The sequence below is a fragment of the Mustela erminea genome, chromosome 10 (genome assembly GCF_009829155.1).
Source record: "Mustela erminea isolate mMusErm1 chromosome 10, mMusErm1.Pri, whole genome shotgun sequence".
Classification (NCBI taxonomy): domain Eukaryota; kingdom Metazoa; phylum Chordata; class Mammalia; order Carnivora; family Mustelidae; genus Mustela; species Mustela erminea.
Window position 1 is genome coordinate 34,152,697 of NC_045623.1, and position 144,179 is coordinate 34,296,875.

The 144,179-nt window shown below is 39.9% G+C and overlaps 1 protein-coding gene and 1 long non-coding RNA gene across 4 annotated transcripts; one reads left to right on the forward strand and one right to left on the reverse strand.

The window, feature by feature from the left end:
- Positions 1-7,281: 7,281 nt before the first annotated feature.
- LRRC8B (leucine rich repeat containing 8 VRAC subunit B) lies at positions 7,282-77,530 on the reverse strand. Of its 3 annotated transcripts, XM_032301513.1 has the most exons (7): positions 43,481-44,036; positions 36,982-37,036; positions 28,810-28,957; positions 27,647-27,747; positions 24,120-26,287; positions 14,859-15,649; positions 7,282-7,295 (listed from the first exon to the last, which is right to left on the reverse strand). In XM_032301513.1, the coding sequence occupies exons 5-6, from the start codon at positions 26,259-26,261 to the stop codon at positions 15,377-15,379; spliced, it is 2,415 nt and encodes an 804-aa protein (XP_032157404.1). In that variant the 5' UTR covers positions 26,262-26,287; positions 27,647-27,747; positions 28,810-28,957; positions 36,982-37,036; positions 43,481-44,036; the 3' UTR covers positions 7,282-7,295; positions 14,859-15,376. The 3 variants fall into 3 exon arrangements, with proteins under 3 accessions (XP_032157404.1, XP_032157402.1, XP_032157403.1); XM_032301511.1 differs by lacking the exons at positions 28,810-28,957; positions 43,481-44,036 and adding an exon at positions 77,321-77,530; XM_032301512.1 differs by lacking the exon at positions 28,810-28,957.
- On the forward strand, positions 52,827-59,974 carry LOC116566879. The gene is made up of 3 exons (XR_004276037.1): positions 52,827-53,645; positions 54,829-54,944; positions 57,655-59,974. It is a non-coding gene; the product is annotated as an uncharacterized LOC116566879 (long non-coding RNA).
- Positions 77,531-144,179: the final 66,649 nt, after the last annotated feature.

Consider the following 144,179-nt stretch of genomic DNA (forward strand, 5'->3'; position numbering starts at 1 on the left):
TTTGCAAGATTTATTTATTTTGGAGAGAGAGAGTCTGTGCATGAGCAGGGGCAGAAACAGAGGGAGAGAGAAAGAGATTCTTGAGCAGACTCTGAGCTGAGTGTGGAGCTGTACGCGGGGCTCCATCCCACAGCCCGGAGTTCAGGACCTGAGCCGAAATGAAGAATTGAGGGCTTAACTGACTGAGCCACTCAGTGCCCCACTAAGATTTTTGTGAATCAAAATTCCTGAAGAAACTAAAGAAGGTATGTTCTTCAGTTCTGGTGGTGGTATTGTCACAGTCAGTTTGGGCCACTGTAACAGAATACCACAGACTGAGTGGCTTAAACAATAAACATTTCTCACAGTTCCAGAGGCTGGCAGTCCAAGATCAAAGTGTTGCCAATTCGGTTCTTGGTGAAGGCTCTCATTCTGGTAGACAACTGACTTCTTGCGGTCACAAGACACGGAGAGAGAGAGCTCTTGGTTTTTCCTCTATTTCTTCTTCTTCTCCTCTCCTCCTCCTCCTCACCCCCCTTCCCCTCCTTCTTCTCCTCTTCCTCCTTCTATCTTCTTCTAAGTTTTTTATTTTTTAAAATAATCTCTATGCCCAACCTGAGACTCGAACTCACCACCTTGAGAATCAGGAGTTGCACAGTCCTCCAACTAAGTACCTTGCAAGGCCCCACCTACTAATACTATCCCTTTGCGAGTTTACAGTTTACAGTTGCATTGTGGGGTGACATGAACATTCAGTCCACAATACTAACAGTAAAAAATAAGTCCATACACACAGAGCTTAGCAGCTGACAAAGTAAATTCATATAAATTGTCTCACTTGTACCTCATGTTTGTTACCACTGAGTTAGCTATTTTTATTTTCCTTGTTTTCCAGATGAGGGAGCTGAGCTGAGAAGGATTCAGTGATTTCCCCAAGGTCACACCCCTAGTAAGTGGCTGCGGTGGTGAGCAGATTCAGGTCCTCTCGTTCCAAATCCCATGTTCTTTCAGCTGCAGCAGGAATCAGGCTGTTCTGCCCCCAGTATGAGCAGCCACAGTCACAAAGCCGAAATGAGAACTGATGTTTACTTAGTGCTCTGCTACGGGCCATCCTCTTTGAGAACATTATCTCCTAGGATAGGTTTTATTACTCTACTTTAGGTCCCTTAAAAAATGGGAAACTATCAGGTTTAAGTCACTTTTCCAGATCATGTGGCTCGTCTATGACAGAACAAGTATTTGAACCAGGTCTGGGTGAACCCACAGATTATGTTCTTAAACCTTCTGCTTTTTGAAATGCTCTTTGGAAAACAGTTTGAAAGATGAAAATATTCTGCTAGACATATTTATCGAGATTTTTAGTAGAAATGGATCTCTTGCCCTTTTAAAAGCATGAGCGTCTCACAATGTACTCCATTGAAAGCCCTATTTTCTAAGCACTGCAGATGGAGGACAGATGTTTCTTTATGCTCTGAAAGGTCCACTCTATGTAGCTGACCATAATGAGATTGTATCTTGTACTGAATGTTTCAGAAAAATGGCCTCGGACAGATCATTCCAAACGAAAGCCAAATCAAAGCAGTTACTGCATAGATTTGATGAAAACAACAGGATGTTATTCAGTGGTTTGGGTGGGAAGTTTTCATTTCAGAGTTCACTCAGAACCACACAGCCGTTTTCAGATGTGTTTGACCCTAAAATTTAGTCTCAAGTCAGAGAATTGCATGCATTATCTGACTGAGATTCCTGTGTTGGGGTGGGGTGCCACAGGTATGGGGCACAAAATGCTGGACTTTATTTCAGTATGATACAGAATTACAGGTAGAATGAGGTCCTAAGGCCATGGAGAGGGAGTGGAAACTTGGACTTAGGTCAACTATTCAGATAAAGTTACTTTCTGTGAGTTCAACGGTTATACTTGAATGCGTGAGTATATTTTAAACACCTATTTGGGAAGAATAATTGGGCCTCTAAGATAGTATTTCCTAGGCTTTGTTGTGTTTTGGGGTCATGACAACCCATGACAAGGTTTTTAGGGCCAATACACCAGTGGACTTATGTTTTGACTGAGCTGATCACCAGGTTAAGAAGTCTGCTGGCATCCTGCAGAGAATCCTAGTATCTCAGGCCTGAATCTGGTCTCGCAGACACGTAGCTCAGCGTTTCTCATTTTACTGAAGAGGAAACTAAAGTAGGCTCCAATAAGGGTTCGTTACATTCTGGAGTTAAACTTAATACAGCTGAGAGGGCATTCCCCAAAGACCTGAAGGACCCAAGTTCGAGGTAGTGTTTGAAGATTTGTTTGAGGTTTTGTGTAATATCTAAGAACACGAACTCTGAAATCGGACCTGTTAAAGCAGATTTCTTTGCTTACTAGCTCTGTGTGTTTTGGTAAAGCATTTAACTTCCTTGAGCCTTAGTTTTCTCATCTGTAGAATGGGCATAAGATTTTCATCCTTTAATTTCACCATCCTGTTACACCTTCAATTAATGTACCCAAAGTTCTACTTCCTTGTGCTGTTCTGCCCACCAACCTTCAATGACTTTTTTTCATTTTCACAGTCTGTCCACAGTCTGTCCAGTAGTTTCTGGCATATACCCTTGCAGTTAGGCATTCTGGCCGACCTACTGGCCCCATGACACAGTTTGCCGGTTCTTAGTTTTCTCCTAATTTATCATTCTGCACCTGCAAGGTGCTAGACACTGCACTGCTTGAAGAGGATAAAAAAAATGAAGAATATTTGGTTTCTGTCATCAGTTTAATGAGGAAGAAATCAAAAAATAACCTTACTACCTTGTCATTTTGAATAAAACCACCTAACTCCAATTTTGGAGAAGGAAGGTGGCCGGAGGAGGTTGGAGACAGAATGATGATGAATGAATGAATGAATGGAGGGTTGACCAAAACACTGAGAGATGATGATGGGTAGATAGATGATAGATACTATTCCGTATCTCCATGGAAGGAAGGAACTTCTGATGGAGAGAACAGTACGGGCAAAGATACACGGAGGCTTAGAAAGGCCTGGTAAAGAGGACTGCCATGCAGTTCCATGTGGGGGGTTCATAGGAATGCATGTGGGAAGTCCAGCACAGCCCAGTGCATTTGGATTTTGGCCAAAAGAAAATCGCTGGGGTCAGGCCACATCGCTGCTTTGTTCTGTCCCACAGGGCCCCAAAGGGCAGAACATTAACCTTTGCAGTGAGTCACATGTAAACGACTGTGTTTGCTGGAGTCTCTTCCTCAATGTACTGAGGCTGGGGGCATCTTTCATACCATGTGACAGAGCGAAAAATCAACATGGTTACATTTCTGCTGCTGACATCATTCTAGCCATGTGCCATTGGACTTCATTTTTCCAAGCTTCTTCTAGCTAGTTACAAGAGACAAGACCATTTCCTTTAAATCATACTGCCTGGCTGTGGGAGGGCAGATGAGAATGAGACAGTGGTACATGGTCCCAAAGGAGACTCCTACTGCCCTGTTCTCAGCAGCGCCCTGAGTGGTGATGGATAAATCTTGTTACCAATGGGCAACCCAACATGCCATCATTTGCATGGTGACTTGGCTATCTGATTGCCTCCAAGGAGATATAGATGCTGCCCAGGGCATGGCCTGTTTTATCAGCCATGTGGGCTATCCCTCTTCTTCATATTAGGCTAGAGAAGAGGGAGGAAAGAAAGAGCCCGAGTACTCCTGATGGAGTACTTTTCTCCTTTTTCTGGAGTAGAGATTCTCCTTTTTCTGGCCCCATAGATGTCTCTCATTTGGAAGAGAACATCCCATTCACATGTCAGCCAGTCAGATGGTCAGATACTTATGGAACATCTTGGAGCCTAGACTTGGGTAGACATGGATGCCATCCACCCCAGTTTTATAATCTGGTCAGGAACACAGACACTGAATGAGTAGTAGTTATCAAAGGGATGGATACCTCAAAGTATCCATCAAAGTGCCAGTTGCAATGAAGACACCCAACAGGGAACCCCGAACTTGGACCTGGTCTGGGAGGTGCTATGCTAAGGAAGTGACCCTTGACCCCAAACACTGGATGAACAGGAGTTAGCTAAGCAAAGGGAGCATGGAAGAGCATTCTAGGCAAAGAGAAGTACATGTGCAAGGGGTGGGAAAGATCATGTTTTAAAAGATTTTCTACTGTATTTGGAAGAAAAGTCATCAGAACTAACCAGCAGTGAACACCTACCAGGGTCAGAAAAGATGCTAGGCATTTTATATAATCCTCACGGAACCCTCCTGAAGCCATACTTCCATGAAGGTGGGGCCCTTGTTTGTCTTGTTCCCATTGATCACACTGTATCCTCAGTACCTAGGATGGCAACTGGCTGGGAACAGATGCTTAGTATTTGTAGACTAGAGTTTACATTTTATAGAAGAGGAAACAGAGGCGCAGAGGCATTAGGTTGGTTACTCACGTGTTACTGGTGGAGAAAAGCCTCCAAGTCAGCATGGAGTGGAGTGCCTTCCTGGTAGCCTGCTGATTGTCCAGCTGTGTCTAGGACACTGATCTTGCTTCCCCTTCTTCTAGACACAAAGGAGCACAAGCCTAAGAGCAGTCCTGAGCTGGGCACCAGGGCTCAGAGGAGGAGCACAGCACACAAGATCCAGGACAGCCCGTCACATGTCAGGTGAGCCCGATGGGCACACAGTCTGCCCTGGGAGCTGGTAACCTGTTGGAAGCGTATACTAAATGCAGGGAGAAGCTGACACGCCTCAGTTTACCAAGACTGGAGGTGTGTCTCTCCAACTGAGCCGGTCTGCTGCTTGGATGCTTAGGCTAGAGCCCCATGGAACATAATCCTGAGACCTGAAAATTTGGAGGCATCCATGGGCCCCGAGTCAGACTCCAGGCTCAGTGTAAGTGGCGATGGAGTGGCCTCAGATTTCCAGCTTTGGTGTTAAAGCCCACGAGGGTCAAGTACCTCATGGGTCACCTTTGTCATTACTGGGGCCTATCAACTGAGCATGACCAAGGCCCTTCTGAAACTCTTCTAGCCGGCCCGTCTTCGAGAGCACCCCTTCACTGTCTCACTATCTTCTCTGATGCAGAGATGGCAGGACTGCTCTTCCTACCAGTTCCGTCCTCCTCCACTTGCTATTATGCTTTAGGTTCTCCAGTGAATAAAAGTCTTATTCGTATGTCCTGAAAATGAGTCATTTTAAAAGCTCAAAAATAAATCTATGGTGTGTTCAGACTCTTAAGAAAGTTAATATTAACCCCCATCCACACTTCCTACTCACTGAACCTTCTATGTCAATCAGAATACCAGAGTTGCAGGCACCCTAGGGAACACCTAAGTTCACCCTCTCATTAGGCTCGATTAGGCCAGGCCCCCGAACCCACGGACATATGCATATTGCACTGGAAATGCCATCACGAAGGCAGATGATGAATTCCACATGTCACAAGGACCTCACGTCCTCTTGCCTGTTGAGCTGACCTCCAGCATCCTCAGCAATACCAAATCCCCTGAGTCACGGCTCACTCTGAGAGAGGAAAGTGTTATTTTCCTACAGGCCCTTGAGTCATGGGCTCAGTGAGGGTCTCTGCTGCGCACGCCAAGCATCACCTATTCCATCTGACTTATTTCCCCCCTTGCAAAAAAATTCTCTGTGGGCACCCTTTTCTAAGCAGGATGAATGAAGACTCACCACCAGTAGAAAAAGGGACAATTTCTTTCATCTAGAAGAAGATAAACAGACAACGTGATTACACAAAGTTGCTTGGTAAGGAATCTTTCCTTCCTTAGCAGAGCTCAGTGGCAGGTTGGGGGACAGGCAGCATCCAAGAGCTGTGGTAGCACTGGGTGCATGGACCCCAGGGACAGCTGACCTGATGTACCACTTGCCTTGAAAGGCATGTGCTTTGAAATGACGCCAAAGGAAAATGTCAAGGGAATCAGGGCTTCAAGGAGTGGGTTCTTTGCTTGACTTAAGGCTTTTTCCATACTTAGCAGTGCATTCAGCCAAAAGGCAAAACCAGGGAGAGACACACCATCAGCTTGGGGTGAGAAACACAGCTTCTTATCTGGAACATGGCATGGATTCAATAAGGACAGCATAACCCGCTCCTCCAAACGTCTAAATCAGCAGAACGAATTTAGAACTAATTTAGCCTGAACTGGGATTGGTAGTCATTTTGCAAGTCTAAAATGTCTGCCAGCATTTCCCTATAATAAATCAGGGCTCTAAGGGAGTTAGACTGCCATGTAGTGAAACCCAAACTGATGACGAGCCTCATCTCTACCTTGAAACAAAACCCAACATATTAACCTCTCCTTTTAATGGCATGAGGGTATTTACCCAACATCTCCCACAGGACTCGAAATTCAGAATGGCATTCCATTCTTCAAATGATATCAAAAGTGCTCGGAGCTTAGGTTAGGACATGTAAATAAAAACAGCCCCCCGCCCCCCCAAATAACCACATTTAACAATATATTAGCACTTTGGATGAAATTTTATATTTAAATGAAAGGGTATTTAAAACTGTTTGTGCATATGTATGTGAATGTATGTCTATCTTTTCCCAGAATATTCAGAGCCTGTACATCATAAAGGACAGTATTTGATCCCCAAATCCTCAGCTGTATTCACTGCTCCATCCCTTGCTTGCCATATGACCTTGTCTGTGTGCACTATACAAAAAGTGGGGATTTGGTGCTACAGAGTCCCCAGTTCAAAACTTGGCTGTGCCACATCCTATGCAATCTCATATGTGACCTAATATGTCCTTTCACTTGCCTGGGCCTATTTCTTTTTCTATAGAATGGAGATCATGCCTACCTTTATATATTTCAAGCATTAATGATATTTACAAAGTGTATGGCAGATGCCCAATGTGGTAACTATTGAAGAATGTCTCTTGCAGAGCCTAGTTTTCTTTTAGGTGAAATGGGGACAGGAACCTAAACTGCTTTGTGTCCAGTAATGTCCTATGCCCAGGAGGGGTCATTATTAAGATGCAGGACACAGTTCAAATGAATGCAGCTTGTGAGGGAATGCACAGGACTTGAGTTAGGGAGGATGCCTGGCTGCTGAGCTCAGATCTTCCACTCTTTGTTTACATATAGATTTTCTGGACTTCTGAGAACCAGCCCAGGAGAGCACAAAGTGTACTCACCAGGGGCACAAGCAGATAGGTGGCAGCTCCCTCAGACAGTGGGTCTGTGATCTAAACAAGCCAGTTAGGTCTTCCTCTTCAGAAAAGTCTATGTGGTTCCTTCCAGTTGGAAAGTTCTAAAATTCTGAAATTACATTTGTAAGTGAGGGAGCAAATAAAATGGACAGGAAGTAACTCACTGGCTTGAAGAAGACCAACTAGGACAGATATGGAGGAGGAAGAACTGGCTCAAAGGGAGGGAAGAGGGCGGTGAGCTCTAAAAACCAGAGAACCATCTGGAGTCTTCAAACTCCAAGGTGGGGAAGAGAGTATGTAGTATGGGGTTGTGTTCTTTACTGCACCTCTGTAGAAACAGGCTTTGCAGACCTGTAGTTTGAATAGGGTTCCTCTTCTGAACAGTCAGGAGAACTTGGAAAATGTTAGTTTCCAAGTTTGTTTTCTCATCTGTAAAATAGGAATAACATACCAAATAAGGCTGTTGGATGGATTGAGCTAGCATGCATAAACTGTCCGCCACCTGGCTCGTAGCAGGTGTTCAATAACATTATGCTATTTCCCCTCCAGGGATGGACACCATGCTGAAGGAGCATAGACAAAATGATTCCATTTTTATCTTTTCTCAGTTTGAAAACATTAATGTAGTTCATGAACTATTGCTCTGTCCAGGTATCACAAGCCAGCAAAAGTTTCCCAAGTCTCTTAACGCAGACCGAATCAATTCTCCTTCACTTGGTTACTTCTTCAGACTTTCCCTTTTCACAGAGCAATTTTAGGAGACTGGCTCTGTCTATTATGAAAAGGGTGACAGAACTCTTCCATTCTCCCCATAATGATCTAAGTCATTTCTCTGGGAAGCACTATAAAGACACCAAGACAAGGATGTGAATCCAAACCCACTTCAGGCAAAGACTAGAAGGAAACTCCTGTCACACCGGTAGCATTTGGTCCTCCTGAGGTTTAGACATTTGCCTTGGGTATTAATTTACACAGATCAAAATATTAATGAAGTAATTGGAATTAGGTGACCAGTTAACTCCGGTTTCCATATGCAATACTCTAGGTTATCCACTTAAGGAATGCAAATTGGTCCTACCCCCATTCAGTATATTGAAGAAATCTCTTATTTGGAATTTGAAATTGTGACAAGAAACCACCTTCTAGGAAGGGAGACTCTTGATAAGTGAAAGATGTTTATTTTCGTGAATACAAGCTAAAACATCATTCTTAGTATGACTTAATACTCTCAAAGATGGCATTTAGTAATGGGTGAAAATATGTAAGCTTGGAGTGCATAATTAGGAAAATGCTAAGTAGCACAGCCAGAGGAGGGGTGGAGAGAGAGGGAGAGAGCGCATCCTGGAAAGGGAGAGGGTGGGGACCAGGAGAGTAAGGTACTTCAGTCCTTCCAAGGGAAAAAAGAGAGGTGAGCCTCAGCAGCTGACAGGCCTGCTCAAGAGGCCTGGGAGGAGATTCTCTATTGGGGTGTGTGTGACAGACTTGTTATGAGCCATGAGAACTCTCACGGGCTCTGCAACCCTTGGCCGCCCCACTCCCCATCTTTACCTTACTCTTGAGATTTTGGTCGGGGGGTGAATGGAATAATTAGACAGTTGACACAAAAGTTCATGAATTCTTTTTATTTTTAAGGATTTCATTTATTTATTTATTTGAGAGACAGAGTGGGGTGGGGGGAGGAGTGGAGGGAGAGGGACAAGCAGACTCCGTGCTGAGCTCAGAGCCCAACACCGGGCTTGACCTTATGACCCTGAGATCATGACCTGAGCCGAAATCAGGAGTTGGGCACTCAGCCGACTGAGCCACCCAGGTGCCCCGAAAGTTCATGATTTTTAGTAATAGAAGACCAATTCCCTTATCTCTCTCAAGGGCACATTGAATAAATATTCAAAGCAGGTTTTTTAAAAGAGTGCCAAATTCTTAACTGCTTAGGGCACACACATGTCTGGTCTGGTCCTGGTGCCAGGCACTGCTTGAGGCTTTCTGAGTGCCTCTCATTTGACAGGAGTCACTGAGATTAAGTAGGGGCCACTGAATTGTTAAGATCTTACCTTGGGGGTTGCACTGGATAAAGGCAAGGCAAGAAGAAACTATGGAGTCAGAGCTTGTCACCTTCTATTTGATTTATTCTCATCTCAGCGGCAGAGGGAGGCAGAGAGTAAAGAATGGTGTGTGACAGGCCCTCCCCGAACAAACACCAGGCATGTGTAAAAGGGCATACGCAATTTAAGGTATTTTATTTATTTTTTAAAAAAATTTTTAAAAAGACTTTATTTGTTTATCTGACAGACAGAGATCACAGGTAGGCAGAGAGGCAGCCAGAGAGAGAGAGGAAGGGAAGCAGGCTCCCTGCTGAGCAGAGAGCCTGATGGGGGGCTCGTTATGGGGCTCGATGCCAGGACTCTGGGATCATGACCTGAGCCGAAGGCAGAGGCTTTAACCCACTGAGCCACCCAGGCGCCCCCTTAAGGTATTTATGATAAAAAATAATTTGAAAAACTTCTGTGTAGCACGCAGGCAGCTCTACAGAATCACTGGTATTTGGGAGGCAGGATTTATAAATCTAGATCAGAGGATAAGAAGATAACAGGGCGGAGAGATTTGTAATTTAAAAAAGACTGTGCATTTTATAAAATGACTTTTTTTCTGATCCTCCTTTGCCATACAAGATCTCTTTTCTTCGGTAAATATGGGGCTTGAGTTCACAGGTGTGACTCTGGGCCTCTGGACCAATCACTTTTCTGTAGAGCTCAGTGAGGAGGGGGACAGGGGCTGCAGCTACGAGTGGGGTTTTAGAGAATCCCCAGAAGGGCAACATGGGCTCAACAGCGCAGGGGCATCTCTCCCGGCCGACAGGCCCTCACTGTAGTCACAGTCGGGAACGGCCATTATTTCAGGGTGGAAGGGAATACTGACGAATGAAGTCACACTTTTGCATAAACTCGGGGCCCCATCACTGTCCTGGAGGCTGTTGGCACAGGACCCCAGCATCCCGAGGTCCCTGGCAGTCCCTTAAATGGCTGCTGACGTCTTGAGTCAGACCCTGGCTTCTTTTCCTCAGTGTCTCCCATTGCTCAGCCCTTCGAGGTGGATGCATGCCTTTCTTGAAGTACCGCACGTTCAGGGTGAAACACGGCCAGCCAGTGTAAGTCAGCAGAGTCACTTTCCTTCATAAAATCTGGTTCCATGTATGTCGAGTTCTGTCCTCCAGCAGAGAAAAGTCTTTGATCAGCTTTCTAACGTGCTCCTGAAAGTGTGTGTGCATGGGGGATGGAGGGGGGTGGGGGGAGGGGAGTAGGAACTTGAGAGGGAGACAGAGAGGAAGGTCGAACTATCATGGACTTATTTTTACCCAGTAATTCCATTTTCCCTCTTTTACTCAAACTTCTCCAAATTTCATCTTGCCGTTCTTTACTTTTTATAAATCTGATCCATAGCCAGTGTTAGAGCTGCGCTAACAGTAAATGGAGAAATGAGAGCCAAGAGGAGAGGGAGAGAGCTGGGTCGCCTTGTGAACACCAGTCCCCAAGGACGAGCACCACCGGAAAGGCGGACCTACTTAGAGTCCTGGGGACAGGTGTCGCCCCTTGCTCCAGCATATTCTAGGATCAAACCAGCTCTTTTCAGGGGCTTGTTATTTTGTGATCATCATCGCATATTTTGAGAACTCCTACTCTTGTCATGAGATTCATGCGTAAATCTAAAATTGACTATCCAGTGAATGATACAGCAGTACACCTGCATGGGGACAAATCAGTAGAGTCAACTTCTTCCAACATTTAATCTGTTTTTATTTGCCATTTGTTATAAAAATTGAATCTGTATTTTACACAAAAGGTACTTTAAAACAGTGAAGTTTACCAAAAACCACTGAATCTCAAGCAAAGGGATTCACCACCAAAATGCAGATTTACATGGTAAACCTGAGGCCTCAAAACATTCAGCTTACAAAAAAAAAAATCTTATATTTTCGAATAATTCATTACCAGAAGCAAAACCCGACTATGTACATGTTTCAAAACAGGTGACAAAATAACAAAGGCAGCTTTCACTGTGAAGCTAACCAAAGAAAATGCCCCCACCCAAGACTGGCCCATTATTCCACTCAGAGTGAAACATCTGAGGAGCTTTAAGAGTATTTAAACATAAATATTTAGGTTTACACACAAGACACATATGCACAGACATGTCGATTCTAATTCTATGCCCCTTTGTATTTTTTAAATTGCACCATCTCTGTTAGAGATAATATAGAACATGCAGGAGGCATTCATAATTGTTTTTCTCAGCAGTGGTGTATTATACAAGTCAAATGCAAAATTTAAACATGAATTAGGTTCAACCGGGAGCCATCTCAGCTCAGTACTTTAGCTCATATATTCTGTATTAATGCTTTAGTGTTGATGAAATTGTTCATATTAAAAAAAAAAAAAGTTGAAGAGAATGCAGTCTATTACCAAAGGTACCGAGCAGATAGTTCCCAGTGGATTTAAAAGTGATGGGCCAGAAACAGGAAGAAACCAATTAAATAGGACTGCAGGTTTTCACTGCTTTCACATTCAGCTGAAGATAAGAAATAATTATATCCAGGACATTTTCCGACAGCCATTAGTTTATACCATTTCATGTATATAATGTCTTCCTAATTCAAAGGAGGATACAGGGAGCTCCTCCCCCCCCCCCCCCCCCCCCCCCGTGCCTCCCTCTTGTTTCCAGAAAGAAGTGAACACAGATTTTGATGCAATATCCAGTTCCTGGAAACAAAGTGGACTTACGGTTATATTCTCTTGCTTCTGGGAGGGATGAGAGATCATGGGGTGAATCAGCTCTCAATACTGCAGTGACGGGTAAAGTGGAACAACTCAATCAGGCCTAATTAGAGGCCCTGGCTTCCCCCCAAATAAATACATGCTCAAGGATCACTGCGAGTTCTTTAGCACAAATATATTGTTATACACAAGTGCTAACCAAGTACTAGGAGGTGAGTGAGTGGAGAGGGAAAACAACATACCTACGTGCAGTTAGGACGATGCTAAGAGAATGTAAAAATGGAAGGAGCGTTTTATGGAAAATATCGGGAAAGAAAGCTGTCACCCACAGGTTAACTATTTGATTATTTTAATGGTTTGTTAACCCACCATTATGTGATATTTTAATTAAACATACAAAATCTGAATTATGAAATGCATGAAGAACAGAAACAAATATTGTCACTCTCAAACAATTAATGTTATGCAAAGAACTCACTGCCGCTTACCACAGCACAATAGTAACTTTACCAATGAACGAGTTAGGCCACAGCACTGGGAGCCCATAGATCTCTGCTTATCCTGTTTAACACAAACATTTGTTAAGTGACAGTGAGATATGGTGATATCCAGGGAAAAAAATGAAGACTGAAAACACGGTCTCTATGTGCCACAAAGACATATCCTAGGATAGGTTAGGGAAGGAACACTATACCATACCAGGAGTGCTCAAAACTGCCCAGGGTGTCTGTGTCTGTGTGTAGCCAAGCTCATCTGTGAGTGTGTGTGTGTGTGTGTAAGTGAAACGAAGCTATGCCATTGCTACCATGAGCCACCAATTTTGTTCTGAGTAATAGCCACGTGTATTTTTTGGAAAACATGCTATACATTCTTGGAGATCCTAGGCCAACTAAAGTGTCCTCATTGAATACACCGCATTTTCCTCATTGAGAATCCTCTTAAATGAATATGAACACTCGCAAAATGAAGATCTGCTCCAACAATGCAGTGAAGGTGGCCTCCAATGCCACATTTCCAATATGTCAAGCGGCGGTCTCAGTGTTCACTGCTTCAGGGCCATATTATTTCGAAAGCTACCTAAACACTGATGTGTAAGACGGAAACAAGACAGAAATCTAAAAACTGTGGCATCAAAGAACAAGATTTGTACCAGTAACCATACCCTAGTGTTTGGAAAGCAGCTTACAATATTCAGTATTGATCCTGATGGTAAGTAATGAGCTTCTAGAAACTGAGAGTAGTGGTAAGGAAGATTTAGTCAATGACTTTTGCAGGGAACACAACTGGTGTGACTAGCCGTGGAGATATTTTAGTTTGTGAGAATGACAGCAAAGCTGAAATTTGTTTTTGAAAACTCTTCTTTCTGGAAGGGGGTTGGATTTTTCATGGAAAGTATGGCTAATTATATGGCCACAAATATTTCAATACCTCTCCATGCATCATATTCCATATTCTAAATATTTAAGATAAATCCTACCCAACATTGAAATCAGTACACATGACAATTTTATTGCGAAACATTAAAGTGGCAGTTAACTTACATTAAAAAAAAAACAAAAAAACAAAAACAAAAAGAGCAAAAACCCTAGATAGAGTCAGAATCTGTTTTCTAAAGTCCTAGAAGAAAGTTTCATCAGTTATGCCTGGGTCCCTGAGAACTTGAATGTTCTGACTAAAGGCAAGTTTTGGTAGGAATTAACATTTTTACACTGTTCCTTCTCATTCAGAATAAAAATAAATGTTTTAGGCAGCTTTTGGTGCTTAGAGTTTTATAGCTCATTTTATTCAAATTACATTTGACATAAGCAATCCCTTTCTGAGCTTGAGTTCAGGGGTGTGTGGCATGTGAAGGGAGTGACATTTTGCTGTGATTTAAAGACTCGCTTTATCTTTCTGGAAGGGGCAAAGCAAGAAACGACATCCCACACATCACAATTCTGTGTTTACAGTACTTTACCCATAGTGTTTTCCACTTTTGTCTAGGTGCAGTTAACGGGTTACTTCAGAGTTAACATCCAAAATGAGTCGGGCATCATAATGCCCAGACCCGTTAGAGAAAAACATGGTAAAAATGTACATTTCCCCAAAATGAGTCAGTTGACTTTATTCATTTTACAATATGCATGATAATAAAAGACTACACACAAAGCTGTTTATTAAAAAAAAAAAAAAAAAAAAGGAAGAGCAAAATGCATTCCAGGAAAGTTAGACAAAAGCACGAGATGAATTTCAGTTAAATGGATCTACTGCTTTGTGAGCTTTGAGAATTCTTAAATACTGAATAGAGGCGGAGTGTTTTACATGATAAACACATCTAGAGATCATGCAGATGAAGTATTTTGCTTGAAGTCTTAATTTGTCTGGGTGTTATGAAATCAGTTTTAAAGATTCTGTACCTCTCCTCTCCGTCACAGTTTTTGAACTAATTAAGAATTGTACCCGTACAACAGCACAGAGACTAGGGAAGAGAGAGGTAGATGATGCGGCCATCCTCTTATGAGGAAAGCCCCCAAATATTTTAGGGCATGAACACAAGGCCTGTGTTATCCAAAAGTAATTAGTTGCAGAGTACAAAAACATTCTGGAGCAGGGTGCACACAAACAGGAGACTTGTAAGCAGCCCAAACCAAGTATATTAATAGTAAATTCTTAAATGCATGTGTTCTCTGTACCTTACAAAAATTATTCTCACAGACTTTGAATCCAAGATTATACCATAGAAAATAGTCACAGGTTTTACATTTACTATAAAAATGACTAGCAAATAAGAAAGGCTTTGATGATACAAAAGAAGACATTTTAGTTAATAGAGTAATTTTCAGGATGCCCCGAGGCTGACGGGTCCTTAGTACCCTGTCCTTTTTTATGCTCATGCCAAAGACAGGCGCTTTCTCAGGGCTCACCCTTGTTTGGGGGCTTTCTTTTTTAGGATTCACCATTGTTAAGATAAAACAAGATGAAGGAAGACTCCAGCAAGGAATTCGGCCAAGCACAATGTACACCCTGCCTAAAAATATTTCAGAACATAAATCAAAGACAGTGTAGAATATACACCAAGGACATCTATATTGATGAATTTATGGTCTAGGTGATAAATATCAAAGCAGGAAGTCCGTTAAAACAAGTGTGCAAATAAGTAAGTAATGAGGACTAGGGGAAGGAGATGAAAGAGTATCTAATCTTCAAGGTAAAAACTGTAACGTAGAGATTCAACAATTTCATGTCCCCCATGTCACCCTCGAAGTGTACTTCTCACGTCTTATTAAGTTAAAGATCAGTTATTCACAAGACTTAAGTTCAGTGTTAACACTTTTTACCTGTTTAATTTAGAGTTAGACACTGAGTTGCTTTAAAGATATTTGGTTATAGTTAGTCATAATTATTATCCATTTTTCATCTTTATAACTTAGAAAATCTTAGTTCTCATTTAAAGCCCTGGGGCAAACTTTTAAACATTATTTTCTCCTTAGGTCAGCATTTATCTAAGCACGTCTGCAAACGTTCTGTTACAGGGAGAGGAAGCGTGTTGAGCAAATTCTCCTCTACAATCAGACAACTCCGTTTTAGGGACTGACATCCTTCCAGTTCAGGAGGAAGTGTTTCCAGGTAATTACCAATGAGCTCCAGATGAGTCAGGTTCGACAGCTCACCCACGTGAGGGGACAAACTCATCAGGCTATTTTTCCCCAAAAGTAAACACTGCAGCTTTTTGCACTGAAACAGCCCATCTGGTAGCGTCTCAATCTGGAAAGGGAAAAAAAGAAGCCAGTAAAACTTGTTTTCTGTGGTCTATGATAATACATTTGCTTATTTATGCCCCTACCTTTTCCCAAAAACATTCCTGGACATTTGCAGGACTCCACAGAACAGTGATGATAAATATGAAGGAGACGGAAAAGATAAAGAAAAAAGAAGAACGGCCTGACTTGAAGTTGGCACTGAGGCTACCATGAACTTCTAAACCCCTGCTGTACGTGTGCGTGGGCAAAAGATTTGATTCTAAGCATTCTAACAAGCAATTCCCAAACAAAACCTAATCAGTCACCTACTCACGGTCCCCAAGATAAAAAACAACAGCAGCAGCATTTTAGGAAAATCACAATTATTCTTGAGGCCGAGGATCAGAAATAACTTGTTCTCAAGAGTCCTCATGAAGAATTACTGTGTAATATAATGAGCAGTAGCCTCAAAAACACTGTGAGTACAGACACAAGGCTATTTCTAGAGATTGAAAACTTCCTTCTGTTAAAAGAAAAAAGTCGACAGAAGCACAGACAAGAAGACGTGATCATCTACACATGCACATTTCATTTCCCTCCACATATACACTTCTGAGTCTTTACCCTTCTTTCTGCCCTCTGGCAGTTTCAATGAAATCATGTAACACGGAGAAATAATTTAAAATATGATAAACAGCCTGACATTAGGTCAACACCTAGGACTGCTCAAATGAGCTGCTCCCCCATGTGGTGGCTGGTTGCATGGGAATTTCTAAGGGAGCCACAGTCCATATGTGAAAGTTGACTGTAAAAGACATCCACAGAAGAGCTGAGAGCAAGCATTCCCCCCTCTCATCATGCCACTGAAAGCTGAGTTTGCACCAGGCAGTGCTGGACAGCACACACCCTGATCTGTAACACTCCACATATTTACGTATCTCTGGATGGGGCATCTTTGCAGCTATGAAATAGTGCAGGCTCCTTCCTTGGTTCAGGACATGGCTTTGGTAGACACAGGGATGAAAGGGGCACTCGAGAGCTCAGCCCGCTGCTCCGACGGGCTAACACAGCCCAACTGAGCCAGCTTTCTGCTGGAATTTCCAGGGCCATCCAGAACAATCTTCTCAAAAGGATAAACATTCTCTATGCAAACTAAAAAATGGTCAGACTGCCTTCAAAAATACTCATTATATTGGAAATTCCCCTCTCTTCCATCACCCACACATATACTGAGTCCTGGATATCCCTGGAAATAAATCGAATGATCCCCATTGCTGAGTATGGCATTCAATAAAGTTCGTCATTGCACACCAGAATACTAGGAATAAGCAAAGGAAAAATATCCATCCTTCCCTTTCATTCTCTTCTCAAGTATGCAGATGTAAAACAGTACATATGTAGATTTCGATGTAGAAATGTGGCAGAGAGATAGGAGACAGGAGAAATGGAACCCCTTTCTACTGCAACATCTTCTAGTCGGACACCTGCTGCTCAGAAGTAGGGTCAGGGACGTACAAGTAGAGTAAACAATCTGTCTTGTGCAGCCCAAGCTCAACCCTGAGAGTGCCTATCAGTGTCTAAGTGATGACTTAGGCAAGACAGCTGAAAAAAGAGGGTAGGCTTGGCTCATCTGTATTCAGTAAATGCAGGCAGAGAGCCTCCGTGCCAGTCTCCCAGTTAGGTGCAGATGATAAAGCGCTGAGCAAGACAGATAGGTCTTTGAGAACCATGGTCTAATGCAGGATTTCTCAACTGTGGCACTGTTGACCTTTTGGGTGAGGTAATTCCTTTTGTGGGGGTGCCCTGTGGATTATATACTATTTAGCAGTGTCCCTGGCCTCTGTGTCCTAGATGCCTCCTCAGTGGTGATCATCAAAAATGTCGCCAGACAAATGTCACCTAGGGGGCTGCAAAAGTGCCCCCATTTGAGAAGCTCTGGTTTCCTGGGTGAGAAATACTAAACAGTTACATGAATTAATCTGTCATGGATGCTGGGAAGGAGGGGCTGTATTAGAGACTGTCTCAGGGACCCCTCCATCTCCCTAGTTCAGTGAGCTTCCAGATGCCCAGCAAGGACTTGGCTTAACGGGACTCATCTCCACTGGGAGAATACCCGGAAGCCATCGCCATCACGCTCCTGTCTGGCTATCAGCACTACCAATTCTCATCAATCTTCTTTCAAATTTCTGAATTTGTGATTGTAGCAACTTCTCAGGCCCCTAAGGCAGACGAGGGATTTCACAAGGCAGTGGGAGTGAGCCGGAGGGTCCCCTCAGCTGTGCTGCTGTCATGAAAGGGAGGCAAGGGCTGCGGTTAGAGGTTCTCCTTCCTGAGTGCCAAGTGTCCATCTCAGGGACTTTCTCTCAGGTCCACACCCAGCTGAGATGCGAGACCTTTTGTCACCTACCTGAATCCAATTATGTTAAAGGAGGCGGGGGAGTTGTGTTAGAGACGCAAAACTTTCCTTCACTTCAGCTATTTTATTCTGAAAAATCGAACACCTTTAAAAATAGTTTACCCTGGGGATGACTGGGTGGCTTAGTGGGTTAAGCCTCTCCCTCCAGCTCAGGACATTGGGCTCCCTTGCTCAGCAGGGAATCTGTTTCTCCTTCTCCCTGCTGCTCCCCCTGTTTGTACTCCCTCTCTGGCAAATGAATTAAAAAAAAAAAAAAGTTTGTCCTGATTGCCTGGGCCAATACATTTTATAAAAAATTTTTTAGATAGCATTTATTTATTCTCAATTCATTTAACATGCTCTTTCCTAGACCATATAATATACAACCTGAAAAGGAAAAAATCACCCCCATGCTACTGATTTCTTTTAAAAAATCAAAAGAAATGTTTGCAGACTATCAGGGAGATGAGAGACTTCATATGCAGGATGGTTTTTACAGAATGAACTATAAACTATACATGCAACAAGCTATTAAAGAAACTGAGAAAAGGAGAGAAACTAATGCTATATCCTAGAATTCTCTGGCAATAACATTTCTCAAACAAAATGTAGTAGAGCCCCTAGAACATCCAAGGAAGGATGGTCCCCTTCCTGTATCTATTGCTGGCATTTGATAATTAAATACTCCCCTGTTTCCAGAGGCTTCGACTTACTTCAGACTCTGTCTCAGTATCAGATTTCCCCTTTTTTCCTGGCTGTCGAACACATCAGCTCAGAACATGCTAACCAAATCCATAAAATCCAATCGTTTCAGGAAATAAAAATGAATATTTCCATTCCTAAGTAATGATGTCAAACCCAAGCTCCACCACATAAATGATGCTCAGAAGTAATTTCTACTTCCAGCTATAAGCTTTGGAGTTAATGGGCTACAAGCCTTGGAGTTAATAAAAGAAATGGATTAAATGCACAAATGCAGGGGCACCTGGGTGGCTCAGTGGGTTAAACCTCTGCCTTCGGCTCAGGTCATGATCCCAGGGTCCTGGGATTGAGCCCCACATCAGGCTCTCCGCTCAGTGGGGAGCCTGCTTCCCGCCCCCCACCCCCGGTCTGCCTCTCTGCCTACTTGCGCTCTCTGTCTGTCAATACATAATAAAATTTTTAAAAATGCACCAATGTAGAAGTTGGAAGACCTAGGTGTAAACTGGAGTGGTTTTTAAAATTTGAGCGCAACTATTAAGTCCTCCCCCTTTCCTATGCTTCTCCATCACATACAATACCATCATAATCCAATTATGCTTTGGCACTGGCATAGAGACGCTGCCTCCCCCTCTCCCACCTCCCACGTCCACCCACACACACACCACTGCATCCCGTGTAATAGCATTGGTTGGATGCATCTGAGATGCAGTAGAGGGAGGGCTGGAGTGGGAGCTGGAGCTCTTGGGTTCCATCCCAGATCCATCGCTGGGAAGCTTCAGACTTCAGGCAAATGGCTCTGAGCATCAACTTCAGTCTCAGTAAAATGAGGGCAGTAACGAGAGCAGAGGTTGGAGACGTTTTTCTCTAAATGTGTAGGACAGGAAATATTTTAGGCCTTGTGTGTGAAGAAGTAAAACTGAAAATATTATGTAGGTACTTACATAACAAGAGAGAAAAAAATCCATACACGTTTAAATGAGGAAATTCAAAATAGAGTAACAGTCGAGGATAATTTTTTTTTTGTAATAGAGGCCCACGAATGAGAACAATGGAACAATGGAATTTCTTCATGGCTACTGAGATTTGAATTTCATATAATTTTCATGTGAGACAAAATGTTATTTAAAAAAATTTTTTCCCTGACCATTAAAAAATTTTAAAACCATTCTTAGGTTGGGGCTATCTACAAATTTAAAAAGCATTCTTAGCTCAGGCTGTGGGTACGTTTTGGTCTCAGGTTGGCAGTTGGCTGACTTGATGGTCTATGGTGTTCCTTTCAAATATAAATCCTCATTTTTTCATTTTATATTCCTACTTCTGAATCATAACTGATTTAAACTTTGTCAAGGGGTTTTATTTCTTGATTATACTCTCCCAACACTTCTAAATGGATTACAATCAGAGCCTCCTTTGAAGGTGTTGGTTCATGCTAAATATCACTTTCAAGCTCAAGTCTGACCCCACCTACTGTCCAGTGAACTTAAACCTGAACTTGACTCCAGACTTCAAGGCATTCTCCATTCTGACCCACCTTCTAAATGCTCTCATCTCTCATTACATCTGGACATGCCTCTGTCCATGACCTCTAACCTTTTACATTTCCCCAACCCCCAGTGTTCTTAGGAACACTCCTCACTAGAGTTACTATTAAAAAAAAGCATCTTGGGCACCCGGCTGGCTCAATCAGTAGAGCATGTAACTCCTGATCTTGGGGTTGTAAGTTTGAGCCCCACATTAGGTATAAAGATTACTTAAAAATAAAATAAAAAAAAAAAGAACATCTTGCTCAAATATATTCGGCAAACATTTGAGTATTATACCTCCCTCCTGGAGAAGCACAAAGCATATTCAACTACAAAAAGTTCTGAGGTATCCTAGAACAAAAAATATGATAAAAAGAAATGTTTACTGTTTTGTGTGATAACACCTATTACTATCTTGTAGAAGTTTCTTGTAGAAGAAACTCTAGAGTGCCCTCTCTCTGTGAATGTCTGTCATTTGGGGGATGCCCAACAACTTCGATGTCTGGAGAATTCCCTAGTTCATCTTGGTGGGGAGCAGAGTGCACTTCCCACTGGAGGAACCGACAACACCAAATTCCAGTTTTTCTAGATTCTCTACAGCTTGAGTGTGGGGTGGTAGTTCATAAGCTCTGCTCATCAGGTGCTCAGACTTGGACTTTACATCGGGGCTAGTGTTACAAAGCAGCAGAAACCACGAAGAACTTTTGTGGGAGGGTGAGGGCTGTAATAGCAGCAGCATCCAGTATTCGGGCAGCACTGTGCCAGGGCTGGGATGGTCAGTGGCGGGGTACCCTCACCATTTTGTTTTTGTGCTAGGCTTTTGACCTTTTGGTTATCTGACTAACTTAATGCTAGACTGTTTTTCCAAGCTTGATTCTGCAGCCTTTACAGTGATAATATGAGAGACACAACATCCTTTCAATAAATGTCTTTTCTACTTAACCACAGAGAGCATTTGTTGCCTCCATCCATGAACCTGGTATATTGCCCAACTCTAGAAGAGCATTTTAAAACCTCTGCTTTCAGGAACCTTTACCAACTTTTATTCCAAATGGACAAATCAACTCACATTCCTGAGTATATACTTATGCATCCAATTTGATATTTTATTTTCTAAGTTTATTTTATTCATTTATTTTTTTTTAAAGATTTTATTTATTTGACAGAGAGAAACAGAGCCAGAGAGGGAACACAAGCAGAGGGAACAGGAGAAGGAGAAGCAGGCCTCCCACTGAGCAGGGATCCTGATGCGGGTCTTGATCCCAGGATCCTGGGATCATGACCTGAGCCAAAGGCAGATGCTTAACAGCTGAGCCACCCAGGCACCCCTTATTTTCTAATTTTAAAAAATATTTTGGTCTACCTCATAGAATCTTAGGAATCTCAAAGTTAGAAGGAACCCTGAAAATGAAACGTGAATCCCTGATTCATTCTTACCGAGTGGTTGACAATCTATATCTGGACAGTTTAATTAATAAGAAATCATTTACCCCTTCCCAAAGGTTCAGTTTTAGGACAGCTTTTTGGGAATATGAGAAATCTTACCCCTACTTGTCCTGGTTCTAACACTCATGGTTACTTGCAAGAAGATTTCTATTTAAGTCTTCCAAATATTTAGAGACCATTACCATGGACTATTCTTTTTCCCTTCCCTCCCTTATGTCCTACATTTAGGTTAACTGTTCTGTTGGAGAACTTTTCATCTCTCTGGCTGGTAACTTCTGCATGAGTTCTACTTTCTCCATATCCTGATTAAATAAGTCTCTTCATAGTTGTGATGATAGTGTTCCTCACCCATTCAAAGGTATCATGGTCATTGTTATGGCTCTGGGATGCTCAGCAACTGCTGGTTATTAGACTTCTGAGACAACTAAGCCTAGGATATTCTATTTTGGCCATAACTGCCTTCAGCATTGGACTTTTCTTTCCTCCTTTATTTTTTTGAAAAGATTATTTATTTATTTGAGAGAGAGAGCGAGCGAGTGCACATGAGTGGGGGGAGGGACGGAGGGAGAGAGAGGTAGACTCCCTGCAGAGCAAGGAGCCCAATGAGGGACTTGATTCCATACATGACCTGAGCCGAAGGCAGACATCTAACAACTGAGCCACCCAGGCGCCCAGCACAGGACTTTCCACATGTGCCAAGTATCTTCCCTTACTCCGGATAAAATGTGTCTGATACACCTAGTTTCTCTTTTAGACGTGGTCACATCAATAGACTTGGTGTCAAAAGTACCAATGGATTTAAGGTCTTATTATATTAACCAGAAAAACACACTGACCTGCTTACAAATTTAAATAACTCATGGGCCGCTGACAATTTAATCAGCTGCAGTTTTCAAAAATTCATGTGGTGATATAACCACACAACAACTTGGTGGAACTGATGCCTTTCAAAATAATTAGCTGTATCTTTTATTATTGATTTAACAATGGGACAAGTATAACCAAAATATTAACACTGATGAACTACATGATTAAACAATGCTAATAATAAATCTCTAGACGTATAGTTTTCAAAGTATGGTCACCACACCAGCAGAATCAGCTTGACCTGGAATTTTGTGAGAACTGTCAACTCTTGGCTCCTACACCAGACCTACTCAATCAGAAACTCTGGTAGTGTCCAGCAATTGGTATTTTAACAAATCCTTCAGGTAATTCTGATGAACACTGCTCATCTAGATCAACCCTCAAGGATTCTTACAGTCTTACAATCTTATCAGTCTTACAGCCTGATAATCCTTTAGGATTTGAAGATTTCTCATTTATCTTAGAATGGATTCTAGCCTTTTAACATATGAGTCAAGTCTTAGGGCTCTGAAAATCAGCAGGAATTTTGTTATCATCCCCCAACTTTCTGGTGTTTTCCCAACAACCTATGGTTTTTGAAAATAATGTCTGGGGATTAATATGTTTATTAGCCAACACCATGCTCATAGTCACATTTAGCATGAAATATGAATTATAAAAAGTCTAGGAGATATTACATTTTGGTGGATGGGGTAGAAGAAAACAGCTCTCATTTTCTACAACAGGAAGATCAAGTTTCATTTTATGGCAGACCTGATTTCGGAAAGATTTTTTTCCTTCTTCTCATATGGACATTACCATCACTCTCTTGCCCTTTTGGCTAGCATGGTTTTTTTTTCCTTTTCCCTTCTGCTTCACATTTTAACCTAGGAAACTACTCATTTATTTTTTTTTTCTTGTTTCAGTGAAGTCAAGTTTTCCTTAACTTGGCTTTACTGTTGCAAATTATGGTTCATTTTTAAAGTATGGAGGCTGGAAAAAGCTTCTAAGAAGCCCTAGTGTTGCATTATAGAACCAGGCCTTTCATTTTGAATTATCTTTCTACATATGCATGTAGATTTCAAGCCTTTTTTTACTGCATCACAAAAAAGATTTATGAATAATTCATGATCCCAGTATTTTTAACAAAAAGTTCTTTTCCTATGACAGATCTGGAAAGCTAAAAACTTTTATGAAGCTTTCTAACTACTTAAGATCTTTCCAAAATGAAAAGTAAGCTCTGTTATAGCTAATGAGTTTAAAATACTTCAGCTGTGATGTTTCTGTAAAAAATGGGGAAAGGGAACATTTGTTGAGCAATTACTATGTGCCAGGAACGATGCCCAGTGCTTATATGTATTTTTTCTCACAAAATCTCCATGACAACTTGTAAGTTCGGTCAAAAACTGATGCTCAGTGCTTTGGTAATTTACTCATGGGCATGCGACTGGTAAGTGGTAGTCGGAGCAGGCTCAGAGGATGCTTTGTAGGACTGAAGGTCCATTTTCTTTACCCACATTATACACGGCAACAGCAGAGGCTCAAAAGACTAGCTAAATAAAAGGAAGAGTGCATTTACTTACATTGTTGTTGGTCACGGCAAAGTACTGCAAATTACTCAGATACTGGATTTCTTCTGGAATGAAGGTCAGGTGGTTATAGCTTAGATCTAAATAATGTAGTTTGGTGCATAGGAAAAGCTGCAGGGGCAGATTCTCGATATTATTGTGGTTCAAAGAGAGCTGCTCTAGATTAGATAGCGCCCCGATCTGGGCAGGGATATAAGCAATGTTATTGTGCCACAACTTCAGGCAGGAAAGATTCTGGAGATGCTGAAAGCTAATGATCTCTTCCACCGTTTTAAGGTTATTTTCTTTTAGATCTAATTCATGCAGGTTGTTCAGGCTGAAAATGGAGTGTGGGATGCGTTCCAGGTCACAGCTGATCAGCTCCAGGCTTTTCAGATTGACCATCTTTTTCAAGTTGTTCAACACCACCAGTTTGCTTCCCTCATTATCGAGGGACAACTTCTGCAGTGAAGGCAGGAGGTCTGTAATGACTTGTGGGATCCGGGACAGGCTGCTCTTCAAGTAGAGGGTCCTCAGGTTTTTTAAGTCTTGAAAGCCTTCCAGCTGCATGGTACTCAACTGCTCAGGGAGAACACAGCCCGACAGATAAAGTTCCTTGAGATTCTTCAGGTGAAATACCCAGCGTGGGATCTTCCCCATTTCGGTAAATTTCAGGCGGAGGATTTTTAAGTTCTCCTCCAAGAAGCCCAACGCCGGGTGGTCCACCAGGAGGGACGAATGGTACACATGAAGCTCCTTGAGGTTGACCAGCTGGGAGATGGCGGAGGGCAGCTTGACCTCAGGGATGAGCTCCAGGCTGAGCACTTCGATTTCTGTCAACTCAAACACATTGTCTGGAAGACCATTTAGCATAAAAAGATGCAGTTCTACCTTGTCCTGGGAGTTTTTCACAAGCTTACTCTTTAGTTTCTCAACCGTCCATTCGTTATTGAGGTTGATCTGTTTCAGTTTGTTCTCACTGACCTCTGACAGGAATATGGAGAAGCGTTTGGAATAGAGGGGGTCATATTGATCGGCCAGATGGAGGATGAAGGCGAAGTCATTCTTGACATCAGGGATATCGCTGTAGTTGCTCTTTTCTCTCAACGCCTCGAAGGAATATTGCTTCAGAGAACTCCTCAGCATCCACCATAAGCTGTAGGAGGAGGTGAGACCATAAAGTATAACTAAAATCACATAAAATGAAGCCAAGACCTTAAATATTTCTGCCAAGGAGTAGACACACTGGTAGCGCTTGTAGCCCGTGAAAGCTTGTACATCGACCGAACAGTCAATTTCAAGTGTGATGTAGGTTAGAAAATACGGAACGTAGGTTATGATGAGGACAAACAGAATGACCTTCACGATGATCTGCTTCAGATACACTCTGTAAATGATGTCCTTCTGCTCCACGTGCATGCGGAACCTTTTCACTTTTTCAAAGATGGCTTTGGCCTGTTCGCCCTCCTTCTTATCCAGGACGCTGGAAGTGGGGCTTTCGATGCCAGCTGACTCCAAGCCAGGCTGTGGGTAGGGCAATGACTGCTTGCTGGAATCAACGTCGGCTGAACACCCTGAGGACGAAAGCAGGACTTTGGACTTGGAAAGGGTCAGGGGCCTCACGGACTGCTCGGCCACCGTTTCGGACAGGGCACGGGTGGTCCACGGAGAATCGAAGCACTTGTGGAGGATGGCCACGAAATGCTCGAGTCTGGAACTGGTACTGGGGTAGTGAAGCCAGAAGTTGCTGCAGGCTGCAAAGATGAGTGTGTGCAGGAGCACCAGGTAGGGGAAGAACTTGGCGAACCAGTGGAGCTGCTTCTCGTAACAGACGGCATCGATGTAGGAGTACTGCTGTCGGTGGAGGTCATTCTGGATTCTGAGGGGGAGTGGAAGCGGGGTCCCGGGATCAGAGGAGGACATGTTGGCGCTGGCTTTCAGGAGGTCCCAAGGCACGGCACAGTGATTGTCAAATTCCACCTTACATGGAAGACAGCACAGAACCCTGCTCTGTGTGAGCTGGAGAGCTCCGGCCAGCACGGCCACCAGCAGCATGATCAGGGTGATGTAATACCAGAAGACGTCCCACCATGGTTTTAGGATGTGATAGGATGACTGGGCGTCTGCTAAACATTTCAGCTCCGTTAGTGTAATCATGACTTTCCCTTGTAGGAGTCCAGGAACTGGAAGAGGAAAAGAAAAGAAAAGCCACTGAAGCAAGGATCCAAAGCCCTAATGGCTTGTCCTAGCCAGGTAGGATTTAGCTCAGGGACAAAACCTGGGAGGCAGGGCTGATCAGAGGATGCAAACGTCTTCTGGTTTCACTTGAAAACTTGGGCCATCCCAGCTGTGCACTCATCTTCAGATGAGAGACCATTTGGTGGTCACCAGACTGGATCTATAAAGGTATTTGGGGCAGACTGTGAAGCAACTACCTAGTCTCCTCCTGGATCTTGACTCTCTGCTGAGTCATTAAAAACCAGAAGCCGGGGCACCTGGGTGGCTCAGTGGATTAAGCCTCTGCCTTCAGCTCAGGTCATGATCTCAGGGTCCTGGGATCAAGCCCCACATCGGGCTCTCTGCTCGGCAGGGAGCCTGCTTCCCTCCCCCGCCCCCGCCTGCCTCTCTGCCTACTTGTGATGTCTGTCAAACAAACAAACAAACAAATAAATAAATTTAAAATAAAATAAAATCCAGAAGCCATGTTTTCTTCAACCAACATTAGGAAAACGTATTCTTATGTTACTTATTTCTTACAGCCACATTTCACACCTTCCAAAGGGTCTGAACAAGCTCTTTTTCACATCCTACCCCATGTCTGGAGCATCAGTTATGGCTTAAGAGCTGTGTTTAAACCATTCTGTGGAAATTCTTCTGAGCAAGCATTGCTTTATGTAAGTATCTGTTAGGATTAGAGGGATATATCAGTGCTACATTGGAAACAAACTGTGAGTTAATGCATGCTACTATGGGGACTCTCTCATAAGCACTGTTTTGATGTCAAAGTACTAATTCGATAAACGATTAAGGATATGTTCTATTATTACATTATTTTTGCCTTCAGAAACACAAGAGGCAGATTTTGCATTTTTTCATATTAAAAAGTATTCAGATAGTGCTCCTTACAGCAATGATTTATGTAATGTTCAACCTTAGCTATATCAACTGTTTAAAAAATAGCTAATTAGTAAAATCCAGACCATATAAGATGGAACAGAGGAAGAAAATAAAAGGAAATATTTGGATCTAATAGTGTATCTGGTAAGAAAAAAAATTCACAGATTCACAGTAGTCTTTTAATGGATAAAGAGAGTGAACCAGATCGTCTCTAAGGGCTCTGCCAGCTCACAGTTTACGGCTGTATTTGTCCTCTTAAAGGTCCTGTGAGTTAAATTCATTTAAGACATACAACTGCAATTGCAGAAGAATGTAAACACGAACGGCCCAACCATGATATGGGTTGACAGAGAGCGAATATTTATTCAACGAAGAACACAAGTCAACATTGATCAAAATAATGTACTGTAAATATTTATACTTACTGGATGAAAAAGGTGAATCCAATAAGTTGACTGTGCTTCAATCAGGAGGCCGACACCTTTTGAAATTTCTTAGACACACCATCTCTGTGTTTGTCTTCATTCTATGAGAAAGCGTAGATATAATAGCTGCGGTATTTCAAACAAAAATGGAGACACTGTCTTCAGAGACCCACTCCATCATAAGACATGTTACGGCAAATGGATTTTCACAGATCAGTTTACTTTTGACACTGGAAGACATTTCGGCAAAGCTATATATACAGGACCCCACCCATATATGAGATCATACTCAGCCCCCAAACTCCCTTAAACTACAGAGAAGTTTCTACAGAGACTTAGATGTTAATATACTTTAAAATGCCATATTTACAACACTTAGATGAACATTTAGCTTTTCCAAGCAGCCTACATATGTTAATTTCTCTCATTCAGTCCTCATACACAGTTGGTCTTATTTGCATTTATCAGATGGCCTGTCAAATCACGTAATTTCGGCATCCTAATTTTAAACCACACACCTCTCCAAATAAGAAGGCTCAGTGCTCTTCAAATTTAGCCTACTGATTTCATTAGAAATTGTCACAAGTTAATAACTTTTGAAGACACAGCTCAGAAATATGGCTGAAATTCTCTGGAATTATGATATTATTAAATGAAGCTGTACTTTGTATTAGGTTTTTTTTTTAAAATCTTGTAGGTTAATAAATACCATCCTAAGCATCTATATCAAATAATCATTTGTAGTAATTTAAACTGCATATATATATCAATCAGTTTGAAATATGGGGCCATTCTAAAACATAAAATTTTTAAGTTGCTATGAAATTATATTCTGGTAATGCCTATGAACCTCTGAAAAGTTACTAGGAATGTTTATATATTTGCCCTGGTGATACAATCCTTTTTTGGTTTTATTAAGTACTTGAAATACAGCTCAGTGTATTAACCACAAATTGTATTTAAGATATTTTTAGTAATTCTCTTGTGACCTTGTCATTTTCAAAGATCAAAAAGCTGGGCATGTCTGAAATTTACTTTGGATTTACCAATCTATGTGCAATAAAGCTTGCTTGATAACTACTATCCAGTATCAAATTATTTTGTAGGCAGGAAGGCACAGTTAGTGTGTATGATAATCCAGCTGTGTACTAATTCATACTTACATAGTACCACTAGAGTATGAGTTTCTCATTCACAATTCATTTTTAGAAGTCTTCCAACATATGATACACAACTGCATTTATGTGCAGCAGATATGATAAAGATATTTGAGGTGTGAAACATTTTACATATCCTTCCATTGCTTTGCATCTATAATGTACCAGGAAAGAATTTATTATATAACTCCAGAATGCTACCCAGCCATCCTGATACTTCTTGTAATACATTTTCTTTTAAAAATTACAAGCACATTTCTACTTTAAACACAGTATTTCTATGAAAGAAGAGAGTCACAAACCTTCAACTATAGTAATCTTTTAAAATATACATTTTTAAATAATAGTATGAGAAACTATTATAACTAATCTGTGAAGAGAACCACAGCTAACTATAGGTTTATCATATTAATACTAACTGAAAGTGATTTGTAAATAACTTTTCCTGTTTACCTTTCTTAAGATTTATAAGCTTTCCCCCTAATCACCTAATTCAGATTTCCATCAAGGAATTCCTTGTAATAAGAGAGCAAATAAAAAGGTACAGTTTATAAGCTGATACCTGTTATCCTACTTTCAAAGCACTTTCATTTGTATTAATTGGTTTCAGAAAATAAACCGCTAAAGAAGTATTATTCTTCTTTACATTTTTAAAGCATGGAAAATAAAGGAGGCCCAAAGGAGCCATCCTGCCCAAGGTGACAAAACTGTCAAGAAATAATTCCAGTTAGAACCTGGGTCCCCAGACTCAAATCTCAAACCTTGTCCACAGCAGACCACGCTGTCTCATTAAATCCAATTAACTATGCCACTCTGTTCTTTCAAAGGCTAAAGAAAAAGCTATTTCTCTCTTTTCCCCAACTGCAGCAGACTAAATATTTTGTCCCCCTAAAATACGTGTGTTGAAATCTTGATCTTGAACTTCCCAGCCTCCAGGCACTGTGAGAAATAAATGTCTGCTAGTTAAGTCACCCAGTCTGTGCTAGCTTGTTAAAGGAGCCTGGACAAAAACATTAACTCACCCCACCAACTGCATTGTAACTGGGTTCCATTTTAATCTTTTGGAAAAAAAAAAAAAAAAAAAAGGACGGAAATACACAGTTTTCTACCATGTCCACTCTAATATACTATAGAATCAACTTTCCCCAGCTAAACTTTTTCTACCAAACGTTTTCCACTGAACTAAGACTTCACATATAAATAAATAAATACATAGCATCCAGGTTTCATGATGTATGAAAAACTCAAGCATTCTTATATATTACATGATGTTAATTTTTCTAATTAAAGTGTTTATCTCAAAGGCTAGAGCATAGCCTTTGTCACTACAAAATTTAACTGTTTGTGTATCTAGGAAATTTTTTCCAGACTGTATTTTTGCAAACAATAAGGATTCAATCTAAATCAGATCTCTATTTCTAATATACAAATGCACTAAATCAGTTCAAAGAAACCATGTTAAGAGTAAAGGATTTTGTGGCCTAATCCCACTCCTTTAGCTTTTAAACCTCATTCAAAAATCATAAAAGCTTTTCAAAGCACATGAATTCTTTGACAATCTCACCCCAAAGCCTCTAGGATTGAAACAAGAACACTCAAGTTAGGCATCTTTACTTCCCACTAGTCCCTATTTTACTTTGAAAGCATTTCCAAAATAGTGAAAAAATAAACAAATGATGATCAGATGGTATTTAGAGTCATTCTATGCAGAGAACTGGACACTACTTCAAAGATCTCTGTCTCTGACCCCAGGCAGGGATATAACCAAACAATTTAAAACGGGGATTCTCTACGCTCTCACAGAAAATTGACTTAGAAATTGCCTTATATCCCTTCAAAATGTTTAGTACCACTTCTCATCAAAAGATGTTCCTTGGGTCTAACATACAACCAACTGAAGTTTCAATTCACCTCTCGAGTTCTCTCTCTGGGAAATCATGCATCAGTATCCTTGATTAACCTGCTCCTTTTCTTCAGATTAAATTAAATAACCCCTTGAGGCATTTTTCAGAGATGTGGTAATAATCATTCAGCATTTCTCAAGAACTTAAGTGATCACTAGCAAGACACTTGGTAACAGGTTTATGTCCTTTACCAATTGTTTCAGATCCTGTCAATAGAGCAACTTTCAAATAATAAACGCTCTTCCCACATTTAGTTGTAGTTTTGAGACTTCCTGGAAGGGACCTAAGATTTATATAGTGAAGTGTTTCTCTAACATTAATATTCATAAAAATCACTGGAGAGCTTACTGAAACACAAAGTTCTAGGGATGCCTGGGTGGCTCAGTTGGTTAAGCATCTGCCTTCGGCTTGGGTCATGATCGAAAGGTCCTGGGATGAGTTCGGCATTGGGTTCCCTGCTCAGCGGGGAGCCTGCTTCTCCCTCTCTCTCTGCCTGCAGCTCCCCCTGCTTGTGCTCTCTGTCCCTCTGACAAATAAACAAAATCTAAAAAAAACCACACCTCAGAGTTTCTGATTCATTAGGTTTGAAGAAGGCCCCCAAAATGAGCACTTCTAAAAAACTCCTAGTTAATGTTGATGCTGTTGGTGCAGAGACCATTTTTTGAGAATCTAAGACAGTGGTTCTCAATTTTGGCTTCCCATTAGAGCAACCTAGAGTGCTTTAAAAAAACAAAAAACAACAAACAAACAAACAAACAAGAAAACCCAAACCCTCAAATCCAGGCCCTACTCCTATGATGGATCAAGCAATTCAACTGGTCTAGCTGAGACCAGTACTTTTTGGTTTGTTTTCTCCACATCTCCACAGGAAGAGAAAGCTCACAAGACAGATTGGCAATTAAATATCTGGGGAAAGTGCCAGCCTTTTAAATCTTGGAAGTTTCAGTAGATGTCTAGAGTGCTATCCCTCTACACAGATTACCAGTAACAGCGACCAGCCCACTCCATGAGCCCTTCAGAGACCCGAGAACCAGGTGTGTGAGGCAGGAGAACAGGGAGTCTCTGAGCTGTAGAGATTTGTAGGGTGAACTTGAAGAGGAATCAGACAATGAAGTCGAGCTGAAAGGCTATTTCAATCGTGTGGGTGAAATAATGAGGGAGAATTTTGCAACACGTTTGAAAAGAAAGCAATGACCGAAAGAGTCACTGTAAATGAAAATCCAACATGACTTAGCAACAGCAGATAAAGGGGTCCAGGAGAAGCAGGAGTCAAAAGGATTCAGATTTTGAGTCTATGGCATTACATAGTATCTTCCACAGTTCCTAGCACATGGTGTACAACAAATATTTGTATAGTAATTAATGGAGCATATCAGAGAGCAGAAAGTAATATAGTCAGGTGTTAGGCAGGGTGTAGCTAAGGTACTAGGACCTTTCCTGGGAGAGGCCAGTGCTCAGCCACATGTAGATGGGAAGGATTTGGGCTAACTATTCTGCATATTCTAAATATTAATGGCTGAAAAAAATAATAAGGTTCTATTTCTCATGATTCTGGGGTGATTCATTAACTTGATGGGATCGGCCGGCACAAGAGTGGCCGGAAGGTCCAGAATGCCTGTTCATCAGGCTGGTGGTTGGAGCTGGCTGCTGGCTGGCCTTCCAGTGCGACTTCTCATGGCTCTTTGAGGGTCCTGACATAGCGTGGCAGGGTTCGAAGATGGTGCTTTCCAAGCACGAAGGGGAAAACTGCAGTTCTTTACTGGCCCAGCTCTCAAAGCTACATGGTATCACGTCCACCACTTTTTATCAGTCAAAGGAGTCACAGAGCCAGCCCTGATTCCAGACAACAGAGGAGGGGAAATGTGACTTCTCAGTAGGAGGAGTGGTAACAGATACACAGCCTGGGTTAACTCACCCTGCTTTCCCTGTGATTTCTAGTCATTTCCTCCTACATGCAAAGCAACACTCACCTTCTTCCAAGCTCCTAAAAATTTCATCTGACTATGGCATCAAGTTCAGGCTTGAAGTCCAGGATCTTGTCAGCTAAATTAGGTCTAGGGGGCTGTGGGACAGCATTCTTAAGGAATGTAGAAGTCCCGTTATCTAGCAGAGAAGATCCAGAAGGCATGGCCTTTCATCTTTTGAAGTCATAGTACAGGGTCTTACTGTGAGGCCCTGGGTTTTGTTTGTACCTTGAGATTATGTTCTCCTGGCAGCCGTGCTCTGGATCTGATCTCTACTTTGAGTACCTTTTGCTGGGTGGAAAAGCTGGGAATGAAGAACAGTTTTATCTACAACCGTAGACAATTCTGGAAGGGAACAATATCCAAAGTCTGCTTAAAATCAGACAATTTCTTCTTTCTTTGGTTGTGGTGAAAAAAAGTCAATTGGCACTTCCAATATATTTTTTTTTATGTTTGAATACATTTTTTAATTCAACACAGGGCTTGAACTCATGACCCTGAGATCAATTCCTGAGCTGAGATAAAGAGTGGGACACTTAACCCACTGAACCACCCAGGTTGGATATTCTGATTTTCTGCTGAAAAATCTCCTAAGCTAGATGCACAAATCCCTTAGGTTCATTTTCCATCTTCCACGTTACTGGGGGTGTCAGTCTCGTCAATTTTTTTGTCAGTATGCAACAAAGGTACCGTTTTATACCCCCCAATAGTGATTTCCTCACTGCCCTTCCAGCCACCATTAATAGTTGTCTCGCTTCCCTCCAAACCTTCACTGTGCCCTAGTCTCAAAGCCAATTCCAGATGTTTCATTAGGGCAGGACCTCACTTCTGGGTACCAATTTTTGCTTTAGATCTCTATTGCTATGCAAAAAACTATCCCCAAACTGAGTGGCTAAAACAACAATTTGTCACTTCTCATGATTCTCTGGGATAATTGGACAGATCTTGTGTTTCACATGGTGTTGGCTGGAATGTTGGGATGGCTGGAAGGTTTAAAATGCCAATCATAGGACTGGCATTTGGGCTGTCTGCTGGTCTTGCTGCTCAGTTTGGCTAATGACCAGGGGCCACTCCTCCACGTACATGGCTGGTTAGGCTTTCCCATGGCAAGGTGACTAAGTTCAAAGGAACGCTACAAGCCCCCAAGAGCAGAAGCTGCAAATCTCTTTAAAGTCCAGCCTTAGAAATTACTCCGCACCACTTCGGCCAGGTTTGAGGGTTCAAAAAAGGTAACCAAGCTGGTCTAGATTTTTAAAGGGAAGGAAAACGGACTCCAGCTGGAAAAATCACGAAGTGTTTACCACCATCTTTAATTCATGATAGGAACTCAAGAACATTTAAGTAGTAGATAATGCCACAGAAATGAATTCGTTCTTTGAGAGAGAGAACTGAGTGAGTGAAGAACAGAATTTCTCCCCTGAATAATATATCCCATGAAGAAGGATTCTTAGACCAGGAAGAGCAAAGGGGGAGCAAGAAGCAGGCTCAGTGAGAAAGAAGCACAGTGTTTCTGGAACGGAAATCAGTTTCAAGGAAAGAGTATGACATCATGGTCAATATCACTGAGAAACCAAAGGAGAGAAGTGATGTGTAACTACCATTCAGCAGTTTCTTATCCAAAGCTGTACAACGGTAATGGGTTTCCAAAACAATCATAAATAATATTCTAAATATTAGGAAAATTTATCATATGAAGCCCCAGAAGACCATTACTGAGTACAACAATCAACACCACAGGAATAACTCTAGAAATTCCAATTAAATCTGAGTTGTTCTGAACTTAAAAAAAATTGCTTTACTTTTCCTTGTTTCTGACAGTTAGGGAACACATGATTTTTTTAATGTAGATGGTAATTGTCTTTTTTAGGAAAAGGCTTCTCAGTTCTTTGATGCGGTCAGTAAGCTACCAAATTATCTAGAATACATTTAAAATGAAAGAAGCTGCAGTCACATTATAATATTAACATTGGCACATAAGCCACCAGTGGTTATGTGATTCTTAGAATATGTAAGTAGAAGGAACCTTGGACCCTTCTCCACCATCTTCATTGTTTAATAAAATGTTTTTTTGACTCCCCCTCCCACCACCCACAATAAGTAAGCCATCAAGTAGATCCAGACTCAGTTCTTGTGTAGTCTCTTGTGAATCTACATGCTTTCCTTTTGAATGTCTGGCTGATAGCAGAGATCATTTGCTTCTCCTACTCCTCCCATAGGTGACCTTCCTTTCACAAGAGCAGAATCATATGGGCTAGCTAACCCAGGAAGAAACCATGGAAATTAGACTGTAACTCTACAAGTAAGAAAACTAAAGCATACAAATGTTAAAGTTACTTCTCCAGGGCCTGGAATTATGAGCAAATTTCCTAATTTGTACAGAACTGGGAAGTTGATAGAATTGATAATGGCTACCTAGCCTAATTACTAATACGCCTTCTTAATGAATTCATGAATGTAGTCCAGAACATTTTTATTTTACAATTTTAAACCATAAATCAAAATGAGATTTTTTTTTTTAAGCTCTAGGACAAACCAGTGTATTCAAGAAATACTAAAAATATGGTTAAGCCACTCATCTTAACCCTTTCTCTAAAGTTAATATTTAAATGCACTCAATTAGGGAGGCTAGGACTCCAAAGGTGTACTAAGGCAATATGAGACCTTGTTTCTACTTTCATGGGATTTATAATCCCATGAGAAGACATGCATAGTTGGAAGCACCACCATGCCAAGTTGTCACCAGGCCAAATGGGTGGCATGATGGGTAAACCTAATAAGTACTACATTTGATTCTATACAAAGAAAATACCCCCAAGAGAATGGGTGGGACATCCCTGAACAGTAGCACTTCTCAAAGAGAGGTCAGGATTTTAGTTTGTAGGATACCTACTCCATGCCTGGTGGAGGCTGAAGCATTCAGGAAATATAGATGTGCAAGACAGAAAGATCCCTGCTTTCAGGGATCTTACTGAGGAAGAAGGAAAGAGAGACAACCAAATATGTAAACACAATAAATTCATAAGTGCCATGAAGAATGTAGGGCTCCTTTAGATTGGACAGTCAGGGAAGGCCTCTTTAGATCTGAAGAGAGCCAGCCATGCAATGATATTGGGGAAGCTCATTCCAAGTAGAAGGAGCAAGAAGCTTAGAATGGGTGCAGATCAGAAGGGAGGACTCTCAGCTGGGATGTTAGGAACTAAATGGGAGGGCCTGCAGCCAACATATAGAGTTTGGATAATAAATAGTCCAGGAGGAATGGAAAAGCCACTGAAGAGCCATAAGTAGAGAAGCAGCTGACCTGATATAAGCTGTTTTTTTTTTTTTTTTTAAGATGTTTTTTGAGAGGAGGGGAGATGGAGAGAGAGAGAGACTTAAGCAGACTCTGCACAGAGCACAGAGGTCAACGTGGGGCACATAGGCCCACGTGGGGCTCGATCTCATAACCCTGAGATCACAACCTGAGCCAAAGGCAAGAGCTGGGCACTTCACTGGTGCACTACCCAGGCACCCTGATACTAGCTTTTAAAAATTCAGTTACTCAATGAATCAGCAGGGATATGTGAATATACTCAAGAAGTCAAAGGATCTATACTTTCATCTATAAAAGAAGGGTGTTCACGATACCCAGAGGACAGACCCAATGTCCTCACCACTGCTTCACCTGGATTACATATGTTCAGACCTGGGCAACACACTTTTCAAGACATTTGTCATATTCACAATACTAGAGAGTCATGCTACTTGATATAGTATACAAATTAATTGCTCATTATGTCAATGTCAAAAGTTCTGCCACAGAGCTAATTTAAGATTAATCTCCACAAGTATTAAAGATAAATGATATTTGTAGAAAGCAACAGATATGGGACTTGTTTATTTCTGACTTCTGTAATCTGGGAAAGGGCGGCCATTGTTTATTTACAGAAGCATGGCAAATCAATTCCCTGCATTAAAAAGCACTACCTTAAGCAAAAATCAAAAAAATACAGACGTGGAATCATGGAGTCTAAGTCTGTCGTAGACATTATATTTCTCAGATCTCTAAGGTTTAAAAAAATAACATCAACCTACATACACATATACTCTGCAATGTACAAGACCAACAAAGGACAGGAAGAGGACATTTTACCAAAACTTATACAGACTTAATTTTCTAGTTTATTAACTGGTTTAACTATATCAAAAGGATTTTATGCAAAAGATCTGTAAGGAATAACAATCTCTTTTTACATATTAAGTATTCAGTATTTGCCCCAAGCTACCAATAATTATCTTTACCATGTGTTCACAATTCAAAATGTTAACCTTACCCGATGAATGCTGGTCAACTGGAAACTCTGCAATTAGTTTTTGTTTGAAAAATTCCTGAAGAGAAATCATAAACACATTATTACATTTTACTCAATGCAGCACTGCAAGACAAGTTATCTACTTACGTGATTCTAAGATTTCCAAGATATATAATAACTTTATGAGACATACAACTTAAAAAGTGAGTGTTATTATAGAAGTCAGCTTTCTGACCTCCTGCAAAAACACAAACCACTGTCACATGTTGTACTTTCAGTGTCTTCACCACAGCAATTTATAAGGCATAAAATATGAACATTCAATTTTTATTTAAGAATGAGATAAACATTACATCTCAGGTTTAATTTATAACCTTATACATGTTTTTATAAGCTTATAAATTAAATTTATATTTTTATGATATGTTGTATGTAATTTATTTATATATAAAAATAAAAATATAAAAATATAAAATATATAACATATACGATTAAACAAAATAAATTATAAAATAAATATAAATGAATATTATTTACAAGTTTATAAATTAAACCTGAGATATGCTTATATCTTTATATTTTTAATATATAAAGATATACATATATATTTATTAAATATGTATATAATATATATTTATATATTTTATATTAAAAGTTTATAAATAAATATATTTATAAGTATAAATAATAAATAACCATTGAAAATATCTGCATTTCTTATATAAAAAGAGGAAGGGGGGTATTTGGGATAGTTTCTCTTTCAAGTTTTTACTGTTTTTGCTTTGGGGTTTTTTGTTATTGTTGCTTGCTGTTCTTTTATTTGACACAATTAAGCCATTGTAAAATTCAATGGCACAATATTTTTCCCTCTTATTTTTTATCATAGGCTTTCTCAATGTTGTTATAGTTTCTGTAAACAGCATCTTTTTTTTAAAAGGATTGTATTTTTAAGTCATTTCCAAACCCAACTCACAAGGCCAGGACCAAGAGTCGCATGTTCCACTGAATGAACCAGTTAGGTGCCCCTCTAAACATGTTTCGATGGAAGCATAATAGTTCACACATAGATATGTCATAGTTCACAAAATTATTTTTGTATAAAGTCCTACATCTTCCCTTTTTACTACTAATAATAGTGTAAACATCCCTGTACTCTATTCATATGATTTCCTTTGCATAGATCTCTAAAAGTGGGAGTGATGGGTCTGAGGGCGTAAATGTTTTAAGTTCTCTGATATATAACAACAAATTATTTCTCAAGAAGGTCATACTAATTTTCTTCTCCATAAACAGTATGAGTAGTACCCTTACGATATGTGGAAATCATCATTAAACAAACAAACAAACAAAAAAAAAAAACCTTGGCTAATTCCACCCCAAATTAGCTTATTGTTTATTTTGCATTTCTCTGACTGGGTTGAGTTGAATGCTTTTTAACATGTTTTACTAACAAGTTTCATTCTTCTTTTTTCTTCTTAAAAAATATTTATTCATCTGGCAGAAAGTGAGAGAGAGAGAGAGAGCGCGTGCACGCGCGCGCTAGCACGAGCAGGGGGAGCCGCAGAGGGAGAGGGAGAAGCAGGCTCCCTGCTCCATCCCAGGATGCTGAGCTCATTTACCTAAGCCGAAGGCAGATGCTTAACCAACTGAGCCACCCAGGCGCCCCTCATTCTTCTTTTCTACTTCTTATTTACCTACACCAGAGGAATATTTTGCTGAGAAGATATAACTGTAATGAAAGCTTCCTCCTAACCACAACTTGTCATCTCAGAGTGAAGCCATTGTTGTCAAGTAAAAAAACAACAAAACGTAGTTCAGTTTCTTTATTCAGACTAAAACAAAATCACTCAAAACTAATTTTAGAAACTATAGCATAGGGGCTCCTAGGTGGCTCAGTGGGTTAAGCCTCTGCCTTTGGCTCAGGTCATGATCCCTGTCCTGGGATAAAGCCCTGCATTGGGCTCTCTGCTCAACAGGGAGCCTGCTTTCCCCTCTCTCTCTGCCTGCCTCTCTGCCTACTTGTGATCTCTGTCTGTCAAATAAATAAATAAAATCTTAAAAAAGAAAGAAAGAAAGAAAGAAACTAGCATAAGTTATCGGCTTTCTTTCTCCCTAGCAGCAAAAGAAACTACAAGCTGGAAAAAGGAAATGTGAAAATACTAAATGACAATGCTTTTTAGAATAGAATCAATAGTCCACATGAGGCAGGAAAACCCAGGATTCGACTGTCAAGGGTAATGCTGATGGACCCAGCTGCTGACACAGGCTTCTCTGGTTTGCTCTGCTGCTATGGTAATGAGTGTTATGAAACTAGCATTACCTACTACTCCCTCAAAAACATTTTCTCTCCCCACTGGCACGACCCAAAGCACGTTCATTTTCACTTAAAAAGTCAATTCCAAGACAATCTGAAAAAAAGTCTGTTCTGGAGATCTGGAGATGACAAACAGAACACCCAAAATTCGCTTTCTCAAAGAACAACTCCCTTCAAAAGGTTTCCAGTGAAATGACATACAAAGGACTACTTCCAAGTGACTGTGGATTAAAGAACAATAGGGGACAATCAACCGTGATAGAAAAACAAGAGGCCCCATGCCTTCTGCTTTGAAAACTGAGAAGTCTGGATGCTCTCATTTCCTTCTGGTCAGTAGAGATAGGGGAGATTGACAAAACGAACTCCTTTGTAGTTAAGCAAAGAACTGCTCTAAAACTCTGGAATCTGAGAATGGTTCTCCATTGGCATGAATCTGTGTCTTAGTGATGGTTAAATAAAATCTTCCCCTTTAAGGCTTAGCAAGAAGTCAAGAATCTCTGCCTAGTAACTCGATCTCATTTTGTAAGTCAGATATGGCCAGAATCATTGCAGTATCACACTTGCTCATCCTGCTCTCCAACAATTCCATAAGTTTAAGCCTTTAGTTTCTATACAATTAAAATATGATTTTAAAATCATATTTTTATTATTAAAATCATATTTTAATTGTATAATTTCAAACTAGAAATACCAGATGTACTTAAAAGAGGGACATTTCATTTCCCCATCTGTCCCACCCTGCAATCACCTCCATGAGTCACCTCCATGATCCACCTTGACCTCCACAGCCTGAATTCCCTGTCCCTGCATCCATGTTCCTGCTACATTAACAGTTCTCTCACACTGTGTTAGAGTATAGAATAAGCTATTGTCTCAAGTTCCTTGAGCATTGAGGCAGCATCTTATTTATCTACATGTCTGGGATCTATCCCAGTGTCTTTTCCCAGGCCTAGATTAAAAGTCTGATTGTGGGGGCCTGGGTGGCTCAGTGGGTTAAAGCCTCTGCTTTCGGCTCAGGTCGTGATCCCAGGGTCCTGGGATCGAGCCCTGCATTGGGTTCTCTGCTCAGCAGGGAGCCTGCTCCCCCCCCCCCCAACCTTCTCTCTCTGCCTGCTTGTGCTCTCTGTCAAATAAATAAATAAAATCTTAAAAAAAAAAAAAAAAGCCTGGCTATTAGGGCAGTTTCCACATACAGACATATCCATGGGGTGCTGAAGACATCTCTGGAAACTTAACTAGATGAAATAAAAATAGTATCCACCAGGACTTTTCTCAGGGTCTGTATAAAGTAAGCTTGGAAGGAAAAAGAAGGGGTCTGTTATTTTTCTTCTGGTCTGTTGAGAACCTAGGAACTGGCAGGAGGGAGATTTGAGGGATTCTTTGGTTACCCCCTTCCCTCTCACCTGGAGCTTGGCTTTTCTTCTTAAAAATGTTGTGAAAAATATTCAAAGGACAACAGTCTGAAGTGGCATCAAATCATCAGCCTGCCCAGGGTAACAAATTATTAGCTTATCTCTTGGACCCCCATATCTCAATCCTGGCCCCTATCCCTACCATGAATATTTGGTAAATAATTACTGAGTGAACCAATAATACCAGGTCAAGTTTCACCAACCAGTTAGGAACCAAGGGTACAGAGGAAGAAGGCCTGACTCTGAATGACCTATAACACAATTGGTGGGCACACACAATGGGTCTAGGAAGGTGGGAAAGCAGAACAGAGAGGACAGAACCTCAGGCATTTCCATCACCCCATGATCAGTGCAGAGATTCAGAAGCAGAGGTGAAGCTTTCACCCTTTGGAAGGAGAAAAATTCATACTTTTCAGCAAAGCCACCAAACATGACATTGCAGAGATCTGAGTGGAGAACTGCTGTCAAATTTAGCATAACTGGCTGCATTCTCATGGCAGTGAGTCATTTTGAATCAGTGATGGATCACTGGATAAATGCCACAGCATTCCTAAATGACCTTAATATCTTATCAAATTATGATTTCACAATTCTTTTGTACAAGCTAAAAGTACAATGCAGTAGTACAATGTGAGCCCTCTCTCCACCTTCCCTCAAGACCATGGGCTTGGGGAAGGAAAGGACATTTCTTGTCTCCTCAGGGTCTGTAAGTATTGTAATTCCACAATTCCTGTGAGCTATGATTAAGCTGAAAATATTACATGTCTCTGGATGTTCTCAGTCTCCTAAAATCAATAACTTCTGATAGAGATCATTATAAAGAATGCTATATCCAGTAGAACATTTTCTTAACCCAGTGTCAAATATCAAATTGCCATGCACTGAAAATCAGCCCAATGTTTAGGTTGAGTTAACTTCTGACCCTAAAATATAAAGGTTTAATGTTCGCCAAGTATTAAATGACCATTAAACACAAAAGATGTTTAAAATGAATGCTGCTGGGGTGCCTGGGTGGCTCAGCCGTTAAGCGTCTGCCTTCAGCTCAGGTCATGATCCCAGGGTCCTGGGATCCAGCCCTGCATCAAGCTCCCTGCTCCTCGGGAAGACTGCTTCTCCCTCCCCCACTTGCCCTGCTTGTATTCCTGCTTTTGCTGTTCCTCTCCGTCAAATAAATAAAATCTTTAAAAAAATAAAATGAACGCTGCTACCCATTCTACCCACCAAATAAGTAGTTGTTCCATGCTTCTTTAGCATTTAGAGAATGCTGATAGTTCATGCCTCTTTAGCATTTAGAGAATGCTGATGGTTCTGTTACACTGTCATTAATCTGTATCACAAAGAGATGGTTAGATGCCTTCCTGCCTCCTCGATTAGAGCTTTTAGAAGAATATAGTGTACTGGACAGGACCTAACATACAAGGCATCCTTAGTAATAACTATGTGCAGAATTTAAAAGGTAGAAGGAGATGGGAAAGGGAAGGCTAACATTTACTGTGTATTTAGCGAGGTAGGTATTATGATCTCAGCATTAAAGGTGAGAACATTGAGGACTGGAAAAATTAAGAAACTTGCTCAAGCTCACAAAGTGAACCCCAAATTCACACCAACCCACTCTATGAGCCATCTGCCACACCGCCTCTCCAGTGCACTATATAAAAAGGAGTTTTATATAGAACGTGCATCTCTCTTTTAAAAAAACCTACAATCTATCTTTTAGGGGAACTAAAAGACACAATCTGAAAATCAGCTTAATATAGTTTTCCCAGCTTGTTACTCAGTATTCCATCTTGTGAAACAGAATCAACAAATGCTCCTTCCATCCTGCCTGCCTCTATTATATAATTAAGATTGACATGCTAGATGGCCAGAGCAAGGGAGCATCCTACAGGCACAGCCTTTTACAGAAACATGCCTCCAGCAATATAATAACAAGAGGAATAACTGAGGCTTAATCTGTGTCTAAATAATATTTTACAAGGCTTTTCTTCTTGGCTTTCCTATTAAAATGTGGTCAAAACAAATTAATATCAGAGCCCCTACAAATGACATTCTTTCTGAAAGACTTACTAAAGAAGTATCACATGTGTTCAGTATATTAGTTACTTTTAATATGTTGGTTATGTTGTTAGGCCTAGTTCTTACCAGAAAACTTGTATGACTGTTAGAGAAGCCTGGAAGGGAGCACAGCAGAATGGCTAGATCCGATTGAACTCTAACTTTGTCATTTACCACCTGCCTAATGGTAGATAAGATAAGTATCCATTTTTTTCATCTGTAAAACAGGGACCATACAGTTATTTTAAGAATTTAAAAAGGTGGAGGTACCTGAGTGGCCCAGTGAGTTAAGCATCTGCCTTCTGCTCAGGTCATGACCCTAGGGTCCTGGGATATAGCCCCACATCGGGCTCCTTGCTCAGTGGGGAGCCTGCTTCTGTCCCTCTTCCCTGCTCTTGCTCTCTCTCTCTTAAATAAATAAATAAAATCTTAAAAAAGAGAGAGAGAGAGAGAGAATTAAATGAGGTAACCATAAATCAAATGCTTAGCCCAAAAGCAGGTACAAAGTAAACACTCAAAAATGGTAATTTATTAACAGAGTAACAGCTTTATCTAAAATTAATCCTTTAAGGGTTGGCTTTAAAGTATTAGCTTGTAAAGAAAAACCAGATAAGACGTCAGGGGGTTCTGTTCTCCTAATGTTGTGTTCTCCTAAATGAGTGATTTCCATGCCAGATTTTGCAATATATCACAGGACTCCAGTTATTAGAAAGTGTTGTGAAATATAAATGTAACTTACCTCAATCATTTAATATATGGCCCAGAAGGAAGACAAAGTGCTGTGAGGACAAAACAATACAAGATGATGCAAAAATAAGTTACCCCTCCTTCTCATGCAGTGCATGTCTTCTCAGTCAAGATTCACACTGTAGGCAAGCCTGGTATCACCAATGTCACCCAAGCAAAGGCCATGTTTTACAATCCACAGTTGCACATCAGCGTGCATGAACTTGATGTCACAGAACTGTACACTTAAAAATGGTTAAGATGCTACATTTTATGTTATGCGTATTTTATCACAAAACCCTATAATCATATAAAACAAAAGCTGTTCTGACTGCTTTAAAATGAACATAAATGGATTACACAGATTTAATGTCCAGTGGGCCCCAATGTACTGGAAGGCATACTGACACATAAAAAATATGTTTACTGTGTCAAATTTACTTTACCCATAATTCCTAGATTATAATAAATACTATTTAATTATCAGTTTTGTTTGTTACCTTGAATTAGAAGGATTTGGCTGTGTGAGAGAAAATGATCCTACTAATTTGCCTAGAAAAGGCACAGATCTTCTCTACTACAGAAATAGCCATATATGAAGCTAACACATTCAAAAATCTTCTTACTATCTAGGTAAGCACACACAGGAGGCCTTTCTTTTTTCTCCCAAATAACCATTGAGGCACCCACCTGTTTACAAAAATCACCAATAACTTGAAAAGTATTTGAGCCTCTTATTAATCTTTTATTAAGAGGCCAATCTAGGGGCACCTGGGTGGCTCAGTGGGTTAAAGAGTCTGCCTCAGCTCAGGTCATGATTCCAGAGTCCTGGGATCGAACCCCAAATCCGGCTCTCTGCTCAGCAGGGAGCCTGCTTCCCCTCCTCTCTCTCTGCCTACTTGTGATCTCTGTCGAATAAATAAATGAAATCTTTAAAAAAAAAAAAAAGAGGCCAATCTAGCAGAAGGCATCAAGGATAGCCTAATGTGAAGAAGGGCTGGGGAGAGGGGTTAGATGGCAGGTGGGGTGGGTGGAGGGAGAGATGGCGTGTGTTTTGGGAAGCAATTAAAGAAGAGCAATCATAACCCTTTCCCTTGGGGATAGCAGACATTCTTACTGGGCACATAACACCCATCAGTCAATCAATCAATCAATCAATCAATTCCTGAGGCTCTCATAATTATGAACTCATTTTTGTAGGACTGCCTTGTTACTTCCTTGGGCTCTGGATATGTGGAGTGGAAATGACCATCCAAGGCACAAGAGGGTAGCAGTAATGACCCATATCAAATGAGAGCCAATTTAATAAGAGAAATCCTTGCTCTGCCTCTCCAGAGGGCTATACTGAATGAGGACGAGCGAATGCAGGAATGAGATTGGATGTTCAAATGAAGGAAAGTCACCATGACAGTGGCAGAGGGAAGAATCAAAACCACAAGGCAGCATGGCTTAACAGAAAGAACCCCTGACTAGGTGTCAGGAGACTCAATTTCTACTCCCTGCTTTCCAGTGATCTGACAGTATAACGTTGAATGAGTCACCTAGCCTCATTTGACCTGACTTTCCTCACTTGTCACATTGGAGGGAAAGCCAAATGATCGATAGACTCTCCACTTCCAACCTCCCACTGTTCTCTGAGTTGATTAATTGCAGCTGGAGCTGGGGGACACTTAATCTGAAAAGACTCCTCTGGAGTGGCAAGAATTGAACAGGGATTTTTTAAAAAATGGTGACAGCACCAGGGAAAACATGAACTCAAAGACAAAGAGAGCAATGAATGGTCTATGATTGGCAACTAATAATCAATCTTGCTAAAAAGAGAGTAAAAGTGGGTCACAGCATGAAAAGAAGGTCATTGGGTCAAGCATAGTAACAAGAGCACAGATTTTAATTGAAGGTAAAAAGGTAACTGGGAACCATGTAAGGGGCCTAATACAGATCCATCCCTGGGGCACTGGGGTTCACCAGGATTCAGTCCTTGGCCAGTAGCTTCTCTGTTCATGGGTCCTCTAGTGTTCCTCTAGTGAAATCCCCTACCCTAAAAGATCATCCACCACCTCTACGTAGGGGATCCCCAAAAAGACATGGTGAGCCCTGCTCTCTAACTCTGAGCCTCAAAATCGTCTCCTAAACAGCTTCCTGGCTATCCACTGATATGTGCGGAAGCACCTAACACTCAGCATGTCCCAAACTAAACCCACCACTTCTGCCCACATCCACACCAAATCAATCCACATTTCTTGGGTCCCTGAATGTTGATAGCAACATCAAGAGCTCCGGCACCTGCCCCAAACCTTCTTTCCTTTTATTCTCTCAAATCTACCTGTTTTTGTCTTAAACCTGCCCCTTCTGCAGCCCTGCCACCACTGTCTTGGGTGGAGCCTGCTGAATCTTTGTGGAAGACAACAGAAATGTTTTCTTCTCTTGCCCTCCTTGGTCCCCTTTCCAAACTGCAGTCAGGGAGCCCTTTCTAAAACATATCAAACCTTCCCAATTTGGTTTTTTGTTGTTGTTGTTGTTGTTGTTATTATAAAGTAAAAATAATATCACTGGGAGGGGTGGGGAGGTCTGGCAATGGAATGTGATGGGAACAAATGCTATCCAGCTTCTTCTGCCGTTTTATTGGTTCTTGCTACTTCCTTCCCAAGAATGTGAGGGCTTGACTCCAAAAGGCTGGGCTGACTGGGTCACATATTCTGTGATCATCACTCACTTGGGACTAGCCGGACTAGGAAGAAAGGATACTTCACCCTGTGGCTCACTGTGGGCACTCATCCAACCCAACAAGTCAGGTAGGCTCCCCCTCCCCCCAACTCCAGCTCACACTGCCTGTGTCATGGGACTAGCGCTGTGAGAAGGGATTTTTAAAGCCTTTAGCTCTGTTTCTACCTACATGTTACTGGTATCTATGCTCCCAGAGACTGGGCATTTTTACAGTTTTCTCCTCCTTGGGCAGCAGCAGTCATTGCTATGGCAGTCAGTTCTGGGATATAGAGTGATTGCTTGTTCTGCTGATGTGTTGCCCTCTAAATGTTCTGGAATTGCATTAGGTAAGTGTAAACCACCCAATTTTTAATTTATTTTTATATTTCTTATTCCCTTACTGCTGGGGCCCTGTTGCTCATCAAGAGAAACCTCACTTCTTCATTCAGCACACAAGCAAGGCAGGGGCTTTTCTTCCATGGCTGCAGTGTGGGAAACGTGTACTTGGAGTCTCCAGCCTGCCTCCACCACCATCTGCATACCCTTAAGCAAATCAGCTTATCCAACCCAGGTCTGAGTCCTCACCTTTACAATGTGGACAATGTGTCTACAGGCCCCAAAGGTTGATATTGGTGGTAAAATAAATATTGCAGAAGTACTTCGGAATCATTAAAATGGCATATAAATATAAGGGTGGTCTCTTATAAAGAAAGTCTTTTTTATTTTTTTATTTTTATTTTTATTTTTTGCTGGTAAAGTAATTTTAAAAGAGGATACCTTTGGCCTTGGAATATTATCTTAAATCAAAACAAAACAATCCATGAAGTGAGCGTTATTTATACCACTTTGATTCCAAGGAAACAAAGCAGCAAGAGTCACAAGGTCACTGACACCTCCTAACATTTAAGTCTCACTAAAAAAGTCAAAAGGGATTTTTCCAAAAGGCCCAGGGGTCCAGGCAGATATATGTAGTCCAAACATAAAACTGTGCAGTGAGAAGACAACAGCGAATGTAAAAAATTCTTTTCCAAACCAACCTTGCAATAATGCACTATTAATGGAACATTTATATTCTGTCTGTTGAAGAAAGAAAAGAAGAAAAGATGACATAACACCCACAACCTCCGGCTTTCCGTGCCGACAAAGTGCAGCCATGTCTATCTGCCCAGCCCAGAGAAGGCCTTCTGGAGCATTCCGATCAGCTGACATTGCTTATCTCTTCCCTGGAAGAAGGTATGGGAAGAGTGAAGCATCCAGCAAGAGCATGAGCAGAGAAACAGGTCAGTTTTGAAAGAGCAAGCTCTTCTGGCATCTGTGTTTCTGGTAAAGTCCAAGTTCATCTTGGGGTTAAAGCAGTGCTTCACATTTGCAGCTCAGCCATGGCTCCTGGTCAGAATCACTGATTTCCATTTGCTCCTCTGCTGGAGCAGAAAAATATCTGGTTTACATTTAATGTAACTACGGTGAGATGTCTTTTTTCTGACACCAGGTGGGTGCCCTCCCACACAGTCCTGTTCTGATACTACCTCGAGTCAGCCTAAGACTCCAACAGGTTTAAGGGCTCAGTCCCACAAGACTGACCCCACCTCAGACACTGGTCCTAAGTCCCAGGACCCTGACAACCTGCTCTTCTGTTTGACTTGGTTAGCAATCCAAGGGTTCCCATAATCCCCTCCTTAAGTTTGATAATTCCCTTGAATGACTCAGAGAATTCAGAAAAACATAAACCAGCAGGTTTATTGTAAAGGACACAACTCAGGAACAGCCAAATAGAAGAGATGTCTAGGGCATGGTACTTGGTGGTAGTCTAGGTAGGAGAGGGGCAGGGAGGGTAGAATTCAGATTCCATGCCCGGTCTGAATATGTCAACCTCCAAAGCACCAATTGGGAAGTTCCCCAAACCCTATCATTGACAGCGTTTATAGAAGTTTCATTACATAGGCATGGTTGGTTAAGTCACTGGCCATTGGCAATGAAAAATCTCCAGCCCTTCCCCCTCCCCCGCGGTCGGGGTTGGGGGTGGTAGATGGAAAGTTCCAACCCTCTAATCCCATTGTTGGTTCCTCTGGTGACTAGTCCCCAACCTGAAGCCCTCCGTGGGCCCATCCAGAGTCACCTCATTAGCAAAAACTCAGGTATGGCTGAGGGGGGATCATTATGAGTAACCAAGGATGCCCTATCGGGAGATTTCAAGGGTTTTAACACTGTGCCGGGAACCAGGGGCAAAGACCAGATACAATATTGTACCACGTACAGTGTGTAGTATAGCACTGCATAAGAACAGTAACACCTGAGGGCTAATTGTCATTCAAAATTGTTGCAATTTGAAAGAGTGCAAAGCAGTTCACTTAGAAGATCAAACTCACCTTCAAGGACCCACCAGGACAGTCATTTAAGCCACAGATTTCCAGAGTTAATGACTTACAGACATTCTTCCTAAAGAAAGCCTTCCCTGACCATTCTGACCAAGCCCATCACAATGAACTCCTTCAGTCTTCTATCTCTCATGTTCGCAGTTCTTATCCCACACCTTCATGCAGTTCAATTAAAAGTTTATTTCTCTCCCACTAAACTATAAGGTCTAGGAGGTCTGATCGTGTGTCATGCTGTTATCTACCCCCCCCATGTTTTTACAGTCAGAAGCTGCTATTAAACATTAAATGAATGAATGAGAGAATTAAAATTAGACCCGTTGCCTGGAACAAAGATCACAGCAACTTCCTACTATCACCACATCATCACGTCTTCAATTCTCCAAATACCACTTGACATGCAAAGGTCCCTGAGTCATTTAGCAGATTCAAGCCCTATCAGCAAAGAAGAAAGATTCAGCTCAGCCATGGTATTAAGAATAATTTCAGGTCATTCAGGGCATATTGAAGTGACAGAGGAAGGTCAGGTTTCTACAACAACCTACAAAGAACGAATAGGAATCAGGGAGAATGCTTACACAGCAAAGGTGATGGACTGTTTCTGCACACTGGCTTGGCTTTGGGCTTCAGAACTCAACAGGGCCCTGTAGCTTCATCTGGTGTTAGCAAAGCAGGGAAATCATGTTCCCTCTGGGAACTTTAGAGTTTTGATGGCTTCTCGGGAGACAAAAGTCACATTCCCCATCTGGAAGTGTAACACATGACTTCTAAATCAGGGTAGGGCTTTGTCTGGCTCAGTGACAAATTCAGCTGCCTAAGAAGCACAGTCTCTGGGTTAGTGACCTAAGTTGTACCCAGCAAATGAATCTACGGTTATTTCTTAGCAACCAAACTTGAAAGGCAGAAAGATTGTGCCAAGAAAGCTAATGGTGTGTTTTTTTTCCTCTGTCCTTTTTTCTTTCCCTTACCACACACAAGAAATAATATTTTTCCATTCATATTTGACAACACCATCTGTTTTTGTTGTGGAAAGACTTACCCATTCAGGGAAGGCCACAACTTAGCTGCTGCTAGCTAAAGGGATGTAGAAATAAAGAGGACCCTATGTACCACCAACTGTAACACAGACAGAGACGGGACCCCAACAGAAAGCTGTGATAGGATACTTCATGCTTTAGTGAAATGAAGCATGAATACAAGAAAGCTCAAAAGGATTACAGTTGTGTTGTAGAGCAGTATACACCAAAGGCATAATAGTTACTGCACAGGAGTTATGAGTGGGCCAAGAAAGATGCCTAAGATTTATCGAGGTGGGAGGCAAAGGGACAAGAATTAAAAATAGGGCACAAAGTATTTTATGTGGAGGTGTGAAGGTATGGAGGAACAAATCACGAAGGTAGAAGGATGCCAAGGTGAATTTTAGGAGTTAGTGAAGAGGCATATACTGATGGAGACATATACTGATGGAGATAAGTAGATTAGGGTTAAATAGTAAAGAAAGTCTCCAATGTCAGGCTAAGAACTTTTCAAGACATAATTCAGGCCTTATTCGTGCATGATAGGCACCTGAGAAATGACTGTTTTAGAGCCACTTTATGTCAGTTTAATATCACTTTTAGAATCAACAGCCAAATATTTTTATGAGAGCAGAAAGTAATTCAGATTTGATCATATAACCAGTAGGGAACATTTGATGGCATCTGAGCAGGGGAATGATGGAAAAAGACATTTAAAGGCATATTAGTGTGTATTAGGGAAATTAACTTGAAAGCAGCAGGAAGGATTCATTGTGGGGGGTTTGACAACAAGAACAGGAAGCCTACTTCTATATTAGGGTATATATCTGATCACCCCATAAAATAAAACATAAATGGACTGCACAATACAAATCTCAAGTAGAAAAACAGTTATGCTTAAAACAACTAAACTTTCAGGGGCACCTGGGTGGTTCAATCAGTTGAGCATTGGACTCTTGATCTTGTTCAGGTCGATCTCAGGGTTAGGGGTTCAAGCCCCACGTCTGGCTCCACGCTGGGTGTAGAGCCAACCTAACAAAACATTTTAACTTTCTGATTAGTGGGTCAAATGACGTACCTGGACAAAGCAGTTAGATTTTGAAGGAGCAGACTTTTCCTGTTTCACTGGTGTTTTCAAAAGAGAAATGGATTTGATCAGTCGTTTTTTTTGTTTGTTTGTTTTGTTTTTTTGCTTCTTTTTTTTTTTTTTTTTGTTTTGTTTTTAACATTAGATAATACTGAATACTTTGGTGAAATCAGATACTTTGGGGTAAAAACATCACTTTTAGAATTAATAACCAAATACTTCATGCAATGCTGTCATACACAAGAAGAGTCATCTTAAAACACACACAAAATGGTGCCAGACAGACTAGGAGCCATGTGAAACACACTATAAGTAAGCCATCATCTTAAGAGTATACTGGGCCCTCTGAAAGAGTCCTTAGGCATTATGTCACTCACCATGCAATCAAGCCTCTGCTTAAAATCAAGTTACAATTACTCTAATTATGGGCCAACATTTCATTTGTTTCACAACCACAGCCTAATCAAACAGTTCTGTAGATGACTTTACCACAAGGTAACTTAATTAACTTCTGTGCCAAAGGTTTCTTTGGTTTTTTGTTGTTGTTTTTTAAGTCTTCTTTGGGCAACTGATTGGCCAGTTCAGGCGTCAGAAATCTTACTATAAAAATGACTACATGAACTAAATCAAAATCAAACCCAAATGCTTTCATCCATGACAAAACCATATTCTTCTTTCACAAATGCTTCATTTAAATATTTCCCAGCAACAACAGGCTTGTGTGGACACAACAGGAAGTGAAACCAAGTATGATCACATTGTGAAAGCCAAGTAAAATGAAAGAATGCATTGGAATTAGCTGAGGCACTGTTAAAATTTGCTTGAAAGTCCCTTCCTGTGGAAACTTCAATTTAATTAAAGCAGCAATAAGAGGAATTTAAAAGCATAAGTCTTTGTTGTTCCGCAATTTCCCCGCTATTCTATGCAGATGTCTTGTCCTGCAGCCAGGCTGGGTCATCTGATATGTGAGCAGCCACCCAGCCTGCCTGGTGAGCCGAGAATACAGTTTTAAGCGAGCATTTTCCATGCCACTAAATCTACTCTGAAACAAAACAATCACAAATCCTTAATGATTTGGGGTGGGGAGCACAAGAGATACAGGGGCAGGAGAAGAAAGCAAGGTACCCCTGGCTTCTAAGGTATGGAGAAAATCCCATTCTCCTAATTGTGTTGCTGGGGCTCCTAGCATTCCCTTATCCTCCACAAATGAGGAATTCCCTAAAAAGAGAAACCGTATTCTACTGTCTGATTGTTTTTTAACTGAGTACTGAGACTTGGTGGCACAGGCATTGGAAGAGTTATGAGTACCTAATGGTTATTCTTATAGTCTAAGAAGAGTGTAATCCAATAAGAGTTACCAGCTGATAGCTTTCTTCGAAGCTGGACACTAAGCTGAATCAGAAACTCCACCACTCCACCAGCCTCTCTCTTGTTTCCAGGAAATTACCAGTGGGAGAAGGGCCAGAAGATACTCGTGCAAAAATGAGCTCTTACGTGGTGATGATTCTTCTTTATTCTTATTAATTTTAAGTATGATTTCAATAAGTTTAATCTTATAATGCTGTATTTTTGGACACTTCTTAGCGATTTAAATAAATAGTTCCTGGAAGTACCTATGGCTTTATCAAGTGATCAGGGACTCCCATCACTGCACAAACACATTGCAAATGTGAGTGTCAGTGGCACCCTACAGATGAGGCAGACACACTCCTACTACTCATGCCAAGGAAATTGAAAAGAGAGGAGAAATGTGAGTAATTACAAGCAGGGATAGATAAATCCATTGGTATGTACACATGTGCACAGAAACATACTGTGTGTGCACATGGATGTGTGACAGTAGGAAAATTATATGGGTAGTGAATTCAACAAACATTTGAGAGCCTACTCTGTGTTAGAACTGTTACTCTTAGGAAATTGAGGCAGCTCTACTGCTTGGGTACAAAAAATTTGCAGAGACAGCCTAGGAGTTGACTCTTGAGCTTGTCCATGGACCCACAAAAGAAGTCAGAAAGAAGAGGCAGGCCAATTCCCTAGATGGGTTCTTTCTTTCCAGTCACCTTATTTTCTTCCTGTTTCTCTCTGTCTCTCCCTGTATCAAATACTATTCTTTCCTACCGTGCCTGAAACTTCACACTTTTATTCATTGGATTCTCTTGATGGGAAAATTTATTAAATGTTTGCCAAGGTGTGGGATGGATAAGAAAAGAAGGAATAATGGTAAATGAGAATTCATTTCATTTTTGTATTTCGTCTTACATTTACCCTTAAAATACGCTTAAAGGTTAGGAGGATGGGAAATATACACTAAGTGATTAGGCAACAGGAAAATACATTATCAACATCAAACAATATCAAAATATATTACAAACGGTATATAGTTGAAACAACAATGAGGCATCTGCATGATGCTTTCAAGTTTATGGAGCATGTTTTCCCCCATCAATCATTTCAATTGTTTGCTCGACTATATGATAAGGATACCAGTTCAGAGAGGAAAGAACAAGCTGCTTAAGCCACATTTTGTGAACCTGAGCTTGATCCAATAACTGACACCAACCATTGTGCTCTTGCTACCATCCAAAGCTGCCTTGTATAAAGGTCAACAAAGTTATGGCTAAGGGACTACAGAAAGCAGCCTGGGTGATTGGATCTGAACCTGCAGGGATAGGCAGGAGCTGGATGAGAAAGAACTTAAGTTGTAGAAGAGCAAGAACAGAGAGGTCTGGAGTTAAGAGCAATAGAGAGCAAGCCCCGCTGAGGAGAGAATATTCACAGTCAGAGGGAGATGACTTCACAAATAAGAGACTTAGTGAGGACCTTTAGGATGAAGGTTCCAGAATGAAGAGTATGGCTTGACTTGACTCACAGAAGAGAACCATGAGAGATTCTAAAACAGAATGCAAGCCATGTTTCAGGAAGACTAACCTGGGGATGGGGAGCACAGGAGGTACAGGGGCAGGAGAAGAAAGCGAGACAGAATGAAGGCAAAGGAACCAGGTAGGATCCTACTGCAGTAATTCAGTAACTAAGCAGCAAAGACTTGAACAGGGGAGTGTCAGTGAAAATGACCAGGGATGAAGGAATTTATTAGTATTATGAGAGAAAACCCGACAAATACTGGCTGGTGGGAGAAATGGGGACAGGAAAGAGGAATCAAGCTGGGCTGATAAAAGGCTTTAATCATAAAGTGCTAGTTATTATTCTAATATTCACTAGAAGACCAATGAGCAAGCCCATGAATTTCACTTTCGTTCTAAATCAAGGATAATTTATTAACCTACTTAAGGTTTCAGACCTTTATAAGGGGTCTGGCATAGATAAGTTTTGACTGAATATTGGTCTCAAGAGTGAAGACAGTTGGAAAGCTGAGGAAGGTAAGACAAAAGGACATTTGGGGTCAGGTCATAAAGAGACATGGGCACCATGTCATGGAGTCAATGAGGGGTTTTATGCAAGGGGGTGACATGATCTGGTGAGTGTCAAATTTTAAGTTTAGAAATCTAGAATTTGCTGCTTTGGTAGGAGCATGGGATTCATTAGAAGGGGAAATATACAGTGTGGGTAGAGTACCAGATCAATAGTTGAAGAGGTAAAACAAGAAAGAAGGTTTGAACTAAGATGTGCCTAGATGGGAAGAGGAGAGGGGATAAAAGGAAGCACTTTTAAGCACCTTCAGGCAGGCACTAAACAGCTTATGGACATGGATTCTAGGGTTACTCAGGTATTGCTCAGAAGGCCTTGGTGGCAGACTAGATGTTCAGGACTCCCAGGGCTCAAGGACAAGTGACCACCCTAGTCTTGGCCAAGGGTCAATTGTGAACATTTGTGGAGGAGACTGCTGAGTGTGGTTTTTAAACCCTAAGTCTGTAGTACATTCTAGGGAGAAGAGGACACATAAATGAATTTGTTACACTGCACATTTTTGGCACTGACTCTGGCTAATACTGGGTTGAAAAGCTTGGTAATTTGGAAAAAAATATTTAAAATAAAAACTTAGGGTAGTCTGGTCCATCTCCTATAAAAAATTCACTTATACATTCCTTTCTAAATATTTCCATTTAAAGATGAAACTAAATTTCTAGGAAGGCAATCAACTGAACTAATATATAACACCTGTATTTTGTAATACACGCATGCACCCACCCTCTTTGCTTTGAATGGCTTCTACTTGTCTGTCCAGCTGGAGGTAAACAAGATTGGAAGTAATCAAAGACACCTGACAGTAATCAAAGCCTCCTTATTGTAAGGGCTCCATTGCCTTCCTGATCATGAACTGCCAACTCTCTCACAAAATATGTAAGTGTATATATTTCACTTTACTTCAGTGTTTAAAAAAAAAAAAAAAGCTGCTACCTCTCTCATGGTACTTCACCTTTCATTTGTGCTCTAAACTTACTGGTGGTAAAAACAGTGAGTATATTTAGTTTATCAACAGAGTTAATAGAAACACGAAGGAATTCCAGATGTGGTGTGGTTTGTACCTTTATAACTATCAATCTTTGCTAGCTTTGATAGAGTTGAAAAATGTATCCTTGGGGAAATCTAATTCTGGAGAATATGTCCTGTTTTGCTTTTCTCTAATTTATCTCTATTTAATGTACTATAGAATTATTTAGTCTACTGTCTAGATCTACCCACTAGGCAGTAAGCTCCGAGAACACAGGCCTTAGCATTCATGTCTCAATCTGCAAGCTTCAACTTAATCTTGAACCATGATTTCTATTTATAGACCCTGAAGAAATTCTTTCAGGACTTATGCCGTGGTGGGACCCCAGAGGGTACTGCAGGTTGTGGATGCAAAGGAGTTAACATGGGGAAAATTGCAGCCAGGTCTGAAAATGTCTCAGGTACCCCAGGTGACCCCTCTGTCCAGCTCTGTCTTAGGAGGATGAGTCATGGTTTCTGTCCTACCCATGCTGCACTCACTTCTGGTTTCCTGATCTTGATTCCTGTTTCAGTCTAGGCTTCCTTTTGGTATTCTAACCCGGATTACCTGAGTGTGACATTTGTTGTTTTCATTGCTTGACACTGTGATTCTACCCCTCCACCCCCCGCCGTGGTTAAACCTACAGAACAGTCTAGGTCTGTCTTTCCACATAGACCAGAGACTCACATAACTTAAAATAATGACACAGATATTCTAGACTAGTTTCTTTTCAAGGTTCTTACTGTCTTTCCCTATGCCCATTATAAAACATAGTAATTTCCTCACCAAGCCATTTGACGGGACAATCACAGTGACCACTTGTGTTCCCTCACTCATAGTAATTTTTTTTCTGGTCAACTGGATTAAGTTAGTATGAATTATTACACAATCAAAGACAAGAAGAAGTTATTAGCATAATCTAAGTTCTTATTAAGAATGAAGTGAGAGGGGTGCCTGGGTGGCTCAGAGGGTTAGGCCTCAGCTTTCAACTCGGGTCATGATCTCAGGGTCCTGGGATCGAGCCCCGCATCGGGCTCCCTGCTCCACAGGGAGACTGCTTTCCCCTCTCTCTCTGCCTGCCTCTCTGCTTACTTGTGATCTCTGTTTCTCTGTCAAGTAAATAAATAAAATCTTTAAAAAAAAAAAGAATGAAGTGAAAAGGACTTTAAACTTAGGGGAAAAGAGATATATTCTATGTAAGCTATGTTATACATTTTCCATTTGATGTCTAGGTATGTGCAAGGAAATACATTGTGTGTATTCTTTGTGAAATGCGGTCAGTATGTAACCTATGCTACGCTTCTGAAGCCACTGGCTTGGGTCTAATTGAATTTATAGGCCAACAATTCTAAACACATCATGTGTATCAGCGAGGCAATGTTTAGAAAGGCTCTCGTCATCTGCACAGAAGACAATTCACTTGACAGCACTCCTTTCTTGAGCAATGACTCAAGCTAGCTAGACTGAAAATAAATCTGCAGGGTACACAGCTGTCATGTAATCTGAAGTAGCCTTCTGAGCAATAACTTGATTCATTTCCTCCTATTTGTACCACTGGTTCTGCAAACAGGATTGCAATCCAACAAATGCATTCCGCCCCCCATGAAAAGAGAGCTTTTCAGTGTCCTACAAAGGGTTCTCCTGGATTCCTCCGTCCTCATGGGTATGGCAAATAGCACATCATGATTTCTTGATTTTATTTCATGAGAAACAGCCATTTAAACTCAGTGATCTAAGTGAACCAGTTACAAATAGGGTTCTACAATTAGAGAATAATACTTTATCAAAGGAATGTTGCCATCAAAGTTCGAGGGGCCGACGGGTACCAGACTATCGACTGGGTACAAGCAACTTATCTATTTTCATTGTAGCATTCCTTAATCGTTGTTTTTGACTTTTTATTATGGAGAATGTTAAACATACATACATGTCAAGAGAAGGGTAGAAGGAGGCCAATGTGCCCACCACTCTGATACAATAATCAAAACATCCACCCTCACTGGATTACTTGAAACAAATTCTAGAGATCATAGTTTATCCTATTTCAGAATGTTATCTCTAAAAGGTAGAGAGTCTTTAAAACATCCAACTGGAACACCATAATCATACCCAGTGTGCTGGTACGTATTCAACAATCCGTTCTCCACAGGGGAAGAAGAGGCCTGATTCACAGTCTTTGCCACTTCGAAAGGCATAACTATTCCCACCACAGCCCCTTTCAAGCTATTAACATGACAGCACTGAAGGGGGGATTGAGAAGAAGTGCGTAGACACTGTGAAATGGGACTTGTGCGATGCAGATACAGGAGACCTAAGTAATCTTAGGGGCGTGGATAATAGCACAGTATAGTAAAATCATTAGGAAGTGATGAGTTTGAATGTCACGTTCATTTTAATATCTTATGTTTCTACAATTGTTTCATGGTTGTGTTTAACAGCTGGCTTACAAAAGTTCCTGAAAATACAGCAGTGGGCTCTTGTCTGCTTAGCATCCCACTGAATCATATCCAAATGATTAATAATTCCTTAATATTACCAACTCTCCAAATGGCTGACATGTCTTTCCTCTTTTCTTCTCAGTGGCAGAGAAACATTATAAACAGGAAGGAAGAAGGAACTTTGTTTCAGAAGCTACAGTAAAGCATCGGCCTTTCCAAATGGTTCAGAGCCACTGTGTACAGCTCCGTCTGCTGTTAAAAATCTGTTTTCAGGAGATTAGACACCACCACACACACGTACCTTCAATTACTAGAGAGTCATAATAATGGTTTTATTTCCTTTTAACTGCCCACTATTAGACCCACGAGAGAGGAGGGGAGAGCGAGAGAGAAAAAGGGTAGGAGAGGGACTTGACAGAAGGGAAAATAAGTCCCTTCCAGGTAGACAAGCTTCAAGTTAATGAAGTGTTCCTCTAGCAAGATTCTCAACAAGATGTGAGACATTCCTCTGTCCCTGGGGGGTCCCACCATGGAAACTCGGGTTTGTAAAAAGCCCCCTTTAAATGTGCCTTTCAGAACTGAATATACCAGATGCGATGGAGTGGGGCCGACCCAGATTTAAGTGGGCTGCGGCCTTCCTTTCATCCCTGATGAGGATGGCAGGCTGTACTTCAACTCCACCTTGACCTCAGGCTAAGACTCAAGTCCAGTCAACGAAGTCTAGTGTCGATCAGTACTCACCCACACACCATGGGGTAGAATCACAAATACCCTCTCCTACCAAATCTGATACCCAACTGCCTTCCCCACTATGCTTTTGAACAAACCCTTCATTCCAGGTAGGCCAGCCTACCCACTTTCTGTACGATTTTTGTATTTTGAACTTTTTATTTGGAACATAATTCTTAACACATACAAAGTATCAAAAATTGTTTAAGGAAGCCCCAATGTATCCTTCACTCAGCTTCAGCAATTATCAACTCCTATCACACCCATGCCCAGGATTATTTTGAGTCCTCGTGGATATATCATTTCATCCACAATTATTTCAGTATCGCAGCCATTCTTCCCTGCACACCGCTGCTTAGACAGTTCCTCTTCCCATCCCCATCTTTCCTAATTCTATGTCATCCTGCAAGGCTCAGCTCAGGTCTAAACTCCTACGTTGTTTCCACTGAACTTATCACTTAGTCATGTCACGTTGGGACATCTCTTTTGTTGCTATTTTTTGTGTTCCTTACCCCTTAAATTGTTCACTTACAACAATGTCCTTAGCCTGGAAAGCAGGAAACCTCTCTCAGCATACATATACAGCAATAACAGATGCTTAGAAGGGACAGAACTAAATAAGAGCATTAAATTTGGTGGCGCAGTTTTACACAGTATATTGACATGATTCCTTTTACGAGAAATGTCTCATAGCAGACCAGGGTATGTCGACACAGTATGACAAGGCAAAAATAACACTGGGTGTGGAGTTAAAAGGCCTGCGTTCTTGTCCCCACCCTTCTGTTTTGTCCATTATTTGGGGTCTGAGGGACTTTCAAGCCCACCCATAAAATAGGAATTAACTGCAGCCATCCTTCCTCTTTCCCTTACAGGACTGTCAGAACTGAATGCAGTTACACATGTAAAAGTGGGTTTGTAATTGATAGAGCATGTTAATACACATCATTATCGGCAAATGAGGAATATTTGGTCATATGACTTGAAACCAAGGAAAATTACTGCTTTAGATCTGGAATGTAGGAGGGAACATTAAGTCCTTAACAGGGAAAATGGGAATGTGATAGATCAGGTGGGATCAGGTGGGATTTAGAATGAACAAAATTAACTCTGAGAGGAATAGAAAAGCATATCTTTCCTTCTGAGACTTGAAAAACCATGGCCTTGCAATTAAAACAAATTGACGGAGCCCTAAAAAGAAATTGCAAAGGAAGCAAGATATGTTGTCAGCTATTTAAAAAGAATCCTGTTACATGAAATAATTAAATGGAAAGGCAAAATTCATCTGATTCCCTCCAAAAAAACTACAGAATTATCCAACAAAGTCATTGTCATTCTAAGTTTATGCTCTTCTAGGACATTGTCAAAGCCTTTGGCCTCTCAATTTTGCAGTTTGCTTTGCCAAAAGGAATAATCATTAATACCAAACTTCAAATATTTATCGTATCACACCAAACACTGCTTAAATTACAGTGGAATGGAGGTCTCTCCTTCTCCCAGTAGAAAAGAGGATAGATGGCTTATATCAAGGAAACACTGTTCTCTGTACCACACTATAAGCTGCACTAGTGTCCTGGGAGAGACGTTCAGCCTAGCTTTGCCATCCATTGCAATATTAAGTTTCCTTGCAAGAAAAGGAAAATTACTAGGGTTGGAGAAAAGGCTGACATTTTATAAAACTCTAAATAATCTTGGGGCACTTGGGTGGCTCAGTCAGTTAAGTGTCTTGCCTTCGGCTCAGGTCATGATCCTAGGGTCCTGGGATTGAGCCCAGAGTCATGGGCTCCCTGCTTAGTGGGGAGTTTGCTTCTCTCCCTCTCCTGTTAACCCTGCCTGCTTGTGCTCTCTCTCTCTCTGTCAAATAAATAAAATATTAAAAAAAAAAAAAAAAACCCAAAACCAAAACCCTGACATAATTTTGGCCAAGGTAGAAAAAACAGTTTTTCAACTTTGGACATTAATGTAATTTAGCAATAGTCAGTGAAAACAACAGCTGCTAAACCTGGTAAATCCAAATAAGATTATTAGGTTAAAATCACAGAAATACGCAGAGGATATTTCAAAATTCCCAGCACACTGACAACAAAGCACCAAAGCAGAATCTCATTAGCAAAGGAAACATTTTGTTTAAAAGTAAGTTTTTTTATAAGATTTCACCATGTGTAACTTCTCTAAGGACTTCCCTGGAGAGAAAAAAACACAAGAATCCATCTCTCACATAGACCCACTTAAAATAAGGAAATTACCAGTCATTGCTTCTGTTACCTTCATGAACAACAACCCCACAAAGGAATTCTAGGACTTCTAACAAATATAAAGAATTTTATAATGTCTCAACTTGCATGACTTTAGGTACTGTACCCACTATGGTCAATTTGCATGAAAGATTTTTCAAGGTTAAAAAAATCTACCTATCTCCAAATATCCATTCAAAATGTGAAACCATAGTTTTGGGGGGGGTTGGTTTTCTTTTTTACTTGTCCATCTGCTGAATAATTCAATTGAATTCTGGGGAATGGGAAGATGGAAAACTTTCAGGCTAAACAATAATTCAAAGGCTTTTCTGACCTGGTGCTGGGGCAGGTCTAATTTCTCCTAATTTGTCTATAGTGTGCTTATTTGATCCATAATTATACAAGCTAATTTGTCAGCATTAAGCAATTTGACTGTACTTTAAAAATGACCAGGAGAAAGCCCATTTAAGTCTAGTTAACTGAAATGACAAATTATAAATTATCCAAAGAATCAGGTAGAACTTGCCCTACAAGTCCCTCCTAGGTAAGTAAGACAAAAACAAGCCCAGTTTGGGAATACTTTGGCCCCAAGTAGCTGAGGTGAGGCTGAAGGAGTTGAATAGGTGCGGTTTATTATAAGAATCTTGGAAGCTGGTGCTTGTCCCAAGGTAACCTTATGTTAAATATTCTCCTCAACCCTTTACGTCAATTAACTGATTTAATGCCTCCAACAACTCCATGGGGTTATCTTTGCAGATGAAGCAACGGAAGCAGACTTGATTTACCTAAGCCTGCGCAACTAGTAAACTCGTAACAGTAACACTGGCATGAACGGGAATAATCTTCCAAGAGATCTTTGAGAAGGATAAAAAGTAGCTTACCTAGTGGAACCAACAAAAGATGAAATATGCAGTTGTTCATGTCCTCGTTCATTCAGTAATAAGCATAGCAGAAGTCTGAGCTAAGTGACTGAGCAGAGTGAACTTGAATCCTGCCTACCATCTGCCTTAACTTTAGCCAAGCTACACAGTCTGTCAGAATGCCAGCTTCTTAATTGCAGAAATAGAAATAATTCTACCAGGCCTACTTTCTACCTTCACATTGATGATACCATCAAAAGCAATGGAAACTCCCGTGGCGTAGGAGGGATCAGAGAACAGTTGCCCACAAAGGAGTAAACTCCTCACAAAGACAGGCTCTGTTCTCCTCTGGCTACAGAACATACCCCATGTGCCCACAGTTTTCAGGTCTTCTGGAAGATGAGGAGCTGTCCTGTGTGGAGTGATTACCTGGTGTCAGCGGACCTCTCCTGTGCAGAGAGTCCTCATTCTTGCCACAGAACAGATATTACTTCCTCCAAGTCTCTTCTCATTTCTAGTCATAGGATATCCATGCTTAGAAGTTGTATTAATCCATTCGGGCTGCCATAACAAACTACTATAGATTGAGGGGGGAGCTTCATCAAGAAACTAAGTTCTCACACTTCTGGAGGCTGAGAAGTCCAATATTAAGACGCCAGAAGATTCAGTGTCTGATTAGAACTTCTTGGTTCACAGACAAATATCTTCTCCACCACATCCCCTCACATGGTAGGAGGAATAGGCAGTCTCTGGATTCTCTAAGGGTTCTCCCCCATGACCTCATCACCTCCCAAAGGCCCTACTTCTTAATACTATCACCTTGGGGATTAGGTTTCAACATATGAATTTGGGAGAAACAGTCTACAGCAAAATCAATGATTTTCTTAAAAGTTCTATTAAGGATAAATAGAATCTTAAAAAAAAAAGTTCTATTAATACATCGTGTATTCATCAGTACTCTGAAATTTGAGGCTTTGCGGGGGACCCAATATGTAACCAAGAGGGAACTTATTCTATTCCTTCTATAATGATTCACAAGTTAGGAGCAACAATCAAACCAGTGAAACTTTGGCGAGCATAGTTTGTATTAAGTAATTGCCACAGGATCCTTGTGATGAAAGGAAATAGGACAATTTAACCTTACCACTTCTTTCTCAAGTTTTTTTTGTATTAGTCTCCTCTCTTCCAACCCCACTGCTCTACTTGGTCTCCCAAGATGACCTCTCTTACCTTAGCTGCTGGCATTACTTCCCAAAAAATCTGATGTCACCTTTGGCTTAAAATCTTCCTTGTGTCTCCTCCTGATGAGGTTGTATGCTTGCTGATAGGGTTAAAAATGTACCTCTAAGCCCACCCCAGGCGGAGACTGAGCCAGAATCGGCACTGAGTGTTCCAACTCCCACTCCCAGCTTGTCTTCATTCATTCCATGAAGGGGGAAAGCTGCCATTGGTGGTGAGGTGTACACTGTGTAGGTATTTAAGAAGTCATTGAGTGTGGGATTGACTTGAAGTATATTTTCACATCAGTGTGAAAGCCATTACAGCAGATAACAAAACTGGCAAAATGTAGGTTCATCAGGTAAAAAGAAGGGAGCCACATGGCCAAAGAAATAAGAAGTTACAGTTGGAAGGTATTTCAAGGTATTGCTCTCAAGACACAGGGCAATAGATACCTGGAAGCTTCAGCTTCCTTTAGTTCCAAAAATGTGTCATGCTTGGGGACTTTATATCTAAAACACTGTGCTAAATTATTTTACCCTGTACATGTCCCTTAAATATACAGATAAAAGCAAAGCAAAACCTAAAAAGTAACAATAAACCAAAAAATAATTCTCCAGGCATGCCTGGGTGGCTTAGTTGGTTAAGCATCTGACTCCTGATTTTGGCTCAGGTCATGTCAGGGTCGTAAGACTGAGCCCCATGTTGGGCTCTGTGCTAGGTGAGGAGCCTGCTTAAGATTCTCACTCTTGGGGCGCCTGGGCGGCTCAATCAGTTAAGCCTCTGACTTCGGCTCAGGTCATCATCTCAGGGTCCTGATATCAAACCCTGTATCTGCTCAGCAGGGTGTCTGCTCGTCCCTCTCCCTCTGCTTTCTGCTCCTTTCCTTGCCTGTGTTCCCTGTCTCTGTCAAATAAAATCTTAAAAAAAAAAAAATTATCTCCCTTGCTCTCTAAAAAAATAAAAAATAAAAATAATTGTCCAGAACGTGGAGTAACTGAAATATTTTGTTTACTCTTTGGATGATTCATTAGGAGCTCTCAAGAATATGATACATGGAGATATAATATATGAAAGAATAAACATGCATGTGGAGGGATAAAAAAATACCTTTCGGGGGGCACCTGGCTGGCTCCAATCAGCAAAGCATGTGACCCTTGATCTCAGGGGTCTAAGTTCAAGCCCCACGGTAGGTGTAAAGATTACTTTAAAAAATGTAAACAACAACAACAACAAAAAACCTATGGGCATCTTCTCCCAGATCTTATGGAAAACACTTATTTCTACAATATCTAGAAAATATTTCATTGTAATTCTAAAGAAAGTATACAATAAATGCACATTAGTAGTTTAACTACTTATCTTAAACAAATTCAATGGATGGGAGCTAACACTACAAGCTGTTAGTAGTAATCAAGATAGTTATTTAATTTTGAAAAAGGTCTAAGTACCTTGAAGAAAAGAAAACCTACACTGGCAAATCTCTATTGGAAGATTCAGTCGAACAATGCAAAATCAAGCAATAATGACTGGTAAACCTTAAAACCGGTCCAAGATTCCCTCTCATGTAATATGCTTTGGCAGAAATGCTTGTGCAGTGGGTTGACTCTGAGGCCCTAACTTCTGTACTACATTCCCTCTGCAGGCTCCCATTTCTCTTCCTTCACCTTCATGACTCATGGGTAGAGAAGGGTCTGCTGAAGTGTGCAACAATGGGAAGAGTGAAGCTTAAATCAGCTTGTAACCATAGGTATTCCCCCCAAGTTGGGCTGGTCCAGTTCTGCCACCAATAAAGATCAAGCCATGCCTGAAAAACCCAGATCCCTTTTTAGCATTGTAAACCATGTAGGAGATGCTCATTACATCTGCTTTGTTCTCTATTTCTATGGTGCCCATCACCATAGTAACAAGGCACACAGATGGAAAAGTAGGCTAGAAATACCCAAATATGGTGGGGGGGGATGGAGACTATGGGGGAAAGGGCCTTTCACTGATTGAGAGAAAAGGCTAAAGTTTCTTCTATCAGAGCTGTCAGTACATTAATGGGCAACCTAACTGAAAAAAGGCTTTGTCTTTAAGTGGGCCACAGCAGAGAGCGGCCTAAAAATTCAATAAATATCAATATTTATAGGAAGTGGACTTGCTAGGTTTCTGAGGTTTTAAAGCCAGATATAAAATCTTGTATGCAAATCAAAATTTCTACAACAGCCTGTAGTTTTGAAAATCAGGGACTCATCTCACAGTATGGATGATTACTATTAACATTTTTTTGGTTTCTTTGTAGTACTAAAAGTTGAGACATCTGTTAAGGAAGTGTGGCTGAGAAGATAAGTTAATACAATGACTATATTTTTGAAAGTGACAAGTTTATTTTCAAAGTTTTTGTATAAAATGTCCCAAAAGGAAATCCCTAGGTGGTAATTGGGGGGTGACTGTTGTTTCATCCTAGGGAGTCACTGCCCCAGCTGAAACTGGGACAAGGCCATTCCCATCTGTAGCCCCTCTGCTCTCTGTAGGTGCAGAGGTCCTCCTATCAGTGCCTTTATGCTCTTTTTTTTTCTCTTTTCTTTTTTTCCTCTATGCTCTTTAAAGTGACAATGGGCCAAAGATTCATCTGTAAGAAATCTTCCCATTCCAAGATCTTTTTTTTTTTTTTTTCTTCCTTTTTCCTTCCCTGCTGCCAGCCTGAGTCCTCCTTTCTAGGATGTCTGGAATACCTGGGTTGTTATTTACATTGTTACTGGTCAGGAAATAAGAAAAGGAGCCACATAAACTACTTGTTTCACTACACAGGTTTTTTACTACGTAGGTTTTTACCCTGTGTAAATAAAAACGTTGCAAAAAAAAATACAGATGTTTTATAGACTACAATTGTTTTAGAGAATTTAACACTAGCAACTAAGGCCCCTTCATGGCTCAAGTTGGTTAAGCATCCGACTCTTGATTTTTTTGGCTCAGGTCATGATCTCAGGGTTGTAAGATCAAGCCCCATGTTGGGCTCCTCACGGGTCATGGGGTCTGCTTAAGATTCTCCTCTCCCTCAGCATCTCTCGTTTCCCCTCTGCCTCTCAAAACAACAACAACAACAACAATACCCCCCCCACAACAAAACAAAACAAAACAAAAAACCACTCTGGCAACGTACAGATTTTAGTGGAAAAAGCAACAGAAAACTTTGTCAGAATCTTTGACTCAGCCACCAACCAGTTGTGACTCTGTGGACAATTTTTACTTTGCCTTTCTCAGTCTTAATTCTTACTAGAAAAAAGAAAGGACTGAAGTAGACCAGGCATATGAGTTCGAGGGTATCTAAAGATGATCTCAAGGCATGTTAAAATGTTAAGCATATGAGTAGATGTATATTACTTTGGGAAAGACCCTCAAGGATATGCATAACATAAAGTTAAAAATCAATAGACACTCTGTAAGTCTCTTCCACATTGCTCTAAAATACCAGGACTTGAATCAAATAAAGCAAATGCATTGAACTCAGACTCAGGTGAGCATAATATTCAGGTCTTTTCAAGTCTCTACACCAGGGATCCTGTCTCTGACCACGTTATCCAAATCTCACACCGACCACTCTCTAGCCCTTTACACTACTTTATTTTTCTTCATATCATTTAGCACATGACATTTTATCTTGCATTTGCTTATTATCTATATTCCCCCTGCTAGGATATATGTTCCAAGCAAAAAGTTTTTTTTTTTTTTCTCTTTTCACTGATGGATTTATTCCCAGTGCCTGGCATGACACTTAGCAAATATTAAGTGCTCAAAAAAAACCCCAAACAAACAAACAAACAAAAAAACCAAAAAACAGAAACAAAACCCCAAATGAATTAACTTTTTAAAAGCCATAATATTAAGAACTGCAAAACAAAAACTCAAATACATTCTTTTTTCTTACTCTTTTTAAAAGTCTGGGGGCCTGCTAACAGTCATGCATTTTACTAAGCATGTTGCAAGCCTATGTATTTTACCTCATATTTAAGGCATGGTTTTCCAATATTTAGAGCCTTTTACAAACTAACACATCTGGGAAAAGGTTCCAGGCAATATACTGCAGAAAAAAACTGCTTCATCAGTTATCAGAGCTGCCACTAACTTGTTGGGTTTGCTTAGAGAAGCCACAAGTCCCCACACAAACTCCATTTCCATGTTTATATCCTGCGGATAATATTTGCCCCACCTACTGCCAGTCATCTGGAGAATAAATGCTCTAGTATGTTAAAAGTGAGGTACAAACATAAGTTATGTGGTAGGGGTTCTTGTAAAGTGCTTCAGGAGAGATTTGCTCTAGGATGTGGGGGAAGGTAAGAGAGCAGGGGACACCTGTACAGAGTTTTTTCCTACAGAGCCAGAGCATCCAGGAACTCAGAGGACCCCAGTAAAGCCGCCTTACTCAGCACGACGATAGCCAGGCTCAACTCCTCTCTCTCCAGGATGCATTACTCTATAAAGAAAAAAAAAATGTTCCAAATCTAGCCTGGGACCAATCCTTTTGCATGCTCTAATTCACAGCCTCCTCCTAAGAAGAAATTAGCATTCTTGATAAAACTCTGAAAAACACATTTTTTTTTTCCTCCATAGGATTGGAAACTAGTCACTTACTGACCCAGCTCACCTTTAGTCACGTGTCTGGTGATCTTTACCCACTTTCTTCTTTCAGTGTTCTGTTTCCTTGTCTAACAATGGGTATAGTAAATCAAATTTGCTTCTATAAGATATATATATATCTATATATATCTATATCTATCTCCATTCTCTTTCCCTATTGAACGCTCTTTCCTCTCAAAGGGAAATCTTTAAATTGGCCTACTAGAGGCCCTTTCCCTTAGATCTGACAGCTAATTTGACTGAGGAGTTTCTGTAGCAGCCAAACAACTTGATCTTCAAATAGGGTATGAGGTTTGGGGGTCTTTTTTTTTTTTTTTTTTTGAAGAGAGGGGCACTCTGGTGGAATCTATTTGTAGATTATCAATTAATTCATGTCTAAAAGTATCTGCCTCGAAACACCAGATGTCATCTTGATTTTTTCTAGCCATCTCCTTTTCTCTTTTCACATTTATCTTTTCCCCTTTCTGGAAGGAAGGCATATACCTCACTTTTCAGGAGTCTGCTTATAGTGCCCTACCTTGGGATGTAAAAATCTTCAAGCCCCAAGCAGAGGGCCATTTTGAAATACCTGTAAAGGTTATAGATGCAATGAAAGTAAGTGATTTTCATGACTGAGAAACAAATCTTTTTGGAGTCAGAGGAAAGTTTCCATTTTTTTGCTTCAAATGCTAGAGCAAGACCTAAACAACAGAGAATAGAAAACTGAATAGAATACAATAGAATAGGAAAACTGAAAATCATTTTTGGGATCAGACACTAGCTAACTTTTGATATGTAACTCAGGAATTTAAAAATAGAGTCGGGGGCCTGGCTCAGTCAGTCAAACATCCAATTTTTTATTTCGGCTTAGGTTATGATCTTGATTCGGCTTAGGGGTTGTGAGACCAAGCCCTGCATCCAGCTCCGTGCTGGGTGTGGGGCTTCCTTAAGATCTCCTCCTCCTCTTCTGCCCCTCTTCCCCTCTAAAAAAAAATGGTAGAGTTACATTGCCTTCATCCCCATATACTTATTTATATAGCAAGATTTCTTGAACACTACATTAAATAAAGGAACACTTGGTTTCATAATAAAGGCTATTTTACTCTAGCAATAAGTACTATTTATGCATAAATAAATGATTTTTAAGCCCCATGAATTCTGAGGGGTGATTTTTCTCACAAACATTTGCCTATATCTAAAAACAATTAATCAAAATTCTAATATACCTGTTGTTCCGATCAGTTGTGTACTAGTAAAAATCACAATTTAATCCGAAATAGATTTTATTAAACAGAGCCTTGTTGTCACAAGAACTTTTAAAAAAAGATATATGTAAATGTGTGTGTCTCACAAGAGTTTGAAAAGGTAATCAATGGAAGATTTTTAAACATAAGAACGTAACACTGGGCTTAAGTTTTATAGGAAAAGAGAGATGAAATGAGTTCCATAAGGGAAATACTATACAAAATTCCTGACTTCCTGTTTTTTAGAGGATGTTATAATAGGCATGAAATTACTTTGGTGTTTAATTTCGTTTCCATGAGGTACATCACAAAAAGTGTTTTCTAAAGAAATCAATATTTATAATATCAGAAATGTCATCTTCCAGAACTATTTAAAATCATGATAAAAAAAACTTTAGATATTCATTTTTATTTAGTTTTAAAGATTTTATTTATTTATTTGAAAGAGAGAGAGTGCTCGAGAGAGTGCACAGAGGCAGGGGGAGGGGCAGCGAGAGAGAGACAAGCCACTCCCTGCTGAGTCTGGGAAGCCAGTCTCAGGGCCTAATCTCAGGACCCTGAGATCATGACCTGAGCAAAGCCAGACGCTTAACCAACTGAACCAGCCAGGTGCTCCTAGATATTAACTTTTAAAGTGTATTGGGGAGAGCTCACAGTTTTTCAAATTCTTTAAGGGGTACTAGAAGAAAAAAATATATCAGAGATACTACTCTAAACTACCTCTAAGCCAAGAGCCTGTGTTGACTAAAGTTTTGACTTCTAATAGAGACACAAAACCAGGACTATTTCAGAAAAGTGCGGAATCTGTCAGAAGCACCCCCTGCAAAACCATAACTCTGAACACAGTAAATATTCAATAAACACCATTCACTGACAAAATATTTTGGTCATTTAAATGATATTTATTAATAGCATATATGCAATATCCCTTCGTATTTCTATCAAAAGTATGTTACCAGAACAAATCCATAATAAGTATGTAGAGTTTCATTCCTAATTCTTTTCCATTTATTCATGTACATTCCAAGTACAATGCCTGGCCCAGGAAACCCAGGAGAGAAATAAAATAATCCTTACAAGAGCATCTAGGAGGTGACAGAGGTGCTCCCTGGTATAGGTATTACGATAGGTGTGCCAAACTCAGAGCCAGCAAGAGTACGGACTGTGGCACTCTCGCGGGTGGTAGGCAGAGGAAGTGTGTCTGCAATGGTCTTTGAACTGATCCTCGAAAGATGGGCAGGTGATTGACGGAGGATACCAACGTCCCAGGTAGAGAGGGAAGGAACAAACCCAGGAGTATAGCCATCTGACTACCTCATGCCTTCCTCCTCTACTGCTAAGAGTCTAGGATGGCTGGTAGGGGGGTGTGACCATGCACACTCTCCATGGTGCATACACTGGTGATTTAGAAATGACGGGGTGGCAGGAGGTGAAGCTGAAAAGTTGTGGAAGCAGACAAAAGAGGATTTGATTATATGGTTCACTGAGGCGTTTGGATTTGATCCTGTGGCAAAGCAAGTCATTAAAGGATTATTGAACTGGGCAGTCATGGTAAGAGATTTGCCTTTCAGAATGATTACTTCCCTGCAGTGTGGACAACAAATTTGGGGGGGGGGCGGTGGAGGGTACAGAAGACTACAAACTGAACTATGAGCTGGAAGACCATTAGCATTTATCCTGGAAAAGACTCTGGAGGAAGGGTGCAGATGGAAAAACCTGAAGGACGTGGTCCCTGGACAAATTGGTTACAAACTGTACAAGGAGTGGTTGGGGGGAATGAGGCAAGGAAAAGCCCAGAAGGGCGTCTAGGTTTTTATGGTTTATGTAATTGGGTAAGTAGTATTGCTATTTACAAAAGTATGGGCTCTAAAGACAAATTATCAAGTTTTGGGGAAACAAAATATCTTCAGTACACTAACTCCAGTCCCTCATTTGTTCTATGAGGCAGGCAGCACAGGTATTATCTGCAATCTCTGCTCAAAAGGGTAAATTTTTTTGCCCAATCTCATATGCAACAGTTTGGGAAGGTTACTACATAGCCAGCTCAAGAGTCGGTAAACAAGGGAGACAAGACCCATACGTTCAACAGAACTTATATTCTGTTGGGTACAAGAAGATAAATCAGCAAGCAACCAATAAACTAAGATCTGAAAGACCTATGATAGGGCAGGTGTGGGGGACATGGGTACTTCATCTGAGGTGGTCAGGGAAAGCATCTCTGAAGTCCCATTTGAGATGACCTTTCATTCAGGAGAAAACAGCATTTATGTAAATTAATAAGGGAAGAGCATTTCCAGACAGAGAACAGCAACTGAGAAGTCCCTGAGGTGGGAACAAGGTTGGTGTGCCACTGAGGGAGGAATTCCAAATAGTGGGGCAGTGGGGAGTGAGAGGCAATCCTGGTTCCAAGGGTATTCCTGGGAAGGTGAAGGTAAAAGACTTGTGGCCCCTTAGGGCAGCAGTGGCATAGCATAAACTCTCTTGGGGAAGCCTGCAAACCTCCATGCACAACACTGGCATCTGAGAAACTGCGTCATGACTCACAGATGCTTTTGGAAGACAAACCATTGCTCAGTGAGGACTGCCTATTTTGGCACTGAAATAGGGCCAGAAACAAACTCATTTAGTCTTGCCTAGAGGGATGAGCTTTAAAATCTTTAGATGAACAGAATTCATGTTATATTTATCCACTCAGAGCAAGAACCAATCTGCAGTATAATGGCAGGGGGCTCTGCCCCAAGGCTTGGTCAAACCCTGGCACACTACATGGAAGCAGAGCCTCCTCGCCCACCCTCCAAGGTTCTCAATGGGATCAGAAAGGCAACATTTGCTCCAAAGGATCCCCCAGTAGCTCAGCTGGTGGGCAAGGAAAAATGGTACTCCACTGCCAATGGGCCGAGCAGGGTTCTTGCCTATGTACACCTGAGAGCCTTGGAGGGGTTGTTGGGGTTGCCTCCTGGCACTCACACAGGACACCCGGGCGCAGCAGCTCAGCCAGCTCTCTGCACTGGCCATGCCTTCCATCCTGTAGTCTTTTTCCACTGCTGCTTTATGGGCTACCTGGTCTTCTGCCAGCAGTCTTTCATATGGCCCTCATTTGGCCAAATGGCTTTAAATTCCACTTGCCAAGGGTGATGCCGATCAACCCTATGACCCTCTCTGGAAAGAGCCTACTCTATAGCTCGAACTTGCTCAGACGCATCTGCTTGGTGTATCAAAAAAAGTATCTGTACTTAAAGTTTGCCAATGTGGCATGAATAAATTATAAAAGAATTAAGTTATTTCCGAATTATGTAGCTCCTTTCAGAGTATCACACTGAGAAGTTATAGATTATATGCACTTACTTTAAAGATGGCTGCAAGCATTATGAAACACCCTTTTTGGAATGGTGTTGGAAACCTGTGACACATTACAATCCATGCCAAGGGGCAGGCTCATTTCATGTCTGAGCTCATTTCAAGCTCCACTCCCATACCATCTACTTCAGCTCACTGCACAATTTTTTCTTCCTAAAGTCACCATTCAACCTGGGACCATAGGACATTTACCTGTGCTTCTATACCACCTGTACTACTACTACTACTACTACTACTACTACTACTTCTTCTTTTTTTTAAGATTTTATTTATTTGAGAGAGAGAGTTTGAGTAGAGGGGGAAAGGAAGCGGTGGGAGAGGGAGAAGCAGACACCCTTCAGAGCAGGGAGCCCAATGCGGGGTGTGATCCCAGCATCCTGGGATCATGACCTGAGCTGAAAGCAGAGCCTTAACTGACTGAATCACCTAGGCACCCCTCTCCTTCTGAACAAATTTTTTAGTGGCAATTTTTCATTTAATTGCAGCAATCAATTCACCTGTCTCCCCCAGTAACCCGCAACCTCCATGGGGCAGGGACCATGTACATTTTTGTTTTTCTTCTGTCCCCAGAACCTGGCACAGTGTCAGTAGTCGTTACTAAATAGATGCTTAAAGAATACTATGACATACACTCACTGGTGGAAATGTTTCACCTTCTGAGAGCAGATCAGCCAAAAATCATTCAAATCAAGGTTGAAGGAGATTAAGGCTAAACTGTTCTGCTTTTAATCAAAAAAATACAGTGAAAGACTCTCTGCTAGTTGGGTTTAAACTGGTTTGGGAGACGACTCTCAAAAAGTGTAATAATCTAACAATGCTTATTTAGATATGTATGAAGATGAACAATTTTAAAACCTTTTGTTTAAAGGGATAAGAGTTAATTCTTGGAAAGACTCACTCAAGATTAGCTCCCAATTTTAAACAAAGTTACCATTTACTTCATCGGGCAATTTAGTAGGCACTCTACTTTAATCCTCCTGTCTGATTCTTGCCCCCAGTTTGCAGATGAGGAAATGGAGGGTACAAGAGGGGAGGGGTGCATACTGAGTAAGCAGCAGAACCAGGATTCACATGCACGTCTGTTCGATTACAAGAGCTAGGTTTTTAATCTAAGCCACACATTAAACTAGGAAGTAAATGCTGACATTAAGAAATAAAGCATTGCATCCTCCTGTGGAAAGATACAAGACTATGTAAGTCTGATACTACCAACTGGGGCAAATATTGAAGTATTAAAAAAAAAAAAAAAGGATCTGAAGGCCAATGACGTGGTAGCAGGGAAACCAGACAATTTATGACAAAGGAATAAGGAGAAACATGAACTGTCATCTATTGAAAGCTTGTTTTATGCCAGATACTGTATTAAATGCTTTAATGTTACTATTTCCTTCAATCCTAAGAATCTCGTAAAATGGGTAATAAGAGTCAAGAAAACAGGGGTATAGAATAACTGTGGATTTTGGCTACCACAGTGTTCCTTCCCTCCTTTCTAAGGATGTGAACCTTCAACATTTCAGTGGGGCACAAGGTTGTTGGGAATAAGGACAATAGTCTCCAGTCTCTATTCCAGCTAGGTGAGGTCACACGGCTAAGTTCTGGTCAATGAGATGGAGCACGGAGTGTATGACGCCCTCTGGGAAATTTCCATAAGAGACCATGGTCTCTTGCCTTTCCCCCTTTCCCCCTACCTTCCTTCTCTCCGCCTTTCTACTACTTGGAACCCACGCGTGATGGCTGAGCTCCATTGAGGACCGTGAGGTTGAGTCTCTTCTGATGTGTGGCAGATCTTTAAGGTGCAACCAGTCTAGGTCTCAGAAGACTGTAAAACCATTATACCAGCCCTGGATGGTCTCTTTATAAACTTTCTTTTTTAGTGTGAAAGAGAAACAAACATCACTTCGTCTAAACCACTGTTTTTGCGGTGTGTGACTGGCAGCTAATCTTAATTAATCCAGCAACTGGTTCATCAGGCCCTTCGGCAAAGTCCACACTCTTAGGTAGAAGCTAAAGAACCCTTGTTTATAATTTGTGATAGACTGGGGGAAAAGAGGCAGTGTAAAAAGGCTGAAAAGGAATTTGACAGAAGAAAAGAAGGTTCAAATATGCTCTCAAATCTGCACGCCTGAGAAGAGATCAAAAGGAATATGCTACTCAACAATAAAGAATTCAGTTTCCATCAGAGCTGGGCAGGAGGAGAGCTCTGTCACCTGCACAGAACTGGAAATAGAAGAGAAATAGAAGCAACACAGCTGGTAGCTTCTGAGAAAGATGCTGCTGGCTGAGGAGCTAAGCCCTGGAGAATGGAGCCCTGGAAATGGCCACAGGAAGAGACAGACAAGAAGAATTACAAGGAACTCTGAAATTGAAGAAGCAGGAGATGAAGCTCAAAGATACACAGTCTGCAAAGTGACAAGCAGAATCATGTGACCCGTATCAAAGACAGCATAAAGGTCAAAAGGCAAAAGGAAAGGTCAAGAACGAAGCTCTGACAACTAATTTTTATTCATTTCCTTTACACAGGTTCACAACAGCATTGAAGAAGTGAATTTAAATTGTCGCAATTGAGTAGAATCCTAAATGAGAGGAAGTCACAGAACAGGGAGTTTATTATTACCCTTTGCTCAATTTCTAAATGAACAGCAGTGATAAGAACTTAGCAGAGAGATTCAGTGACTGGAGTTAGGCCTCATTTTGTTTGAAATCAATCTTCATGATTCAGAAGAGGAAAAATAATTTATGTCTGGCAAAGACACAACTTAAACATCAGGAAAAAACTAACTCACAATAAAGGTACGTAGGAAGTGTAGAAAATATAGATGGGAAATAAAATGAAAGCAGGTGATAACAATAAAACAAAAGACGGGAAAATGAAAACATACACAACAGAGATGAGAATGAATTTTACAACTGGTTAAAGAAAAATTCTGTGCTATAACTGGACCTTCCAGGTTTCTTTTGAGTGGCCAGAGGTCTGAACTGTTTGTGGAACATCCAGTATTCTGGGAACAGGGAAGGACATGCTACATGGAAGGCAAAGCAAATCATTCCACCATGTCTGGAGTAACACGACAGCTTTACCATACATTCATTTAATATTATCAGTGTATGCTAGAAGAGGGAAGGAAAGGAGAAACAAAAGTAAAACTTAAAAATTCAAGTTGAGAGATACCAAAAGTAAACTGAGGATTAAAGAAACTATTTTTTGCATGGGCAGTAAAAGAAAAAACTAGAAAAGCACATAAAAATACGCAGATTCCATTAAGAAGGATTTGAGATTTTTTTTTCAGTTGTTTACAAATAAATTGGCTAAAGCAAGAATCTTTAAAATATTAAAATATTTGCCTGTTTCAGCCTCAAGAAAACAATAAAAACATCACAAATTTCAGGCCACTGAAAGAAAATACCCACATAGTCTTAATATACTTGGAGTGATAATGGAATGTTATTCAGTGCTAAAAAGAAGTGAGCTACAAAGCCATGAAATGACCTGGAGACAACTTAAATGCATAATACTAAGTGTACGAAGCCAACGTGAAAAGGCTACAGATTGTATGATTCCAACTGTGATAGTCTGGAAAAGTCATAACTATGGAGACCATAAAAGGATCAGTTGTCATTAGTGGGAGAGGGAGGGATGAAAAGGTGGGGCACAGGGATTTTTAGAGCAGTGATACTGTGATATAGTATCATAGTCTATTATTACAGTGGTGGATACATGTTACTGTATATTTGAACACCACCAAGAGTGAACCCTAATATAAACTATGGACTTTGGGTGATAACAATGCGTCAGTGGAAGCTCACTGATTATAACGAATGTACCACTCTGGCAGGGGTTGTCGATAATGGGGCAGGCTATACAGGGGTGGGGAGGGCAAGGGAGCTTTAAGAAAAACCTCTGCATTTTACTTTCAATTTTGCTATGAACCTAAAATTGTTCTAAAAAAAAAAAAATGAAGTCTATCTGGTATCTTCTTCAAGTTGTATCGATTAGGGCACTTTTCATTTTAATCAATGTTGGTGCTTTCATTCTGAGGATTATGAAGAATGAAGCAGCAATGGGGAATGGTCTTAGAAAAGCAAATCTGGACAGGCAGTCAAATGAAATCACTCCAAATCTGAAAATATACATGTCAGGATGGACATGTTGAAGAAAAAACAGAATAAGCTTTGAAGAACAGTAAATTTATTTATAACATGTAGAATTTTTTTTTTTTTTTTTTTTTTTTTTTTTTTTTTTTGCTACCATAAAAACGTTTTAGGGGGTAGTAGGTGTAAGAAAAAGTGCTATGACTCAACTGTACAACCAGTGACAAGCTTGACTCCTTCTTTACCTGAACTGAAAGTAATAGTAGACACGTTAAGGCTTATATTCTTAAAGCACACAGGCCCAATTACTTGGGGGATTAGCTGTCATTTTATATTCTCTTCAAGAGTGGAGCTTCGGACTAGAAAAGTCAGGGGCAAAAGAAAGTCACCTTGGCACCGACAACTCTAAGGAGCACTTTGGGTTCTCAGGAGGTGCATTCTGAACACATTAACGACATTGGAATCGTTAAATAATTATACTACATTTGACTTCTGTGCCTGTCAACTCTACACTTAGGTTTAAGAGACAGAACAGTCTGACAAAAACACATGCCATTTCATTTTCTTCTAGAAAGCAGGGAACAAATTGACTATTTCAAATTGGCTACATATTTGCAATTTAAAATTTTCATACTGCTATCTTTTTCGGAGTTTTAAAAACAGTTTTTAGGCAAGGCAAATGTATTCAAGAAAGTCCAGGCATAGGTTTTTGTTTTTAAATTTAGGTTTGTCCTTTTCTCAGGAAGGGAAAGGGGGTTGCAGAGCGCCTTTTTGACTACAAAGAAAAGTCTTCCACAAATGTCATCTGACTAAAGGCAACCTATGGACTTTGGGAAGTCAGTTGGGACACAGAGTAATGAGCCAACAACCGAGCCTCCTGCCTTCTGACCTCTCAGCACCTGCTCCTCTGTAACCTAGAAGGAAACTCTTGGGCTTCTCTACGTGGGTATGGTTGCTTCCCCCCACCCCCAAGCAAACGAACACCAACACCATCAAACTGCAGGTGAACGAGTACCTAAGGAGTTGGTCAAAGAACAGCGCAAGGGCAGGGGCCAAAGGAGAACGACCAAAGGCGGACGCCCTCAGGAGAGGTCTGCTCACTCTAGCCTGGGAAACCAGAACCCTGCTCCCGCACCGCCGAGGGCTCACACTCAGGTGCAGCGCGGAGCCTCCTGCGGCGGAGCGGGGACCGCCTTGTCGCGGCCGCCCAGTCTCCTTGCCCCGAACGACCCCAGCACGTAGGAGAGGTCCTCTCTGGGGGTTCGCTCCCTCTCTCCCGGAGAAGACGGCAGAGAAGCTGCCACTCATCCGCGGCCGCGGCACCTGCCTGCAGGCCCGGCTCGCAGGTGTGGCGCGGGCAGGTAACCGCACCTGCTCGGCCAACCCCACCTGCTGCGTCCCCTCACCCCGTCCTCCGTCTCCACCCGCGAGGTCCGCGCGGCTCCTCCTCCGGGAGCTGGGGGCGCCCCGCTCCGACCTACCTGCGCGACCCCGGCCCCGGGCGCCCGCGCTCCCCGCCGCGTGCGCCCCGCGCCGCTCGGGGCGCGCCGGCGGCGGCCGTGCGCCGGCACTTTCTCGGCTGACGGCTGCTGCGGGCTCAGCGGGAAGCCCCAGCGCTGCCGGGCTCGCCGCCTCCGACCGGCTCCATTGTGACGCGGCGCGTTCCGGCGGCCAATCGCCGCGCGGCGGCGCGAACCGCTGACTAAGTTCGCGTGTGGAGGAGGAGGGGACTGGGCGGAGGCGGGAGGCGGAGGCGGCGGCCGCGGGGCGGCGGCGGCCGTGGCCGAGGCGGAGGAGGAAGAGGAGGAAGAGGCTGCGGCTGCTTCGGTAGCTGCCCGTGCTGTGAAATTCGCAGCCGCCCGGGCCGGAGTGTGTGCCCAGCTTCGGGCGCGCGGGGGCCGGTGACTCACCCCTCGCCGTTGGAAACAAAGCGCAGCTGCCGTCACCCGGAGCGCGCCATGTGGCCGCCCCGGCCCGCTCGCCACAGCCGGGGGTCGGCGGGCAGCGGTGCGCAGCTCCACGACTCGCGGGGGCCTGGAGAGCGCGGGGGCTGGATTCAAGAGAAGGGAGGGCCGGGGGCTTAGGGCCGTCCGCCAGCGCACCGGGCATGAGACTTTGGAAGTACTGTATTTTTGCGTCCCCCCTCCCCCTTTCACGTGGGCACCGCTGAGTAACTTGTTATTTACATACTGTGTGCTGGGCCCTGAGGGAAGGCTCAGGTGCAGCACGTGGACATCTACCTCTCACACACACAAGTCCCCTTACCTTTGTTTGCCCAACGGGCTTAGGAAGGCCCCAGGGCCGAGTCCTTGTGCGGAAGAGTTTATAGTTGTGCCAAACCAAGCGGCTTAAGTTAGGATTCTGGGCCTCCAGTATCCTCCGTCTGTCTCAGAAGTCCTTATCCTCAGGACGGGGAGGCAACATGGTGGAGGGGCCACGCTTTACTCCTCACCAGCGTTTTACTCCGAGTAAACTGCAGGTCAGCCCCATCTACTAACCCACTCTACAGTTTGGGACCCTGCCTTTGAAAAGTAACATGCACCTTACAGAATAAACACAAAATGCAAACCCAGAAATTCGGGCACTTAATATTGTCAACCTCAATTCAGTCCCCACTCTCATCCCCACCCCAGATTTATCTCGGGCTTTTGGCACAGACTGTCGTCTTCAACACAATGATTCAATTAGGCAACATTTATGTCTCCGAGTTGCTATGGCAATCACATGCCCATTAAAAAAAATTGTTTGTAGAGGGAACTCCCAAAGGAATAAAATGAAGACGGTAAAACACACAGCTTTGGGGGGGTATATCTGATGGGTTTGCACAAATGGGAGTAAAGAAACCGGCATGACTGGGTTATATGAGACCAAATTGTGTCCTGCAAAGTCTGTTCAGATTAGAACTACAATTTGAGTTACTTTGAAAGGGGATAAGAAGAAGACTGTCTTTCTCACCCTGCTCTATTCTCTCTTTGTCCATTCCATTCTGGGTTGGCAGCGGTCTTCTTCCTGAGCCTTGGAGGAAAGGTTGAAATCATTTCTGCTTTTGGTCATTCATAGAGTTTTTACTGAGTTTATATGCAAGACACTGTATGTACAGATCTATTAAGTCAATTTAGGTCTAGGTTTGCTCCTCAAATGGTTTACCACCTGGAGAAGATTAAAAAAATACAGAGAATTAAATATGAAACAAGGAAAAAAGTGAGTGCTATAAGCAATATTGATTATAAAGTCATGAGATTAAAAATTGAAAATACCTAATTTCCCATATGTATCTTTGAATGTTTGGAAAGGAATTCTCTCTTCCCTTCCAAATCCATGGTCAGATAATCCATCTTTTATCTCACCAATATCACTACCTGTGTGACTCGGAGTAGTTACTTAACCTCCTTGGGAATCTGTCCCTTCACCTATGAAATAAAAGAGTATAAACCACATGAACTGTTAAGATTCCAATTCCAATGATGGTATGAATTAAAAGCTGACTTCCATGCTTGGTAACCCAAGGTACCATTCGCAAGAAGTTAAAGTCATGGAGTTCATTAAGACCCCATTAACTCACCTTATGACCCAGCAATTACACTACTGGGTATTCATCCTACAGATACGAATGTAGGGACCCAAAGGGGCACGTGCACCCGAATGTTTCTGACAGAAGTGTCCATAATAGCCAAACTATGGAAAGAACCTAGATGTCCATCAACAGATGAATAGATAAAGAAGAGATTGTATATGTATCTACAATGGAATACTATGCAGCCATCAAAAGAAATGAAATCTTGCCATTGCAATAATGTGGATGGAACTAGAGGGTATTATCCTGAGCGAAATAAGTTAATCAGAGAAAGACAGTTATCATATGACCTCCCTGATATGAAGAATTTGAGAGTCAGTGGAAGGGGGGTTGGAGGGAGAGAAGGAAAAAATGAAACAAGATAGGATCGGGAGGGAGACGGACCATAAGACTCTTAATCTCACAAAACAAACTGAGGGTTGCTGGGGGGGCGGGGAGGGTGAAGGTGGTTGGGTTATGGACATTGGGAAGGGTATGTGCTATGGTGAGTGCTGTGAAGTGTGTAAACCTGGCAATTCATAGACCTGTACCCCTGGGGCTAATAATACATTATATGTTAATAAAAAATAAAAAATTCAAAATAAAAAAAAGACTCCATTAGCTCTGGGTTAATCTCAGATATGTTGTTTATAAATATGTTTATTTTACTCCAGTTCTCATGAACAAACTCACCCTCCATGATGACAACATTTATTATTGTCACTAAAGAATGTGGGCTTTTGAATTTGTGATATTGCTTCTGGGAGTCCTCCTCTGAAACATCCAATGGATGCTTCTCGTTTCTTCTTCCTCCTGTGATGCTTCACATAAGCTCCTGCTTACATTATAGTGCGAGGAAGATGAATAACCTCTAATCCTAGTCCTGGAGAACTTTAATACTTTGCACATGGTATGGGACCATAACAAAGCGAAAGTATTTACTAACTGGAAACTATTGGCATCCCAGGGTAGATCTTATAATGAGAAAAATACTGTTTAGGTTTTTATGTCTGTACCTGGTTTTACCATTACATTGTAATCTCTTTGAAAACAGGACCTGTGGAGTCTTAGAATATGACTTAGAATATGTAAGTCCTTACAAGATTATAGGGATATCTGAAATTCTCTGAGGGACTTTCTGATTAACTCATTTTAGTAAAAAACAAAAATAAAACAAAACAAAATTTCCAAACTACAAAACTTAATCATTGTTTCCACAGCCAAATTAATTGAAGTCTAAAATGTTGGCAGGGTGTCTCTGAGCTGATTATCTGAAAGAAAAAAGTGAAAACAAACAAAAAACCCCACACATCTCTGAGTGGCATCAGCATGAGCTATGTTCCATGTGGCTGTCTTGATAAGAGTTTCATTTTTTCTGAATCTTGACAAAATTTTTATGATTAATGGAAGACAGAATATTACCCAATATTAACAGTTCTTTTCCAATTCTGTATTCAAAAATTATTTGTTATAATGAAAAATCCTCTTTCTTTAAATTAAACATTTGAATGTCTACACAGTATAAAAGAAAGACTGAGGATCTGACAGAGGTGTGGGAAATATACAGATAAATATAGTAAATCATTTTCTTAGATATGTAAGTATCTTAGATATGTATGTATTTCTGGGTGCGGAAGGTATATCCACTTAGCATACAGAACCTTAAAGAGGAGTGTTGGTGGGCCCTGCAGGGTTAAAGGAGAATCATACATGGGTCTGAAAAAGTTTGACTATCTTTAAGATTCCAAACTGGGATATTACTTTTAAGTATTGTAACAGCAAGATAAATAAATAAAGAAATAAATATTGTCTCAGCATCATAGTTTAAGTTTGTTAGTTTTACTGAGATGTCAGGTCAAAAGAGCAAAAATGAGAAGTTATTCACAGTTTTGCATTCTCAGAAAGCTTGCCTGGTTCAGCTGTATATGGCTGAACATGTTGATATTGATAAAGACTATTTACTTTTGGCCAACACTTCACCATGTTGTCCTGACATTTTTCAATCTACTCTTTTCAGAGGTTTAACATGAATTTTCCTGAGCCTGGAGAAAATTCTGAGAATAACCTCTGAGGATGAGCTCAGTGGTGGGAATTCTGAGGACGGGATGAGTAGGACATTGCACGTGTGTTTGGGATAAAGTAGCTTGACCTAGAAATCCAGACTGCAATTGTGCAAGGCTGCTGTGCACTTCAGTGTGAGCTGATCCCTTATTGTGGTTCCAGTCTGAAATATTCATGACTGGTTACTCCGTGTTCTCAACACCCACCTTGCTGATTGTCCCCTCTGCCTGAATTGTATGCTGCCCCTTACTTATGGGAAAAGTGCTGTAGAGGTGACCTCCCAGCCTCTTCTCTGAAGGAAAACCACCAACTCCTGCAGCAGGATGCCCGACATCCCCAGCTGATCTGTCTTCTGGGAAGTTGTCCAAATATTTCTTTGAAAGTTTCCCATGCATCCCATTTAAAGAATACATACTGTCATCTGGGTCACATATTGGAAGCCACCATACAGCAGCCAGCCAGTTACTGACTTTTGTCCCTTTCCTATCCATAAAAAGGAGGTGACTTCTAAGAAAATATTTGCAAGTGAAGCCAGGCTGAAAGCCTCGCATTACAGCAGAGTTGCAGTGTCTGCAAAGTGGTTGAAAAAAGCCCTGATAAGCTCTGCTCATGACTGGATTGTGCTTGCTGGGACTCCTGCAAGGATTCACTCCGGGTTCCATGAACCATGCTGCAATCTGGGCAAGAGTGTTACACTGACTGGTTTCTGACGTTCCACATAGTAAACGCTTCCATTTATTTGGCTGAGGGTAACACAAGTCTAACACCAGACAGGCCTTGATTTCTCCCCTTTCTTACCCTTCGACAGCTGTGTGTGTGTGTGTGTGTGTGTGTGTGTGTGTGTGTGCACGCATACATGCCTGCACATTTCTTGGCCTGATATTAGGTCATCTGTTAATTATAATATACGTTGAATACTGGACTTCAATTCTCATCTAAACTGATTTTTTTTTTCTTTTGAGAGAGAGAGAGAAAGAGAGAGAGAGGTTGGGGGGAGGGGCAGGTGGAAGGAGAGAATCTTAAACAGGCTCCACACCCAGCATGTAGACCAAAGAGGGGCTTGATCTCACAACACTGAAAGTATGACATGAGCCAAAAATTGAGGCAAACACTTAACTGACTGAGCCAAACAGGTGCCCCTAAATTGACCGTTTAAGTGTAGGAGCTAATATAGCTCTGTGCTTTATTAAGAATAGAAAAATAACCATAAAAGAACAGGATTCAGAACATTTTAGAGTTGGAGAAGAAAGAGATATTTGCAAGAAAGAGCACTGAAATTGGAGTCTTGGATTCTATTGATGGCTCTTCTGGACGTGAGACCTAGGTCAGGCCATTAATAGTCTAGGGAGGAGTTTCTGTTTTACAAGGTGTATAATATATCTATCGTGAACTATATAAGAAAAGAAGATGGATATAGTTCATTCATGTTTTAATAGTGTCAGACTTCTTTTCACTCATTTACCATCCAACAAGATTTATGTTGTGCAAAATACTGTACTGGTTTTTGTGGACACACCTGTCCATATGATGGATGTGGCCTGTGACTTCCTTAGGTCCACAGTCTCTCATCCTCCACAGAATGTTGGGCTGAATGTGATAAATCAATGAGGACGAACCAAACTCCAGTCTGTTCCCACAACTCCATCCTCTTGGGCTTGGTCTCCTGAATTCTCCATATCTAAGTGCAGGCACACTTTCCAATCACTTACCTCTTCTTCTACTGACTTATCTCTGCAGACCTGTTTGCATCCAGTTTACTGCCTCCACCAAACTATTCTTTTTGGAGCATATAAAAGCAAAAGGACACTTTCCCTCGAGAAGTGTAAAGGTTTTAAGACTTGAAAAAATAGAGGCAAATTTGTAGCCAGATAAAAATCTCCTACCACAGGATACGGACATGGCTCAGAGCCTGTCACTCAAGTATGCTTTATAATAGCTTAATATAATCTAGTTACCTTATGAAAAAGGGCAGTAAGATAATAAAGCAGATGTTCTTTTTCATTACATAACTGGTGGGCAGTGTAAGGCTTACACTGGTACAGGAGAGGGTGGGTTAAAGTAGGAAAAACTCAGAGAAATTGAGACCTGATGAGTGAATTAAAGAACTCAGGGTTTCAAAGGAACCTATTGTTTTAGTGAGTAGAACAGCTAGCTTTTAGTAGCTGACAAAAGCCTTGTGTAGGTGGGGGAGTTATGGACAGCTTGATTACAAGTAAAGATGAGGGGAAGCATTCTGAGTCTGAAAACAGGTATAGAGGTGGGTGGAAACTTTACACTTTTATCTTTGAGTGAACTTGAATGTCAAACAAAATTCCTGGATTTACTTAATCTACTTATCAATTCAATAAGAAGATATAATATTTTGCTCTTCAGGGTCCACAACAAAAAAGGATCTGTGCCTTCTGAGTAAATAACAAAACACAAATAATTTCTATTTATAAACTAAAGTTCACACAAATTACTCAATGTTTTATAGTCATTTCTGAACAATATTCTCGTACTCTCTTACTTCTATACTAAGAGTGCTATTAGCAGTCCCCAGCCTTGCTGAGTCACTCTGTGAAACCTCCTGCAGCCCAGCCATCACTTAGAGGTCCAGTGGGTTGAAAGATGACAGTCGCTTAATTGCAGATCCCTAACATCCTCTAGAGGATAAAGGCTACATCCATCACGTAGACTATGAATCCCCAGAAACTGGTACAGGGATTTGTACATACTGGCCATGGAATAAATATAGTTGCTGAAGATGAATGAGTAAATGAAGGAAAATGAAGTCTGTAATTTATGAAATGCACATATTCTCTATCCTGTACATTCCAGGGTCATCTCAGGATTTAACTCCTAGCTCTGTCTACTTCAACTCCAGCAGTTTAACATGTTGTCACTTGACTGAAGAATCAACAAATTTATAAGACTGGGATTTGGAAGTGCAAAGGAGTACATAAGGATAATTTGAGAAAACAAGGGGATGGCACACAAGTGGCAACACTTTTCAAAGTTAACTAAAAAAATTTTTTTTTTACATATTGAAAGATCACTTATTGTATTTTTCATGGCTGTGAATGCCTTCATCTCCTCTTTCTTGGTAACATTTACATCACATTGGCATTGGGCCATTTTTTTTTTCCAACTTGAGTGTCTTGTAGTTTTGAAGTGTCATGATATCTTGAGGTTTCTTTGGGAATATTTGACCAGGGGATTGGCTTTGGAGATGTCAGAAACTGTGATGATCAGCATATAAGACAGCATACAGGACAGTGCAAAAACATAAGTCAGCAAATTATGACTACCTTTAGAAATAGCTACGTAAATATAGCATAGTGCCTAAAAGCACGGATTCTGGAGCAAGGCTACTTGGGTTCAAATGTTGGATTTGCCCTTATTAGCTGTTGGAGTTTTGTTATTTAATTTCTCTTAGCCTTAGTTTTCTACTTGAAAAATGGGTTTTGGTAAGGATTAAATGAATAATACGGTTAGAATAGTTCAGAAACATATTAATTTAGCTCCTATCATGATATTTGGTAAGGAAACCACTCTGAACTAAGAGTTTTCATGCACAAAATGAGAGGTTTTGAGTAGATTATCTCTAAGGCCCTTCTGAATCTATTGTTTTCAAACAAGGACAGTTAGTCTATGCATCTTTCTACATATATGTGTGTGGTTAGAGACAAGAAAGTGGGTGATTAGTTAGTAAATGCTTTCCTTGACTGATGGAAGAAGGAATTATTGGGAGATTAGGTCAAACTTCTTTACTAGACTCTAAATTCCTAGAGAGTGAAAAGCATATGGTTCTTCTCCATGTCCCAAGGCCTAACGTGGTACCAGGAGATGGTGGGTGCTCAATAAACCAGTAATGAATGTGGAATAAATGCCCTTGTGTCTTAGGTTCCCAGATGTGTGGGAATCAGAAAGGGTACTAACTGCTTCCTAAGCCTTTTCTTGTTTTAATACTACTTACACAAAATATTCAAAAAACATCAGTGCTCTCTACTGGAGATATTCATAGTGCAGGAATTCAGTTAATTGGTTTTTCATGGCAGATTTGAATTCAGAAGTCCTGGATTTTAGAAATAGGATATGACAGATAGACATATTTTACTGTTTCAAGTACATATTTAGTGTTATGGTATCGAAGATGACATGATTTGCACTAAAATTTCTTTGCCTTCTATTTCTGACCTTCCTTCAGAGCATTTGTATCTATATAGTCATACAAATTTTGTATTCTTTCTCACTCATTGTAAATAAAAAGAGGACAGCATTAATTAAAATATCAATGTTGAGAAAGCAAAAAGACAACCCACAAATGGTAGAAAATATTTATAAATCATCTATCAAATAAGGGACTGGTATCCAGAATGTATAAGAATAGAACTCTATAATAATAAAAGACAAAAACACAATTTTAAAATGGGCAAAATATTTGTCGATATTTCTCAAGAAACAAGATATGAAAAGACAATAAACATATGAAAAGATATCCTATATCATTAGTCATTAGAAAGATGCACATCAAAACCACAAGGAGATACTACTTAGAACTCAGTAGGATGATTGAAATAAAAAGGACAAGTCTCAGCGAGGATGTGGAGATACTGGAATCCTTACAACACTGCTCATTAAATTGTAAATGGTGTCTTCACCTTGAAAGGCAGCCTGGCAGCTTCTTAAGATGTTAAACATGGAATAACTCTATGACCCATAAATTCTACTCCTAGGAATATACTCAAGAGAAATGAAACATCACCACACAAAAGCCTATACATGAATGTTCACAGCAGCATTATTCATACTAACCAAAAGGTAGAAACAGCTAAAATGTCCATCAACTGATGAATAGATTAATAAATTGCGGTATAGCAATATAATGGAACATTTTTTGGCCATAAAATGTAATGAAGTGGAGATAAATGCTACAATGTAGATGAACCTTGGAAAGATGCTAAGGGAAGAAGCCAGTCACAAAGACCACATATCATATGATTCCATTTACATGAAATATCCAGAAAAGACAAATCCACACACACACAAATAGCGTGTTAAGGGTTGGGGGAGAAGGGGCAGAGAGTGACTACTAATGGGTACAGTGTTTATATTTGGGGTGACAAAATGTTCTAACATTAGACAGTGATGATGATTATACAACTGTGTGCATAATCCTAAAAGACAATGAATTGTGTACCTTAAAAAGGTGAATTTTTTGGTCAATTACATCTCAACATAACTGCTATTAAACAAAATCAACGTCCTCTAAATACACCCAGTTTCAATAACTATAGGACAAAACGTCAGGCTTTGGTGGATTTTTAAAACCTGTACTTTGCCATATAAAGATCTCCTGGAGAGCTAAGCCGGTCTAGTGATTTCTGTTTTGCTTTGTTTTCAACTAGAAAAATCATCTGAAGTTGTGTTTGTATGATGCCAAAATAACTGATTAAGAAGTAAGTGAGGCAATTTGGTTGTTTTAGTTTTTTTGAATTTAAACTTTTTACTTTCTATTAGGCAAACCCTCAGGTATGTTAATTGTTTTTAATAAAAATATTAAAGAATGAATTCTGTAGCAAGTACTCCCAAATTGTGCATGTTATATTCGAGTGTTGGCCAGGACTTAAAATGATATGGAATGTTATATATCTATATCTATATCTATATTTCTCTTTTCATTTTTTTTTCAACTTTGGTTTCCTATCTTTGGTGTTTTGTTGTTACATGCATATATTTATAATTGTTATATCTTCGGGATGGATTGATAGTTTCATCATTATAAAATGTCCCTCCAGCTCTCTTCTTGTTGTTTACATAGTGTATCTTTTTCTATCCTTTTACTTTCAATCTATGTGTAACTACTCCTGTAGACAGTATATAGTCGGATCCTGTTTTATTTTTAAACCTAGTTTAACAAATTCTGCCTTTTGATTGAATTATTTAGTCCATTTACTTTTGTTATGAGTACAGTTGGACTTCCACTTGCTGTATTGTTTTCATATGCTTCAAGTCTTTTTTGTTCATCTATTTCTCCTTTACTACTTACTTTTTCATTACATGAATATTGCCTAGTATTGCATTTTAACTTTAATGATCTTATTGCTACATATTTTTAGTTATTTCCTTAGCAGTTGCTTTAGGGCTTAGTATATACATCTTAACTTGTCCAAAACAGCTCGGAATTATATTAACAATTCCAATGATGATGGAGAGACATCATTCCCATATAGCTCTAATCTCTTTTCTCTGTTATTGTGGTATTATTATGTATTACCTCTATACATGTTATAAACCGAATAATACATTGTTGTAATTATTATTACTTGTATGTCTTTTAAAGAAGCTGAGGGAAGAGGAAAGAACAGGTACATAACTTGTAGCTTCTATTGTATTAACCATCTTATTTATCATTTTAGGTTTTCTGCATTTTTTTCCTGTGGATTCAAGTTAACATCTAGAATCAATTCTCGGCCCAGTATAGCATTGTCCCCACACACTTCCTTGTGCTGTTATGAGCAAATACATCACATTTCTGTATGTTACAGGGCCAAAAATACCATTACATACACATTGCCTTATGCTCTTTAAATCAGATAAGAGAAGAATGGATAAGAGATACATATTTATATTCTTATAATTACGTAATTACCTTTACCAGTGCTCTTGATTGTGTGTGTGTTTGTGTGTTTGTGTATTTAGATTACTTTCTGGGGTTACTTGCTTTAAGTCTGTTGAATTTGCTTAAGTATTTCTTGTAAGGCAGATCTGCTAGCAACAGATTCTTTCAGTTTTTATTTATTTATTTCGCCTTCATTTTTGAATGATAGTTTTACTAGTATAAGATTCTTGGTTGACAGTTTTCTAAGTTTGAAGGCTTTGAGTATGTTATCCCATTGTCTTCAGACATCCAATATTTCTGATGAGAAATTGACTGTTAATAATAATTGATTTTCCTTGTAAGTGAGGAATCATTTTTCTCTTGCTGCTTTCAAGAGTTTCTTTGGCATTTTTACCATGATGCTTCTATTTATGGATCTCTTTGAGTTTATCATTATTTTTTTACTAATTATTTTTATTAACATATAATGTATTATTTGCCCCAGGGGTACAGGTCTGTGAATCATCAGGCTTACATACTTCATAGCATTCACCATAGCACATACTCTCCCCAATGTCCATAACCCCACCACCCTCTCCATTACTCCCCCACCAACCCTCAGTTTGTTTTGTGAGATTAAGAGTCTCTTATGGTTTGTCTCTCTCCCAACAGCATCTTGTTTCATGTTTTCCTTCCTGGCTCCCCACCCCCCACCCCCCATGTTGCCTCTCAAATTCTTCATATCAGGGAGATCATATGATAATTGTCTTTCTCTGATTGACTTATTTTGCTCAGCATAATACCCTCTAGTTCTATTCATGTCATTGCAAAAGGCAAGATTTTGTTTCTTTTGATGGTTGCATAGTAATACATTGTATATATATACACCATTTTCTTTATCCATTCATCTGTTGATGGACATCTAGGTTCTTTCCATAGTTTGGCTATTGTGGACACTGCTGCTATAAACATTCGGGTACACGTGCCCTTCAGATCCCTACATTTGCATCTTTAGGGTAATACTCAGTAGTGCAATTGCTGGGTAGTAAGATAGCTCTATTTTCAAGTTTTTGAGGAACCTCCATGCTGTTTTTCAAAGTGGCTGCACCAGCTTGCATTCCCACCAACAGTGGAGGAGGGTTCCCCTTTCTCCACATCTTCACCGGCATCTGTCATTTCCTGACTTGTTTAATTTAGCCATTCTGACTGGTGTGAGGTGATATCTCACAGTGGTTTTGATTTGTATTTCCTTGATGCCAGTGATGTTGAGCACTTTTGCACGTGTCTGTTGGCCGTCTGGATGTTCTCTTCACATAAATGTCTTCTAGTATCTTCTGCCCATTTCTTTCTTTCTTTTTTTTAATATCTTAATTTTTTTCTTATTATTTTTTTCTCTTTTCATCTTGTACAAACCCTTGTGTCAAGGGCTGACTTTCAATAGATTGCAGCAAGGGAGCTGCTCTGCTATGTATGAAACCCTGACCCAGAAGCAGGTTGTCTACGAATGGTTTAGCGCCAGGTTCCCCACGAATGTGCGTTATGTGATGGGCGAGGGGGCAGCCCCATTTCCAGCTGCGCCCTGTGCCCATTTCTTGATTGGATTATTTATTGGATGTTGGCTGGGTATTGAGTTTCTTAAGTTCTTTATAGATTTTGGATACTAGCCCTTTACCTGATTGATATGTCATTTGCAACTATCTTCTCCCATTCTGTCAGTTGCTTTTGGTTCTGTTGACTCTTTCCTTTGCTGTGCAAAAGCTTTTGATCTTGATGACTTCCCAGTAGTTCACTTTTGCTCTTGCTTCCCTTGCCTTTAGCGATGTGTCTAGGAAGAAGTTGGTGCGCCTTTGCTCTCCTCTAGGATTTTGATGGATTCCTGTTTCACATTGAGGTCTTTCATCCATTTTGAGTCTATTTTGTGTGTGTGGTGTAAGGAAATGGTTCAGTTTCATTCTTCTGCATGTGGCTGTCCAATTTTCCCAGTGCCATTTGTTGAAGAGGCTGTCTTTTTTCCATTGGAGAGTCTGTCCTGCTTTGCCAAAGATTAGTTGACCATAGAGTTGAGGGTCTATTTCTGGGCTCTCTGTTCTGTTCCATTAATCTATGTGTCTGTTTTTGTGCCAGTACCATACTGTCTTGATGATGACAGCTTTGTAATAGAGCTTGTGTCTGGAATTGTGATGCCACCAACTTTGGCTTTCTTTTTCAATATTCCTCTGACTATTCAAAGTCTTTTCTGGTTCTTATATAGCTTCTAGGATTATTTGTTGCATTTCTTTGAAAAAACTGGATGGTATTTTGATAGGGATTGCATCAAATGTGTAGATTACTTTAGATAACATAAACATTTTCACAATATTTGTTCTTCCAATCCATGATCATGGAACATTTTTCCATTTCTTTGTGTCTTCCTCAATTTCTTTCATGAGTTTTCTGAGTACAGATTCTTTCCCTCTTTGGTCAGGTTCATTCCTAGGTATCTTATGGTTTTGGGTGCAATTGTAAATGGGATCGACTCCTTAATTTCTTTTTCTTCTGTCTTGTTGTTGGTATATAGAAACGCAACTGATTTCTGTGCATTGATTTTATATCCTGACACTTTACTGAATTCCTGTATGAGTTCTAGCAGTTTTGGAGTGGAGTCTTTTGGGTTTTCCATGTAAAGTATCATTTCATCTGCAAAGAGTGATAGTTTGACTTCTTCTTTGCCAATTTGAATGCCTTTGTTTTCTTTTTGTTGTCTGATTTTCAAGGCTAGGACTTCTAGTACTATGTTGAATAGCAGTGGTGATAATGGACATCTGTACTGTACTCCTGACCTTAGCAGAAAAGCTCTCAGTTTTTCCCCATTGAGAATGATATTCACGGTGGGTTTTTCATAGATGGCTTTGATGATATCAAGGTGTGTACCCTTTATCCCTACATTTTGAAGAGTTTTGATCAGGAAAGGAAGCTGTACTTTGTCAAATGCTTTTTCAGCATCTATTGAGAGTATCATATGGTTCTTGTTCTTTCCTTAATTAATGTATTGTATCATATTGATTGATTTGTGGATGTTGAACCAACCTTGCAGCCCTGGTATAAATCCCACTTGGTCATGATGAATAAATCTTTTAATGTACTGTTGGATCCTATTGACTAGTATTTTGTGAGAATTTTGCATCTGTGTTCATCACGGATATTGGTTTGTAATTCTCTTTTTTGATGGGATCCTTGTCTGGTTTTGAGATCAAAGTAATGCTGGCCTCATAAAATGAGTTTGGAAGTGTTTCTTCCATTTCTATTTTTTGGAATAGTTTCAGGAGACTAGGTATTAATTCTTCTTTAAATGTTTAGTAGAATTCCCCTGGGAAGCCATGTGGCCCTCAGCTCTTGTTTGTTTGGAGATTTTTGATGACTACTTCAATCTCCTTACTGGTTATGGGTCTGTTCAGGTTTTCTATGTATCTGGTTCAGTTGTGGTAGTTTATATGTCTCTTGGAATGCATCCATTTCTTCCAGATTTTCCCAAATTGGCTGGCATATAGTTGCTCAAAATATGTTTTTAAAATTGTTTATATTTCTTTGGTGTTGTGATCTCTCCTCTTTCATTCATGATTTTATTTATTTGGGTCCTTTCTCTTTTCTTTTTGATAAGCCTGGCCAGGGGATTATCATCATATTAATTCTTTCAAAGAACCAGCTCCTAGTTTCATTGATTCATTCTTTTTTTTTTTGGTTTCTATTTCATTAATTTCTGCTCTGATCTTTATGATTTGTCTTCTCCTGCTGGTTAAGCTTTCTTTGTTGTTCTTTCTCCAGTTCCCTTAGGTTTAGGGTTAGGTTGTGAATTTGAGACCTTTCTTGTTTCTTTAGAAAGGCTGTATTGCTATATATTTTCCTCTCAGGACTGCCTTTGCTGTGTCCCACAGATTTTGAACAGTTGTGTTTTCATTATCATTTGTTTCCATGAATTTTTCAATTCATCCTTAATTTCCTGGTTGACCCACTCATTCTTTAGAAGGATGCTCTTTAGTCTCCAGGTATTAGGTTCTTTCCAGCTTTCCTCTTGTGATTGAGTTCTAACTTCAGAGCATTGTGGTCTGAAAATATGCAGGAAATGATCCCAATATTTTGATACCAGTTGAGACCTGATTTGTGCTCCAGGATGTGATCTATTCTGGAGAATGTTCCATGTGCACTTGAGAAGAATGTGTATTCTGTAGCTTTGGGATGGAATGTTCTGAATATATCTGTAATGTCCATCTGTCCCAGTGTGTCATTTAAGACCTTTATTTCCTTGTTGATCTTTTGCTTGGATGATCTGTCCATTTCAGTGAGGGGGGGTGTTAAAGTCCCCTACTAATTATTGTATTATTGTCAATGTGTTTCTTTGATTTTGTTATTAATTGACTTATATTATTGGCTGCTCCCAAGTTAGGGGCATAGATATTTAAAATTGTTAGATCTTCTTGTGGACAGACTCTTTGATTATGATATAGTGTCCTTCCTCATCTCTTATTAGTCTTTGGCTTAAAAATCTATTGATCTGATATAAGGATTGCCACCCCAGCTTTCATTTGATGTCCATTAGTGTGGTAAATTGTTTTCCACCCCCTCACTTTAAATCTGGAGGTGTCCGTGGGTCTAAAATGAGTTTCTTGTAGACAGCATATTGATGGGTTTTGTTTCTTTTATCCATTCTGATATCCTGTGTCTTTTGATTGGGGCATTTAGCCCATTTACATTCAGGGTAACTATTGAGACGTATGAATTTAGTGCCATTGTATTGCCTGTAAGGTGGCTATTACTGTATATTGTCTTTGTTCCTTTCTGTTCTACTACTTTTAGGCTCTCTCTTTGCTTAGAGGACCCCTTTCAGTATTTCCTGTAGAGTTGGTTTGGTGTTTATAAATTCTTTTAGTTTTTGTTTGTCCTGGAAGTTTTTATCTCTCCTTCTATTTTCAATGATAGCCTAGCTGGATATAGCATTTTTGGCTCCATGTTTTTCCTCATTTAGTGCTCTGAATATATCATGCCTGTTCTTTCTGGCTTGCCAGGTCTCTGTGGATAAATCTGCTGCCAATCTAATATTTTTACCATTGTATGTTACAGACTTCTTGTTCCTAGCTGCTTTCAGGATTTTCTCTTTGTCATTAAGACTTGTAAATTTTATTAATAGATGACAGGGTATGGACCTATTCTTATTGATTTTGAGGGGGGTTCTCTGCACCTCTTGGTTTTTGATGCTTGTTCCCTTTGCCATATTAGGGAAATTCTCTACAATAATTCTCTACAATATATCTTCCTCCCTTTCTCTTTCTTCTTCTTCTGGAATCCCAATTATGCTAATGTTGTTTCATCTTATGGTATCACTTGTCTCTCAAATTCTCCCCTCATTATCCAGTAGTTTTTTGTCTCTCTTTTGCTCAACTTCTTTATTCTCTGTCATTTGGTCTTCTATATCACTAATTCTCTCTTCTGCCTCATTTAACCAAGCAGTAAGAGCCTCCATTTTAATTATACCTCATTAACAGTTTTTTTTTAATTTCAACTTGGCTAGATTTTAGTTCTTTTATTTCTCTAGAAAGGGCTTTTATTTCTCCAGACAGGGTTTCTCTAATATCCTCCACGCCTTTTTCAAGCCCAGCTAGCACCTTGAGAATTGTCATTCTGAAGTCTAGATCTGACATATTACCAATGTCCATATTGATTAATTCCCTAGCTGTCAGTACTGCCTCTTGTTCTTTTTTCTGTGTACTGAGTTCTTCCACCTCGTCATTTTATCCAGATAAGAATATATGAATGAGAGAATAAAATACTAAAAGGGTGGCAAAGACCCCAGGAAAATGTGCTTTAACCAAATCAGAAGGGACCCCAAATCATGGAGGGAAGAATGGGTTTAAAAAGAAATTCAGAAAGGGGCACCTGGGTGGTTCAGTGGGTTGAGCCTCTGCCTTTGGCTAGGGTCATGATCTCAGGGTCCTGGGATCAAGCCCCATGTCGAGCTCTCTGCTCAGCGGGGAGCCGGCTTCCCCCCTCCCTCTCTTTCTGCCTGCCTCTCTGCCTGCTTGTGATCTCTCTCTGTCAAATAAATTAAAAAAAAAAAAAGAAAGAAAATATATATATTAGATTGGTGAATAGAACAGTGTCACCCATTTAATTTTGGGAGTATTTTGGTATCTTACAAGAAACTAGCTCCCCCAAATTTTCAAGAATGACGGAATAAAAATACACACACACACACACACACACAATAAGGGTTAACACGATGAAGGGATGGAATATGAATATAAGGATGAAATTTTAAAAAAATTTCTAAAAATAGAGTTGATAAGATAAGTTGGTTGGAAGAATAAAGAAAAAGAAATTGGAGAGAATTTTCTCAAGCTGGAGACTAGAACAAAGACCTGTGCTAGATTTATGGTATATTTTGATCTATTAGAAGAAGTTGTATCCCAAATTATTTTAGAAGAAAAAACCCTATGTGAATACAAAAAATCAAGTTAGATTCAATGAAGGATAAAATATGACTATAATAATGAAGTTTCAAAAAAGATTTTTTTTCATGAAAAGTATTGTTAAGATAAACTAGTTAAAAATGTTAAAAGCGGAAAGAGTAAAAGTTAAAAAAAATTTAGCTTAAGAAAAAAATAAAATTAAAAAAATTAATTAACTTTGCAAGACTAAAGAATCATGGGGAGAAAGCCATGAATTCCATGCTTTGCTTTCTCCTCCTCTGGAATTATGCTGTTCTCCTTGGTAAGGGAACTTGGTTTTGGCTGGATTTCTTGCTGATCTTCTGGCATGTTGTAGTGATTCTCAAGTGTCTTTGCCCCAGGCAGAATTGCACAGCCCTTACCAGGGGCCGGGCTACATATTCTGCTTGGGTTCGCTTTCGGGAGTTTTTGTTCCCTGAATGCTTTCTGTAGAGTTCTGGAGGATGGAATGAAAATGGCGGCCTCCCCATCTCCGGCCCAGAGAAGCCGAGAGCTTGGGGTCCCACTCCTCAGTGAGCCCTCGGAGAAAAGTGCTCAATCACTCCCGTCTCCCTGGCCTCTGGCTGTGCTCTGAGCTCACCCAGCCTGTAACCAAGCATCTCTGTCTCTGGCACACAGCCCTGCCTGGAGTCTGCAGATCCAGTAGATCCCTGCACTCTTCCAGAGGGAGTCTCCCCAGATCTTGTGGGGTCCCTGTTCATAAAGCAGTGGTCTGACTGTCCCACGGGTCATGGTTTAAGGTAACCCTGAGTTGAGAGCTCACTCCTTGGCTCCATCTCTGTAGCCAGCTTCCCAGCTCTAATACCTGTGAGTTCAGAGACACTCAGACACCCCCAGTCCTTCTGTGACTCCGCGGGACCTGAGACCATGCTGTCCCCACATGGGCTTCTCCCTGGCTTAGCCTCTGGAGTGATGTCTCTCCACGGAGCAGCCTTTTAAAAGTTCTGATTTTGTGCTCCATTGCTCCACTGCTTGCCAGGAGCCAGCCCCTCCCCCCGTGGTCTATCTGCCCATCACTTTGGATTTACTTCTCCGCAGGTCCTACCTTTCAGAAAGTGGTCAATTTTCTGTTTCTAGAATTGCTGCTCTTCTTCTCTTCGATCTCCTTTTGAGTTTGTAGGTGTTCAGAATGGTTTGATAAACTAGCTGATCTCCTGCTACCTGATATCATCTCAGTCTGCTACTTCTCCAGCATCTTAACTCCTCCCTCAATGTTTTTTTTTTTTTTTTTTTAAATCCATTCTGATATCCCGTGACTTTTGATTGGGACATTTAGACCATTGACTTCAGGGTATGAAGGTATGAAGTTAGTGCCATTGTATTGCCTGTATAAGGTGACTATTACTGTATATTGTCTCTTTCTGGTTCCTTTCTGGTCTACTACTTTCAGGCTTTCTCTTTGTTTCGAGGACCCCTTTCAACATTTTCTGTCAGTCTGGCTTGGTGTTTGAAAATTCTTTTAATTCTTGTTTTTCCTGGAAGATTTTTCTCTCTCCCTCTATTTTCAATGATAGCCTAGCTGGATATAGTATTCTTGGCTGCCTATTTTTCTCGTTTAATGCTCGGAATATATCATAGCCAGTTCTTTCTGGCCTGTTAGGTCTCTGTGGATAAATCTGCTGCCAGTCTAATATTTCTACCATTATATATTACAGAGTTCTTGACCTGAGCTGCTTTTGGGATTTTCCCTTCGTCACTTAAGTTTTACTACTAGATGATGGGGTTCTTATTGATTTTGAGGGGTGTTCTTGCGCCTTCTGGATTTTGATGCTTGTTCTCCTTGCCGTATTAGGGAAATTCTCTGCTATAATTTTCTTCTTCTGAGATCCCAATTATTCTAATATTGATTTGTCTTATGTTATCACTTATCTCTCAAATTCTCCCCTCATCGTCCAGCAGTTGTTTGTCTCTCTTTTGCCCAGCTTCTTTTTCTCTGTCATTTGGTTTTCTATATCACTAATTCTCTCTTCTGCCTCATTTATCTGAGCAGTAAGAGCCTCCATTTTTGATTGCACCTCATTAATAGCTTTTTAAATTTCAACTTGGCTAGATTGTAGTTCTTTTATTTCTCTAGAAAGGGCTTTTATTTCTCCAGACAGGATTTCTCTAATATCCTCCACGCATTTTTCAACCCCAGCTAGCACCTTGAGCATCATCATTCTGACGTCTAGACCTGACATATTACCAATGTCCATATTGATTAATTCACTAGATGTCAGTACTGGCTCTTGTTCTTTTTTTGTGTGTGGTGAGTTTTTCCACCTCGTCATTTTATCCAGATAAGAATATATGAATGAAAGAATAAAATACTAAAAGGGTGGCAAAACCCCAGAAAAAATGTATGCTAACCAAATAGGAAGAGACCCCAAACTGGGGGGAGAAAAAAGGGGGTAAAAAGAAATTAAAAAATTATATATATATCTATATAGAGATATATATATAACTGATGAATAGAACAGAGCCACCCACCTGATTTTGGGTGTATTTTGGTCTCTTAGAAGAAACTACCCCCCCCAAATTTTAAAGCAAGAAAAACTTATATATATATACAAAAATAAGGATAAATATGAGGAAGGAATGGAATATGAGTGTAAAGATTAAAAAAGAGTTCTAAAAAAGGAATTGATAAGTTGATTGGAAAAAGAAAGCAGAAAAAAAAAAAACCCAGAAAAAAAAGGGAGAGCATGTGCTCAGGCTGGAGAGTAGAGCAAAGCCATGTGGCAGATTTAGGGTATATTTTGATCTATTAGAAGAAATTGTGTCCCAAAATTTTTAGAAAAAAAAAAAAAAAAAAGAAGAACCCTGTATGTATACAAAAAATAAGGTTAAATACAATGATGGATAAAATATGACTATGATAATGAAGGTTTAAAAAGATTTTTTTAAAGAAATGTATTGTTAGGATAAACTAGTTAAAAACCATTAAATGATGAGAGAGGAAAAGTTAAAAAAATTAGCAGAAGAAAAAAATAAAATTAAAAAAATTAATTTCACTTTGCAAGACAAAAGAATCATGGGGAGAAAGCCATGAATTCCATGTTTTGCTTTTCCCTCCTCTGGATTTCTGTTCTCCTTGATCAGTGAGCTTGGTCTTGGCTGGACGTTCTTGCTGATCTCCTGGGGGCCAGTTGTAGTGACTCTCAAATGTCTTTGCCCTAGGCAGAATTGCACCACCCTTGCCAGGGGACAGGCCAGGAAATCTGCTCAAGTTTGCTCTCAGGAGTTTTTGTTCCCTGAATACTTTCCATAGAGCTTTGGAGGATGGGAATGAAAATGATGACCTCCCAATCTCTGGCTCCTTAGGAACTGAGGGCTCAGGGTCCTGCTCCTCAGTGAGACTCAGAGATAAGGGGTCAATCACTCCTGTCTCCGTGGTCTCCAGCTGCACTCTGGGCTCACCCGGCCCGTGACTGTTTCTGTCTCTGACGCACACCCCCATTTGGAGTTTCCAAAACCAGCGGATTCCTGCCCCCAGAGGGGGAAGGTGAATCTCCCTGGATCTGCCACTTGTGGGGTCCCTGCTCTAAAAGAAGTGGTTTGACTGTGCTGCAGATCACAGTTTTAAGTAACCCTGAGCTGAGAGCTCACCTCTTGGCTCTGTCTCTGTGGTCTTCTTCCCCACTCTGATACCTGGGAGCAACACTACACTCAGACACCCCAAATTCTTCTGTGACCCCGTGGGACCTGAGAACATGATGTCCTTGTGAGGGATCCACCCCTGCTTAGCCTCTGTAGTGATGTCTCTTAGTGGAGCAGACTTCTAAAAGTTTGGATTTTATGCTGTGCTGCTCCACTGCTTACCAGGAGCTGGCCCCTCCCCACCGTAGTCTATCTCCCTATCGCTTTGGATTCACTTCTCCGCACAACCTACCTTTCAGAAAGTGGTCAATTTTCTGTTCTTAGAATTGCTGCTCTTCTCTTCACTCTCCTATTGGGTTTGTAGGTATTTGGAATGGTTTGGTAACTATCTAGCTGAACTCCTGTGACCTGATGTCATTTCAGTTCACTACTCCTCTGTCATCTTCGAGTTTATCCTTCTTATGGTTTGTTGAACTCCCTGGATGTGTGGATTTATGGTTTTCATCATGTGGGAAGTTTTCAGACATTAGTGTTTCAAATATTTTTTCTCTTTCATTCTCTCTCTGTTCTTCTGGTACTGATTATATGTGTTTTGGTTTACTTAATAGTGTCTCAAATTTCTCTGATGCTCTGTTCATTTTTCTTCATTCTTTTTTCTGTCTGTCCTATGGATTATGTAATTTCTATTGATGATTTTTGAGTTCTCTACTTCTTTCCTCTGCCAGTTCAAATTTCCTATTTAGCCTGTCTAGTGAATCTTAACATTTCAGTTAATTCATTTTTCAACTCCAGAATTTCCATTTGGTTCTTTTCATAACTGCTATCTCTTCATCAATTTTTTATCAATTACATTAATTGATGTAACATTGTCATCATAGTCTACTACTGAAATCCTGGTTTCCTTTAGTTCTTGAAACATATTCATAATGGCTTTGTTGAAGTTTGTCTGACAAGTCTGATATGTGGTCACTCTTCCAGGAAGTTCTGTTGTCTTTCTTCTGGTATGATGGTCACACTTTCCTGTTTATTTTGTATGTCTCATTTTTTTTTTAAACAGAATATTTTAGATCACATATTATAGCAAATTTGGGTATTGGTTTCATCTCTCCCCTCCTCTGTGGCTTGTTGTTATTAGCTTGTTTCCTTGTTTAGGGACTGGTTAGATTTCTTTAGGGAAGTCTGTGTTAGATTACTTTAGTGAAGTCTCTTTCCACCTCTTCCCTCAACCCTGCTAAACACGCACAGTGAAGCCTCTGATGTTGTTCCTCAGGGGTTCATCCTTGGATATGTTCACAGTCACTCTGGGAGGACAGCGGTTTTGGTGTGGTTCTCTGTCTGGTTATGTGCCCACATCCATCTGTGTAGCTCCACTAACTGCTGGTTGCTTGCTCTATTGTTTGTAATGATGCTCTGGGCAGTAAGTTGCTTCACACTAATCCAATCAAATTCAGGATCCTTTGGAGGGACAGTTTCTGACATCAGTTTTTGAGGTTTATTCAGACTCAAGGAAAGCTCTTCCACTTGTCTCTTTGCTTATTTTTCTCCAACGGCTCTTTGGTTCACTGTTTTGCCTATATCTTTCATAAAATTAGCAATCTCCTCCCAATTGTCTTTCACCAAAACTTCTACTGTTTTTTTTTTGAAAGCATGCTTAGGCTTGAACTTCATATTCTGTTGCAAATGAAGTTGGTCCCTTTGGGGAAAGATCTTGAGCTTTCTGTTCAATGGCCTGCTTTTTCTCCCTGCCAAAATTTCTGAGCCACAGCTCTGGTGCTGAGGGAATGAGCAATACCTCACTTCTCCCTAAGTGTAACCCCTGCTTAAAGGACTTGAACTCGGTGAATGTGGGAGCAGTAGCCCAGGTGTCCTTGGCTTGTCTCCCTTGGCGTGGTATCTCTGCCCTATGAGCTGAGGCAAGGGCAGTTGGGACCTCAGTGTTCTACTGTATCAAAGGTAGAGACTTTGTCCCCTGAGTGGGAGTGAGTGGAAGAATGGAGTCCCCTCCTCTTGACTGCACTTTCCCAGAAGTTTGCCTCAGCAAAGTTAGGGGTGGCGTGAGAAATGTTAATGTCTTGTCCCTCCCAGGAAAATGGCCTTAAGTGGTAAGCCAAGGGACTTCAGAACGTTTTATTCAAGACTGTACTATTCTGGAGCAGAGTTTCCATCTCACTGAGCTGGAACTAAGGAGGGAGGCTATGGATGTTGGTTCAAATACCACAGGCTCTTGCAGTTTTATGGAGTTTTAGTAAATATTCTTGAATAAATGTTTCCTCACATTTGCTGTATGCCCATAGGACCATTTCCATTTATTTGGTATGCCCCTAGGGTTAAGCATTTCATTTCATTTATTAACTTGTTTGTTTATTTTTAAATTTTATTTTTTCAGTGTTCCAAGATTCATTGTTTATGCATCACACCCAGTGCTCCATGCAATATTGTCTGCCTTAATACCCACCACCAGGTTCACTTAACCCCCTACTTCCCTCCCCTCCAAAACCCTCAATCTGTTTCTTTGAGTCCACAGTCTCTAGAGAGGTTAAGCATATTTAAACAGTTACTTTGAAATAATTTCATTAGTTTTGCTGAGGAGTGACTCTGAGTTGCATACTGTCATGCCAGAAGTGGAAACAGGAAAGGGAAACTTTGATCCAATATAGATCAGCATTGTCTTTAGCAGAGTGCTTTAGGTGTCTATGGTTGCTAATGGAAGGCCCAAGATCTATTTGTAAAATAATAATAATAATAATTAATAATAATTTCTTAGGCAAGTATTCCAGAAGCAAGACCAACACGGAAATTTCTGTAGGTGGTTTGTTGAGGGAGTTCTCTTAGAACCAAGCATTTAGAGAAGTTGTGACACAGGGATACATAAGTACCCAGGCATCTCTTGGGGGAGGTGGCACGGGCCTATAGCAACCAATACTCATTGCATCTAGGGATGGATACTCTGTCCTCATAAGGAGATTAGAAGTGGAGTTCAACAGGTCAAGAGTTCAAGAAGTAAAGAAGAGACAAATGAAAGGAGAATAAAAGAAAGAAAATAGAGAAAAGAATAAAAAAAAGCAAAAAGCAGGGGAGGACATGGGACTGCCAGGGTAGGACTAGCAATGTTCCCAGTGGTCATTCAGGAATACAAAGGTACTTGGCTTTGGCTTAAGCCTTCTGAGGTCAGCCTTGTCAGAGCCCAACAATGTTGCCATCTCTTAGTTAATGTCATCCAAGGTATGGAATTTGGGGAGCATTGTCCAGGGACCCATTTCCTACTCAATATGCTTAAATTATTTGGTTTAGCAAGGAGCAGAGCTATTTCCCTAAAGCAAGAGTCCCTCACAGCAAATATTTTCCTTGAGGTTAATTGGCAACAGAGAGACTTCACGTGGTACTACCTGCCCCCGAAGTCCCTTTATGGTTCAAGTGCTACATAGTTAGGTACTATATGAACATCAACTCAAATAGCACACGTAAGTAACCTCTTCAGAAGGAGCTATATTTTTGTAAATAGAGTATGCATGCCCCTGGACTCTCTTTGATAAGTGACAGTGTGATATTCTTAAGAACAAAGTGGAGGAGGATTTGCATAATGAACCTACTCATTGTTAGGTGTGATAAAAGCTTTCTTTTTTCACTGAAGATGCTTAATGAAGTAGATTATAGAGGCTATTTCAAAACCTTCTCTTTATGGTTAGGTTAAAGAGAAATTCCCACCCAGTAAGAAATTCCACTGTAATGTTAAGTTAGGTACCTAACTAAACCCCATATATTCCAGGAAACATGGAATGGGGAGCTAGAAATCACTTTTTTTTTTTTTTAAATCACTCATTAATTTAAAATACATTAACAGATAAATAACCCTCTCAACAGCACTCATGACTCCAAATGGTGTGCCATTCCAACACCACAGACATAATTAAAAGTGGCGATTTTATCCCCAAACCATACCTCTCCTATTCTCCTAAAGCAGAAGTTATAATTTCAGACCCAGAGAAACCAGTGCAATCTGACAAGTCAATAACTTCAACAACAAAATGATGAAGACCTCAGTGACATACGTATTTTGGGGGAAGTTATAAAAAAGACATTTGGGAGAAATTTAGTTATATTTAAATGGACTTCTTTCTAAAGTTTCCTCTAACGTCTTCTTTTTCAATGCCAGCCAAGATTGGTAGTGTAATTGAATCAGATTTTTAATCTCTTGGGTTTCACATTGTTTAAATTTGTCATGCCAGAATATTTGCTTAGCAGATGGTATTTCAATTTTTTTTAACGTTTCTTACAGCAGTTTCTAGGAGAATTTAAAATAAAATTGCTCTTAGGAAATGATTCTTTATCTCTTCTCATTGGAAATAAATTCAGAACTCACAGCTGGATTAAGCAGAACACGTGAAGCAATGGAAATAATGACTGGTATCTGTTGCTAGATGACCAATACTGATGTTTAATTCCTTACAAAATCAGACTGATCTGTAATTCACTATTATTTTTGTTATCATTTTAATTTTATGATGCAACAATAGAACAGCACTTTAAGACAATGACAATGTATTAAAACAATAATCTACACATCAGTTTTTAGTATTTCTCTGTTTTCTCTCAGATGTATTCCATTTGCACTGGATTTTTATCTTTGATGGTCCTCTGTTCCCCTCAATGCATAACTTCAAAGTCAACTGCAAATGGAGGGGATAAGACTGTCTCCATGCTTTCAATCTTATCTCTCCTCTTGCTAACTAACCCTTGAGATTTTGTCCTTTTAAGTCAATTCTAAAAGTGTAAGTGGTTGATAATAGCTTAATATTTGTTAAAATCAACAAAGTCATTAAACATCTACTATGTCCTGGATGGAGTATATGCTTATGTTTTATGTTATCTACACACACACACACACACACACACACACACACCAGGTAGTCCCTTTCCATGGAAGACTGAGATGTAACAAAGACCCTGTGATTTTGAATAAATCAAATACTATCATTCTGATGACAGTATGTTTTTGGATAGGAAACATAATAGACATTATATAATACTTTTTTTCAAAGTCAACTGACACTGATGAATCAATAAATATGCAATTATTGCCTTACAGAGAACTGAAAAGGGATAGATCCCATTGTAGACAAAGTATTCACAGAGGGGACAGAAACCCAGGATTAGAAAACAGATTGATTATGGGTGGGTATTCATTCTAAGCAGGGATACTTTACAGGATTCTTTTAAAGTGTAAACTCTGATTTAAGCATTATTTTTAACAAGATTTTTAAAAATTCAGTTTGTACACTAGCCTTAGGGGTATACCTGTTACTGTTACAGCTACATAGATTTTAAAATAGATTTAGAAGCATTGGGTAGAGAAGAAGAAAGCAGAGGTAACTAATATTTATTTACTATTTAATTTTTTTCAGGTTTTTTTTGCTAAATGTTCTCTATCCCATTCAGTATCAGAACAGTTTTTGAAGTGAGTGCTCCTATCCTTATTTTGTGGATTAGGAACAGAGTCCCACATATTACTGTGATTATGCAGCTAACAATAACTGGAAAGAAGTTTACAGTCCAGTTCCATTGGACTCCAAAGTGCAAGCTTCCTTTTTTTTTTTTTAAACCATTTTATAAACCATTAAAAAAAAAAAAAAAACCAAACCAAAAAACCCCCTTGATTTTGAAAGGATGTAGTAAGTATTTTTTGAGTACAAAGACCCAGACTGTTACACTCCAACTACATGTAAAATAACTTTTCTAGTTAGCTAGCTTTAAGCCCTTGCAAATTGTGGGTTTAGCCTCTTGAAAAATACTGAAAATTTACCATGCATGAAGAAAACAATACATTGGACCAATTATAGCCTACTGGCATATTAAACGCTCAGTTTTTATGAGTAAGCCATGCCAAATATAGGATCATTTTAGCTGTTGAAATCTGTCTTTATGTAAATAGATATCTGCTCTCATTGGTGCCATCCCCAGCAATACAGATGGGCTATTTGCTGCCTGGTGCCAGTCTGTAGAAAGACCTCAGAGTACCACAGACTGGTCTGCTGTTTGAGTTGGAACTGAACCAACCAGCATATGATGACTCCAGTCATCTCTTATGACAGTCCATTCTCTCCATTAGCATTTATTTTTGCTCTGGGGATTCAGCCCTCACACAAAGGGTGGGTCCCTGACAGCATCTGGTTTCTCCTTTCCATGTCGCCAGCTTTGGGTATTTTAGTAATTGCAGTGCAAGCTGGCATAATTTACAAGTTTTAACTACTCTTCAATGCTATCAGTGTCCATAACTCTTTGTTCCTTCTTTATCAAGAGATCCCAGGATTAAAAATCTTTAGGTCATTATGATGTTGTAGTTTCTCTCATACTTGGTACAGAGTAAGCCCTGCCAATCTCTCAGAATGTGATAAAAACTGCTGTGTGATGAAGTATTTCTTTTGTATGATTTTATTCTACGGTGTCTTTCCTTTAATCCACCCTGCATTCCTGGAACTCCCTCTATTGCTTCTCTCTAACTGGCAATTCTTTTTTCTTTTTTTTTAAGATTTTATTTATTTGACAGACAGAGATCACAAGTAGGCAGAAAGGCAGGCAGGGGGTGGGGAAGCAGGCTCCCTGCTGAGCAGAGAGCCCATGCAGGGCTCAATTTCAGGACCCTGAGATCATGACCTGAGCCAAAAGCAGAGGCTTAACCCACTGAGCCACCCAGGTGCCCCGTGATTCTTTTTCAAAGTAATAGATGTCACATCAGTGCCACTTCAGAGTTTGCATACGTCCATATTCAAGTAATGCTCCTTGTTCCCCTTTTACCACAATGTGAATATGGACCACGGGTTTAGTCAGGCAACTAAGGAAACTAGCCTCTGAAATGACCAGTTTATCCTTTCCCCACCTGCTCTACTTCCAGGGAAAAGCCTGGAAAAATTCTCATGAGACTTTATGAAAGTTCTGAAATGGAACAGGCATGACATGACTTACTGTGAATGAATCCTACACATTAAAGAAAAGCAGCAGAGCATCCAGGGCCATCCTGGTGTGGCAGCAGGACAGAGCCCTGCCTCAGAGCCTGTGGAATCTGGAAGCCCTGGGAGACACAGAGGATGACAGAACTTTGGGAGACACCTCAGATCCTAGCACATATGCTGCCCTCTCTCATGTAAGCAACTGTATTCTGGGTGGTGAGCAGTCACTAGGATGTATCTATTCCTTGTGTGACTCCTTTGTTCATTCAACAAATATTTATTACTTGCCCGCTGTGTGCCCGGAGCTAGGCATACAGCTTAGACTCTTTTTCTTGGCATCATGGTGGTCTTTCCCCTTCTCTCTCCACCCGTCAGCATGGTAGCATTAAATGTTTGCCAAGCATTTGTGTTGTGCTCAGCACTGTGGTGGTTATTGACATACGTATCTCTCATCAACATCTTACTCTTGAATGGTAAATGCTAATATTCCCATTTTATAACTGAAGAAACTGAGACTCAGAAAAAAACTAGTTGATCTTTCAAAGTCCAAGATGGAGCTCGGATGCTGTGGACCCCAGTTCTGTTGGGCGCCAATTCAGCTATGTTACACGTTATTTCTCCTTAGGTGGTGGAAAACCCTCCTGAAGAGAGAATTAAAGTGCCCGACATGTCAAACCAACAGCTTCCCACAGCGCTTTGGAGCACTTCCAGCTGTTGTCCAAGCAGGGCTAAGGTTGGGCTTCTTTCCCTCTCCAGGATTTTAGTGACAAAAGGTTCTTTTTCTCTTGTGTCTCTTGACAAATGCTATCCAGTTGTCTAGAAGCAGATTCAACTTTTTTTTTCTCTTTGTAGTTTTTTTCACCTATGTGAGAAAATTTGCTCTCACTTGTCTTTCCTTTCCCTAAAATGCACTTAACCTTCTTTAATATGAGGTTTAAGTTTTTCTGTGTCATTGCCTAGATCCATGGAATGCCTTTTTTCCCTGTTCAATGTGCATGCATTTAATTATCAATTTTCCTAGAAATTTCCACATGGTTGAGTCAAGTCTGGCCTTTTCACTTAAGAGCAATTAATATTGGGCAAGTTACCTAACTGAGTATGGCCCTCAATTTCCTCATTTTTAAAAGGCAATAGTGCCTAGCTCATAGGATTGTTGTAAGACCAAATAAAAAATACAATACTTTGTACGGTGACTAGAAATTAAGATAGTAACAGATGTTAACTCATCATTATTGAGATTTAGTAGAGCATGTCAATTACTTCCATTGGAATAGGTTCATATGAGGGGATAGGATGTGGAATGGACCCACCCACAGGGGAGCTGGGCTTTGACGCTTATGCTCAGCTGGAGGTTTAGGTTATCAGGTTAAGTACGCTTTCCAAAGACTACAGTCAGGTTCAACTAGGCTAACATCTGGCAACAGAATTGACAGTGAAGTAGCAGGGAGTTCTGGCAATGGAGCCAGGGACAGCAATGAAGACTTGAGAAAGATTTGTCAAGGGCTATGAAAGCTCAACTGCCTTTGTTGATTGCTAGGACAGGCCTTCAGACCTTCAGACAAGACCTTCAGAAGAAGTCCTGGAAAGGAAAAGGAATCTAGGCAAGGAATGAAGACGGTGGAAGCCAGCTGCAAGTGAAGGCAGTAGATGCCCTAATTGGGAATTCGGTGAAGGCCCAGATATTGGAAGTGGGGCCCAGGGCCAGAGTTAGATTCAGAACAAAGGGAGCAATGTGCAGCTCTGGGATGTGGGGTCTGAGTGGTTGTGGGGCAGGCCGAGGGATCCAGGCAGCCAGGGAGAACCTGGATTCAGATCTGGTCATTCTGGGTGGGGAGAAATATAGAGCTGAGGAACCAAGATGAGCCGGATCCTTCATACATTTATTTTATTAGTCTTCATTAGATTTATAAACTCTGAGAGTTTAGATAGCTCTGGGTAGGTTTGTGGACGTGGCACTTAATTAATACCTTATTCTCCTACACCATGAAGGGTTATAGAGAAAATGAAATATAGACCTGAAGGTGATTTTTACATTTTTTAAAAGCTTTTAAAATGTAAGGTATTGTAGCCATTATTTATAATCATACATTTTCATGATAGCAATGCAGTTTTCCATTAACATTTTTTTTTCATGATTTAGCCTGAATAATATTTCCATTAAAGTAAGTACAGCCAGTATATTGAATAAGCATGGTTTGAAGAATGGAATAAGAAAAGCAATTTTATTTTTGCCTCCTACTGTCACTATGAAGTGTATTCAGAAAGAGAAATGCTTTTCCTGATGCTGGGTAAAAGCTCGAGGGGGCTTAATGACAGAAAGTTCCATGGTTGCTTTAACTTTCAAAACAGAGCTTGATTCAGGAATTAGCATGTCTAGTCCAAATTTTAGCTTTCATTTAAAGGTAAGACTTCCAAGCAGGGAAAGTCAGTTATCATATGGTTTCATTATTTGTGGAACATAAGCAATAGCACAGAGAACATTAGGAGAGGGAAGCGAAAAATGAAGGGGGAGAAATTAGAGGGGGAGAGGAACCATGAGAGACTGTGGACTCCTGGGAAACAAACTGAGGGGCTTAGAGGGGATGGGGCTTGGGGGAGGGTTAGCCCAGTGATGGGTATTAAGGAGGGCATGGATTGCATGGAGCACTGGGTGTTATACACAAACAATGAGTCATGGAACACCACCTCAAAAACTAATGATGTCCTGTATGGTGACTAACATAACACAGTTTAAAAAAAAAAAAAAAGAAAGAAAGAAAGAAAGAAAGAAAGAAAGGTAAGTCTTTCTTCTCCTCTTCTTCCCCCTCCTACCCTGAGCAGCTTCCTAGAAGCCTCAACAGGGAGGGAGTAGGCAGGCGACTTCTTCCACAGAAGCAGCCTCAGATCTCTCCTGAACATTACATTATAAAGCAGAGCTCAGGGCGGGACAAGGGAAAGGCATTTCATTCCACCTTTTCCCTTTCTGGGTGGCTGATGTTTAAAGCTGACTTTTTGTCTCTGAGACCAGGCTGAATTTCTCGGACAGCTCACCTGAAGGGCCCCTCTCACCTCAACTCATACAGGGAGCAAGTCTCCTCATTCTGCTGGTGACAGGCATTCCTCCTTAGCTTCCAGATTTCCAGCAGTTCAGCCCAAGCCCAGACTCTGTGTGGACCTCTTGCTCTCTGGCCTAAGCTGTCAATGAGCAGGTAAGATCCCCTTAAAAACGATTCAAAGATGAGCTCTCATTCTCTGTTAATGACTCAACAGTCACTGGCATCCCACCATAGTGCTCAGACTTGGGTCACACCCTAGCCCAGAGGACATGGGTTAGGTCTCTCAGGGACTTCACAAAGATTTCCTCACCTCATTTGAAGAAGGACAAAATTCTTTTTAGTAGGTGAAATTTCTTTATGACACCCCATTCCCAGGCTACTCTCAAATGTTTTATATCATCCAATTAGGTGAGGGCTATTTATTTATTTATTTATTTAAAATATGTATTTATTTATTTTAGAGAGAGAGAGAGAGAGCGCGCGCAAGCCGGGGAAGGGGCAGAGGGAGATGGAGAATCCTTAGACAGACTCTCCTCTGAGTGGGGAGCTGGACACAAGGCTTGATCCTAGGACCCTGAGATCATGAATTGAGCTGAAATCAAGAATTGGATGCTTAACTGGCTCAGCTACCCAGGAGCCCCTAGGTGAAGTGTTTTAAAAGTACCGGTTCTTATAATTTTATTTGTAAATGTATATATGGTCTGATATCTCATTTTGGGGTAAATATCGATTGAAACAGACGTTTAAGTAACAATTACTTCACCTTCCTGCCAGCCCTCACCCACTGCCTTGTTAAAGAATCTGTGGCATCCATTAATAGCTACTTCAAGGTACTTTGGGCTTTCATCTGTGTTCTTGGTGCCCACTGCCCAGTTCTTAAGCCACGACCACATTTTAAGATTTTTGTTGTGGCAGAACCTCCCCCTTCCAGATACCAAGATTGACAGTAGTTGTCTACTTCATAGGAAATTATCCCCAAACACAATAGCGTTAAACAGCAAATATTGATTATCTCTCAGTTTCTGAGGAAAGCCTAGAGCTTAGCTGATAGTTCTGTTCCAAGATGTCTCATATGGTCGTAGTGGACTGTCAGCTGGGCTACAGGCTTGGCTGGGGTTCCATTTCGAAGCTCATGCACCTGGCTGTTGCTCCCCACATGGGCCTCTTTCCCCAGGGCTGTTTTGACATGGTTTCTTCCTGAGTCAGTGATCCAGGACAGAAGCAGCACATTTTCAATGAAGAAGCTGTAGACTTTTTAACCCTCTCATCTCAGAACTGGATACCATCGCATAACTGGATACCATCACATCTGTTCTATCCCAATCATTGGCAATTAGTCATTAAAACTAAACTACACTCAAGGGGAAGGGAATTAAGCTTTACCTCTTGAAGGGAGGAGATTCAACGAACTTGTGGGTATACATTCAAAACCATGCAGGCACATGCTGACTGAGGAAGATAGATTTAACCTCTGTTTCCCAGTTATTTGAGTTTAAGATATAAAATATCTTAACCCCACCCTTAAAAAAGACTAAACTAATATTAGCTATATGAAGGCATTAAAGGAATCGGTCATTAAATTTCACAATCTAGATTAGACAAAGAGTAAAGGAAAAAGAAATCTTGCATGCATGGCTAATTTATAAAGCACTGACATCAATGGATTGAGCATATTCTTGCATCAGAAGTGAAAATGGTCAATTCCTACTTCTGGCTTTATCTTGCGGCTTCTTTCTTTCAGATTTGTGGTTAAACAATATGTGGTCAAAGGGCTTTCATCACTTACCTTGTCGTTATAAATACTTCCTCTTTGTTGACTTCCAGTTAGCTTTGAACAATATATTAAACTTGAATAAGACTTATATAGAGAAAATCCATGAATTTGAAGATATAAAAAAGTCATTTGAAAGCTGCAGTTAAATATTACAGACATGGTGTAAACATGGCATATTTGTTCGCTCCTTATAGAGGTACAGAATTGTTATAGAATTTTGCCAGATGTAATTTTCATTCATATTTTTTATTTTTCTACATAGGCGCCAGGCAAGGTAGTGTTAATTCAGTAAGTAGGTAATGTTTAATGGTCATAAAAGGTTGGAATAGTTCTAGAACAGTTCTTCTGTCATCCACTGCTCTAGTAGGAGCTGGAGCTCACTAGGATAATTGAGGGAGTCTTCCCTAATATATCTATGTGGGCTGCTTAAATTGAGTCGTTAACATCAGGTCCTAAAAAAAGGAAGAGGTCCATTTATTAAGTAGTGTCGACAGACAGGAAAAGTAGTCACTGATAACCCATTTTTCTTAATTTTTACCTCAGTGCAAAAGTGTACAGGATTTGAAATGGTTGCAGCTAATGATGAAGGTGAAGTTAATATTTCTCTTATTTAGGGTGCTTGATGGCCATAGATCTCCATGCCTTGGAATCAGCGAGTCCGCTCTTCACAGCGCACTCTTGTGGCCAGAGTTTTGAACTTCTCTTACAGAATTTCTCCCCAGCTCCTCACGGATCTTTCTTCCAATTACATCAGAAATAAAAGATTATTTCCCACTGATTACTGACTCCTAGAACCAACTCATTAGAAGTGGGAACTTAATTATTATGAATTCGCATACTTTATGTGTTTCAGTACTTACAGGAATCAAGACACTGTTGTTATGTACTGACTGGTTGGATTGTTATTTTTGTTTTTTTGTACAAGGAGCCCATAAAAGAATTCAAGGTTTATTCTCCTTTCTTTTTTCTCCTCAATGCATGATAATTATAGGCAGGAATTTAAGAAATCACTATACATGTATGTTGACAAAAATAATAATCTTATAGAAAATAATAACATTAACAAAAATCTCAATAATTTTCATGAATCATTCCATTATCATTATATTTGGGAGTATACAGGACAACCTACAGCTATCAGGAGTAAATAATGTCATTAAAAAAGTAAAGCTCTCTGATGATGATTTGTAATAGTAATGAAAGAGGAATCTCTTAAGCATCAAACTTAAAAGTGTGTAATGCCCTCATTTACCAATGTTTCTGTGATTATCATAGCAGATGTTACATATCATCATTGATATTTTGTCAAATAAAAAATCTTTATCACCTCACAAGTTCCACTGAAGAACTATAATAAATAAAAATACAGGAATACTTTTTTCAATATTTCCCCATATTTTTCCATATTTCCAGTTTTTTAATTAGAAAAACTAGAATTAAGTATGACTTAACTGAGAAAAATGAACAAAGTATAAATGTTCAGTTGAATAAACCATCACAAAGTCAACTCAGCTGTGTAATTACCACCCAGGCCAAAAGACAAGGTATTATCTTCATTTGTCTCTCAACCAATGCCTCCTTCCTTCTTTTCCAGGAATATACTTCTAGCATGATTTTGGTGGTTTGACAACTTTGTATGAAAGGAATCACAAAGCATGTGCTCTTTTAAAATTTTATTTTATTTGTTTGTCAGAGAGAGAGAGAGAGAGAATGAGAGAGAGAGTGCACAAGCAGGGGGAGCAGCAGGCAGACAGAGAACCAGGCTCCCCACTGAGCAGGTAGCCTGATGTGGGACTGGATCCTAGGACCCTAGGATCATGACCTGAGCCGAAGGCAGCCACTTAAGCAACTTAGCCACCCAGACATTCATTACAGCATGTATTCTTTAGTGTTTGGCTTCTTTTGCTCAACATTGTATTTGTGGGAGTCATCTATATTGGGATAAGCTACTGTTCTTCTATTTTATTTATTTTTAAATTTATTTTTAAAAATATTTTATTTGTTTATTTGAGAGTGAGTGAGTGAGCAAGAGAGAGAGAACACAAGCTGGGGGGTGGGGGTGGGGGAGAGGCAGAGGGAGAGAGATAAGCAGACTCCTTGCTGAGCCAACTCAGGGAGCCAACTCGGGACTCAAACCCAAGATCCTGGGATCATGACCTGAGCAAGTGGCAGATGACTAACTGACTGAGCCACCCAGGCACCCCTAGCTCTTCCATTTTAATTTTATATAGTAGCTCATTTTATGAAAAAAAAATATATACTATACAGTTATTAATTTCATATTAGTAGACATTTTAATTATTTCCAGTTTAGGTTCGTAGAAACAAGGGTGTGATGAATGCTCTTGAGCATTCTGGAGCCCATATGTATGCATTTCCATTGGCTATGAAGCTGGGGGCATATCGCTGGGCAGGGCTCGCTTTATGGGCATGCAATTTGTCCAGTCTCAGTGGGCCCCATGCTCACAAGGATGCTGCGCTTGGTTTAAGGCTCCGCTGTTACTGTCCTGAAATTCTTAATCATTTGATCTCCAAACTTGGGTTTTATAATTGCAGTCTATTGCAATAAGCCAAGGAGAAAGGCACAATGTGCGCATTCCCAGCTTGTTGTGGCTTCATTTGCATATGGCCCAAATCCCACAAACCCAGGATTCAGGGGAGTGACTCTTCATGGGGCTCAACATGACTCAAAACAAGTCTAAGGTAAGTCTGTTGCAGCTACAGAGTGAATGGGGCACTGCCAGCCTTGCGAGGCTCTTCCAATGCAAACTTGCATCAGAATGCTTAAAGGAGGGTCTTCTGAGAAACACAACTTCCCTTTATTAGCCAGCTGCTTTACTCTGCAAATGCTGACAGGGCGGGGAAGGAAAGATGGGACAAACTCTAGTTGCTTTTCCTGTTAGTCTTTCCTTAGTCATCAGTGGGCAAAGGTAGAGAACAAGCATATGGAGAAATGAATAGAAACAGCAGTTAGTTTTGTGCAGTTTCCACTGTTTTGGAGAATAAAATACATGTGCTGGAATGGGCTATAAAATACAAGTTGTGAAAGTTTGGTGATTACATGTGAGTCAAATGCCCTTATATTTGTGCCTAAAACTGGCACTGCAGGGGCTGCTTGGGTGGCTCAGTTGGTGAAGCATCTGACTCTTGATTTCGGCTCAGGTCATGGTATCAGGGTCATGGGATCAAGCCCAGCCTCGGGCTCCAAGCTGAGCATGGAGCCAGCTTGGGATTCTCTCTCTCCCTCCGCCCCTCCTGCCTCTAATAAACAAAACCGAAAAAATTCTCATTGCACAATACAGAGATCAATGGTATCATTCATGTTAATAATTTTAAAGTTTAATTTTTCCTCATTTAGAAGAGCATCAAAGAGAAAATAAACAACATCATGACAAAGTTACCAAAGAGGATGAGGAAGAAAGGAAACATTTTTATGTTTCATTAACTTTTTAAAAAAAGATTTTATTTATTTATTTGACACAGAGAAAGAGAGAGAGATCACAAGTAGGCAGAGAGGCAGGCACAGAGAAAGGAAAGGGAAGCAGGCTCCCTGCTGAGCATAGAGCCCAGACTCGGGGCTCGATCCCAGGACCCTGGGATCATGACCTGAACCGAAAGCAGAGAGGCTTTAACCCACTGAGTTACCCAGGCGCCCCCTTATTAACTTTAACAGCACTTTTTTCCCTGAAATTTGAACAACTGCTTATATTTTTATTTTGCATTAGACATACAAATTACATAGCTGGCCTTGCTACATAAGGTCATAGACTATACATGACTGTTTTAGTAATGGTATTTCAAGGTGGTTGTATTAATTTACACCACATTAGAAGGGGACAAAGTTCCCATTGTATTAGCTTGTGGGCACTTGATATTATCAGTATTTAATTTTAGATATTCTGATGGGTGTTTTACATTTCCTAGGCGATCAGTGAGATTGAGAACCTTTTCATATGTACATTGACCCATGAATATTTTCTTTTGTGAACAGTCTATTTAAGAGAACCATTTTTCACTGATTTGTTTGTATTTTCTTATCAGTTAGTAGGCTTCTTCATATATTCTCGATGTGTACTCTTACAGCTTCTGGATTGAAAATATCTCCTCTCACTTTTTCATTACCTTAATAGAGTCTTTTTATGAACTTAAATTCATAATTTTAATCTGGTCCAATTCATTAATCTTTTCCTTTATAGTTTTTGCTTTTTGGGGCCTCCTTAAGATATTTTTCCCTATCCCGAAATCCTGATATTTTCCCATGATTTCTTCTAAAAGCCTTTTATTTTTCCTTTCACATATAAGTTTACAACCCACCTAGGATTGGTTTTTGTTTATAGTGTGAGGCAGAGGTAATGTTCCATTTTTTCCCCACATCACTATCTAATTAATCCTGCACCAGCCTTTCCCTCATGCCACCTTTAAAAAAATGTTTTATTGGGGTGCCTGGGTGGCTCAGTGGGTTAAGCCTCTGCCTTTGGCTCAGGTCATGATCTCGGGGTCCTGGGATTGAGCCCCGCATTGGGGTCTCTGCTCAGCAGGGAGTCTGCTTCCCCTACCCCCGTGCCTGCCTCTCTGCCTGCTTGTGATCTCTCTGTGTCCAGTATAAATAAAATCTCTCTAAAAACGAACAAACAAACAAACAAACAAAAAAAACAAGCGTGCCTGGGTGGCTCAGTGGGTTAAGCTGCTGCCTTCAGCTCAGGTCATGATCTCAGGGTCCTGGGATTGAGTCCTGCATTGGGCTCCCTGCTCAACAGGGAGTCTGCTTCCCCTACCCCCCTGCCTGCCTCTCTGCCTGCTTGTGATCTCTCTGTGTCCAGTATAAATAAAATCTCTCTAAAAACGAACAAACAAACAAACAAACAAACAAAAAAAACAAGCGTGCCTGGGTGGCTCAGTGGGTTAAGCTGCTGCCTTCAGCTCAGGTCATGATCTCAGGGTCCTGGGATTGAGTCCTGCATTGGGCTCCCTGCTCAACAGGGAGCCTGCTTCCCTCTCTCTCTCTCTCTGCCTGCCTCTCCATCTACTGTGATCTCTCTCTGTCAAATAAATAAATGAAATCTTTAAAAAAATGTTTTATTGAAGAGTAACTGACATATAATATTGTATTAGTTTCAGGTGTACAACTTAGTTTATTGATGTTTATATACATTACAAAATAGTGGCCACAAGGAGTATAGTTACCATTTGTCACCATAGAAAGTTGTTACAATATTATTAACTCTATTCCCTATGTTGTACACAACATCCTCAAGTCTTAATTCATTTTGTAAGTGAAAGTTTTGCCTTTGAATCCCCTTCAGTTATTTTGTCCAAATGGGTGGTATTACTTTTCTTTTTTTTAACAAAACAAGGGTCCACGTATATGTGAGTCTGCTTTCTGTGCACTCCGATTTGGTCCATTGTTCTATTTGTCTCTTCTTGTTTCAATAGCACCTTACTAAGATGTCTTAGTTATATCTGTAGCTCTATATCTGATAAAGCAGGTCCTCCTGTCTCTTCTTCCAAAGTGTCTCAGCTACTCTTAGCCTTTTGTATTCTTTGTTTTTAAAGTTTATTTATTTACTTGTTTATATATAAAAAATTCTATTTATTATTTCTTTGACAGAGAGAAAGAGAGAGACAGAGCAAGCACAAGCAGGAGGAGCAGCAGACAGAGGGAGAGGGAGAAGCAGACTCCCCTTGAGCAGGGAGCCCAATGTGGGTCTCAATCCCAGGACCCTGAGATCATGACCTGAGTGGAAGGCAGACGCTTAACCAACTGAGCCACCAAGGTGACCCTATTTATTTATTTTTAGTAATCTCTACATCCAATGTGAGACTCAAACTCATGATCCTGAGATCAAGAGTTGTATGCCTATTTGAGTGAAACAGCCCAGGCACCCTGCCCCTTTATGTTCTGATCTAAATCTTAGAATCTGTGTGAAAATTAACATACATATACAAATCTGCTGTGATTTTTGTTGAGATTGCAATTACTACATAGAGCCTTGTGAGGCTATGATTTTTACAATTTTGAGGCTTTCAATTTCCAAATATACTATATATGATATTATTTGGTTTCTCTCTGTTTTATAATTTTCTATGTAGATATCTTGAATATCAAAAAAAATTAAGTTTATTCCTAAATATATGATGTTAATATCAATATAAGTGACATCTTCTTAACTTTTAGCTTTCATAGCTATATAGCTTTCAAATAGTATAAATAGAAATATAATTAATTTTTGTAATGTTGACTTCGTGTATGTGACCTATAATTTTTAAATTTTATGTATATTTTTAATGCCATTTGCAAATAATGACAGATTCCTAATTATTTTGCTTCTTTTTCTTCATTTATTTTACTACCTAGAATCTCCAAATATGTGGAATAGAAATGGTTATATTGGAGGATCCCCTACTGGCATTGTATTATTTCTATTCTTGAAAGATCCACTAATGGCATTGAATCATTAGGTATGGTGTTTTCTGTAGTTGTTTTATATGTACTCTTCAGAAATTAAAAGACCTTGGGGCACCTGGGTGGCTCAGTAGGTTAAGCCTCTGCCTTCAGTTCGGGTCATGGTCTCAGGGTCCTGGGATCGAGTCCCGCATGGGGCTCTCTGCTCAGCAGGGAGCCTGCTTTCCTCTATCTCTCTCTCTGCCTACCTCTCCATCTACTTGTGATCTCTCTTTGTCAAATAAATAAATAAAATCTTAAAAAAAAAGAAATTAAAAGACCTTCTCCTTACAGTTTGCTATATTAGTTATGAGGAATATTGAAATTTCTGCATTTTTGAGATAATCATATGACTTTCTGCCTTTGTTAATGTGAAAGATTATATCAATTGATTTAAAAATTAATTGAATAAAGATTTTTTCTTTCTTTGAATAATTTCAAATTAGTTGTGAATCATTATTCCTTTTATATATCGTTGTATTCATTTTGCTCTTGTTTTGTTTGGGACATTTGTATCAATGATCATCACCAATAAGAAAGATTTACACTTTTATTTTCCTGTAGTGGATTTGGTAGAATTTTTTTTTTTTTTTTTTTTTTGCAATCCTTTGGGCCTAGAGATTTTCTTATGGTAAGTATTTTAATTATTCAGTTCCTTTAATTGTTACGGTACCATTTAGGTTTTACTATTTCTTCTCTTGTAAGTGCTAGAAAGTTTTATTTTTCTGAAGAAATGAAGTTATTTACATCTAAATTTTCAAATTTATTTGAATACTATTATTTTTCATAATATTCTCTTATGATATTTCTAATGTCTTTCTTTTTTAAAAAAGATTTATTTATTTACTTGACAGAGAGAGGGACATGTCTTTCTGACCCATACTGATTTCATCTTGTAAATAACCAATATTATTTATTTTATACTTTCTCCCTTTTTCCTGATCAGGCTTACCAGGGATTAATCAGTACTTTCATACATTTCAAATAATAAGTTTCAGGCATTGTTTATTTTCTTTGCTAATTGCTTATTTTTCTGTTTTGTCAGTTGCTCTTATATTTTTTTCCCCTGTAATTTTTTTAAATTTAATTTGCTATTCTTTTTCTGAGTTTTGTAATTGAGCTTAACTCACTGTTTTTTTTACCTTTTTCTCTTTATAACATATGAATTTTAAAAATTTTTTGTTTATTTATTTATTTGACAGAGAAAGAGAGAGGGAAAGAGGGACCTCATAAGCAGGGGGAACAGAAGGCAAAGGGAGAAGCAGACTCCCCACTGAGCAGGGAGCCCAATGCAGGATTTGGTCCCAGGACCCTGGGATCATGGCCTGAGCTGAAGACAGATGCTCAATGGACTGAGCCCCTAGTTGTCCCAAGAATTTGCATCTTAAGGCAAAGGTGTTTGGCTTTAGTTATATCCTAAAAGTTTTCATATTGACTGTTTTTGTTATTATTCTGTTCAAAATATTTTGTAATTTTCATTTCATTTTCCTTATTGGCTTACAGGTTATTTATAGAGTATACTTTTAAATTTCCAAATTTTCACTTTATCTTTGCAATATTGATTTCCAGCTTAATTCCACTGTGATGGGATAATATGCTCTGTATGATTGCAACTTTTTTTTTTATTAAAGATTTTATTTATTTATTTGACAGACAGATCACAGGTAAGCAGAGAGGCAAGCAGAGAGAGAGGAGGAAGCAGGCTCCCTGCTGAGCAGAGAGCCCGATGTGGGGCTCGATCCCAGGACCCTGGGATCATGACCTGAGCCGAAGGCAGAGGCTTTAACCCACTGAGCCACCCAGGCGCCCCTGATCACAACTTTTTAAATTTGTGATGTGTTTTATGGCCCAGCAAGTGTTCAGAAAAAGGATATCTGTAGCTGTTTGGTGCAGGGTTTCACAATACTAATGACTTATCAGTTAAGTCATTATTATTGTGCTGTTCAAAGCTTCTCTAGACTTACTAATATTTTTGTCTGATTGTTCTAATAATGAGAGAGGCATGGTAAAATTTCCCACTACACTTACAGAATTCTGTATTTCTCTTTGAAATTTGATTTTTTGTTTTATATCATTTGAAGCTGTGTTATTATTAGATACATACAGATTTAGAATTATTGTAATTTCTCTACCATTAAATGGCTCTCTTTATCTATAGGAATTTTTTTTCTCTTGAAGCCTAATTTCTGATATTAATATAGCTATACTGGCTTTATTTTAGATAGAGTTTCTATGACATATCATTTTTCCATCATTTTAATTTCAACTCTTTATTCTTATATTTTTAAATGTATCAGAAGAACAGAACATTTGAACTCCATTTATAGTCTCTCACTATTTAAATGTCATTTTGTTGTGATTTTAATTTTCTATATAATTTAAACGAGAGATAATATTTCAAATTTTTACATTTTTAATTGCTAAAACATACATAACATAAAATTTACTATCTCACTTTTAAAAGATTTATTTATTTTATTATTATTATTTTTAAAAAGATGTTATTTGTTCATTTGAAAGAGAGAGGGAGAGAGAGCACAAGCAGGGGGAGAGGCTGAGGAAGAGGGAGAAGCAGGCTCCCCACTGAGCAGGCAGCCCGACATGGGGATTGATCCCAGGACCTGGAGATCATGACCAGAGCCGAAGGCAGATGCTTAAACATTTGAGCTACCCAGGTGCCCTATTTTTTTTTTTAATTTTAAAGATTTTTGTATTTATTTGAGAGAGAAAGTATGGGGGGGACGATGAGGGAGAAAAAAATCTCAAGCAGATGCGGTGGGGCTTCATCTCACCACCGTGAAATCAGGACCTGAGCTGACACCAAGACATAGTTGCTCAACCAGCTAAGTCATCCAGGTGCCCCTCATCTCACTCACTTTTAAGCATACAGGTTTGTGGTATCGAGTGGGAATTTTTCATTCATTATCCCTCACATATTACTTCTGCCTCATTCTCTCATGTTATTTTTTCCCCTGAAAATCAAGAACATGTTAAATGTCACTGTATCCTCTCTATCCCTTATATAATTTACTATATTTTTCATCTTTTGTCTCTCTGTGATTTATTCTGGCTTTTTTCTTTTCTTTTTAAATTACTTTTATTAACATATAATGTATTATTTGCCCCAGGGTTACAGGTCTGTCAATCATCAAGCTTACACATTTCATAGCACTCACCATAGCACATACCCTCCCCAATGTCCATAACCCAACCATCCTCTCCACCCCCACCAACCCTCAGTTTGTTTTGTGAGATTGAGTCTCTTTTGATTTGTCTCCCTCCTGATCCCACCTTGTTTCATTTTTTCCTTCCCAACTCCCCACACTTCCTACCCTGTCTCTCAAATTCCTCATATCAGAGAGAACATATAACTGTCTTTCTCTGATTGACATATTTTACTCAGCATAATAAATACCCTCTAGCTCCATCCATGTGATTGCAAAAGGCAAGATTTCATTTCTTTTGATGGCTGCATAGTACTCCATTGTGTGTGTGTGTGTGTGTGTGTGTGTGTGTGTGTGTGTGTGTGTGTATACCACCTCTTCTTTATCCATTCATCTGTTGATGGACATCTAGGTTCTTTCCATAGTTTGGCTATTGTGGACATTGCTGCTATAAACATTCGGGTGCACGTGCCCCTTTGGATCATTACGTTTGTATATTTAGGGTAAATACCCAGTAGTGCAATTGCTGGGTTATAGGGAAGCTCTATTTTCAACTTTTTGAGGAACCTCCATGCTGTTTTCCAGATTGGCTGCACCAGCTTGCATTCCCACCAACAGCGTAGGAGGCTTCCCCTTTCTCTGCATCTTCTCCAGTGTCTGTCGTTTCCTGACTTGTTAATTTTAGCCATTTTGACTGGTGTGAGGTGGTATCTCATTGTGGTTTTGATTTGTATTTTCCTGATGCCAAATGATGTGAAGCATTTTTTCATGTGTCTGTTGGCCATCTGGAGGTCTTCTTTGCAGAAATGTCTGTTCATGTCCTCTGCCTATTTCTTGATTGGATTATTTGTTCTTTGGGTATTGAGTTTGGTAAGTTCTTTATAGATTTTGGATACTAGCCCTTTATCTGATATGTTGTTTGCAAATATCTTCTCCCATTTTGTCAATTGTCTTTTGGTTTTGTTGACTGTTTCCTTTGCTGTGCAAAAGCTTTTGATCTTGATGATGTTCCACTAGTTCAGTTTTGCCCTTGCTTCCCTTGCCTTTGGCCATGTGTCTAGGAAGAAGTGGGTGCGCCTTTGTTCTCCTCAAGGATTTTGATGGATTCCTATCTCATATTGAGTTCTTTTATCTATTTTGAGTCTATTTTTAGGTGTGGTGTAAGGAAATGGTCCAGTTTCATTCTTCTGCTTGTGGCTGTCCAATTTTCCCAACACCATTTGTTGAAGAGACTTTTTTCCATTGGACATTTTTCCTGCTTTGTGGGAGATTATTTGACCATAGAGTTGAGGGTCTATTTCTGGGCTTTCTGGTCTGTTCCATTGATGTATGTGTCTGTTTATGTGCCAGTACCGTACTGTCTTGATGATGACAGTTTTGTAATAGAGCTTGAAGGCTGGAATTGTGATGCCACCAACTTTGGCTTTCTTTTTCAACATTCCTCTGATTATTCGAGGTCTTTTCTGGTTCCATATAAATTTTAGGATTATTTGTTGCATTTCTTTGAAAAAAACTGGATGGTATTTTGATAGGGATTGCATCGAATGTGTAGGCTGCATAGACATTTTCACAATATTTTTTTCTTCCAATCTATGAACATGGAACGGTTTCTCATTTCTTTTCTTTTCTTTTTTTTTTTTCTTAAAGATTTTATTTATTTGACAGACAGAAATTACAAGTAGGCAGAGAGGCAAGCAGAGAGAAGGGGGGGAAGCAGGCTCCCTGTCCCAGGACCCTGGGATCATGACCTGAGCCAAAGGCAGAGGCACAGTTTCTCATTTCTTTGCACCTTCCTCAATTTCTTTCATCAGTACTTTATAGTTTTCTGAGTACAGATTCTTTGGTTATGTTTATTCCTAGTTATCTTATTGTTTTGAGTGCAATTGTAAATGGGATCAACTCCTTAATTTCTCTTTCTTCTGTCTTGCTGTTGGTGCATAGAAATGCAACTGATTTCTGCACAGTGATTTTATATCCTGATACTTTACTGAATTCCTATACAAGTTCTAGCAGATTTGGAGTGGAGTCTTTTGGGTTTTCCACATAAAGTATCATATCATCTGCAAAGAGTGATAATTTGACTTCTTTGCTGACTTGGATGCCTTTTATTTCTTTTTGTTGTCTGATTGCCAAGGCTAGGACTTCTAGTACTATGTTGAATAGCAGTGGTGACAGTGGACATCCCTGCTGTGTTCCTGACCTTAGCGGAAAAGCTCTCAGTTTTTCCCCATTGAGAATGATATTGGCTGTGGGTTTTTCACAAATGGCTTTGATGATATTGAGGAATGTATCCTCTATCCCTACATTTTGAAGAGTTTTAATCAGGAAAGGAAGCTGTACTTTGTCAAATGCTTTTTCAGCATCTCTTGAGAGTATCATATGGTTCTTGTTCTTTTCCTTAATTAATGTATTGTATCACATTGATTTATTTGTGGTTGTTGAACCAACCTTGCAGCCCAGGAATAAATCCCACTTGGTCATGGTGAATAATCCTTTTAATGTACTGTTGGATCCTATTGGCTAGTATTTTGGTGAGAATTTTCACATCTGTGTTCATCAAGGATATTGGTCTGCAATTCTCTCTTTTGATGGGATCTTTGTCTGGTTTTGGGATCAAGATCATACTGGACTCATAAAATGAGTTTGGCTGTTTTCCTTCCATTTCTATTTTTTTGGAACAGTTTCCGGAAACTAGGTATTAATTACTCTTTAAATGTTTGGTAGAATTCCCCTGGGAAGCTGTCTGGCCCTTGGCTCTTGTTTGTTTGGAGATTTTTGATGTCTGCTTCATTCTCCTTACTGGTTATGGGTCTGTTTAGGTTTTCTATTTCTTCCTGGTTCAGTTGTGATCGTTTATATCTCTCTAAAAATGCATCCATTTCTTCCAGATTTTCAAATTTGCTGGTGTATAGTTGCTCATAATATGTTCTTATAATTGTTTGTATTTCTTTGGTGTTAGTTGTGATACCTCTATAATTCATGGTTTTATTTTTTGAATCCTTTCTCTTTTCTTTTTGATAAGTCTGGCCAGGTGCTTATCAATCTTATTAATTCTTTCAAAGAACCAGCTCCTAGTTTTGTTGATTTGTTCTACTGTTCTTTGGTTTCTATTTCATTGATTTCTGCTCTGATCTTTATGATTTCTCTGCTTTTTTGGGTTTAGGCTTCTTTTGCTGTTCTTTCTCCAGCTCCTTTAGGTAGAGGGTTAGGGTGTGTACTTGAGACCTTTCTTGTTTCTTGAGAAAGGTTTGCATGGCTATATACTTTCCTCTCAGAACTACCTTTGCTGTGTCCCAAAGATTTTGAACAGTGTGTTTTCATTTTCATTTGTTTCCATGAATTTTTTCAATTATTCTTTGATTTCCTGGTTGACCCATTCATTCTTTAGAAGGATGCTCTTTAGCCTCCATGTTTGAGTTCTTTCCAACTTTCTTCTTGTGATTGAGTTCTAGCTTCAGAGCATTGTGATCTGAAAATATGCAGGGAATGATCCCAATCTTTTGGTACCAGTTGAGACCTGATTTGTGACCAGGATGTGATCTATTCTGGAGAATGTTCCATGTGCACTTGAGAAGAATGTGTATTCTGTTGCTTTGGAATGGGATGTTCTGAATATATCTGTGATGTCCATTTGGCACAGTGTGTCATTTAAGGTCTTTATTTCCTTGTTGATCTTTTGCTTGGATGATCTGTCCATTTCAGTAAGGGTGGTGTTAAAGTGTCCCCCACTATTATTGTATTATTATTGATGTGTTTCTTTGATTTTGTTATTAATTGACTTATATAATTGGCTTCTCCCAAGTTAAGGGCATAGATATTTAAAATTGTTAGATCTTTCTTGTTGGACAGACTATTTGAGTATGATATAATGTCCTTCCTCATCTCTTATTATAGTCTTTGTCTTAAAATATAATTTATTTGTTATAAGGATTGCCACTCCAGCTTTCTTTAGATGTCCATTCACATGGTATATTGTTTTCCACCCCCTCACTTAAAATCTGGAGGTGTCTTTGGGTCTAAGACGAGTTTCTTGCAGAGAGCATATTGATGTTTTTTTTTTTTTTCCCCCCATTCTGATATCTTGTGTCTTTTGATTGAGGCATTTAGCCTATTTACATTCAGGGTAACTACTGAAAGGTATGAAGTTAGTGCAATTGTATTACCTGTAAGGTGACTGTTACTGTATATTTTCTTTCTGGTTCCTTTCTGGTCTACTTCTTTTAGGCTCTCTATTTGCTTAGAAGACCCCTTTCAATATTTCCTGTAGGGGTGGTTTGGTGTTTGCAAATTCTTTTAGTTTTTGATTGTCCTGGAAGCTTTTTATCTCTCCTTCTATTTTCAATGATAGCCTAGCTGGATATAGTATTCTTGGCTGCATGTTTTTTTTGTTTAATGCTCTGGATATATCATGCCAGTTCTTTCTGGCCTGCCGGGTCTCTGTGGATAAGTCTGCTTCCAATCTAATATTTATACCATTGTATGTTAAAGACTTCTTGTCCTGAGTTGCTTCCAGGATTTCAATCTTTGTCGCTAAGGCTTGTATGTTTTCCTATTAGATGATGGGGTGTTGACCTATTTTTATTGATTTTGAGGGGTATTCTCTGCGTCTCCTGGATTTTGATGCTTGTTCCCTTTGCTGTATAAGGGAAATTGTCTGGTATAATTCATATACCTTCTGTTCCTCTCTCTGTTTCTTCTTCTTCTGGGATCCCAATTATTCTAATATTGTTTCATCTTATGGTATCACTTATCTCTTGAATTCCCCCATCATGGTTCAGTAGTTGTTTGTCTCTCTTTTGCTCAGCTTCTCTATTCTCCATCATTTGGTCTTCCATATCACTAATTCACTTTTCTGCCTCATTTATCTGAGTAGTAAGAGCCTTCATTTTTTATTGCACCTCATTAATAGCTTTTCTGATTTCAAATTGGTTAGATTTTAGTTCTTTTATTTCTTCAAAAAGGGATTTTATTTCTCCAGAAAGGGATTCTCTAATATCTTCTATGCGTTTTTTGAGCCCAGTTAGCACCTTGATAATCATCATTCTGAACTCTAGTTCTGATATATTACCAATGTCTGTATTGATTAGATTCCTAGCTGTTGGTACTGCCTCTTGTTCTTTTTTTTTGTGGTGAGTTTTTCCACCTTGTCATTTTCTCTAGATATGAATATAGGAATGAGAGAATAAAACACTAAAAAGTTGGCAAAGACCCCAGAAAAATATATGCTAACCAAATCAGAAGGGACCCAAAACCATGGGGAGAAGAAAGAGGGGAGAAATAAAAATAAAAATAAATTAAAAAACTATATCTATATTAGACTGGTGGATAGAACAGAGCCACCCACTTCATTTTGGGTGTATTCTGGTCTCTTAGAAGAAACTATCTCCCAAAATTTTAAAGAAAGAGAAAGTTACATATATACAAAAATAAGGGAAAACATGATGAAGGGATGGAATATGACTGTAAAGATGAAAATTTTTAAAAGTTTCTAAAAAAGGAATTGATAAGATAAATTGGTTGAAAAAAGAAAAAACAAACAAACAAACACAAAAGACTAAAGAATGTGACCAGACTGGAAACTAGAACAAAGCCATATGCTAGATTTAGGGTGTATTTTGATCTATTAGAAGAAATTGTATCCCAAAATTTTAAAGGAAAAAAAACCCTACATGTATACAAAAAATAAAGTTAAATACAAAGAAGGGATAAAATATTAGTCATATTTTAAAAAGATTTTTTTAAAAAAGGTATTGTTGGGATAAAATAGAAAAATGTTAAAAGAGGAAAGAGGAAAAGTTAAAAATAGAATAAGAAAAAAATAAAATAAAAATAATTTCACTTTGCAAGACTAAAGGATCATGGAGGAAAATGCCATGAATTCTATGTGTTGCTTTCCCCTAGCTCTGGAGTTTGAAGTTCTCCTTGATCAGTGAACTTGGTCTTGGCTGGATGTTCTTGCTGATCTTCTGGGGGAGGGGCCCATTGCAGTGATTTTCAAGTGTCTTTGCCTGAGGCAGAATTGCACCACCCTTGCCAGGGGCCAGGCTAAGTCATCTGCTCAGGTTCACTCCCAGGAACTTTTGTTCCCTGAACACTCTCTGTACATCTTTGGAGGATGGGAATAGAAATGGCAGCCTCCCAAACTCTGGCCCAGAGGACCCAAGTGCTCAGGCCCCACTCCTCAGTGCACCCTCAGAGAAAAGCAGTCAATCTCTCCTGTCTCCCTGGTCTCTGGCTGTGCTCTGTGTTCACCTGGCCTGTGACCAAGCATTTCTATCTCTGGTGCATGGCACCATTTGGAGTCTCCAAACCCAGCTGATTCCTGCTGTGCACTCCCATGCTGCTCCTCCTGGAGGAGGAAGGAGGGGGTCTCTCTGGATCTGCCACTTGTTTGGTCCCTGCTTGAAGAACAGTTGGCCCAATTTTGCCTTGGATCACAGCTTAAGGTAACCCCGAGCTAAAAGCCCCTCCTCAGCTCCAGCTCCATCTCTGTAGCCAGCTTCCATACTTTGATACCTGGGAGCTCTGCCATACTCAGACACCCCTGTTCTTTCTGTGACCCTGCGGGTCCTGAGACCACACTGTCCCTGTGAGGGTTCCACCCCCACTTAGCCTCTGGAGCAAAGTCCCTCAGTAAAGTGGACTTCTAAACGTTCTGATTTTGTGCTCCACTGCTCCACCACTTGCCAGGATCTGGCCCCTCCCCTCCCAGTCTATCTTCCCGTCATTTGGGATTCATTTCTCTGCATGTCCTACCTTCCAGAAAATGGTCGATTTTCTGTTCCTAGAATTGCTGCTCTTCTTCTCTTCTATCTCCTGTTGAGATTATAGGTGTTTGGAATGATTTGATAACTATTTAGCTGAACTTCTGGGACCTAGTGCTGTTTCAGTCTGCTACTCTTCTGCCATCTTGCTTCCTCCTTCCTATTCTGGCTTTTTTCTTATGATCTATTGTCATTACTACAAATCTGTCTTCAGCAGTAATATAGGGCATTCTAATATTTCCCCAATCCATCCACTGAGTTCTTAATTTCAGTGATTTCATTTTTTTAAAATTCTATAATTTCCATGTGATTCTTTTTTCCCCTCATAATAGTTTTTTATTGTGGCAAAATATACACAACATACAATTTACCATTTTAATCATTATTCATGCATACAGTTCATTGGCATGAAGTGCATTCACACTGCTGTGCTATGATCACCACCATCCACTTCTAGGACTTTGACAAATTCCCAAACTGAAACTCATACCCACTAAAAAATGACTTCTTATTCTGCCTTTCGGTGGCCCCGGGTAACCACCATTCCACTTCCTGTCTCTGGCTTTGACTACTATAGTTAGCTCATATAAGTGGAATCTCACAATCTTTGTCCTTTTGTGACTGGTTTATTTCATTCAGCATGATGTCTTCAGGGTTCACCCCTGTTGTATCATCTGGCAGAATTTCCTCCCTCTTTCAAGATTCATTAAAAGAAAAAAAAAAAAGCTTTCTAGTTTTTGGAAAACTCAATATTTTAAGAAAATTTTTTAACCATGTTAACCATAACTCATAAAAAGTACATATCTGGTCATTCATTATTTGTATTGCCTGTGGACTTATTTTTCTTGTTTGGTGTTTCTTTGACTTGCCTTGTCATATGGCTTGTAACTTTTGATTGAGTATTGGACATTGAAAATTGTGTTATAAGATTATAGAGATTGTTAGATGTTTAGGATGATGTCATAGTCTTCTAGAGAGGATTAATGTTTGCAAACCCAGATATGTAATCAAAATTCATGTATTTGGAGTTGAACATCCATCCTGGAAGGGCCTGCCCCTTCCAGATAATATCTTATTTGTAGGGCAGCATCTTTTGAGATTCCAGTAAAAAGCTAATGGGTTATCAGGATCTTCAATGCTTGGCAGGTCCCAAACCCTAATTCCTGCTAACCATGTGAATTTGTTTACATCCTGGCCCAGTTTCTCGGCCTCTTACTTGTCACAGTTGGAGTTGGCAGGTATCCCTAGGAGAAAAGCAGCTCCAATTGCTTGGTTCAACCATCTGGGTTTCTTCTTCCAGAATTTGGCCACCTAGGTTTTCTTTACTTTTTTATGCTTTGATGCCCTGAGACACGTTTGGATATTTTTTTCTCACTTCTTTTAGTTGTTCTATGGCAAAGGGTGGATCTGATTCCTTTGTCATTGTAAGAAGTGGAAGATAAGTCTAGTGTGCTTTACTCTTTCACTAAATGTCCACAATATGCTATACTCTGCATAAAATAACACATTTTGTTTTAAGATTTTATTTATTTATTTGACAGAGACCACAAGTAGGCAGAGAGGCAGGCAGGGAGAGAAGGGGAAGTGGGCTCCCTAGAAGCAGAGAGCCTGATGCGGGGCTTGATCCCAGGACCCCAAGACCACAACCCAAGCTGAAGGCAGAGGCCCAGTCACTAAGCCACCCAGGTACCTCTAAAGTAACACATCTTTATAATTAAACACACAATTCCGATCTTGAATAAAAGAAGATGATGTGAACACATTAATGAGGTTTCACATTTTGCTCCTATGGAAAATATTTTATTTATGTAGCTAAAGGCCTCTGGCATGCTTAGAACACTTTGTATATACATGCATTTTATTTGTACAGGTATGTTTATGTTGTTTCTGTTCTACTTGTAGTTGAAAGCTTGACACAAATGCCATTTCTACCATGAAACCTTTTTTGATATCTCAAGGCAAAGTAGTGGCTTCCTCTTTAGGACTTTCATATTAATTTGTATAGCTGTAAAACTACACTGTAACACTCTTTTATTGTCACTGTACAATTTAAGCTCTTAGAAAGTAGAAATAGTCTTACCCAAATATACACATCTAAGATAATATTTTATATACAATGGGAACTTAATATATATTTGCTGAATGGCAAATATATATTATTTGTGGACTGGCTCTGTTGGTAGAGCTTGGGACTCTTGATCTCAGGGTCATGAGTTCAAGCCCTATGTTGGGCAGGGAGCCTACTAAATTAATTAATTAATTAATTAATTAATAAGTAAATGGAGCAATGAATGAATTAATAAGGATGTGAGAGTGCCATGAAGAGAATGTTGATTGGAATAGGAAGAGCTAGGTTTATGTGCCATCTCTGCCTTGGGTAAGTGTTTTAAATGTTTTCTCAGGATCTATACTTGTGTAGAATGAATGTCTATCTCAGGGAGTTTTGAGGCTTAAAGAAGTAAATTTATCTTGATGTGCAGTGCGAAACAATATACAAATATAAAGTGGCCATTTATAGTTATAAAACATGTGGGAAGGGGAAAACATATGCCTTTAAAGTCATTAAATGTCTTTGGAAGACATACAAGACACTCGAGGCAAGGGAACAGGGTGGTGGGGAGACAAGATAGGAATTTGACGTTGGACACTACACCTATTTGAATTTTGAATCCTATGGATATTTTAACTATTAAAAACAAAATAAATAGGATTTAGGAAAAATATAATGTACTGTAACTCTGTTTTGTGTCAGAGTATTTGGTCAGCAACAACACTTCTCGTGCTGATTACAGTGATTGAGAGTCTTAATGAAAAACTAGTTTTATAGCTAGAAGTTTAAACAATTTGTGAATTAGTTACTTTGATTTACTCATTTATTAGAGAGTTCTTTCTCTTAATATGTGCACTCTAGCTCAGAGCCTGGACCATCCACTGATTATTTCTTAAATTCATGATATAGTTTAAGTTTGTTAGATTACTCTGTAACTAGATTTTCTGGTATGTAAACTTCCTTGTCACTTAATATAATTTAGAAAGGTTTCCTGAATACCCTTCTACCAATGGAGACATCTCTTTTGGGGCATCCAGCAGGGAAGGGCAGCTACTCAGTCCTTGGTCAGGGATCCTGTCTTCTGGGCTGGCCTCGCAGCTTTGATAGGGATGCATGTACTTACTGAGAGAGGACAGGGCCTTCAGTCCCCTTTATTAACCATCAAATCTGGTGAAATGTAGTGACATAAGTGCCAGACAGAGGGTCTTTACCTCCAGAATTTCCAGAGAGCTGTTCAGAGTCCACTTTTCGGTCATTCACAGTATTTCCTAATACCCAGAAACCTTACCTAGCCTTTGGTTTTGTCTGGGTTCTGGCCATCTCTAATGTCATGAGATGACCAGTGAAGACAGATTGGGATCTGAAATCCCATCCGAGAAAATACTGCTCTCGTTACATAGTTCTTGTTGAGCATCAGTGGAGGAGGGACTGCAACTAGTGCCTACTTTGAGGATGAGCTCTGGAGCTCATTCATCTATATCTTTCCTAGCTTGGTGGGAATTTAAAAAAAAAAAATGACTTTGTCTCCAGCTATTGTAAAATGATTTCTGACATCTTTTAAACTTCTTTTATTCCCCTTTTCAAACTCTGCAGCTTCATTAAATTTAATTTATGCTGTTTTAAACTAAATAAACTGAAAAAGTCTTTGGGAAGAATACTTTCTATTTATAATTTGTTTGGACATCCCAGTTCCTTAATGATATCTCTCAAAATACTCAGGATTTTTGTCTTAACCTTTCAAAATTTGTTATATTTCCCTTAAGAAATAAATGGGATGTTTGCCCGGGGCCCTGTTATTTCCAAATTTGAACATCAAAAATAAGTCAGTAGAGGCATTATATTAACAAAAGATTCACAATCTCCACTAAGCTGCAAGGAAGAAGAATTTGTTATTTAGCTTCAGCTTGATTAAAAAACAGAACAAGTCATTCACATTCATAACTTTTGGTTCTGTTGCTCAATGTAAAATATAATATGAACCAATTTCCTAGGTATTTCAGTTACATATTGCTTATAATTTGGGGTGGTTTGTTACACAGCAAGAAGTAACTAAAACAACAGAAGTAACAACTATTCATTTTCTCATGATTCTGCATTTGGGGCAGGGCTCAGTGGGGATGGCTTTTCTTTGTTCATATGGGGTTGGCTGGGGTGGTTCAATTGAAAATGGAACATTTACAAGCTTTACCTGCAAGTCTGGTGCCTCACCTGGGGAGGCTGGATCAGCTGGAGATTGGCTGGGTTTCTATTTTTAGTTCAAAATCTATTACCCAGGGTTTCTCTCTATATACATGGGTCTATGTATCTATTTATTGGTCTATCAATCATCTCTCTATTTACCTATTCATCAACCCATTCTTCCATGCACTCACCTATCCACCCAGTGCCTCTCTAATATGGTGGTTGAACTTTTTTATATGGCTGCTAACTTCCAAGAGAATAAACTCATGTAATTAGGCATATAGAACACCACATTAGAGACCTTTTTCCACTTTGGGGATTGTCACACATGACACAAAACTAGAATAAAGTGATTTGATCTCTTTTTTCTTTCATTGTTATTTAAAAATATAAACCTAGGGTCACGTGGGTGGCTCAGTCAGGTGACTGACTCAACTTTGGCTCAGGTCATGATCTCAGAGTTGTGAGATCGAAGCACCCATGCTGCCATATCCCAGCAAGAAGCCTGCTTGAGATTTTTTGCCCCTCTGCTCCTACCCCTGCACGTGCGTGCTCTCTCCCCCTCCCTCAAACAAAATATATTTATATATGTATATGTATATGTATATGTGTATATATACATATATATACATATAACATTTAAACACCTAGCTTCTAGCCAACAAGAAATAACTTGAGACATTATGGGATGTTATTAACATTAAGCACATGAAGATTCAATCCTGATTCTCAGGATTGTTTCACTAAAGTAGGGAATTATACTCGATCTGAAAATACCATGCTGTATTTTCCCAAATGAACAGAAATATTCCCTGCATTTTAGATAGCAAAAAATAACCCCAGAGACTGTCACTCAAATTAAGAATGTATACACCATTTGTCATTATAAAGAAGTGTCCAAAACAATTTCTCATTCTCAGTTACTTCTTTTTGACCTACAGGTTACTTAAAATACATGAATATTTTTCTAGTTACCTTTTTTTTTTATTACTAGCTTAATTTCTTGTGGCCAAATATATAGTCTGTGATTTCAATAACTTGACATTTGTTTGAGGATTGATTTTGATGCTCTATTATTCATAAAATCATGGAAATATTACAACTTTGCCATGAAATAAACACTTATCATTGTGAAGAACCCTCTTTCTATCCTTTCTTTTCTCTGGCCCACCTTCTTCTCCTTTTGTAGACTATATATCCATTGCTTAAAACAAAGCAAAAGAAGGTGCCTTTTTACTTACAAAAAAATTAACACAATTATTCTGAAAGAAAATGTAATGGTTAACAAGAACCAAGTCAATCTCATCAAAGAATCCAGATATGTCTCAAGTGAGTCCATATGATGAGTACAGTCATGTTGTAGGAACTTGCAGATAGGACTGGTTTGCCATGACAACATGGCTCTTTGTGGTTGATGATGTGTCTGTTAATCACACAGTATCTTCATTTACCAAGATGGTAGGAAAAACTACTTTGTGTGATCTGTCCTACAAAACAATTTTCTGTTACTTTGGTTTTGGTTTTACCATCTCATGCAGGTTCAGTGTTATACTGGACTTCATTCTTGGAGAATGGATTCTTCCTTGGCACTGAAATGCAGTGACATGAAATTGTGTTTTCAATACCAGTTAATGGACCATGACCCTAGATGCTGTTATTGATGATCTGAGCATTGGCTAGGATTGTCTTTCTGGACAGCTACTGATTAATGGCTCTTATCTTAGCAAACACATATTTAGTGAGCCTGCAGCCTGTGCTAGGCATTACAGAATGATATTTTATAGAGGTATTTAGTTCCTGATGTGTCATGATCATTCTGTCTAAACTTTCAAGAAAGAAGGGCTAAACCAGATGACAGAAATGAACACTACTCAGGGGAAGCTGAAACACTCCTGTTGTTTGTATATTCTTAAGAGCTTGTAAAATACTCTCTCAGACTTCTGTAATCCTCAGGATGGCTTTGGGGACAGGTATTATAACTGAGATCTTACAGTAGTAGGAACTGAAGTTCAGAGACATTAAGTGACTTACTCAAAGCCCCTTTAGTGGGGCATCATGAAAGGAGCAACATGTAAGAGAAACTCAAATCCAAGGCCTGCTATGTCTGCCATTTCCTAGCTCTGTGACATCAGACAGGTTTCTTAAAACCATCTGAGCTGGGGCACCTGGGTGGCTCAGTGCGTTAAGCCTCTGCCTTCCGCTCAGGTCATGATCTCGGGGTCTTGGGATTGAGCCCCGCATCTGGCTCTTTGCTAGCAGGGAGTTTGCCTTCTCCTCTCCTCTGCCTGTCTCTCTGCCTACTTGTGATCTCTCTCTATCAAATAAATAAATAAATAAAATCTTTAAAAAAAAATACCCATCTGAGCTGGTTTCCTCATCTTCCCTGGTTCTGTCACAGAATTGCAGCTAATATTGAATGAACAGATGGGTGTGGAAATGTCTACATCCTGAAAAATGTGTGAGTGTTAGTTTCATTATATACCTTTGGGGAGGAGATGGGAGATAGCATGGTGTGGTGGACTACCACACTGGAGGTCAGACACAATTGGTTTTACATAACATTGCTGCATGAATTGGAGTATGTTACTTGAACTCTCTGGGTCTCTGTTTCCTTTGTTGTGAAATGCGTATCATACCATGACGGTGTGGAGCTGTAAATATGGACCAAGAGGTCCAAGGTGAAGTGCAGAGAACAGCACTGGGCTCTTAGGAGGAACCAGCTTAACATGCGGACTCCTCTCTCTGGCCCCAGCCTGGCTCAGTTTTCTGAGAAAGCACTGAATATTCTAGCGTGGAAGAGCTGTAACAGACTGTGTGGGTCCTTGAATGGAGAAGGAATCTGAGACCCAGAGAGGTGAACTGATTTACCCAAGTCACAGAGCTAATGGCAGAGTTGCAAGTTGAACCTAATTCTGATTTCAACTCCAACCACCTTTTTCTTTTCTTTTTACAATATTATAGTAATCTCCACAATAGTATTATTTGTAACTGTCCTCACCTTGTGGAAGTGATTTTTATTAAGAATCTACATATATGCTCAGATAGCATTGCTGGAGCACTTGAATCCAACCTGAACTGCTCGACTTCACGTATAACCAAGTTTGGACTTTAAGCACAGAAACATTTCTTATTGTATCTTGGGCTAGTCTCTGTAACAAAACCATGGGGAATATTTTGTCTCTGAGCCTGATGTTTAAACTTGTGCTCTCTTGGAAACAAGTCACACACTTTTAAGGTCTGTATTTAATTTGACTCCATGTTCCATGTTGCTATTACTCCAGACACGTAGGCACGTCAACTGAAAGAGGTAGTGGAAATAGCCTAGCCCTGAAGCACCAGGAGATCCAGCTGCTGGTTCCACATCCAGTATTAACTAGTTGCTCAACCTTGTTGGAAACATATCTACTACTTGGCTGACAGCTCTAAAGATCTTAAAGTGAGTCTGAAATATTTCTAACTGAATTAGTTGCCTTCTGCTGCTATAACAAATCACCATGAAGTTGGTGGTTTTAAATTTATTTTACACGAATTTATTTTCTTATAATTCTTCAAGTCAGAAGTCTGAAATGGGTCATTTGGGGCTAAAATCTGGGTGTTGGTTCCCTCTGGAGGGTCACAGGAGAATCCATTTCCCTGATAGTTTCCCTTGACCCTGGGATCATAACCTGAACCAAAGGGAGACACTTAACTGACTGAACCACCCAGGTGTCCCACTACCATTTATTTCTGAATTTCATTGAGCACTAGTGGAGTTGAATGTAAGTTTATACACTTGCTGGTTTTCAGGTTTCTCCTGTCTATAGATGATAATTATAAATTATATACATATACATACACATATTCATATGGACATAAATTCTTTGCTCATTTCTTTCTTTTTTATTTTTGGCTTAACTAGATTTTTATTGTTATTTGTTAATATACTGGTGTCCCTTGAATGTTCTAAATGTTATTTCTTTGTTGGGGTTAGATATTTCAAATTCCTTGTCCAAATCCGTACCCTTTTCTTAACTTTGACTTATGTGCTAGAAATACTCAGATATAGATAGGTTGGTTACTGATGCTATAACTACCTTTGCCCAATCACTTGCATTTTAATAAGTTCTTTTGATGACAAGAAACTCAATAATTTTCCTCCTTATGGCATATGACTTTGGGGTCTTATTAAAAATTTCCTCCCCACCCCAAGATAACAAAGATGCTCTCCTATGTTTTCTTCTATTATCTTTATACATTCCTTTCTACTCTTAGTTCCTTAAAGCTTTCAAGCTCAACTTTGTGTATGATATGAGGTAGAGATCCAACTTAGTTATTTCCCATCCAATGACTAGTTTTCTTAATACCATCTCACAAGCCACACATCCTTTCTCTGCTTATTTGTGGGCATATCCATCACAAGGCAAGTTTCCATAGGAACAGGGACCTATTTCTGAACTTGATATTCAGGTCCATTAGTCTATTTGTTCCTATAGGAGTACCATGTGATTTAAAAAAAATTTTTTTTATTATGTTAGTCAACATACAGTACATCATTAGTTTTTGATATGAGTACGATGTGTTTTAAAAATATATAGTACATCTTAATTTCTAACAGGCAGAATCCTCTCTTCTATACATAAAGAAAGAATTTTTGGCACTTGCAAACTTTTATTCTTCCATATGCTAAATTTGCTGAGGTCCCCTATCTTTGTGTTATAATTTTTATTGGAATTTAATGAAGGTGACAGGTCAAATCTTTGATTCTTGGCACTGGATAAGACATGAAGACTAATGTTTGTAGGTGCTAGAGAACTATTTCTATAGAGAACTACTAATTATTGAGGGATGAATAGTGCTTTTCTGCATAGAGACTGGGAATTATCTTTGGAATATAAACAGGATTTTGCCTGGCCTACAATTACAGCAAAGGTGTATTGTTATGAGAATATTTCTATCATCATAAAATTAAAGCATTAGAATACTTTATGAAATCCTTTCACGTACAGACATGATTGCAAACAGGATCTCCCAATTTTGGGGACTCTGTGGCCACCAATCATTTCTACATACTGGGAGCCCTATGGGCTATCAAGTTCTTTCTGGTATGTCCAAAGCCTTAATTCTGAAGCAAGAGATTAAATATACACTTTTTGGGTTGTGTTTCTACAGTTATCTAAGCATTTATTTTACTATAGAGGCACAGTTAAAGATGACCAGGTCTACAAGCTCTCTGTCTCACAAAGGCAGATTTCTATCTCTAGGAATAAATATTCTGAAAAACGTGCCCATGGAGAGGTATCAGCCAGGAGCTACTTTGCTCTGACTCAAGTTGGCCTGGCAGAAAGTTTTGCAGCAATCACATATGCCCTGAGGGCTTCTGCATAGATCTGTGTCCATTTCCTGTGCAGGTGCTCCCTCTCACACCCCTCAGGTTCTTGATCTCCCCTGCCCTGGTCATTTGTGTCTCAGGAAATAATCCGAAATTCATCCAGATCAAGGTGTAAAGGATCCATAAGGTGTAATGGCTGCCTCTTCCAGCGATATTTGCGCTGAAACAGAAATCTCAGTCTCCAGCTAAAGATGGCTCTGCAAGGTGGGCAGGCGGTGATCTCTTCTGAAGGCCCTAAAATTGTAATTCACATTCTGTCTATGCAGTCTCAGTTTCAGAACTAAGGAAAGAATGCCAGCAAAAACAAACCCTCAGCTGGCTAGACTTGCCATTAATTTAAAAAGCGTACTGTTACCAGGTTGCCCATAGTGACTATTAACTCAGTGCAATCGCTCTGCCTTTCTGCCAACTGCAACAGGCGAGCTTTGCTGTGAGATTATGAGTCTTTCAGTGAATGGTGTGGAAGCTGTCACTCCTCTCCCCTTCCCCCTCTTCCGGTGCCTCCTGTAGGAGAGTGAGGAAGGGTCTTAGCACAGAGTTCAAGGAAGGCTGTGTGACCCACCAGACCACATCCTGGTCTTCCTGGCTCAAAGACCATCTAACACATGGGAACTCCAGGGGTTATACTCTTGGATCTGTCCTCGGTAATTACAACTATCTATAAAAATACTTCATCTGGAAGGTATCTGGCATTCCCAAAGGAAAATTTGGTTTTAGTCAGCCTTTCTAAAAAGGAACCAATCGCAGGAGAGTCTCCTTCCAGTGAAATTTGTTAATTTGGAAGAAATATCACTTTACTACTATAGAAGTTCAACTGTAAGGAATATGATGACTGTTTTGGTTGAATTTCACTCAATATGATTCAACTTAAGCCTTGAGAAAAGGCTTAGGTCAACAATTAGTCAGCACCTTGGTTTCTGCCAAGTGTGGACTGAACTTTTCAAAGCCAAGCTGGGGTTGGAAAGAGCCAATGGGAGAAAGGAAGCAAGGGGTCACTCTGAGTTCAGCTCAGGATTTGGGACATGCTTTCCCAAACTCTGCCATTCCGTGCTGCCCACAGATTAAGCAGGGCAAAATGATTAACAAAGGTGTTGGTGTATGTGTGCATTGGAGACACAGTCAACCATTTCAAAAATGCCCTGACCGACAAGAATGCATTTCTCAACCATGGATCAAGAGGAAAATGACCACACTTCGTAGCAGATTTTGGACATGCCCTGCTTGCTTTTGGTGAAAGTCCCAGAAAATTAACTGTGGAGCTGAATAACTTGACTCTGTTCTCTTCCTAGTTACCTACAAACCCTTAAAGATAAAGACAATGGCTTATTTGTTTGCATTCCCTAATGCAGCACAGTATGCACACAATACCCAGCATATAATAAATGCTTAATTAATAGTTGTCAAATGATGGGATAGTGTCAACAGACTAATGCAGGGGAGCCAGTTCATCTGGCTATGCTCTGAGGCTCCTCAATATAGAAGATATGCAGATGAAAGTCCACTGAAAGACAAAGTGTGAGAACTTAGAGTCAATTCCATCTGTGCTTAGAAGCCAGAATGCAAACCACACAGAGCTACATACTAGTTTATCAGACAAGATAGCTATCACCTAGCATTGTATCCAAAGGAATGCCATTATTTAGGACAGCATGGAGAGCAGAGATCAGCCAAGGGAAAGTGTCTGGGTCCTAAAGGCAGAGAAAAGAGAAGACAGCAGTTCAAAGGAAGAAGGAATTGGAATGTGTAAGAGGTCTGAAGAGATGGTTCTACTCCAGTGGATATTCAGACTTCTGGACCTGTTTGACTATGAGAACAGGTTTCAAAGACTTACAACAGTCCAGAAAGTAGTAAGCAAATGGTCTTGTTTGTATTCAAACATTTAATACAAACCAGACAGATTTTCAGTACTTTATTGGCATTAAGCAAGAAGAATGGTATGGAAAGAAAAAAAAAAAAATGAAACCCACAGACAACACAGCAAATTTACTTTCAACATCATTATACTTCACCCTTTTTCTCACTAGATGTTCGTAAGGAAGGTCTTGTCTTGAGTGTTCCTGCCCTACTTGTCTACCACCTCTGTTTCTGTGATCAGGGAAATGGATGAAAGGGGTTTTAAGTGGAAATCCAAGGGTCTAGGAGGCTTATACTTAAATAATAAACCTCTTGGGGGGGGGGAATCAGAAATCACACATGATTGGGGAAAGATGGGATTCTCTATCCCCTTCACCCTTTCTTCTTCCCATCTCTAGTTGGTGAGGGTCTATAAGACCACACCATGTGTTTATGTGACAAGGGCTGGTCCTGACCAGTTGGTGGAATTGTGCTGTGGATGAGCACACCAGCAGCATAAGGACTCAACTTGGCCTTTGCATATCTCCAACAGGAATGGCAGTCCTGGGCCTCACATGGACCTACGTGGATCTTTCCAGGCTGTACCCACCGTAAGAACCTTTGCAACTCTGTGCTTGATCTTCTTTGTCTAAAATGGCACAGTCAGGGGTGCCTGGGTGGCTCAGTGAGTTAAGCATCTGCCTTCAGCTCAGGTCATGATCTCAGGCTCCTGGGATACCTGCCCAGTGGGAGCCTACTTCTCCCCCTGCCCCTCTCCCCCACTCACGCTCTTGTGCACACTCTCAAATAAATAGATAAAATCTTTAAAGAACATAAATAAAATGGCACAGTCATTGCTTTCTAGGGTCTTGGCTCTCCCGTGGTCCCTAGGGCCCCATATTTTTTCTTGTGCTTCCTCCGCTGCTCCCAGGAAAATCCTTTTGTGGGCTGGGAAAAGCCCCTCAATCCTGCTTCATCCAAGATACTCTGCCTATAAATTCTCTTTCCTATTTTCTCTCCTCCACATGTCTAAATTTTCCCATGGGTTTCGGTTTTGTGAAATAGAACCTGGAGATTGTTGTTTTGGGCTCTGCTACAGACTTCTCTGAAAACAATGAAACAGAGCCAGCTACTTGTTTGAAAGAGAGGAAAGGAAAAAATACAGGGAGAAAAAAAAAAACCTTCATAAATTAAAGGCTTAAAATATATTTTTTCAAGTATGTATGTATTTGTCGGTGCTCTAATCCCAAATAACCATAAAAACCATAAAGGCATAAAGCTTTTAGGTATTTGAAGGGAAGGTATTTATGGATAGATAGGACTTTTGGACGCCTCAGATGCTACTATGTGTGAAGATAAAACTAGCTCTGTGTACAATGACCCGGAATATTTGGTTTGCTGACGAATATTCCCTGCCATCTCCGAAAAGCTGATCTTTCTTTATTCTTGATTCCTTCCATCCCTTTTATGTTTTACTAATAGCAGGTTCTGGTGAATCAGATTTCCTTACCCCTTTCTTCTACCATCTTGGGCTTGTTTGCCCTCAATCTCTCCTTACAAACTTTGACAAACCTTACAAAGTTTGTAAATTTCTTACACACTTGCTTGTTTATAAAATTTATTTAAAAATCTCTCCCTCTCCCCTCTGCCTTCCTCTCTCAAGCTTTACAGAGGACTCCAGCTCTTAAAAGACAAAACCAAAGCAAAACAAAAAGAAAAACAAAAACACCGGAACGCAAATCACCCTCTGCTGCCCTCTTGTGGACATCTACTGATAAGCAGGCATGCGCCTCAAAATCAATGAAACTCGTTTGCGAATTCGTTGGGGAGATCGGTTGGATGATCACTTGGCTCCCACTGATGGGAGTTGCTTCCCTCTCTGGCGGCAGTCAGGACACTGATGCCTGACTACACTACTACACAACTACACTAGTTCTTTCTTTTAGTTTGAGAGACTCAGCCAGTTTTCTGTTGCAGGTAGCATATTTGTAGTTTCCACTTTCTTCATTAAAAATGTCTGAAGTCACTGGTGGACAGTAGCTGCCTCCTTTCCAACAGGGCAGGCTGCCCCTTGGTGGACGGTTACCAGGTGGGTCAGAATGGTCATTCCCCGGTGTCCAGACTGACCTTTGTTCTGAGCACCCAGGAGCTCCTGTGGGCTACTTTCGCTGCAGCTTTTTGTCTATACCCCTAGGATGGGGCATACATCCTCCTTTGAATTATTATAAAATAACACACTTATTTGTATATGCTTTAGGAAAAGCGGACAGTGAAAGAGAGACAATACAAATCACCTCTGAAGACTGTCTGTTGTTGACAGTTTGTGCTACATTATCCTATACGCATACGTATCTCCCCAGAATTGTATCCTATTTCGGAAGTGGTTTTGTATCACTCTATTCACACACCCCTTTCTATGCTATGATACATAATTTCCACCATCCTTTCCAAGTTGTGGAGACTGTTGTGTTCACATTAGTGTCTTCGCACTTGGCTTTCCTTTGTGAGGACAGGAAGATGAAGCAGGTGTCCCCCCGGTCGGTTCCTTGTTGTCATTCAAGCCTCTGCTCCAATAGGGCCACAGCCATGGGGCCTTCCTGAACCCCGCAATCTGGGGAGCCTCCTTTGACATCTGGCATTTCCTTCATGCCATGCATCCTTACTCTCTGAAATGATCTTGCTCAGTTGTTGGTTTGTTTCAAGGGTTCCCCTAGTAGAATGTAGGCTCACTGGGAGTTGAGACTTTCTCTTCCTACTTTATCACTCTGTCCTCGGGGCTTTGGGTAGTAGAGGATGCAAAGAATTTGTTGAGATAATATTTATTGACTGACTGAGCTCATTCTATGGCTGGACAGACTGTAGGTACCAAATGCACTTAAGCAATTTCTTATTGTAGAACATTTAGACTGTACCCAGTGTTTAAATATTTTTAACAGCATTATAAGAACATCATTGTTCACTTGGACAGTTCTTTTCTCCCTTCTGATATTAAATCAAAACACTTTAAACATATAGAAAAGCAGAAAGAATAGTGTAATGAACACCCATATACTTTCATCAAGATTACATTTTTGTTAATATTTTTCCACTTGCTCTATTTGCACTTCTTTTGGATGAACCACGTAAAACTAAGTTGCATACATCAATGTACTTTACCCCTGAATGTTTCAGCATGCATCTCCTGAGAATAAGTACATTCTCCTAAATAAACACATCACTATTAGCACACTTTGTAAAATTAAAAATAATTAGTAGTTCTCCAATACAACCTGGTAACCTATGTTCAAATTTCCCCAACTGCTTTTCAAAACACATTTATAGCTCTTTTATTTATTTATATTTTTAAAGCAGGATCAAACAAACTTTATATTTATATATGTCTATGGTTTATCTAGAAGAGTCATTCTATGTTTTTATTATTCCTTTTTTAAACACCATTGACTTTTTGAGGAAACTAGGGTAAGTTTTCTTGTAGAATATCCCATAGAATCTGGCTGCTCATTCCCTCATGGTGTCGTTTACCTTGTTTTTCTTTCCCATCAGTCCTTTCACCAGAAGTTAGATCTAGATACTTGCTTAGACAATATGATTATAATCATGATAGTCACATTTCTTTTTGATGTTATAATTGTCCCAAATTTGTCAATAGGATGCTAGTTACATTAGCTTCTCTATCCTTTTTGATATGATCCAGTTAATCTTTAAGTGTGCTTTTGCTCTCTGGCACAGAAATATGTCCTAGCCACAACTTGTATTTTTCCCCTCACCTAGAATATGTGATTTCACCAAAGGAGTACTGTTTGCTTGTTTTGTTGTTGTTGTTGTTGTTTTGTCTTTTTTTTTAAATGAAAAAAATTATTTGAAAACAAAAATCTGGGAGATGAATTTGTTCATTATTATGAATGCTACTGGAACAAGGAGATCTTAGTGGGCTAAATTATTTTATATGTATATATTTAAATTTTTTCAATTCCAGGGGCACCTGGGTGGCTCAGTCATTAAGTGTCTGACTCTTAACTTTGGCTCAGGTCATAATCTTGGGGTTGTGGGATCAAGCTGCACGTTGTGCTCCTTGCTGGGGGCATGGAGCCTGCTTGGGATTCTCCCTCTGCTTCTCCCTCTGCCTCTCTCTTTAAAATAAATAATTTTTTTCAATTCCAATTTATATTATAAAATTTTTTTTAACTGATTTTATATTTTTATTTTAAGCACTCACCAACCAAAATACACCAAGGGAAAGGTTAGATTTATCTAGGTTATTATAGCAAAGAAAAATGCACACCATAGAACATATGGGGGCATCTCCAAAGTGGGGCATTAGGAAGGGTGGGAGGCATTTGGAGGTTAACACAAGATAGACTCATCAGGGATTACTTAGAATTCATGAAGTGAGTGTGTTGCTAATATAGTTGTAGTTTTATCTTCAGAACACATGGACTCCTGATAAGTTGTTAGATCAGAAGGATTAAGGTCTCTTCCAAAAACTATGGCCTGAAATGAGCCAGTGTGAAAAGAGTTTGAGCTTAGATAATTTGTCTTGCTTAGTTAATTTATCTATTTGGTAAATCATAGTACAGTTATGTAAGTTGTAGTTTCTGTTTCAGTGATCAATTGCTTCAATGATCAGTTCTCCCCTCTTGACATAGCTGTCATCAGGATTATTATGATTTTTTTAAACAGCTTTATTGAGGGGCACCTGGATGGATCACTTGGTTAGGTGACCAACTCTTGATATCAGCTCAGGTCTTGATCTCAGGGTTGTGGGTTCAAGTCCCCATTGAGCTCTGTGTGGAGTCTACTTAAAAAAAGTAAAAAAAAAAAAAAAATAGCTTTGCTGAGGTATAATTGATATACCAAAAACCATATCTATTTAATGTATACAATTGATGAGTCTGGACATATGCATACAACCTTGAAACTGTCACCACAATCAAGGTTATAAACATCCATCACCTGTGAAAGTTTCCTTGTGCTTTAAAATTCTTTTTTGAATTTGAGGTTTTCTTCTCAGGAACATTTAACAAGAGATCCACTTCTTTTAAGTGCATAATACACTATAATAATAACTCTAGGATCTATGTTGTACAGCTGTTTTCTAGAACTTACTCCTCTTTCAAAGCTTAATCTTAAAAGCCACTGAACACAACTCTTCATTTCCCCCCTCTTCCTAGCCCCTGGCAACCACCGTTTTATTCACTGCTGTGAGTCTGACAATTTTGGATACCTCATACAAGTGGAACCATGAAGTACTTGTTCTTTTGTGATTGCCTTATTTCATTTACCTAACACCTTCCAGATTTATCCATGTTGATGCAAATGGCAGGATATCCTTCTTTTTTTTAAAAGGCTGAATGATATTCCATTGTATGAATACATCACATTTTCTTTATTTATCTGTTGATGGCCATGTGGGTTGCTTCCATAGCTTGGCTATTGGGAATAATGCTATCATTCCAATAAAGCTATTATTCCATAGCTTGGCTATTGAGAATAACATGGGAGTGCAGATAACTCTTTGAGATCTTGATTTCAGTTCTTTTGGGTATAAGAACAAAACATGGGATTGGTAGATCATAAGGTATTTTAAATTAATTTTTATATTTATGTAAATTTATAATATAAATATATATAATTATATAAATATACAAATATTTATATAAATTTATAATTACATAATTAATTTATGATTATTTTAATTAACAATCTATTTTTAATTTTTTTGAGAAAATTCCCCACTGCTTTTCAGAGCAGTCACTCTATTTCACATTCCCACTATCAGCAAATTCTAAAATTCTAATTTTTCCACATCAAGACTTATCTTTTTTTTGGTAATAGCCATCTAATAGGTGTGAGGTGATATCTCAGTGTGATTCTGATTTGTGTTTCTCTGATTAGTGATGTTAAACATTTTTTCCATAGACTTGTTGCCATTTGTGTGTCTTCATTGGAGAAATGTTCATTTGAGTCTTAAGCCCATTTTAAAAAACTGGTTTATTAGTATTTTTACTATTGAGTTGTAGGATTTCCTTATATATTTTGGAGATTAACTCCTTATCAGATATGTGGTTTGCAAATATTTTCTCCCATTCTGTAGGTTGCCTTTTCATCCTATGGGGTTTTTTTCTGTGTAGATTTTTAGTTTGATGTAGTTTTGTGTTTATTTTTGCTTTTGTTCCTTGTGCTTTTGGTGTCCTATTGGAGAAATGAAATCATTGCTAAAACCAATGTCAAGAAGCTATCCCCTGTGTTTCCTTCAAGGAGTTTTACTTGGTTTTACATTTAAATCTTTATTCCATTTTGAATTGATTTTTTAGTAAGGTGTCAGACAGAGATCCAGTTTCATTCTTTTGCATGTGAATATCCAGTTTTCCCAACACCATTTGTTGAAAAGATCATCTTTTCCATTATGTATTCTTCTTGTTGAAGATCATTAGACAATATATGTGTAGTTTGATTTCTGAACTTGTCTATTCTGTTTCATTGGTTCATATGTCTGTCTTTATGCCAGTACCATACTGTTTTAATTACTGT

Bases quoted from the DNA above. Each gene is read 5' to 3' on its own strand.
- LRRC8B (XM_032301511.1), bottom strand. From the start codon at position 26,261: ATGATTACACTAACGGAGCTGAAATGTTTAGCAGACGCCCAGTCATCC. The intron at 15,650-24,119 runs GTAAGTAAATGC...TTCCCTTTCCAG, and splicing joins TTGCCGTGACCAACAACAAT to ATTGAGACGCTACCAGATGG.